General features: G+C 44.4%; 1 long non-coding RNA gene across 1 annotated transcript; it reads right to left on the bottom strand.

Annotated features, from left to right (window-relative positions):
* Positions 1-37975: 37975 nt before the first annotated feature.
* On the bottom strand, positions 37976-110151 carry LOC130358070 (uncharacterized). The gene is made up of 3 exons (XR_008889401.1): positions 109865-110151; positions 82050-82175; positions 37976-38050 (listed from the first exon to the last, which is right to left on the bottom strand). It is a non-coding gene; the product is annotated as an uncharacterized LOC130358070 (long non-coding RNA).
* Positions 110152-144179: the final 34028 nt, after the last annotated feature.

Raw genomic sequence — 144179 nt, 5'->3', positions numbered from 1 at the left:
GCTAAGGAATATATCAGTAGCACAGTGGTCTACCTAAATATCTCAATAATAACAAGTCCAAGCAAACCTGTGAGGTATCCTGTGTCCCGGTTGCCTCTGAAGGAACTGCATAATTGTAAAGACTGTTCCCTAAACAAGTAAACGTTCCAGTTTATTTAGAATCCTTGCTGTGGACATTCCTCTATTACAAACCGTTCTTGGGTTGATTGATGGCGATTACCATACCAGAATAACCACATCCTGGCGTCACGAACACTAAGGGGTTAACAACATCTTGCCCCCAGGGTTTATACAACCAGACCCTGTTACATACTGCTACACCCCAGTCACCACATCTCAATGTAGTAGCAGCAACAGTGAGATAATGTCGAGTATGTATAACCATTGCAGACATCATGCATACCATACAGTGGGGATCAAAAGTTTGGGCACCCAGGTAAAAATTTGTATTAATGTGCATAAAGAAGCCAAGGAAAGATGGAAAAATCTCCAAGAAGCATCAAATTACAGATTAGACATTCTTATAATATGTCAACAAAATTTAGATTTTATTTCCATCAATTACACTTTCAAAATAACAGAAAACAAAAAAATGGTGTCTGCAAAAGTTTGGGCACCCTGCAGAGTTAATATCTTGTACTGCCCCCTTTGTCAAGTATCACAGCTTGTAAACACTTTTTGTAGCCAGCCAAGAGTCTTTCAATTCTTGTTTGAGGTATCTTTGCCCATTCTTTCTTACTAAAGTTTTCAAGTTCTTTGAGATTTCTGGGCTGTCTGTCACGCACTGTTCTTTCAACATCTATCCATACATTTTCAATTATGTTGAGGTTGGGAGATTGTGAAGGCCATGGCAAAACCTTCAGTTTACGCCTCTTGATGTAATCCCCCGTGGATTTCGAGGTGTGTTTAGGATCATTATCCATTTGTAGAAGCCATCCTCTATTTAACTTCAGCTTTTTCACAGATGGCATCAAGTTATCATCCAAAATTTGCTGAAGTTTTATTGAATCCATTTTTCCTTCTACTCGTGAGATGTTCCCTGTGCCACTGGCTGCAATACAACCCCAAAGCATGATTGATCCTCCCACCCATGCTTAACAGTTGGACAGAGGTGCTTTTCATTAAATTCTGTTCCCCTTCTTCTCCAAACGTACCTTTTGCTCATTCCGGACAAAAAGTTCAATTTTAACCTCATCGATCCACAGAACTTGTTTCCAAAACGGTGAAACGCTAATTTTTGTGGTGAGGATGTAAAAGAGGTTTTCTTCTGATGACTCTTCCATGAAGACCATATTTGTACAAGTATGTTTTTATAGTGGAATAGTGTACCACAACTCCAGTGTCTGCCAGATCTTTCTGGGTTTTGAATTGTTTTTCTCACAATCCTGCGAGCTGTTCTGTTTGATATTTTTTTGGTCTTCCAGATCTTGTTTTAACTTCCACTGTTCCTGATGACTGCCATTTCTTAATTACATTCCGAACAGAGGATATTGACATCTGAAAACGTTTTGCTATCTTCTCATAGCCGTCTCCAGCTTTGTGAGCATCAACTATTTTCAGTTTCAGATTTCTAGACAACTGCTTAGAAGAACCCATGGTGCTGATTGTTGGGGCAAGGTCAGATGAGTCTGGGCATTTAAAACCTTTGAGATTCACATCACCTGGTCTTCCCAGATGATGATTGAGAACAATCCATGACACTGGCAGGTCTCAGCTGTGCAAAGGGGGCAGTGCATGCTATAAATTCTGCAGGGTACCCAAACTTTTGCAGACGCCATCTTTTTGTTTTCTGTTATTTTGAAAGTGTAAATGATGGAAATAAAATCTAACTTTTGTTGACATATTATAAGAATGTCAAATCTGTAATTTGATGCCTTTTGGAGATTTTTCCATCTTTCCTTGGCTTCTTTAATACAAATTTTTACATGGGGTGCCCAAACTTTTGATCCCCACTCTATATAGCAGTCAAATGTCAGTAAGATTGTCAGTCAGTCAAATATGATAGTACTAATAATATGTGCATAGTCACTAGAGATGCATAATAATATGTAGGTATATCTCTATAAAAAAATAAATAAATAAATAAATAAAGGTATTGTTGTAAAATGTAAAAGTATTGTTACCATATTCATGGCTGTGTTCTTAAAGGGGTACTCCGCTGCCCTGTGTCCGATGCTCCGCTTCCCAGCGTCCGGAAGTTTATTGTTCCGGACGCTGTGTGCGGGCTTCCGTGTTCAGGGCTGCCCCTCGTGACGTCACGCCCGCCCCCTTCGTGATGTCACGCCCTCCCCCTCAGCGAAAGACTATGCGAAGGGGGGCACGATGGCCATCATGCCCCCTTCCCATAGACTTTCATTGAGGGGGCGGGCATGACATCATGAAGGGGGCGGGCGTGACGTCACGAGGGGCAGCCCTGAACACAGAAGCCCGCACACAGCGTCAGGAACAATAAACTTCCGGACGCTGGGGAGCGGAGCTTCCGACACAGGGCAGCGGAGTACCCCTTTAAGGAACCTTGTCTCAACCATTAAATGGTAAATTATATCCAGCAAGTACTAAAATTAACCAATATCCTCCTGTTCCCAAGTTACAGAGCATGTATGGACATTTTAATGTGTACTGAAATTGGACGTTATAGTTAAATGCTTCAGGACTACATTCGGCCCAATGGCCATTTCGCTCCTCTCCCTAAGGGGACAGACGTTGAGGGCGACTTTCATTAAACAAGGGGGTTTGAGGTGTCCCGGTACAGGACCTGTCCCCTCAGGAAGAGTCTCTTAGGTCCATAGGGCTCTCCTGCAGGGCTCCCCCCTTGTTGTCTCATATAAATGCAGTGTATATTAATTATGTGCATCTATTATTCATATGTATAAAGTTGTACAGTTTGTATAAAATGTATAGTACCTTCCTTGGTCATGTGATCTACTGTCATGTGATATACCCAGTGTTCCATGGGCACAGGAACCCCAGGCATTAGCAACCAATGGGCTTTAGTCCAGCCCCCTAGTATATAAGGGGCTGTAGTCTCTATTCTCTCTCTCTTATCTCTTGGACTTAAAAGGAAGCACAAAGTCCTGTATACTGCAAATTCATCTCATCTAGGCCAAAGCCTAAAGAAACACAGCCACTTCTAAAACGTGAGTTACAATTCTTTCTACAAATCCAGTGACTACTCCTCAGCTAAGGAATATATTAGTAGCACAGTGGCCTGCATAAATATCCTCAAAACTACAAGTCCCAGCAAGCCTGCAAGGTATCCTGTGTCCCGGTTGCTTTTGAAGGAACTGCATAATTGTAAAGACTGTTCCCTAAACATTTCAAGTAAAAGTTCCAGTTTATTCAGAATCCTTGCTGTGGACATTCCTTTATTACAAACCATTTCTGGATTGGTTGACGGCGGTTACCATACCGGAATAACCACATCCTGGCGTCACGAACACTAAGGGGTTAACAACATCTTGCCCCCAGGGTTTATACAACCAGACCCTGTTACATACTGCTACACCCCAGTCACCACATCTCAATGTAGTAGCAGGTAAACTCAGACTTACAAGTGGGTTGAGTTCAGTTCACATTGGGTGAGATATTAAAAAATTACTGTAATTTCTGTTCCAGCGATATTAATCACACCATTTTTTTTCTCCTCACATTTTTAAAGGTCTCTTGTGCTGCTTTTAAAATATTTACCCCTTAAGGACGCAGGGCGTATCCATATGCCCCCATTTCCGAGTCCTTAAGGACTCAGGGCGTATAGGTATGCCCTGCGTTCTTCCAGCTCCTGCCGTTCGCTGGGCATGGACCGGGATGCCTGCTGATATCGTTCAGCAGGCATCCCGGCATATTGCCCAGGGGGGTCCAGAGGTCCATTCAGATGTGCGATTTGTGGTTATTCCGTGTCAATTGGGTCTCTGGTGACCCGGTGACCCGGAAAAAAAGGGTGAATGGGGCTGTCCGAGACAGCCCCATTCCCCCTTACTCAGCAGGAGTGAGGTGGCATGGGTGCCACCTCACGATCACGTGATTGATCGGTCGAAGCAGCAGCAGGATTGGGCCCGGCGGCAGGATACAGTGCGGCGGTCCCGGCGGCAGGATACAGCAGGAGGTGAGGCCTGTTCACCTCCTGATGTTGCTTAGCAACAACTCTCGGCATGCAAAGCCAAAGGGAATGCTGGGAGTTGTAGTTTTGCAACAGCTGGAGTTCCAACTACAATTCCCAGCATGCCCTTTGGTAGTCTGTGCATGCTGGGAGTTGTGGTAATGCAACAGCTGGAGGCACATTTTTTCTATGAAAAAGTGTGCATCTAGTTTTTCATAACTACACCTCCCAACATGCACAGACTACCAAAGGGTATGCTGGGAGTTGTAGCAATGTGCCTCCAGCTGTTGCAAAACTACAACTCTCAGCATGCCCTTCGGCTGTCAATGCATGCTGATTGTTGCAGTTTTGCAACAGCTGGAGACACATTGGTTGTGAAACAGAGTTTGTTACCTACCTCAGTGTTTTGCAACCAGTGTGCCTCCAGCTGTTGCAAAAATACAACTCCCAGCATATATGGTCTGCCAGTGCATGCTGGGAGTTTTTCCAAATTTTCCATCGCAGCTCAAACTTACTGTAAATCTCCGCCCATGTGAATGTACCATAAAAACACTACACAACCAATGCCGTTACTGAGACATGGTTTAATGAATGGAATAACTGGGACATATCCATACCAGGGTACTCTTTATACAGAAGAGACAGAGAAGGCAAGAAAGGAGGAGGAGTGGCCCTGTATGTGAAAGATAGCATAAAATCTAACCTAATACAAGTTAGTGAGGAAACCACAGAGTCAGTTTGGGTTACGTTGCAGTTTGGTAACCATGCAGTAACTCGTGTAGGTGTGATATACAGACCACCTGGCCAAGTTAAAGAAGTAGATGATCTACTAGTTGAAAAAATATCTAAAATGACAATGAAAGGAGAAGTTATCATTATGGGAGACTTCAATCTTCCGGATATAAACTGGAAAACCAAAATAGCTAGTTCTGCCAGGAGTACAAATATTCTAAATTACCTACTGGGATTATCTCTACAACAAGTGGTTGAGGAGCCAACGCGGAAGGAGGCCATTTTGGATTTGGTTTTCACAAATGGGGATTTGGTATATGATGTTATTGTTGGCGAAAGCTCTGGATCTAGTGATCACCAGTCAGTGTGGTTTAATATAAGAACAGTGAAGGAGTCACACCACACAAAAACAAAAGTTTTAGATTTTAGAAAAACAGACTTTTCAAAAATGAGATTAGTCATAAATGAGTCCCTATCAGACTGGAACAAATTACATGGAGTTCAGGAGAAATGGGACTACTTAAAAGACGCTTTATTGAAGGCAACAGAAAATTGCACAAGACTTGTCAGTAAAAGCAGAAAAAGGAAGAGACCACTGTGGTACTCAGCAGAAGTGGCCAAAATCATAAAAAACTAAAAACTAGCATTTAGTAATTATAAAACAACCAGAGCAATGAAGATAGGGAATTCTACAAGACTAGGCAGAAAGAGACCAAGCAAGTTATAAGAACTTCTAAAGCACAGGCAGAAGAAAAACTAGCTCAGTCTGTGAATAAAGGGGATAAGACATTCTTCAGATATATAAATGAAAAAAGGAAATCAAAAAAAGGAATAACTAAATTAAAAACAAAAGAACGAAGGCATGTAGAAGAGAATAAGGGGCTAGCCGACTGCCTTAAGTGAAGACAAATAAATCACAGGGGCCTGATGGGATACACCCAAAATTATTAAAAGAGTTTAGTGGTGAGCTAGCAAAACCGTTAGCAGATTTATTTAACCAATCAATGGTAACAGGAGCCGTGGAAAGATTGGAAATTAGCAAATGTTGTGCCCATTCACAAGAAAGGTAGTAAGGAGGAATCAAGCAACTATAGGCCAGTAAGTCTGACATCAATAGTGGGGAAATTAATGGAAACCCTACTAAAGGATGAGATTGTGGAACATCTAAAATCCCATGGATTGCAAGATGAAAAACAACATGGGTTGACTTCAGGGAGATCATGTCAAACAAATCTTATTGATTTTTTTTGACTGGGTGACTAAACTAATAGATGGCGGAGGGGCAGTAGACATCACATATCTAAATTTTAGTAAGGTTTTTGACACTGTCCCACATAGAAGACTTATCAATAAACTACAGTCATAGAGCTTGGACTCCAATATTGTTGAGTGGATTAGGCAGTGGCTGAGTAACAGACAACAGAGGGTTGTAGTCAATGGAGAATATTCAGAGCAAGGTCTTGTCACCAGTGGGGACCTCAGGGATCTGTACTGGGACCAATATTGTTTAATATCTTCATTAGCGATATTACAGAAGGTCTCGATGGTAAGGTATGTCTTTTTGCTGATGACACAAAGATATGTAACAGGGTTGATGTTCCTGGAGGGATCCGCCAATTGGAAAAGGATTTAGGCAAACTAGAAGAATGGTCAGAACTCTGGCAACTGAAATTAAATGTGGATAAGTGCAAGATAATGCACCTGGGGCGTAAAAACCCTCAGGCAGAATATAGATTATTTTACACTGCCCTGACCTCAGTATCTGAGGAAATTGATTTAGGGGTAATTATTTCAGAAGACTTAAAGGTAGGAAGACAATGTAAAAGAGCAGCAGGAAACGCTAGCAGAATGCTTGGCTGTATAGGGAGAGGTATAAGCAGTAGAAAGAGAGAAGTGCTCATGCCGCTGTACAGAACACTGGTGAGACCTCAATTGGAGTATTGTGCGCAGTACTGGAGGCCGTATCTCCAGAAGGATATAGATACTCTAGAGAGAGTTCAGAGAAGAGCTACTAAACTAGTACATGGATTGCAGAATAAAACTTACAAGGAAAGGTTAACTCCTTAAGGACCAAGGGCGTACAGGTACGCCCTTGGTCCTGCTCTCCTGATATAACGTGGGGTTACACAGTAACCCCGCGTCATATCATGGCGGGCCCGGCGTCATAGTGAAGCCAGGACCCGCCTCTAATAGCGCACAGCGCCGATCGTGGCGCCGCGCGCTATTAACCGTTTAGCCGCGCGCTCAGAGCTGAGCCGCGCGGCTAAAAGTGAAACCGAAAGTGGCCGGCTAGCTCAGTCGGGCTGTTCGGGATAGCCGCGGCTAATCGCGGCATCCTGAACAGCTGACAGGACAGCGGGAGGGCCCCCACCTGCCTCCTCGCTGTCCGATCGCCGAATGACTGCTCAGTGCCTGAGATCCAGGCCTGAGCAGTCATGCAGCAGAATCGTTGATCACTGGTTTCTTATGAGAAACCAGTGATCAATGATGATCAGTTTGTGCAGTGTTATAGGTCCCTATGGGACCTATAACACTGCAAAAAAAAAGTGAATAAAGATCATTTAACTCCTCCCCTATTAAAAGTTTGAATCACCCCCCTTTTCCAATAAAAAAAAAAAACACAGTGTAAATAAAAAAAATAAATAAACATATATGGTATCACTGCGTGCGGAAATGTCCGAATTATAAAAATATATCATTAATTAAACCGCTCGGTCAATGGCGTGCGCGGAAAAAAATAGTGCATTTTTGGTCACTTGTTATATCATTTAAAAATGAATAAAAAGCGATCAATAAGTCCTATCAATGCAAAAAAATTGTATCGTTAAAAACTTCAGATCACGGCGCAAAAAATTAGCCCTCATACTGCCCCACACGGAAAAATAAAAAAGTTATAGGGGTCAGAAGATGACAATTTTAAACGTATTAATTTTCCTGCATGTAGTTATGATTTTTTCCAGAAGTCCGACAAAATCAAACCTATATAAGTAGGGTATCATTTTAATCGTATGGACCTACAAAATAAAGATAAAAAATGTACTACGTAGAAACGGAAGCCCCCAAAAGTTACAAAACTGTGTTTTTTTTTTCAATTTTGTCGCACAATGATTTTTTTTTTCGTTTCACCGTAGATTTTTGGGCAAAATGACTGATGTCATTACAAAGTAGAATTGGTGGTGCAAAAAATAAGCCATCATATGGATTTTTAGGTGCAAAATTGAAAGAGTTATGATTTTTTAAAGGCAAGGAGCAAAAAACGAAAATGCAAAAACGGAAAAACCCCCGGTCCTTAAGGGGTTAAAGGACCTTAACATGTATAGTTTGGAAGAAAGAAGAGACAGAGGGGATATGATAGAAACTTTTAACCCCTTAAGGACCGAGCCCTTTTTCACCTTAAGGACCGGAGCGTTTTTTGCAATTCTGACCACTGTCACTTTAAACATTAATAACTCTGGAATGCTTTTAGTTATCATTCTGATTCCGAGATTGTTTTTTCGTGACATATTCTACTTTAACTTAGTGGTAAAATTTTATGGTAACTTGCATCCTTTCTTGGTGAAAAATCACCAAATTTGATGAAAAAAATTTCTTGTAGACCCAATTTTTTAATTTTTACAAGGGGTAAAAGGACAAAATGTTTACTTGTATTTGTAGCCCAATTTCTCTTGAGTAAGGACATACCTCATATGTCTATGTTAATTGTTCAGCGGGCGCAGTAGAGGGCTCAGAAGGGAAGGAGCGTCAAATGGTTTTTGGGGGGCATGTCACCTTTAGGAAGCCCCTATGGTGCCAGAACAGCAAAAACACACACATGGCATACCATTTTGGAAACTAGACTCCTCAGGGAACGTAACAAGGGGTAAAGTGAACCTTAATACCCCACAGGTGTTTCACGACTTTAGCATATGTAAAAAAATATATATATTTTTTTACCTAAAATGCTTGGTTTCCCAAAAATTTTACATTTTTAAAAAGTGTAATAGCAGAAAATACCCCCCAAAATTTGAAACCCAATTTCTCCCGATTCAGAAAACACCCCATATGGGGGTGAAAATTGCTCTGCTGGCGCACTACAGGTCTCAGAAGAGAAGGAGTCACATTTGGCTTTTTGAAAGCAAATTTTGCTCTGGGGGCATGTCGCATTTAGGAAGCCCCTATGGTGCCAGAACAGCAAAAAAAAAACACATGGCATACCATTTTGGAAACTAGACCCCTCGGGGAACGTAACAAGGGGTAATGTGAACCTTAATACCCTACAGGTGTTTCACGACTTTTGCATATGTAAAAAAAAATTTTTATTTTTTACCTAATATGCTTGGTTTCCCAAAATGTTAACATTTTTAAAAAGGGTAATAGCAGGAAATACCACCCAAAATTTGAAGCCCAATTTCTCCCGATTCAGAAAACACCCCATATGGGGGTGAAAATTGCTCTGCTGGCGCACTAGAGGTCTCAGAAGAGAAGGAGTCACATTTGGCTTTTTGAAAGCAAATTTTGCTCTGGGGGCATGTCGCATTTAGGAAGCCCCTATGGTGCCAGAACAGCAAAAAAAAAAAACACATGGCATACCATTTTGGAAACTAGACCCCTCGGGGAACGTAACAAGGGGTAATGTGAACCTTAATACCCTACAGGTGTTTCATGACTTTTGCATATGTGAACATTTTTTTTTTTTTTTTACCTAAAATGCTTGGTTTCCCAAAATTTTTACATTTTTAAAAAGGGTAATAGCAGAAAACACCCCCCAAAATTTGAAGCCCAATTTCTCCCGATTCAGAAAACACCCCATATGGGGTGAAAAGTGCTCTGCTGGCGCACTACAGGTCTCAGAAGAGAAGGAGTCACGTTTGGCTTTTTGAAAGCAAATTTTGCTCTGGGGGCATGCCGCATTTAGGAAGCCCCTATGGTGCCAGGACAGCAAAAAAAAAACACATGGCATACCATTTTGGAAACTAGACCCCTCGGGGAACGTAACAAGGGGTTAAGTGAACCTTTATACCCCACAGGTGTTTTATGACTTTTGTATATGTAAAAAAAAAATTATTTTTTTTACCTAAAATGCTTGTTTTCCCAAAAATTTTACATTTTTAAAAAGGGTAATAGCAGAAAATACCCCCCATAATTTGTAACACAATTTCTCCCGAGTACGGCGATACCCCATATGTGACCCTAAACTGTTGCCTTGAAATACGACAGGGCTCCAAAGTGAGAGTGCCATGCGCATTTGAGGCCTAAATTAGGGATTGCATAGGGGTGGACATAGGGGTATTCTACGCCAGTGATTCCCAAACAGGGGGCCTCCAGCTGTTGTTAAACTCCCAGCATGCCTTGACAGTCAGTGGCTATCTGGCAATACTGGGAGTAGTTGTTTTGCAACAGCTGGAGGCTCCGTTCTGGAAACAGTGGCGTACCAGACGTTTTTCATTTTTATTGGGGAGGGGAGGGGGGCTGTGTAGGGGTATGTATATATGTAGTGTTTTTTTACTTTTTATTTTATTTTGTGTTAGTGTAGTGTAGTGTTTTTAGGGTACAGTCACACGAGCGGGGGTTCACAGTAGTTTCTCGCTGGCAGTTTGAGCTGCGGCAGAAAATTTGACGCAGCTCAAACTTGCAGCCGGATACTTACTGTAATCCTCCGCCCATGTGAGTGTACCCTGTACGTTCACATTGGGGGGGGGAACATCCAGCTGTTGCAAAACTACAACTCCCAGCATGGACGGTCTATCAGTGCATGCTGGGAGTTGTAGTTTTGCAATCGCTGGAGGCTCCGTTTTGGAAACAGTGACGTACCAGACGTTTTTCATTTTTATTGGGAAGGGGAGGGGGGCTGTGTAGGGGTATGTGTATATGTAGTGTTTTTTACTTTTTATTTTATTGTGTGTTAGTGTAGTGTAGTGTTTTTAGGGTACAGTCGCACGGGCGGGGGGTTCACAGTAGTTTCTCGCTGGCAGTTTGAGCTGCGACAGAAAATTTGCCACAGCTCAAACTTGCAGCCGGATACTTACTGTAATCCTCCGCCCATGTGAGTGTACCTGTACATTCACATTGGGGGGGGGAAACATCCAGCTGTTGCAAAACTACAACTCCCGGTCTATCAGTGCATGCTGGGAGTTGTAGTTTTGCAACAGCTGGAGACACACAGGTTGTAAAACACCGAGTTTGGTAACAAACTCAGTGATTTGCAACCAGTGTGCCTTCAGCTGTTGCAAAAGCTACAACCCCCAGGATGTACGGACAGCGGAAGGGCATGCTGGGTCTTGTAGTTATGCAACAGCCGGAGGCATACTACATTGGCTGGGGATGCTGGGGATTGTAGTTATGCAACAGCTGGAGACACACTGGTTTACTACTTAACTCAGTGTGCCTTCAGCTGTTGCAAAACTACAACTTTCAGCAGTCACCGACAGCCAACGGGCATGCTGGGAGTTGTAGTTATGCAACCACCAGATGCACCACTACAACTCCCAGCATGCACTTTAGCTGATTGTGCAAGCTGGGAGTTGTAGTTACACAACAGCTGAAGGTACACTTTTCCACAGAAAGAATGTGCCTTCAGCTGTTGCAAAACTACAAGTCCCAGCATGCCCATAAGGGCATGCTGGGAGTTGTGGTGGTCTGCCTCCTGCTGTTGCATAACTACAGCTCCCAGCATGCCCTTGTTGCATGCTGGGAGCTGTTGCTAAGCAACAGCAGGAGGCTGTCACTCACCTCCAACGATCCAGCCGCACAGGTCAGTCCCTCGTCGTCTCCGCCACCGCCGCTGCTCCTGGGGCCCCGATCCCAACAGGGACGTCGGGGATCGGGGTCCCCAGCACCGGGGGTCGACTTCCCGCACCCGCTCACGTCCTCCGGAAGAGGGGCGGAGCGGGTTGCGGGAGTGACACCCGCAGCAGGCGCCCTGATTGGTCGGCCGGTAATCCGGCCGACGAATCAGGGCGATCGTGAGGTGGCACCAGTGCCACCTCACCCCTGCTGGCTCTGGCTGTTCGGGGCCGTCTCTGACGGCCCCGATCAGCCAGTACTTCCGGGTCATCGGGTCACTGGAGACCCGATTGACCCGGAATCTGCCGCAGATCGCTGGACTGAATTGTCCAGCGATCTGCGGCAATCGCCGACATGGGGGGACATAATGACCCCCCTGGGCGATATGCCGGGATGCCTGCTGAACGATTTCAGCAGGCATCCGGCTCCGGCTCCCCTCCGGCTAGCGGTGGGGGCCGGAAATGCTCAGGGCGTATCCATACGCCCTCGGTCCTTAAGGACTTGGAAACGGGGGCGTATGGATACGCCCTATGTCCTTAAGGGGTTAAATACATAAAGGGAATCAACAAGGAAAAGTAGGAGAGCATATTTTAAAGAAGAAAAACTACCACAAGAGGACATAGTTTTAAATTAGAGGGGCAAAGGTCTTTGCATTAATATCAGGAAGTATTACTTTACTGAGAGAGTAGTGGATACATGGAATAGCCTTCCTGCAGAAGTGGTCGCTGCAAATACAGTGAAGGAGTTTAAACATGCATGGGATAAGCATAAGGCTATCCTTCATATAAGATAGGGCCAGGGACTATTCATAGTATTCAGATTATTGGGCAGACTAGATGGGCCAAATGGTTCTTATCTGCCGACACATTCTATGTTTCTATGGTTCTACAAGAACATGCGAGTGTAAAAAATGAAGATTTTGAATTTTCTCCTTAACGTTGCTGCTATTCTTGTGAAACACCGAAAGGGTTAACACACTTTCTGAATGTCAGTTTGAATACTTTGGGGGGTGCAGTTTTTATAATGGGATCATATATGGGGTATATCTAATAAGAAGACCCCTCAAACGCACTTCAAAACTGAACTGGTCCCTGAAAAAATTTTGTGGAAAATTGGAAAATTGCTGCTGAACTTTGAAGCCCTCTGATGTCTTCCAAAAGCAAAAACATATCAACTTCATGATGCAAATATAAAGTAGACATATTGTATATGGGAATCAATATATAATTTATTTGCAATATCCATTTTCCTTAAAAGCAGAGAGTTTCAAAGTTAGAAAAATGCAAAATTTTCAACATTTTCATGAAATTTGGGGATTTTTCACCAAGAATGGATGCAAGTAACGATGAAAATTTACCACTGTGTTAAAGTTGAATATGTCGCGAATAAACAATCTCGGAATCAGAATAATCAGTAAAAGCATTCCAGAGTTATTAATGTATAAAGTGACAGTGGTCAGAATTGCAAAAAAGGGCTGAATCCTTAAATGGCTACTCTGCCCCTACACATCTTATCCCCTATCCAAAGGATAGGGCATAAGATGTCCGATCGCCGGGGTCCCTCTGCTGGGGACCCCCGGGATCGCCGCTGCGGCACCGCACTATTATTACTGCACAGAGCGAGTTCACTCTCTGCGTAATGACGGGTGATACAAGGGACGGAGCAGCGTGACGTCACAGCTCCGCCCCTTGTGACATCACGGCCCACCCCCTTAATGCAAGTCTGTGGCAGGGGGTGCCCATAGACTTGTATTGAGGGGGCGGGTCGTGACGTCACAAGGGGGCGGAGCCGTGACATCACGATGCTCCATCCCCTGTATCACCCGTCATTACGCGCAGAGCAAACACGCTCTGTGCAGTAACAATAGAGGTGTGGTGCAGCAGAGATCCTGGGGGTCCCCAGCAGTGGGACCCCGGCAATCTTCCATCTTATCCACTATCCTTTGGATAAGGGATAAGATGTCTAGGGGCAGAGTACCCCTTTTAGGTGAAAAAGGGCTCTGTCCTTAAGGGACTAAAATATGTGAGAGTTCTTTTTCGCAACCCTTTTTTTTTTGCGTCCAAAATTGCTGAGTTTGGCACCAAATTTTGAATCATGGAAAATTCTGGCGGAGCATCTCATATAATATTCCATGATTACCAGTGCCCATACAAGCAATTACTATATGAATACAACATGTCCTGGGGTTAAATGTGAGTGCAAGTGCAGTGACCATAAAACATTTATTTATTTAGTTTTAGCAGTTTGGGGACAGGGGGGGGGGTTAACTTTCGGTTTCCCCATCCTGCCCACCCACAATAGGTGGGTCAGAACGGGGAAACCGTCAGGGACCGTCACCGAAGTCCACTTACCCATCGGTGGCAGCAGCGGGCAGCGATCGGCGGCAGAAAAGGATGGCGGTACGGCTCCCTGGATCCTACGGAAGCTGGTGAGTTGCCTAGCAATATCTGGAGGGCCACAATTTGGAGATCACTGTGCAGTGGTCTCTAAACTGTAGCCCTCCAGATGTTGCAAAACTGCAAATCCCAGCGTGCCCAAACAGCTGTCTTGGCATGCTGGGAGTTGTAGTTGCGTACCTCCAACTGTTGCATAACTGTAGGGTGGGCCATTTATATGGATACACCTTAATAAAATGGGAATGGTTGGTGATATTAACTTCCTGTTTGTGGCACATTAGTATATGTGAGGGGGGAAACTTTTCAAGATGGGTGGTGACCATGGCGGCCGTTTTGAAGTTGGCCATTTTGAATCCAACTTTAGTTTTTTTCAATAAGAAGAGGGTTATATGACACATCAAACTTATTGGGAATTTCACAAGAAAAACAATGATGTGCTTGGTTGTAACGTAACTTTATTCTTTCATGAGTTGTTTACAAATTTCTGACCACTTACATAGTGTTCAATGTGCTGCCCATTGTGTTGGATTGTCAATGCAACCCTCTTCTCCCACTCTTCACACACTGATAGCAACACCGCAGGAGAAATGCTAGCACAGGCTTCCAGTATCCGTATACACTGCTATATACTACTATATACACCGCAGGAGAAATGCTAGCACAGGCTTCCAGTATCCGTAGTTTCAGGTGCTGCACATCTCGTATCTTCACAGAATAGACAATTGCCTTAAGATGACCCCAAAGATAAAAGTCTAAGGGGGTCAGATCGGGAGACCTTGGGGGCCATTCAACTGGCCCACGACGACCAATCCACTTTCCAGGAAACTTTTCATCTAGGAATGCTCGGACCTGACACCCATAATGTGGTGGTCACCATCTTGCTAGAAAAAACTCAGGGAACGTGCCAGCTTCAGTGCATAAAGAGGGAAACACATCATCATGTAGCAATTTCGCATATCCAGTGGCCTTGAGGTTTCCATTGATGAAGAATGGCCCCACTATCTTTGTACCCCATATACTACACCATACCATCAATTTTTGTGTTCCAACAGTCTTGGAGGGATCTATGCAATGTGGGTTAGTGTCAGACCAATAGCGGTGGTTTTGATTGTTAAAGGGGTACTCCACCCCTAGACATCTTATAGCGAGATGTCTGATCGCGGGGGTCCCGCCGCTGGGGACCCCCGCAATATAGCATGCGGCACCCACCTTTTTTCTGCTCGGGAAGCGCTGGAGGGTCTGAGTCCCGACCATGGGAACAGAAGTTTGTGATGTTATGACTCCTCCCTCATGTGACGTCACGCCCCGTCCCCTCAATGCAAGTCTATGGGAAGGGGCGTGACGGCCATCAGGCATCTTATCCCCTATCCTTTGTATAGGGGATAAGATGTCTAGGGGTGGAGTACCCCTTTAACTTCACCATTCACATAAAAGTTTGCCTCATCACTGAACAAATCTTCTGCGTAAACTGAGGGTCCTGTTCCAATATTTGTTTTGCCCATTCTGCAGCACCTGAAACTACGGATACTGGAAGCCTGTGCTAGTATTTCTCCCGCGGTTTTGCTATCAGTGTGTGAAGAGTGGGAGAAGAGGGTTACATTGACAATCCAACACAATGGGCAGCACATTGAACACATTTTAGAAGTGGTCAGAAACTTCTAAATAACTCATGAACATTAAAACCAAGCAAATCATTGTTTTTCTTTTGAAATTCGCAAAAAGTTTGATGTGTCACATGACCCTCTTTCTATTGAAAAAACAAAAGTTGGATTCAAAATGGCCAACTTCAAAATGGCCGCCATGGTCACCACCCATCTTGAAAAGTTTCCCCCCTCACATATACTAATGCGCCACAAACAGGAAGTTAATATCACCAACCATTCCCATTTTATTAAGGTGTATCCATATAAATGGCCCACCCTCCCAGCATGCCCTTTGGCGATCAGTACATGCTGGGAGTTGTAGTTTTGCAACAGCTGGAGGCACAATGGTTGGAAAATACTGAGTTAGGTAACAGAACCTAACTGAAGGTTTTCCAACCAGTGTGCCTCCAGCTGTTGCAAAAGTTCAACTCCCAGCAGGCACGGTCTGTACAGGGTACATTCACACGGGCGAGTTTACAGTGAGTTTTCCGCTTCAATAAAGAAAAATGAAAAATGTATCGTATGGCAGTGTTTCCAAAACGGAGCCTCCACCTGTTGCAAAGCAACGACTCCCAGCATTTCCAGACAGCCAAAGACTGTCCAGGCATGCTGGGAGTTTAGCAACAGCTGGAGGCACCCTGTTTGGGAATCACTGGCGAAGAATACCCCTATGTCCACCCCTATGCAATCAATAATTTAGTCCTCAAATGCACATGGCGCTCTCTGACTTTGGAGCCCTGTCGTATTTCAAGGAAACAGTTTAGGGACACATATGGGGTATTTCCGTTCTCGGGAGAAATTGCACTACAAATTTTGGGGGGCTTTTTCTCCTTTTACCCCTTATGAAAAGGAAAAGTTGGGGGCTACACCAGCCTGTTAGTGTAAAAAAATTAAAATTTTTACACTAACATGCTGATGTTTCCCCATACTTTTTATTTTCACAAGCGGTAAAAGGAAAAGCACGTAAATACAACATATGTGGGTGTAAAATGCTCTCAGACGCACAACAAGGCTCAGGAGTGAGAGCCCATTTGAGGCCTAAATTGGTGATTTGCACAGGGGTGGCTGATTTTACAGTGGTTTAGACATAAACGCAAAAAAATAAATACCCACATGTGACCCCATTTTGGAAACTACAACCCGCACAGAACATAAGGGGTATAGTGAGCCTTAACACTAAAGAATTTTCATTAAAGTTGGATGGGAAAATGAAAAAAACAAAAAAAAATTCACTAAAATGCTGGCATTACCCTAAATTTTTCATTTTCACGAGGGAAAATAGGAAAAAAAGCCCCCCAAAATTTGTTCTTCTGATTAAGAACATACCCCATATGTGGATGTAAAGTGCTCTGCGGGTGAACTACAATGCTCAGTAGAGAAGGAGTGCCATAGGGCTTTTGAAGATAAATTTTGTCCGGAATTGAAGGCCACGTGTGTTTACAAAGCCCCCATAGTACCAGAACAATGGACCCCCTCCCCCACATGTAATCCCATTTTGGACACTACACCCCTCATGTAATGTAATAAGGGGGTACAGTGAGCATTTACACCCCACAGGTGTCTGACAGAATTTTGGAACAGTGGTCCTTGAAAATGAAAAATGCATTTTTTCATTTGCACAGCCCACTGTTCCAAAGACCTGTCAAACGCCAGTGGGGTGTAAATGTTCACTGCACCCCTTATTAAATTCTGTGAGGGGTGTAGTTTCCAAAATCGGTTCACATGTGGGGGGGTCCACTGTTCTGGCACCACGGGGGGCTTTGTAAACGCACATGGTCCCTGACTCCCGTTCCAAACAAATTCTCTCTCCAAAAGCTCAATGGCGCTCCTCCTCTTCTGAGCATTGTAGTGCGCCATCTCCAGAGATCTTGAGACCAGAGAAGTAGATTGTCGATATTACTGATCAGTATTAAAAATCAAAAGATAGCTATTAACAGTTATAATTTAATAATGGGAATAAGTATCTCCTCCAATAAAAAAATTAATTCCCCCTCTTCCCATTTTACAAATAAAAATTTGTAAAAAAAAAATAAAATAAATCAACATATTTGGCATAACAATGTCCAGAAAAGTCAGAATTATTAAAATATAGTGTTAATGATTCCATATGGTGAAGGGCATAAAACGTAAAAATAAAAAAAGTCCAATGCTGAATTGTGATCACATCCCAGAAAAAAATAAAATAAAAAAAAGTCATCAAAAATCACATGTACGCAAATGTGGTACCGATAAAAACAACAAATCACAGATTAAGTGCCAGTACAAGCATAACCATATGAATAAAACATGTCCAGGGGTTAAATGTGAGTGCAGGTGCAGTGAACATGAAAAATTCAGGACAACAGGTTTTCATTTTTGCGCTTAAGTTTTTTCCTCCTCACCTTCTTAAAATCATAACACAGACTCCTATAAGGGCTGTTTTTTTGCGCCACATATTGTACTTTGTAATGACATCAATCATTTCACCACAAAATCTACGGCAAAACTAGAAAAAAAATATTAGTGGGGCAAAATTGGAAAAAAAACAAACACCATTTTGAATTTTTTTTTAGGGGCTTCCGATTCTACACAGTGCACTTTTCGGTAAAAATGACACCTTGTTCTTTAGATCCATACAATTAAATTGATATCCAGCTCATTAAGGTTTGATTTTGTTTAACATTAAAAGTTATAGCTTTTTGCACCAAAATTAGTACGTTTAAAATTGTTCTCTTCTGACCTCTATGACTTTTTCCGTATGCAGGGATGTATACGGAAAAAAATTAGCCCTCGTACAATTTAAAACGTACTTACAATGTTCAAAAAGTTTGATTTTTTTTTTTTTTAAACAGTACAAAAAGAGTAAAGCGTGTACCCAAACATTGACCCACAGTATAAAAAGAACATGTCAGTGTTATCATACACTTCACTGTGTAAAAATAAAAACTATCAAAAGTTGCAAAATTGCCGTTTACTTCTCAATTTCCTGCCGCAAATAATATATATACATTTTTATAGTACCATATATTTTATGTTAAAATTAAAGGTTTCATTACAAAGTACAGTTGGTCGCAAAAGAAACAAACCCTCATATGGGTCTTTAGGTTGAAAATTAAAAGATTTATGGCTCTTAGAAGGGGAGGAGGAAAAATTTTAAACATAAAAATGAAAATGTCCTTTGTCCTCAAGACCAAAAAGGGCTGTGACCCTGAAGGGGTTAAAGCTGTAATCTTCAAATCCTTTGTAAACCCCCAGTATAACTGTACATAGTGTAAGTAAAGTACAGTACAGCCATTACAATGGATACACATACACGTGATGTCATCTGCTGTGACATCACACATCAAAGAGACTTTCTCCAGGGTAGAATCCAATCCCTAACACTTATTTCCTCGGTTCGGCGGGTGAACACGTTCTCCTACTAGACCTGCGCTTATTTTGCAAATTGAAGAGAATTTTGTCTATTTAGGCAAAAGGATCCTGTAGGGACGGCGACCATGAAGCTAAGAGGTAGGAATAATGAAAACTTCCAAAATTTCTGTTTAAAAATGGATTTAACATGAATGTATTAGTGTAAAGTTAATATAGTAGAGTTCTGAATGCTTGGAGCGGGTGGTGGGGGTCATGACATCACGGCCACGCCCCCTCAATGTAAGTCTATGGGAGGGGGTGTGGTGTGATGTCACGAGGGGCGTGGCTGTGACATTACGACCCTGTCACCCAGTGTTCTGAATAAAGGCTAGGTGCTGCACAGAGATCACTGGGGTCCCAGCTGCGGGACCCCGGCGATCAGACATCTTATCCCCTATCCTTTACATAGGGGATAAGATGTCTAGGGGCAGAGTACCCCTTTAAGTTTCTTACAGCAATTGGGTAAAGGTTTTTACTCCTGTGAGAAAAATGATTTTGTGTGAACACACACACACATATATATATATATATATATATATATATATATATTCATAAATAAATAAATGAATATAGGTCTAATATATTGTATACTTTTGCTATTTTGCAGATATCCCAGTTCTCTCGGTGCCTGTCGTGTGTCTCATACATTACGTGACGAGTTTCCTTTGGCGGTATACTAACCTATATCATTATAAGGTCACTCCACCATATTATGAGATCCATAAAATACCTGGGAAGAAGATTAAGCACCGTGGTCAGCGAGCAGATGTGGCTATTGACATGGCTTTAGGTGACAATTCAGACCCACATGAATCCAGGCACAGCGATCATGTGACAGTCACCATGGCGGATAACCAGATGGATTTACCAACAACCTCTGAAGATGCCTCGGAGCCCAAAGTGTCTTGGCTGCAGCGGACTTGGCAATATGCTAAAAGCAAACTGAAGTGGTCCAATTATGTATCCAATGTTTGGGTTGGAGCATGGGCCATGGCCAAATGGACAGTAACTGGCATGATGACCACATTCAAGATGCCATTTTACTTCCTACATACAAAGCTAAGAAGTATTACAGCAAAGGCCATTGACGATCAATGTGAACCAGTTTAACAAGATGCTGATTGGGTCACACAAGGTCTGCATATGGTTGGGGGTGGGGGTGGGGAGGAGCCCGAAATGCAGCCACCTCCACGTGGTGGGCTCTGGGTCACTTGATACATTAACAAGTGAGCGAGGAGCTGCATAATTCAAGGCACATTTCCCATATTGGACATACAGCTTGTAATAGAGACAGAAGATATTGTCCACATGGAAACAAATTTTGCACATAAGTGGGAAAACAAGCCCCCCTATTGGATGATTAAGGAATCAGAGATCTGTAGAAGGGGAGAGGTGGATTCCCAGGAATGGAGGATGACAATATAACTTTAGCATAATATCTCTGGATAAGTGGATATGGTAGAAACAGTATCATTATTTTTATTACTATTATTATTATTAACCCCTTAACTCCTTAAGGACCCAGGGCGTATGGATACACCCTGGTTTTTTTATCGTTAAGTACCCAGGGCGTATACATACGCCCGTGGGAATTCAGGTCCCCGCCGCGCACCGGTTGGGGACTGGACTGGGATGCCTCCTGAAATCATTCAGCAGGCATCCCGTGCAACATGTCGCCAATTCCGGGTCATACGGGTCTATGGTGACCCGGAATATAAGGGGGATATCGGTTGTTCGAGACACCCACAATCCCCCTGAAGGGATAGGAGTGAGGTGGCAGGGCTGCCACCCCTCCTATCCCTACTATTGGTCATCAAGAAGCGACGACCAATAGCAAATTGGGGGCGGGGGGGTTTACTTTCGGTTTCCCTGTTCTACCCACCCACAGTAGGCAGGGCAGAATGGGGAAACTGACAGGGACCGCCGCCGAAGTTTAATTACTCATGGGCGGCGGTAGCAGGCGGTGATCGATGGGGGTGATCGGCGGCAGAAGAGGAGAACGACGATGCGGCTCCTTGGATCCTACGGAAGCTGGTGAGTTGCCTGGCAACATCTGGAGGTCTACAGTCTGAGACCACTATACAGTGGTCTCTAAACTGGAGCCCTCCAGAAGTTGCAAAACTACAACTCCTAGCATGCCTACACAGCAGTTTGCTGTCTGGGCATGCTGGGATATGTAGTTTTGCAACATCTGGAGGGCCACAGTTTGGAGATCACTGTAAAGCGATCTCTTAAACTGTGACCCTCCAGCTGTTGCAAAACTACAAATCCCAGCATGCCCAAACAGCTGTCTCGGCAAGCTGGGAGTTGTAGTTGCGTACCTCCAGCTGTTGCATAACTACGTCTCCCAGCATGCCCTTCGGCGATCAGTACATGCTGGGAATTGTAGTCTTGCAAAAGCTGGAGGCACACTGTTTGGAAAGTACTGAGTCAGGTCACAGAACCTAACTGAAGGTTTTCCAACCAGTGTGCCTCCAGCTATTGCTAAAGTACATCTACCAGCATGCATGGTCTGTCAGTGCATGCTGGGAGTTGTAGTTTTGAAACAGCTGGAGGTTTAACTCCCCATGTGAATGTACAAGGTACATTCACATGGGAGAGTTTACAGTGAGTTTTCTGCTTCAAGTTTGAGCTGCGGCAAATTTTTCGCCACAGCCCAAACTCCTAGTGGGCAACTCAACGTAAACCTCCGCCAGTGCGAATGTACCCTAAAAACACTACACTACATAATAAAGGGTAAAACACTACATATACACCCCCTTACACTGTCTCCCCCCCCCCCCCCAATAAAAATGAGAAACGTATCGTATGGCCGTGTTTCCAAAACAGATCCTCCAGCTGCTGCAAAACAACAACTCCCAGCATTTCCGGACAGCCGCTGGCTGTCCAGGCATGCTGGGAATTTAGCAACAGCTGGAGGCACCCTGTTTGGAATCAGTGGCGTAGAATACCACTATGTCCACTCCTATGCAATCCCTAATGTAGTCCTCAAATGCGCAATGCGCTGTCTCATTTCGGGGCCCAGTCGTATTTCAAGGAAATCCTGAGCACGGAAATACCCCATATGTGGGCGTAAAATTCTCTGCGGATGCACAGCAGGGCTCAGGAGTGAGAGCGCACTATGTACATTTGAGGTCTAATTTGGTGATTTGCACAGGGGTGGCTGATTTTACAGCGGCTCATTTTGGAAACTACACCCCTCACGGAACGTAACAAGGGGTACAGTGAGCCTTAACACCCCACAGGTGTTTGAAAATTTTTCATTAAATTTGGATGGGAAAATTAGAAAAAAAAAAACTAAACATAATATGCTGGTGTTAACCTAAATTTTTCATTTTCACAAGGGAAAATATGAAAAAGCCCCCCAAAATTTGTAACCCCATTTCTTCTGAGTAAGAACATACCCCATATGTGGATGTAAAGTGCTCTGCGGGTGAACTACAATGCTCAGAAGAGAAGGAGCACCATTGGGCTTTTGAAGATAAATTTTGTCCGGAATTGAAGGCCACGTGTGTTTACAAAGCCCCCATAGAGCCAGAACAATGGACCCCTCCCACATGTGACCCCATTTTGGAAACTACACCCCTCAAGTAATGTAATAAGGGGTACAGTGAGCATTTACGCCCCACAGGTGTCTGACAGATTTTTGGAACAGTGGTCCTTGAAAATGAAAAATGTAATTTTTCATTTGCACAGCTTACAGTTCCAAAGATCTGTCAAACGCCAGTGGGGTGTAAATACTGGGTCTTCAATTTTCTCCTTAAACTTACTGCTATTCCTGTTAAACACCTAAAGGGTTAACAAACATTCTGAATATAATTTTATATACTTTGATGGGTGCAGTTTTTATAATGGGGTAATTTATGGGGTATTTCTAATATGAAGACCCCTCAAATCCACTTCAAATCTGAACTGGTCCCTGAAAAATTCAGATTTTGAAAATTTTGAGAAAAATTTGAAAATTGCTGCTGAACTTTGAAGCCCACTGATGTCTTCCAAAAGTAAAAAAAAAAAACATGTCAACTTTATGATGCAAACATGAAGAGATTGTATATGTGAATCAACATATAATTTATTTGGTATGTCTATTTTCCTCACAAGCAGAGAGCTTCAAGGTTAAAAAAAAAGCAAAATTTTCAAATTTTGGAATTTTTTACCAAGAAATGATGCAAGTATTGACGAAAACTTACCACTATGATAAAGTAGAATATGTCACGAAAAAACTATCTCGGAATCAACTTCATAAGTAAAAGCATCCCAGAGTTAGTAATGCTTAAAGTGACAGTGGTCAGATGTGCAAAAAATGCTCTGGTCCTTAAGGCCAAAATGACCTCGATCCTTAAGGGGTTAAAGCAGAAAAGTTTTCCCTTATGTAAATAGCTCAAGTTCTTTATCTACCCTTTATTACCAGTAGCATTGCTAGAGAGTGACAGGGGGGGGGGGGGGGGTACCGCATCTGGTGACACCCTAACTAGCCTGCCTGGCACTAAATAGCTGCACTTCAACTATCCCGCAAAAACCCATCCACCGTCCTCAGAAATAAAAAAAGTATTAAAAACATACTATGCCGCACCATGAATATCCGTACTCTGGGGGCTTTTTTGCTCAGTTTTGAGCCCACATTTTGTAACGTTGGCAGACCAGAGAAGTAGATTGTCGATATTACCGATCAGTATTAATTGATCGTCCTAATCAGCGAGTACTTGCCGCGTTAGATGAGCCGGCTCGTCCTGAAGCTAAACTGTCACAGCATGTAAACATGGAAACATGCTGTGACATTGAAGTGACTTCAGCTTTCATAGACAGCTGATCATCACAGACATCGTCCGCGGGTCTCCCCATGGATGGCCTGGCCCCCTGATTGTTGTGATTGGTCAATCAATCCAGATTGACCAATCACAGCAGAGGCAGTTGAAAAAAACTGCCTTTCACAGCTCCTATCTCCTCAGTGTAGGGAGATCTGTGAGGAGATTGGAGCTGTGTGAGCTCTGTGTGAAATAAAACATCAAACAGACCCCTATAACCCCCCCATACCCATCCTAGTGCTCCTGTCTAGGGGACATCAGCTGTCTTGGACATCTGATTGTCACCATGCAGTGATTTCTGTAAACTGTAAGCCTCCTTATGTTGCTAAACTACAACTCCCAGCATGCCCAGACAGCTGTTGGCTGTCAGGGCATGCTGGGATTTGTAGTTTTGAAACATCTGGAGGGCCACAGTTTGGAGATCACTGTGCAGTGATCTCTAAACTGTGGCCCTCCAGATGTTGCAAAACTACAACTCCCAGCATGCACGAACAGCAAACTGCTGACTTGCCATGCTGGAAGTTAGAGTTGCGTGTGTGGTAAGTCTCAGGGGTAGGGGTAGTACAGTCAGGGATTTGCTTTGGTATATCAGGGGTTAATGTTAACCCTATAGTTCGTGACGCCAGGCTGAGGGCTAGTATGTTGAGATGACTCTCCGGCCTATCGCCGCCCTTCCCAGTAACGATAGGTGCATAAGAATAAAGACTGAAGGTCCACAAGATAGTTGAATTTGAACTTGCATAAACTTTACTTAAAGGCTTGCGGTACATCCACAGAGTAGTAACAGTCTCAATTAAACAGTCTCTCTATACTTAAATGACTGACAGATGTTGCGGACCTTGACTTTACATAATAGTCTCTGAATTCAGGGTATATTGCGAAGATCCGTCCGGATTTAGGGGATAGATAAGGTCCGGTGGTCTTGCAGAGTGTTTAGTGATTGATACACTCGCAATTTGGAATAGAACAGCCGTCGCCGCAAGGCTAAGGCCTAGACACACTGATGACAGCAGCGCAGATCCTTTCTCGTCAACAGCCAGAAACCAAGAGAGATTAATGGCCGCCGCGCCCTTATATGGGCAGGGGCGGGGCCGTTTTGATTGGTCCAGCCATCTGTCCCTCACCGTCACAAAGGAAATGAGTGCATTATGTCACAGGGACCTCCAAAGGTCCTCAAGCAAAAATACCATTGAGTTTACCTGATCACGTGACCCGCAGGTCCTGCTACGCTTCTCACAGGTAATTAACTATTTATGTACATTTTATACAGTTAAACTTCCACAAATAAGGAGCATATGACTAGAGTAATAACTATAGGGGTGAGAGGTGACTAGGGGTGGACTAGGGGTGGGCGCTTCGGGCCCAGAATAGTCACGTTGCCTTGACGACAACGCAGGGGGATGTTCATTACCAACGTCCGTCTGCGTCGTCGTCAAGGCAACGCCTCTATTTCGGGCTCGAAGCGCGGAGAAGAGGCCCCCCGGTGAAGATGGCAGCCCGGAACCACTATCCCACCGGACGACCTCCCCACCGGACAGTCCTGCAGCACCGGACCAGTGGAGCACCGTCCCGCCGAACGGAGGTGAGTACAGAACTAAAGGGGGTGAGAGGGGGGGCTGGATGATGTCGAAGGCCGCAGTGGTCTTCAACCTGCGGACCTCCAGAGGTTTCAAAACTACAACTCCCAGCAAGCCCGGACAGCCGATGGCTGCCCTGGGTTGCTGGGAGTTGTAGTTTTGAAACCTCTGGAGGTCCGCAGAAGACCACTGTATCAGACATTGACAAGCGGTGATGATGAAGGTGGGGGGGGGGGGCTGATGACAAGGGGATGATGACAAGGGGATGATGAAGGGGGGGGTGGGATGATGACAATGGGATGATGAAGGGGGGGGATTATGACGAGGGGATGATGAAGGGGGTGGGGATGATGAAAAGGGGATGATGACAAGGGGATGATGAAGGGGGGTGGGGGTGATGACAAGGGGATGATGACAAGGGGATGATGAAGGGGGGGTGTGGGATGATTACAAGGGGATGATGAAGGGGGGTGGGGATGATGAAAAGGGGGTGATGACAAGGGGGTGATGAAGGGGGGGTGTGGGATGAGGACAAGGGGATGATGAAGGGGGGGGTGATGACAGGTGGTGATGATGAAGGGGGGAATGATGACAGGCGGTGATGATGAAGGGGGAATGATGACAGGCGGTGATGATGAAGGGGGGATGATGACAGGCGGTGATGATGAAGGGGGGATGATGACAGGCGGTGATGATGAAGGGGGGATGATGACAGGGTGATGATGTATTTCCTGGGATTTTGGGGTGAAATTAGGGGCCTCTGCCTATATTCGGGTCGGCTTATACTCGAGTATATACGGTGTGTGTGTATATATATCACATCAAAGCTGCAAAATTGTGTTCTTTAGTCATTTATTAGTTTTTGCTTATGTGTGCAAAAAAAAAATGGTATTCAAAAGTGATTTATTGGTTTTTGCTTATGTAAGCCAAATTTATCAACCCCCTGTGGTAGTTTAATAAATGTGTCACACAAAAGCAAAACCAAAAGCAAGAAAAGATGAGCCCGGAACCACTATCCCACCGGACGACCTCCACACCGGACAGTCCTGCAGCACCGGACCAGCGGAGTACTGTCCCGCCGAGCGGAGGTGAGTACAGAACTAAAGGGGGTGAGAGGGGGGGCTGGATGATGTTGAAGGCCGCAGTGGTCTTCAACCCTTCGGACCTCCAGACGTTTCAAAATTACAACTCCCAGCAAGCCCGGACTATACAAAAGGACCCCGACGTCCTAGGGACTCTGGCTATGGGGACCTATAAACAGGTACCGTATAGGATGCGGTACCGGGACACCACACGTGCCTCAAGCTGTTGCATAACTACAACTCCCAGCATGCCCTTTGGCCATCAGTGCATGCTGGGAGTTGTAGTTTTGCCACAGCAAGAAGCACACTGGTGACGAAACACAGTAAGGTAACAGAACCTAACTCAGTGTTTCCCCACCAGTGTGCCTCCAGCTGTTGCAAAACTGAAAGACCGTTTAGGCTGGGAGTGTTCGTTTTGTAACAGCTGGAGGCACCCTGGTGGGGAAGCACTGAGTTTGTCTGTTCCCTAACACGGTTTTCCTCACCAGTGGGCCTCCAGATGTGGCAAAACTACAACTCCCAGCATGCACGGTCTGTGAGTCCATGCTGAGAGTTGAAGTTTTGCAACAGCTGGAGGTTTGACCCCCCCCCCCCCAATGATGTGAACGTACAGGGTATATTCACACAAGCTGGGGTTTACAGTAAGTTTCCCACTACAAATTTGAGCTGCAGAAAATTTTCCACCGCAGCTCAAACTCCCAGCGGGAAACTCACTATGAACCCCCGCCCGTGGGAATATACCCTAAAAACCCTACACTACGCTACCACAAAATAAAGAGTAATACACTACATATACATATACCCTTACACAATGTACACCCTCCCCCATAAAAATTTAAAACGTCTGGTACGGCACTGTTTGCAAAAAGGAGCCTCCGGCTGTTGCAAAACAACAACTTCCAGCATTGCCGGACAGCCATTGACTGTCCAGGCATGCTGGGAGTTTTGCCACAGCTGGAGGTACCCTGTTTGGGAAACACTGCTGTAGGGTATTTATGGTAGCAGAGTCAATTGTAATGCTTGCATCTGGGTCCTCCCCTATGCAAATCTCTAATTTAGTCCTCAAATGCGCATGGTGCTCTCTCACTTTGGAGCCCTGTCATATTTCAAGGAAACGGTTTAGGGACACATATGGGGTATTTCCGTACTCAGGAGAAATTGTGTTACAAATTTTGGGGGCTTTTTCTAATTTTACCCCTTATGAAATGGAAAAGTTGGGGTCTACACCAGTATGTTTTTTTACACTAACATGCTGGTGTTGTCCCATACTTTTTATTTTCAAAAAAGACCCCCAAAATTTGTACGGAAATACCCCATATGTGGGCGTACAATGCTCTGCGGATGCACAACAAGGCTCAGGAGTGAGAGCGCACTATGTACATTTGAGGCCTAAATTGGTGATTTGCACAGAGGTGGCTGAAAGTTGCAACGGTTCTGACATAAACACACAAAAAAAATACCCACATGTGACCCCATTTTGGAAACTGCATCCCTCATGGAACATAACAAGGGGTATAAAAATCTAATTTTTCACTTTCACGTCCAACTTAAATGCAAACCTGTCAAACACCTGTGAGGTGTTAAGGTTCGCTGTACCCCTTGTTACGTTCCTGGAGGGGTGTCGTTTCCCAAATAGTGTGCCATGTGTTTTTTTTTTTTGCTGTTCTGACACCATGGGGGCTTGCTAAATGCAACATGCCCCCCAAAATCCATTTCAGCAATATTCACCCTCTAAAATCCCACAGTTGCTCTTTCCCTTTTGAGCCATGTTGTGAGCCCACAGAGCACTTTGCGTCAATATATGAGGTATTTCCATACTTCAGAGAAGTTGGGCTACAAATTTTGTGGGACTTTTTCTCCTAAGAACCCTTACAAAAATGTAAAAAAAAATTGGGCCACATGAACATGTTAGTATAAAAAATGGAAATCTTAATTTTTCTCCTCCACTTTGCTGCTGTTCCTGTAAAACACCTAAAGGGTTAACAAACTTTCTTAATGGCATTTGAATACTTTGAGGGGTGCAGTTTCTACAATGGGGTCATTTGTGGTATATTTCTCACAGAAAGGCCCCTCAAATCCACTTCAGACTTAACTGGTCCCTGAAAAATTCAGATTTTTTATTTTTCGTGAAAAGTTTGAAAAAATGCTGCTATACTTTGAAGCCCTCTAATGTCTTAAAAAAATAAAAACATGAAAACTTTACGATGCAAACATAAAGTAGACATATTCGGGGACATTTATCATTGTTGCTTTGGTAATCGAGTTCTGTTGGCATTTTTTTCTTGCTTTTGGTTTTGCTTTTGTGTGACACATTATTAAACTACCACAGGGGGTTGATAAATTTGGCTTACATAAGCAAAAACCAATAAATCACTTTTGAATACCATTTTTTTTTTTTGCACACATAAGCAAAAACTAATAAATGACTACAGAACACAATTTTGCAGCTTTGAATTTTTATATATATATATATATATATATATATATATGTATACATACATACACCGTATATACTCGAGTATAAGCCGACCCGAATATAAGCCGAGGCCCCTAATTTCACCCCAAAATCCCAGGAAAAGTTATTGACTCAAGTATAAGCCTAGGGTGGGAAATACATCATCCCCCCTGTCATCATCCAGACCCCCGTCATTAACACCCCCTTCATCATCACCCTGTCATCATCCCCCCTTCATCATCACCGCCTGTCATCATCCCCCCTTCATCATCACCCTGTCATCATCCCCCCTTCATCATCACCGCCTGTCATCATCCCCCCTTCATCATCACCGCCTGTCATCATTCCCCCTTCATCATCACCGCCTGTCATCATCCCCCCTTCATCATCACCCTGTCATCATCCCCCCTTCATCATCACCGCCTGTCATCATCCCCCCTTCATCATCACCCTGTCATCATCCCCCCTTCATCATCACCGCCTGTCATCATCCCCCCTTCATCATCACCGCCTGTCATCATTCCCCCTTCATCATCACCGCCTGTCATCATCCCCCCCTTCATCATCACCGCCTGTCATCACCCCCCCTTCATCATCCCCTTGTCATCATCCCACACACCCCCTTCATCATCCCCTTGTCATCATCCCACACACCCCCCTTCATCATCCCCTTGTCATCATCCCCACCCCCTTCATCATCCCCTTGTCATCATCCCCTTTTCATAATCCCCACCCCCCTTCATCATCCCCTTGTCATAATCCCACACCCCCCCTTCATCATCCCCTTGTCCTCATCCCCTTGTCGTCATCCCCACTCCCTTCATCATCCCCTTGTCATCATCCCCACCCCCTTCATCATCCCCTTGTCATAATCCCACACCCCCAATTGATCATCCCCTTGTCATCATCCCCACTCCCTTCATCATCCCCTTGTCATAGTCCCCCACCTTCATCATCCCCTTGTCATCATCCCACACCCCCCCTTCATCATCCCCTTGTCATCATCCCCTTGTCATCAGCCCCCCCCCACCTTCATCATCACCGCTTGTCAATGTCTGATACAGTGGTCTTCTGCGGACCTCCAGAGGTTTCAAAACTACAACTCCCAGCAAGCCCGGGCAGCCATCGGCTGTCCGGGCTTGCTGGGAGTTGTAGTTTTGAAACCTCTGGAGGTCCGCAGGTTGAAGACCACTGCGGCCTTTAATATCATCTAGCCCCCCCTCTCACCCCCTTTAGTTCTGTACTCACATCCGCTCGGCGGGACGGTGCTCCGCTGGTCCGGTGCTGCAGAACTGTCCGGTGGGGAAGTCCTGCAGCACCGGACCAGCGGAGCACCGTCCCGCCGAGCGGAGGTGAGTACAGAACTAAAGGGGGTGAGAGGGGGGGCTGGATGATGTCGAAGGCCGCAGTGGTCTTCAACCTGCGGACCTCCAGAGGTTTCAAAACTACAACTCCCAGCAAGCCCGGACAGCCGATCCCCTTGTCTTCATCCCCTTGTCATCATCTCCACCCCCTTCATCATCCCCTTGTCATCATCCCCTTTTCATAATCCCACACACCCCCTTCATCATCCCCTTGTCGTCATCCCCACTCCCTTCATCATCCCCTTGTCATAATCCCACCCCCCCTTCATCATCCCCTTGTCATCATCCCCTTGTCATCATCCCCACCCCCTTCATCATCCCCGTGTCATAATCCCACACCCCCCCTTCATCATCCCCTTGTCATCATCCCCTTGTCATCATCCCCACTCCCTTCATCATCCCCTTGTCATAATCCCACACCCCCCCTTCATCATCCCCTTGTCATCATCCCACACACCCCCCCTTTATCATCCCCTTGTCATCATCCCCTTTTCATCAGCCCCCCCCCCACCTTCATCATCACCGCTTGTCAATGTCTGATACAGTGGTCTTCTGCGGACCTCCAGAGGTTTCAAAACTACAACTCCCAGCAAGCCCGGGCAGCCATCGGGCTTGCTGGGAGTTGTAGTTTTGAAACCTCTGGAGGTCCGCAGGTTGAAGACCACTGCGGCCTTCAATATCATCTAGCCCCCCCTCTCACCCCCTTTAGTTCTGTACTCACATCCGCTCGGCGGGACGGTGCTCCGCTGGTCCGGTGCTGCAGTACTGTCCGGTGGGGAGGTCGTCCGGTGGGATAGTGGTTCCGGGCTGCCATCTTCACCGGGGGGGCCTCTTCTCCGCGCTTCGGGCCCGAAATAGAGGCGTTGCCTTGACGACAACGCAGAAGGACGTTGGTAATGAACGTCCCCCTGCGTTGTCCTCAAGGCAATGTGACTATTCCGGGCCCGAAGAGCGGAGAAGAGGCCCCCACGGTGAAGATGGCAGCCCGGAACCACTATCCCACCGGACGACCTCCCACCGCACAGTCCTGCAGCACCGGACCAGTAGAGCACCGTCCCGCCGAGCGGAGGTGAGTACAGAACTAAAGGGGGTGAGAGGGGGGGCTGGATGATGTCAAAGGCCGCAGTGGTCTTCAACCTGCGGACCTCCAGAGGTTTCAAAACTACAACTCCCAGCACGCCCGGACAGCCGATGGCTGCCCTGGCTTACTGGGAGTTGTAGTTTTGAAACATCTGGAGGTCCGCAGGTTGAAGACCACTGAGGGCGGATAGGTCACTCGAGTATAAGCCGAGGGGGGTGTTTTCAGCACGAAAAATCGTGCTGAAAAACTCGGCTTATACTCGAGTATATACGGTATGTATGTTTTTTTTTCCCTTTTTACCACTTTGTTTTTTTCCTCTAAATGTACTAACTCATTTTTTGTCTTCTCATTTCAGATCCGTGTATCTTGTGGATTACTTTAGATTCAGGGGAGTGCAGTGATTAGCATTTTTTTGGTTTAATGTTAATAAAATGGTTAATGAGGACTTTTGGGGGAGTGTTTTTTTGGAATACATTTTTTTTAAATGTGATGTTTTTTTTTTATTTACTTGGCATGCTTAGTAGTGGAAGCAGTATTATAGACAGAGTCCATTATTAAGCTGAGGCTTAGCATTAGCCCCCAAAACAGCTAGTGCTAAACCCCAATTATTTCCCCGGTACCCACCACCACAGGGGTGCTGGGAGGAGCCGGTACCACCAGGCCCAAAGCCTCAAATATGGCGCTCCTGAGCCTAGGCGGTAACAGGCTGGTGTTATTTAGGCTTGGGAGGGCCAGTAACAATGGTCTTTGCCCACCCTGGTAACATCAGGCTGTTGCTGCTTGGTTGGTATTTGGATAAAAATAGGGGGAACCTTATCTTTGTTTTGCATGAATAATTATAAAAAAAAAAAAAAAAACGCATATGTAATAAAAACAGCAAAAATTCAAAATGAGAGACAGGTGGCCAAAGAAAGCAAAACTAATCCTAAATATTTTTTTAGATATATAAATGCAAAAAAACCAAGGACAGAGCATGTAGGACCCCTTAATAATGATAATGGGGAGGTTGTCACAGGCGATCAAGAGAAGGCGGAGCTACTGAATGGGTTCTTTAGTTCTGTATACACTATGGAAGAAGGAGCTGACATTGGCCAGGTCAGTGCTGGTAACACAACATGTAATGTACTGAACTGGCTTAATGTAGAGATGGTACAAGGTAAGTTAAGTGATATAAATGTAAGCAAATCCCCAGGACCGGATGTACTACACCCAAGAGTTCTTAGAGAGGTAAGTTCAGTAATATCTGTACCCCTGTTCATGATATTTAGAGATTCTCTGGTGTCTGGTATTGTGCCAAGGGACTGGCGCAAGGCGAATGTGGTGCCAATCTTCAAAAAGGGCTCTAGGTCTTCCCCAGGAAACTATAGACCGGTAAGTTTAACGTGCATTGTGGGTAAATTGTTTGAAGGACTTATAAGGGATTACATACAGGAATACATAGGGGATAATTGTATTATAAGTGATAGCCAGCATGGGTTTACTAAGGATAGAAGTTGTCAAACCAATCTAATTTGCTTTTATGAAGATGTGAGTAGAAGCCTTGACAGAGGAATGGCTGTGGATATAGTGTTTCTGGATTTTGCTAAAGCATTTGATACTGTCCCTCATAGACGTCTGACAGGTAAGTTAAGGTCTTTGGGTTTGGAAATTTTAGTTTGTAACTGGATTGAACACTGGCTCATGGATCGTACCCAGAGAGTGGTGGTCAATGATTCGTACTCTGATTGGTCCCCGGTTATTAGTGGTGTACCCCAAGGTTCAGTACTGGGCCCGCTGTTGTTTAATTTATTTATCAATGATATAGAGGATGGTATTAACAGCTCTGTTTCTATCTTTGCAGATGACACCAAGCTTTGTAGCACAGTACAGTCTATAGAGGATGTGCATAAGTTACAAGATGACTTGGATAGACTAAGTGTCTGGGCATCCACTTGGCAAATGAGGTTCAATGTGGATAAATGTAAAGTTATGCATCTGGGTACTAATAACCTGCATGCGTCGTATGTCTTAGGGGGGATTAAACTGTCAGAGTCACTGGTAGAGAAGGATCTGGGTGTACTTGTAGATCACAGACTACAGAATAGCATGCAATGTCAGGCTGCTGCTTCCAAAGCCGGCAGGATATTGTCATGTATAAAAAGAGGCATGGACTCAAGGGACAGGGACATAATACTCCCCCTTTATAAAGCATTGGTACGGCCTCACCTGGAATATGCTGTTCAGTTTTGGGCACCTGTCCATAAAAGGGACACTGCGGAGTTGGAAAGGGTGCAGAGACGCGCGACTAAACTAATATGGGGAATGGAACATCTTAGCTATGAGGAGCGATTAAAGGAGTTACAATTGTTTAGTCTTGAGAAGAGACGTTTAAGGGGGGATATGATAAACATATATAAGTATATTAATGGCCCATACAAAAAATATGGAGAAAAACTGTTCCAGGTTAAACCCCCCCAAAGGACGAGGGGGCACTCCCTCCGTCTGGAGAAGAAAAGGTTTAGTCTAAAGGGGCGACACGCCTTCTTTACCGTGAGGACTGTGAATTTATGGAACGGTCTACCTCAGGAACTGGTCACAGCTGGAACAATTAACAGCTTTAAAACAGGATTAGATACATTCCTGGAACAAAATAACATTAATGCTTATGAAGAAATATAAAATCTCATCCCTTCCCCAATATCGCGCCACACCCCTACCCCTTAATTCCCTGGTTGAACTTGATGGACATATGTCTTTTTTCGACCGTACTAACTATGTAACTATAGGGTTCCCCCTATTTTTATTTTCAGCCAAATATCAACCAAGCAGCAACAGCCTGATGTTACCAGGGTGGGCGAGGACCATTGTTACTGGCCCTCCCCAGCCTAATTAACGCCAGCCCGTTACCACCTAGGCCCAGGAGCGCCATATTTGATCCTCCGGGCCTATTGGTACCGGCTCTTCCCGGCACCCCTGTGGCGGTGGGTACCGGGGTAATAATTGGAGGTTAGCGCTAGCTGTGTTGGGGGCTAACACTAAGCATAGGCTTAGTAATGGATTCCGTCTATTAGACAGCTTCCACTACTAAGCCTTTCAAGTAATTAAAAAAAAACACGTTTCAAAAAAAATGTATTCCAAAAAACACTCTCATTAACATTAAACAGTTTGGCCTTAAGGACCAGACCGTTTTTTGCACATCTGACCACTGTCACTTTAAACATTAATAACTCTGGAATGCTTTTAGTTATCATTCTGATTCCGAGATTGTTTTTTCGTGACATATTCTACTTTAACATGGTGGTAAATTTTTGTGGTAACTTGCATCCTTTCCTTGTGAAAAATCCTAAAATTTGATGAAAAATTTGAAAATTTTGCATTTTTCTATCTTTGAAGCTCTCTGTTTAAAGCTCTCTGCTTTTTTTTTACAAATAATTTTTTTTTTATTCACATATACAATATGTCTACTTTATGTCTGCATCATAAAAGTGACAAGTTTTTACTTTTGGAAGACACCAGAGGGCTTCAAAGTTCAGCAGCAATTTTCCAATTTTTCACAAAATTTTCAAACTCACTATTTTTCAGGGACCAGTTCAGGTTTGAAGTGGATTTGAAGGGTCTTCATATTAGAAATACCCCACAAAAGACCCCATTATAAAAACTGCACCCCCCAAAGTATTCAAAATGACATTCAGTCATCATTTTAACCCTTTAGGTGTTTCACAGGAATAGAAGCAAAGTGAAGGAGAAAATTCACAATCTTCATATTTTACACTCGCATGTTCTTGTAGACCCAATTTTTGAATTTTTACAAGGGGTAAAAGGAGAAAATGTATACTTATATTTGTAGCCCGATTTCTCTTGAGTAAGCACATACCTCAAATGTCTATGTAAAGTGTTCGGCGGGCGCAGTAGAGGGCTCAGAAGGGAAAGAGCGATAAGGGAATTTTGGAGAGTACGTTTTTCTGAAATGGTTTTTGGGGGGCATGTTGCATTTAGGAAGCCCCTATGGTGCCAGAACAGCAAAAAACCCTCACATGGCATACCATTTTGGAAACTAGACCCCTTGAGGAACATAACAAGGAATAAAGTGAGCCTTAATACCCCACAGGTGTTTCACGACTTTTGCATATGTAAAAAAAAAATTATTTTTTTTCACTAAAATGTGTGTTTCCCCCCAAATTTCACATTTTTCCAAGGGTTAATAGCAGGAAATACCCCCCAATATTTGTAACCCCTTCTCTTCTGAGTATGGAGGTATCCCATAAGTTGACCTGAAGTGCACTATGGGCGAACTACAATGCTCAGAAGAGAAGGAGTCATATTTGGCTTTTTGAGAGCAAATTTTGCTCGGGGGGCATATCGCATTTAGGAAGCCCCTATGGTGCCAGAACAGCAAAAAAAAAAACACATGGCATACCATTTTGGAAACTAGACCCCTTGAGGAATGTAATAAGGAATAAAGTGAGCCTTATTACCCCACAGGTGTTTCACGACTTTTGCATATGTAAAAAAAAATTAAAACATTTTCCACTAAAATGTGTGTTTCCCCCCAAATTTCACATTTTTGCAAGGGTTAATAGCAGGAAATACCCCCCAATATTTGTAACCCCTTCTCTTCTGAGTATGGAGGTACCCCATAAGTTGACCTGAAGTGCACTATGGGCGAACTACAATGCTCAGAAGAGAAGGAGTCATATTTGGCTTTTTGAGAGCAAATTTTGCTTGGGGGGCATATCGCATTTAGGAAGCCCCTCTGGTGCCAGAACAGCAAAAAAAAAACACATGGCATACCATTTTGGAAACAAAACCCCTTGAGGAACGTAACAAGGGGTACAGTGAGCATTTGCCCCCCACTGGTGTCTGACAGATCTTTGGAACAGTGAGCTGTACAAGTTTTCATTTTCACGGACCACTGTTCCAAAGATCCGTCAGACACCTGTGGGGGGTAAATTCTCACTGCACCCCTCATTACATTCCGTGAGGGGTGTCGTTTCCGAAATGGGGTCACATGTGGGGTTTTGTTTTTTTTGCGTTTGTCAAAACCGCTGTAACAATCAGCCACCCCTGTGCAAATCACCTCAAATGTACATGGTGCGCTCTCCCTTCTGGGCCTTGTTGTGCGCCCCCAGAGCACTTTGCGCTCACATATGGGGTATCTCTGTAGTCGGGAGAAATTGAATTACAAATTTTGGGGGGCTTTTTTCCCTTTTACCTCTTCTGAAAATGTAAAGTATAGGGCAACATCAGCATGTTAGTGTAAAAAATGAAATTTTTTTACACTAACATTGTGGTGTAGACCCCAACATTTCCTTTTCATGAAGGGTTAAAGAAGAAAAAGCCCCCCAAACCTTGTAACCCAATTTCTCCCGAGTACGGCGATACCCCATATGTCGCCCTAAACTGTTGCCTTGAAATACGACAGGGCTCCAAAGTGAGAGCGCCGTGCGCATTTGAGGCCTAAATTAGGGATTTGCATAGGGGTGGACATAGGGGTATTCTACGCCAGTGATTCCCAAACAGGGTGCCTCCAGCTGTTGCAAAACTCCCAGCATGCGTGGACAGTCAACGGCTGTCCGGCAATACTGGGAGTTGTTGTTTTTCAACAGCTGGAGGCTCTGCCTTGGAAACAGTGGCGTACCGGACGTTCTTATTGGGGGAGGGGGGCTGTGTAGGGGTATGTGTATAAGTAGTGTTTTTAACTTTTTATTTTATTTTGTGTTAGTGTAGTGTAGTGTTTTTAGGGTACAGTCACATGGGCGGGGGATTACAGCGAGTTTCCCGGCGCAAAATTTCCCGGCGCAAAACCCACTGTAAAAGCCTCGCCCATGTGAATGTACCCTGTATGCATGCTGGGAGTTATAGTTTTGCAACAGCTGGAGGCACACAGGTTAGGAAACACTGAGTTAGAAACAGACAATGTTTCCCAACCAGTGTGTCTCCAGTTGTTGCAAAACTACAACTCCCAGCATGCCCAGACAGCTGAAGGGCATGCTGGGAGTTGTAGTTCGGCAACATCTGAAGGGCCAGATGTTGCTGAACTAAAACTCCCAGCATGCCTGGACAGTCAGTGCACACTGGGAGTTGTAGTTTTGCAACAGCTGGAAGAGCACAGATTGGAGACCATTATACAATGGTCTCCAAACTGGGGCCCTCCAGATGTTGCAAAACTACAACTCCCAGCATGCCCAGACAGCCAAAGGCTGTCTAGGCATGCTGGGAGTTGTAGTTTTCAGACTCCTAGAAGCAGCAGTGAAGATCTTCACTGCTGCTTCTGAGGACCATATACTTACCTGCCGGTCCCGTCGCTGCTCGTCCACGTGGCCGGTCCTGCTGCTGCTCCTCGGTCCCGCCAGGTAAGGCCGCCGGTCCCCTGATGTTCCCCCCCTATGCCGCAGGTCCCCGGACCACAGGGACCAATCACAGTGATCGCTGACCAGGACCATCAATGGATGGTCCTGGGGGTGAAGCAGAAGTTGTCCCCTGCTGGAAACAGCGGGACTTCTGCCAGTTAACTCGTGCTATGCTGCGCATCGCCGGGTTAACTGAATGTCATTTATAAACGCCGGGATGCCAGAACGCACTGCACAACCCGGCGTTTATATATGACATTCTGCGGGAAGGGGTTAAAAAAGACGCTGGTCATTGAAGCAGTCCACCAAATCCGAAGTAGTCCACAGGATACATGGATCTGAAATGAGGAGAAAAAAAGAAAAATAGGTTAATACATTTATTGTCACCCGTCCGCGCCTGACTACAACTCCCAGCATGCCCTTACAGTAAGAGCATGCTGGGAGTTGTAGGGGGGGGGGGTGACAATCTCCCGCCCCACATGACTACAACTCACAGCATGCCCTTACAGTAAGGATATGCTGGGAGTTGTAGTCATGTGGTGCGGGAGATTGTTACCCCCCACGCACACACTACAACTCCCAGCATATCGTTATTGCAAGGACATGCTGGGAGTTGTATTTGTGCGGCAGAGGGCAGGTGACAGGCCTGTCACCCGCCCCCCTACAACTCCCAGCATGCCCTTACAGTAAGGATATGCTGGGAGTTGTAGTGTGTGTGTGTGTGGGGGGGGGGGGGGGGGTAACCATCTCCCGCACCACATGAATAAAACTCCCAGCATATCCTTACTGTAAGGGCATGCTGGGAGTTTTAGGGGGGCAGGTGAAAAGCCTGTCACCTGCCACACAACTACAACTCCCAGCATGTCCTTACAGTAAGAGCATGCTGGGAGTTGTAGTCATGTGGTGTGGGAGATTGTCACCCCCCCCCCCCCTACAACTCCCAGCATTCTCTTACTGTAAGGACATGCTGGGAGTTGTAGTCGTGCCAGCCAGGGAAGCGGGTGGTAATGCGCTCCGCTCCTTGGCTGCAGTGATCAGAGAATCACTGTAATTTCATATTTCCTGTCGTCACGTGACACGGGACCCAGCGGGAAATTTGAAATTACACCAAACTCTGCGGCGCTGTAGTAAGGAGCCCGGGCTGACATAACACTGCAGCCGCCCGGGACTCCCTCAGCCAGGCAGGGAGATGTGCAGAAGCCGTCCCTGCCATCTCTCGGTGTGTACTGCAGTGCTGAGGGATGACAGGGACGGCACCTACACATCTCCCTGACGGCTGTGGGAGTCCCGTGGGGGGCTGCTGAGTTATGTCAGCCCGGGCTCCTTACCAGGCGCTGCGGAAATAAAAGTTGACGGAGCCCGGGTGGCTGAAGTGAGGTTAGCCCGGGCACCTTACCACGGTGCCGCAGGATATCTTAGGAGCCCGGGAGGGTGCAGACTGATGCCAGCCCGGGCTCCTTTTAACATCTAGCGGAGCCGCGCAGCTTTTAGTCCCTAATGTAATATCAAATTTCCCGTGATTGGCTGCTCGGTCCTGGCCAATTACGGGACCCAGTGGGAAATATGAAATTACATTAAGGGAAATAGAAACTCTGCTGCGCCGAGGTTTGTTAAAAGGAGCCCAGGCTGGAATCAGTCTTCAGCCGCCCGGGTTCCTCCGATTCTATCCCCGCTACCCTAATACAATGATGGGGATGGGGACACTGCTTTATATAACCCCCACCCCCCTTGTCTTCCACCCGCCCGCGCCGCACATTGTCCGCCCGCTACAATACTACAACTCCCAGCATGCCCTCACTGTATGGACATGCTGGGAGTTGTAGTCTTGCAACAGGTAGCAGACAGATGGGAGATGTGCAGCGCAGGCGGGTGGGAAACAAGGGGGGGATGTCATTATGTTAGGGTAGCGGGGTTAGAATCAGACAGAGCTGGGCGGCTGCAGAGTGATGCCAGCCCGGGCTCCTTTGTACAGTTGCAATATATTTCCCGCTGGAGCTGTGATCACGGCTGCCAGCGGGAAATATAAAATTTGCTCTCAAAAGCCGTTTTGTGTGCCAGCTCCGAGCTGGCTTATATTTATGCAGTTTTTGAGGGCTTGCGACTTTTTATGCGACTTTCGCACTTGATAAATCCCTGACCACTGAAAAGTAAAAAATAAAATTTACTTTCGTACGCTTTTTTGTAGCTTTTTGCTTACAGCCAAAAGTCGCACAAAAAATTGCTTAAGTGCTAATGCGACTTTTTCTGCGACTTTTGTAAGCAAAAAAAGAGCTCTAAATCCCTTGATAAATGTCCCCCATTGTATTTGTGAATCAATATATAATTTGGAATGTCCATTTTTCTTACAGGCAGAAAAATGCTAAATTTTCAAAATTTTGGGATTTTTCACCAAGAAAAGATGCAAGTAACGACAAAAATTACCACTATGTTAAAGTAGAATATGTCACGAAAAAACAATCTCAGAATCAGAATGAAAAGTAAAATCATTCCAGAGTTATTCATATATAAAGTGACAGTGGTCAGATTTGCAAAAAAGGGCCGTGTTGTTAAGGTGAAAATGAGCTGCTTCCTTAAGGGGTTAAAAATCTAAATATAGCTATTAACTGTTACAGTTTAATAATGGGAATAAGTGCCTCCTCCAATAAAAAATGAATTCCCCCTCTTTTCCCATTTTACAAAAAAAAAATTTTTTTTTAAATAAAATAAATCAACATATTTGGTAGAATAGTCTGAATGACTAAAATATAACGTTAATGACTCCATACGGTGAACGACATAAAACATAAAAATAACAAAGTCCAATGCTGAATTGTGATCACATCCCGGGGAAAAAAAAAAAAAAGGAATAAAAAGTCATCAAAAATCAGATATACACAAATGTGGTACCGATGAAAACAACAAATCACAGATTAAGTGCCCATACAAGCATAACCATATGAATAAAACATGTCCAGGGATTAACCCCTTGGGTACGGAGGGTTTTCCCGTTCTTGCACTTTCATTTTTTCCTCCTTACCTTTTAAAGATCACAACCCCACAAAATCCATATGATGGCTTATTTTTTTGCACGTATACCATTGACTGTGCGGTTTAATTAACTATATATTTTTATAATTCCGACATTTCTGTATGCGGCGATACCATATATGTTTATTTACACAGTTTTTGGATTTTTTTTTTAAGGAAAAAGGGGGGTGATTCAAGCATTTTTCACTTTTTTTTTTTCAATGTTATAGCTCCCATAGGGACCTATAACACTGCACACACTGATCTTTTACATTGATCAATGGTTTCTCATAGGAAACCATTGATCAATGATTCTGCCGCTTGACTGCTCATACCTGGATCTCAGGCACTGAGCAATCATTCGGCGTTCGGACAGTGATCAAGTTAAACGCTGCATCTAAAGGGTTAATAGCGCGCGAAACCACGATCAGTGCTGCTCGCTATTAGCCTCGGCTCCCGGCTGTTGTTAGGGGCCTGGCCCGACCCGCTATGACGCTGGGCCACGGCGTGGCCCCGCATCATAGAAAGGTGGTGGGCGGAGGGCGTATAGGTATGCCCTCCGTCCCCAACAGGTTAAAGGAGATCTTTAGTGCTTATAACTTATACCCCAACCTAAGGGGATGAGTTATAAATCGCGGGGGGGTCCGAGCACTGGGGCCCCCCGCGATCTCCTGTATGGGGCCGTAGCAATGAACAGGAAAGGGGGCATTCTGTTCCCGCATTACGCGGCAGCCGGCACGCCCTTCCATGACTTCCATAGAAATACATGGAGGGGCGTGCCCGCTGCCGCGTTAAGCGGGGACGGAACGCCCCCTTTCCTGTACATAACTGTGGCCCCGTACAGAAGATGGCGGGGGGCCCGATCGCTCGTACCCCCCCGTGATCTATAACTTATACCCTATCCTTAGGATGGGGGATAAGTTATAAGCACTACAGATCTTCTTTAAATGTGAGTGCAGGTGCAGTGACCATGCCGGCGTATAAGATGACTTGGCGTATAAGACGACCCCCAACTTTGCCGTGCTGGGAGTTGTAGTTTCACAACTGCTGGAGGCACCCTGGTTTTTAGTATACAGTATTAGTTTTTACTTGCTCTGGCCGGCCCCCGCCTGCAGCTACACACAGGAGCCGGCCCGGGCAGATAATCAGAAGTTTTCCTATTCCGGACCTCAATACCCGGCGTATAAGACGACCCCCGGCTTTTCAGAAGAAAATTTGGGGTTATAAAGTCGTCTTATACGCCGGGATATACGGTATTTATATATTTTTAACCCCTTCAGGACAGGTTTTTTCAATTTTGCACTTAGTTTTTTCCTCCTCACCTTCTTAAAATCATAACACTTTCAATTTTCTACATACACAGTCCTATGAGGGCTGTTTTTTTGTGCCACCTATTGTACTTTGTAATGACAACAATCATTTCACCACAAAAACTAGGGGAAAAAAAAAAAACTCCATTCTGATTTTTTTTTTTTCGGGGCTTCAGATTCTACACAGTGCACTTTTCGGTAAAAATGACACCTTATATTTATTCTGTAGATCCATACGATTAAATTGATACACAGCTTATTAAGGTTTGATTTTGTTTTACTTCTGTTAAAAAAAAATTATTACTTTTACACCAAAATTAGTACGTTTAAAATTGTCCTCTTCTGACCTCTATAACTTTTTTTTATTTTTCCGTATACAGCAAACAATTAGCCCTCATACAGTTTAAAACATACTTATATTGTTCAAAAAGTTAGATTTTTTTTTGAAGCAGTACAAAAAGAGTAAAGCGTTTACCCAAGCATTGACCCTCAGTATAAAAAGAACATGTCAGTGAATAAAAACGAAAACCCTCAAAAGTTGCCAAATTGTGGTTTTCTTTTCAATTTCCAGCCGTAAATAATATATATATATTTTTTTATAGTACCGTACATTTTATGTTACCGTACATTACAAAGTACAGTTGGTCGCAAAATAAACAACAACTCATATTGGTCTTTGGGTGGAAAATTAAAATATTTATGGCTCTTAGAAGGGGAGGAGGAAAAAATGAAAATGTAAAAATGAAAATGTCCTTTGTCCTCAAGACCAAAAAGGGCTGTGACCCTGAAGGGGTTAAAGCTGTAATCGTCAAATCCTTTGTAAACCCCCAGTATATAACTGTACATAGTGTAAGTAAAGTACAGTACAGCCATTACAATGGATACACATACACGTGATGTCATCTGCTGTGACATCACACATCAAAGAGACTTTCTCCAGGGTAGAATCCAATCCCTAACACTTATTTCCTCGGTTCGGCGGGTGAACACGTTCTCCTACTAGACCTGCGCTTATTTTGCAAATTGAAGAGAATTTTGTCTATTTAGGCAAAAGGATCCTGTAGGGACGGCGACCATGAAGCTAAGAGGTAGGAATAATGAAAGCTTCCAAAATTTCTGTTTAAAAATGGATTTAACATGAATGTATTAGTGTAAAGTTAATATAGTAGAGTTCTGAATGCTTGGAGCGGGCGGTGGGGGTCATGACATCACAACCACGCCCCCTCAATGTAAGTCTATGGGAGGGGGTGTGGCGTGATGTCACGAGGGGCGTGGCTGTGACATTACGACCCTGTCACCCAGTGTTCTGAACAAAGGCTAGGTGCTGCACAGAGATCACTGGGGTCCCAGCTGCGGGACCCCGGCGATCAGACATCTTATCCCCTATCCTTTACATAGGGGATAAGATGTCTAGGGGCAGAGTACCCTTTTAAGTCTCTTACAGCAATTGGGTAAAGGTTTACTCCTGTGAGATAAATGATTTTGTGTGAACACACACATATATATATATATATATATATATATATATGTATATATTCATAAATAAATGAATATAGGTCTAATATATTGTATCCTGTCGCTATTTTGCAGATATCCCAGTTCTCTCGGTGCCTGTCGTGTGTCTCATACATTACGTGACGAGTTTCCTTTGGCGGTATACTAACCTATATCATTATAAGGTCACTCCACCATATTATGAGATCCATAAAATACCTGGGAAGAAGATTAAGCACCGTGGTCAGCGAGCAGATGTGGCTATTGACATGGCTTTAGGTGACAATTCAGACCCACATGAATCCAGGCACAGCGATCATGTGACAGTCACCATGGCGGATAACCAGATGGATTTACCAACAACCTCTGAAGATGCCTCGGAGCCCAAAGTGTCTTGGCTGCAGCGGACTTGGCAATATGCTAAAAGCAAACTGAAGTGGTCCAATTATGTATCCAATGTTTGGGTTGGAGCATGGGCCATGGCCAACCGCACACTAACCGGCATGATGACCACATTCAAGATGCCATTTTACTTCCTACATACACAGCTAAGAAGTATTACAGCAAAGGCCATTGACGATCAATGTGAACCAATTTAACAAGACGGCTGATTGGGTCACACAAGATCTACATATGGTTGGGGGTGGGGGTGGGGAGGAGCCCGAAATGCAGCCACCTCCACGTGGTGGGCTCTGGGTCACTTGATACATTAACAAGTGAGCGAGGAGCTGCATAATTCAAGGCACATTTCCCATATAGGACATACAGATTGTAATGGAGACAGAAGATATTGTCCACCTAGAGATACATTTTGCACATAAGTGGGAAAACAAGCCCCCCCTATTGGATGATTAAGGAATCAGAGATCTGTAGAAGGGGAGAGGTGGATTCCCAGGAATAGAGGATGACAATATATCTCTAGCAGAATATCTCTGGATAAGTGGATATGGTGGAAACAGTATCATTATTACAATTATTTTTAACCCCTTAAGGACCTGCAATGTAAATGTATATTTGCATTGCCATCTTCTGGGATCACCACGTCTCTGGATGCGGTGATTGGACTGGGATGGCTGTTGTTATCTAAAAGCAGCCACCTCGGCATATCGCCCAGGGGGGGGTCCCGGGAATCCCCCCTTGGCGGCAATCGCTGTGATTCGTCAGTCAATACTGACCGGTGAATCACGGCTTTTCCAGGCCAAATGGGTCACTGGTCAAATGGTGAACAAGGAAATATGGGTGATTGGTGCTGTCCGAGACAGCACCAATCACCATTGCCCAACAGGAGTGAGGTGGCACTGGTGCCACCTCACGATCATGGTGATTGGTCGGCTGAGACCAGCTGAAGAATCACGGCATCTTCTGGGCTGTCCTGATGGCACCCGTTCCACCCCTAGTCTGGAGGGCGAGAGCGGGTACCGACCATGTAGTGTGCAGTGGCGGGGATCGCTTGCTGGTGGTGGCAGGAAATGACTGGCAGCAGCAGCAGGAGGTGAGGCCTGTGTGCCTTCTACTGTTTCATAACTACAACTCCCAGCATGCACAGCCAAAGGGCATGCTGGGAGTTGTAGTTATGTAACAGCTGGAGACACCCTGGTTAGGAAACACTGTGCTGTACAGATGCAGTGGGGCCGGTATGAGAATAGCTCTTAGTGTAAGATTATATGGGAATGGTCCTAACCTTTGAAGTGGGAACTTGCACTTAATGCAGATTCCATTTCTTTGGAGCCAAAACAACACGAGTTGTGTGTCTCATCTTGCTCCTCCGCTGCTGCTGAAGCCTTCCTCATCTATGCCGTCTCCAGAATTTTTGTGATCTGGAGTATTGTTATTGGAAGTCTCCTTGGAAGCTCTGGAAGACGGATATCATGGTAGAGACGTCTGTGCTGAGAAACGAAGTTCCCGAAACAACGAGTAGATAAAGTAGATAAAGTTCCTTATCTACCCTTTATTACCAGTAGTGTTTCTAGAGAGTGACGGGGAAGGGGGGGGGGGGGGGGGGTTGGGGCGTACTGCATCGGATGAAGCTGTATTACTTTTTTTTTTTTATTAAAGGAAAATTTTAGTGCCACATATGGGTTATTTACGTAGTTTGTAAAAATCTTACACAACTATTTTGTGCCTTATTCTATTTTAACACAACATTTTCAAATTTAGTGGGTACGCCAGCATGTACGTGTCCTACAATTAACAAGGTGTGCAGTGTGTATTTTTAACCTTAAAATTAATAGAGTTGTTATATAATTAATGTTTTCTTAACATTAACCTTTGTGGTCTCCCGGTACAGGACCGGTCCTGTACCATCCTTAAGTCCCCTCAGGAAGAGTCCCTTAGGTCCATAGGGCTCTCCTGCAGGGCTCCCCCCTTGTTGTCTCATAAATGCAGTGTATATTCATTATGTGTTTTTATAGTTCATATGTATAAAGTTGTACAGTTTGTATAAAACGTATAGGACCTTCCTTGGTCATGTGATCTACTGTCATGTGATATACCCAGAGTTCCATGGGCACAGGAGCTCCAAGCATTAGCAACCAATGGGCTTTTGTCCAGCCCCCTAGTGTATAAGTGGCTGTAGTCTCTATACTCTCTCTTATCTCTTGGACTCAAAAGGAAGCACAAAGTCCTGTATACTACAAATTCATCTCATCTAGGCCAAAGCCTAAAGAAACACAGCCACTTCTAAAACGTAAGTTACAATTCTCTCTACAGATCCAGTGACTACTCCTCAGCTAAGGAATATATCAGTAGCACAGTGGTCTGCCTAAATATCTCAATAATAACAAGTCCAAGCAAACCTGTGAGGTGTCCTGTGTCACGGTTGCCTCTGAAGGAACTGCATAATTGTAAAGACTGTTCCCTAAACATTTCAAGTAAAAGTTCCAGTTTATTCAGAATCCTTGCTGTGGACATTCCTTTATTACAAACCATTTTTGGGTTGGTTGACGGCGGTTACTATACCGGAATAACCACATACTCGCGTCACGAACACTAAGGGGTTAACAACATCTTGCCCCCAGGATTTATACCACCTGCTACATACTGCAACACCCCAGTCACCACATTTCTTTTGGCGTCCTACGAACAGGATACGGGTGTGTGCCTTTAATAATTCAGCCACCCAGGCCACCCACAATGAAAAACGGGTGTATGCCGTTATTGCAAGTGCCACTAGTCATCCCCCTGTGCAGGAATGTGTATAGAGAACTGTCCAGGATTGTCGCAATCCGCGACCGAAATTACGCCCAAAAGTGTACAGGACATTGTTGCTGAAATTGTGCTTTGCCGGGGTGCTAGAAAAAGTAAGGGGGAGGTGAAGAATATTGTATTGTGGCCATGGGTAAAATTAGGAACGAAGCCATGTTACGTGCTTCAGTACAAAAGTACCTGAAGTCTCCTCAGCGGCCAATTTGAGTATGTTCCTGTTTTCATAATATGTGCCCTACTTTTTGGTCCCATTACCCTGATGGGTTTGTTCTTACCTTCTTTGTTTCTTGCTCCTTTGAATAGTTTTATTGTATTGTAAAACTTAATGAAATGATCTAATTAAAAAAAAAAATACCTGAAGGGGTTAAGGAAGAACCCAAGAAGCGCGCCAAGATGTCCCATGCTGGATATCATGTAGCAGCGTCTATGCCGAAGTGGAACTGTTGTCTGACTTCCTGTGGGACAGGAAGTCAGAGCTGCACCAATGACGTCCTTCCGGCCGGCCGGCATTTTGTTGAAGCCTCTTATAAAAGGCACCATGCGGCCATCCCTCTTCAGTCCGGAAATGGCAGAGAGGTGTACAGACATGGCGCAGCCCACCAGAGCACGTGAAGAGAGCAACAAGATGGCTGCGGAGCAGCGGAAAGTTACAGTGGCTGCAGCGCAGCTGTTCCATGACCTAGCTGACCGTTTGCAGCAATTGCCCCTTGGGGCCGAGGAGGCCTGCAAGTTGCCCCCGCTTCCAGAGGACGATGAATGGCAAGCTACCCCAAAAAGGGGATCACCACAGTCTTCAGCAGCAGCATCGCCGGTGAGATTGTTCCATCGCCACAGATCCTGGGGATCCTGGGCGGAGATTGCAATCGAGGAGTCAGATGTAAGTACGCCGGCCGAGGCCGCATTTTCTACGCCTTCAGCCCCGACAGGGAACCCCCAGGGCAGAAGTCTGTTCCAGTTAGAGCACGCTCACAGTCACCCCTTCTCCTTCAATGGGTGTTCGGCGACGAGCCAGAGTTTGTCCCGTACTTGTGGGACCATGTCCTTCCCCTGCCAGGGAAGTCCCATCCACCACTTCCCACAGTACAGGCTGAGAGAGCCCGCAGAGAGGCCGAAATAGCCGGCATCATTGAGAAATTAAAAGCCCAGCACAGAGAGAGGTATGGGCCTAAGCAGTTGCCCTATGAAGTATAAGTAGAGCAGCAGGATACTAAAAGGCTGGAAGCCCTCTATATACGCAAGTTGGACTATCCACAAGTGGGTGAGCCACCCTTGGAGCGCCGACTCGCCACAGTTATAAAATTTGATAAAGTACGTGGCTTTGGCACCCTCCAAGACTGCCAGCACGGAGGAACCATGCTAGTAAATAGGAAAGTCGTTCAGCGGGACTGCCTGCCTCCAGCACTCCACTCCTTAGAAGCAGGGGAGATAGTGGAATATACCCCGGTAAAAAGTCTGCGGGGAGAATGGGCGGCAGCCATAACCAGGCCCAAGAATCCCACTCAAATACCCTTTACATATTTTCCGTCGGACGACTGGGACATAGATCCCCATTGAATTCGGCCGATAAGGTGGAAGAAGAAATGTATTTGTCCGAGGCGCCCATCATGGCTCCTAAATTTATGAGGAGAGAGAGAAAAGGAAAAAAGGGGGGAGGCTCAAGCTAAATGTAAAGCATAACACAAAAGGGTGCTATCCGGCTCATAAAACAATAAGCACAATAATAACCAGACTAAATAGCCATAAAGGATGCATACCCAATATCATATAATGCAAGAAAATGTAAACTTTATTATAACACATATGACACAAAGCAAGGAAAAACACTCTAAAAACACTTAAAAAGGCTCAGAAGAGCCGCACTACAACAGTGGGACCAATTGTGGTCACCACAGGACATGGGAAGAAAAATGAAAGGGACCCCTCCTGTCACTCACCAAATAAGTAACAATAAAACACAAATGACAAAAAAGGGCAATGACAAATGGGCTTCTTTATTGGACATGGGCTTACTGGGACACTTTCCCTCCTTCCTCCGTCTGTGGATCGTCCACTGTGTTTGTATATTAGTGTACTGAGTATTACATTCTTGCACCTGCTTCCCTGAGTAACATTCATCGCATTGTACCATTTACCATTTGGGGACTGGCATGCACAGTTTGTTGACTGTCCACTACTTTTTTGTCATTTGTGTTTTATTGTTACTTATTTGGTGAGTGACAGGAGGGATCCCTTTCATGTTTCTTCCCATGTCCTGTGGTGACCATAATTGGTCCCACTGTTGTAGTGTGGCTCTTCTGAGCCTTTTTAAGTGTTTTTAGAGTGTTTTCCTTGCTTTGTGTCATATGTGTTATAATAAAGTTTACATTTTCTTGCATTATATGATATTGGGTATGCATCCTTTATGGCTATTTAGTCTGGTTTTTATTATGTAAATTTATGAGGAGGTCCAGTCCTGCATCTTCACTTACAGAAAATGTGCCCAGGCGTACTCCCCCAGAGGAGGTGAGGCCTAACCAACGGGCACCAACTTATGTGCCTAGGCCTACTACACGCCGGAGGTGAGGCCTAATCAGCAGGCACCGACCGATGTGCCGTGGCCTACTCCACCTAAGGAAGTGTGGCCGAACCAGCTGGCACCTACAGCTGTACCAGCGGCATCAGCCTCTGAAGTCAATGTGGTGGTCAATGTTAATCCGACCATAACACAGTCCTGGCTGACCAATGTAGCCTGGAGGGAAACCCAACCTCGTGCTCCCAGATATATATCACAAAGCAGGAAGCACACCGACAGGCGAGGTTGGGAAGCAAGAAGAACCAATAAGAACCAATTTCTAATTTTTTGCATTCTACTAAATGTGTGGTACACTAGTACCTTCTTTATTGTTTCAGGTTATCATTATCCGCAACAGTTCAAGCCAAGTGCCTGGCAGGACTTCGCAAAGAAGTTTCACCATATGTAAAGTAACCATTTTCGTAAGTTTGTGCCCGGCTCTGGCCGAGAGACTCCTTGCCCTAGGTGATCCTATTAAGTCTTGTGCCCAGCTATAGCCATGATCCTAACCAAAGACTCCATAATGTAGGTGGATTGCTGAGCCTTACATGCACGTTATTGTATATGTGATAAAAGTAATATATATTTGGTGCACTATTTGGCACTCAAAAATATCAGGTAAATTTAACCTGACCATCTTAATTATTTGCTGCTGGTATTTACCCTTTGTGCCTACAAGCAATAAAAGTTATGTTCACCTAAAATGTAATAAAATGTAAATGGTTTACTGTACATGACTACAAAATTATAGAGCGGTGTTATAGTGATTCTACTCAGGTGCTGTCCCAGCTCCACTGGGAGAAACAAGTAAACCACCTTTCAACTAACGCCTAATAAATCAGATACCAAGACTGACTTCATTAAAAGTACATATAAATTCAGTACACATAAAATTCAGTACACACAGAACTCCATTAGTGTACATCTACAAGTTTAGTACACAAAAATCACAAAAATCCACGTATCTCACACATCCAATTAAAGGTTTATTAGGGACTGTGACCTGTCTTATGCCAGTCCATACCACTGTTATGCACTAAATGTCATGCAACTAATGCTATTTCTTCTTGTCTCTGCGTATCCAGGGTACTTTACTGGCCAGAATGTATTCCTGTGGAGAATGCACGTGCACGCAAAAAAGTAAGGTAACAGAATGTGTAAATGTTATCTAGAATAAAGTATTCTTGGGGTAAGTGTGTAGTACCGATAGACCCTAGATGCCAAAGCATTGGGCAGAAAGCCTCAGGCAACCCAATCCTCAACCAGTGTATAACAGCAGAAATAACCAGTGTTATAATATTAACCCCTTCCCGCAAATTGACGTGTATACACGTCCATTTTTTCTGTGACTTAACGCAAATGGACGTGTATACACGTCCAATACATTTTCTATCACCATGTCCGTTGGCATGGTGATAGAAACGTCATCTCAGCTGTCCTGGACAGCTGACCGATGACACTATGCAGCAGGGTACCAATCAGACTGGTCCCCGGCTGCAGATCATTGTCATTAGTCAGTCTGTGCTCTGTGCTCTTACAGATGTTAAAAAACTACAATTCCCAGCATGCCCAGACAGTCCAGGCATGCTGGGAGTTGTAATTCTGTAACATGTGGCCCTTCAGATTTTGCAGCACTACAACTCCCAGCATGCCTGGACAATCTGGGCATGCTTGGAGTTGAAGTTTTGCAACATTTGGAGGGCTACAGCTTGGACACCACTGCACAGTGGTCACCAAACTGTGACCCTCCAGATGTTGCAAAACTAACTCCCAACATGTCTTTCGGCGGTCTGGGCATGCTGGTAGTTGTAGTTTTGCAACAGCTGGAGGCACCCTTTTTGGGAAACACTGAGTTAAGTAACAAACTCAGTGTTTTGCAACCAGTGTGCCTTCAGCTGTTGCATAACTACAACCCCCGGCATGCATGGACAGCCAGAGGGCATGCTGGGAGTGTTAGTAGTATGCCTCCAGCTGCTGCATAACTACAAGTTGCATCAGCTGGAGGTTTGACACCCCCCCCCCCCATGTGAATGTACAGGGTGCATTCACACGGGCGGGGGTCTACAGCGAACTTCATGATACAAGTTTGAGATGCAGCAAGTTTTCCGCCGCAGCTCAAACTCTCAGCAGAAAGCTCGCTGTAGACCCCGGCCGTGTGAGTGTACCCTAAAAACACTACACTATACTACATTACACAAAATAAAAAGTAAAACACTACATATACACATACCCTGCCATAGGGTATTTTTGGTATCAGAGGCAAGTGTAATTCTTGCATCCGGTTCCGTCCTCATGCAAATCCCTTATTTAGTCAAAATGCGCATGGCGCTCTCTCACTTCAGAGCCCTGTCGTATTTCAAGGAACAATTTAGGGCCACATATGAGGTATTTTCGTACTCAGGAGAAATTGCCTAACAAATTTTGGGGGGCTTTTTCTCCTTTTACCCCTTATGAAAAGGTGAAGTTGGGGTCTATACCAGCTGTCATTGCAAAAATGTTTTTACATTTTTTACACTAACATGCTAGGGTTGCCCCATACTTTTCATTTTCACAAGAGGTAAAAGGAAAAAAAGACCCCCAAAATTTGTAACGTAATTTCTCCTGAGTATGGAAATAACCCATATGTGGATATAAAATGCTCTGTGGGCGCACAACAAGGCTCAGGAGTGAGAGTGCCATGTACATTTGAGGTGATGTAATGTAATAAGGGGTGCAGTGAGCATTTACACCCCACAGGTGTCTGACAGATTTTTTGAACAGTTGGCCGCAAAAATGAAAAATCTAATTTTTCATTTGCACAGCCCACTGTTCCAAAGATATGTCAAAGGCCAGTGGGGTGTAAATGCTCACTGCACCCCTTATTACATTCCTTGAAGGGTGTAGTTTCCAAAATAGGGTCTCATGTGGGGGGGTCCACTGTTCTGGCACCAAGGGGGGCTTTGTAAAGCACATGACCCCCGACCTTCATTCCAAACAAATTCACTCTCCAAAATACCATAGACGCTCCTTCCCTTCTGAGCCCTCTACTGCGCCCGCCGAACACTTGACATACACACATGAGGCATTTCCTTACTTGAGAGAAATTAGGTTACACATTTTGGGGGGATTTCTCTACTTTTACCCCTTATAAAGATAAAAAAAACTGGGTCTACAAGAACATACGAGTGTAAAAAATGCAGATTTTGAATTTTCTCCTTCACTTTGCTGCTATTCCTGTGAAATACCTAAAGGGTTAACTTCTTTACTGATTGTCATTTTGAATACGTTGAGGGGTGCAGTTTTTATAATGGGGTAATTTATGGGGTATTTCTAATAGGCCCTTCAAATCCACTTCAAAACTGAACTGGTCCCTGAAAAATTCAGATTTAGAAAATTTTGTGAAAAATTTGAAAATTGCTGCCCTCTGATGTCTTCCAAAAGTAAAAACATGTCAACTTTATGATGCAAGCATAAAGTAGACATATTGTATATGTGAATCAATATATAATTTATTTGGAATGCCTATTTTCCTTACAAGCAGAGAGCTTCAAAGTTTGAAAATTGCAACATTTTCAAATTTTTCATGAAATTTTGGAATTTTTCACCAAGAAAGGATGCAAGTATCGACAAAATTTTACCGCTATGTTAAAGTAGAATATATCACGAAAAAACAATCTCGGAATCAAATTCATGAGTAAAAGCATCCCAGAGTTATTAATGCTTAAAGTGACAGTGGTCAGATGTGCAAAAAACGCACTGGTCCTTAAGGTGAAAATGGGCTTGGTCCTTAAGGGGTTAAATGTCTATAGAAAATAAAAATAAAAACACAACAACAACATTGAGATAATGTCAAGTATGAATAAGCATTGCAGACATCATGCATACCATACAGTGTATAGCAGTGAAATGTCCGTAAGATTGTCAGTCAGTGAAATGTAATAGTACTAATAATATGTGCATAGTCATTAGAGATGCATAATAATATGTAGGTATATCTCTACAAAAATAAAAAGAAAAAAAAGGAAATAAAGGTATTGTTGGAAAATGTAAAAGTAATGTTCAAATATTCACGGTTGTGTTCTTAACCTCTTCAGGACATAGGGCATATGGATACGAGCTGCATTCCGAGTCCATAAGGACCGAGGGCGTATCCATAGGCCCGTGGGAATTCCGGTCCCCACCGCTAGCCGGTTGGGGACCGGAGCCGGATGCCTGCTGAAATCGTTCAGCAGGCATCCCGGCATATCGCCCAGGGGGGTCATTATGCCCCCCCATGTCGGCGACAATTCAGTCCAGCGATCTGCGGCGATTCCGGGTCAATCGGGTCTCCAGTGACCCGATGACCCGGAATTACTGGCTGATCGGGGCCAGAGCCTGCAGGGGTGAGGTGGCACTGGTGCCACCTCACCATCGCCCTGATTCGTCGGCCGGATTACCGGCCGACCAATCAGGGCGCCTGCTGCGGGTGTCACTCCCGCAACCCGCTCCGCCCCTCTTCCGGAGGACGTGAGCGAGTGCGGGACGTGCACCCCGGGTGCTGGGGACCCCGATCCCCGGCGTCAATGTTGGGATCGGGGCCCCAGGAGCAGCGGCGGCGACGACGAGTGACAGCCTCCTGCTGTTGCTTAGCAACAGCTCCCAGCATGCAAAAAGGGCATGCTGGGAGCTGTAGTTATGCAACAGCAGGAGGCAGACCACCACAATTCCCAGCATTCCCTTATGGGCATGCTGGGACTTATGGTTTTGCAACAGCTGGAGGCACATTTTTTCTATGGAAAAGTGTACCTTCAGCTGTTGTATAACTACAACTCCCAGCTTGCACAAACAGCTAAAGTGCATGCTGGGAGTTGTAGTGATGCATCTGCTGGTTGCATAGAAACTACTGTGAACCCCTGCCCGTGCGAATGTACCCTAAAAACACTACACTACACTACACTAACACAAAATAAAATAAAAAGTAAAAAACACTACATATACACATACCCCTACACAGCCCCCCTCCCCTCCCCAATAAAAATGAAAGCGTCTGGTATGCCACTGTTTACAAAACGGAGCCTCCAGCTGTTGCAAAACAACAACTCCCAGTATTGTCGGACAGCCGTTGACTGTCCAGGCATGCTGGGAGTTTTACAACAGCTGGAGGCACCCTGTTTGGGAATCACTGGCGTAGAATTCCCCTATGTCCACCCCTATGCAAGTCCCTAATTTAGGCCTCAAATGCGCATGGCGCTCTCACTTTGGAGCCCTGTCGTATTTCGAGGCAACAGTTTAGGGTCACATATGGGGTATCGCCGTACTCGGGAGAAATTGTGTTACAAATTTTGGGGGGTAAATTTTTTTTTTCTTTTTTTTACATACGCAAAAGTCGTGAAACACCTGTAGGGTATAAAGGTTCACTTAACCCCTTGTTACGTTCCCTGAGGGGTCTAGTTTCCAAAATAGTATGCCATGTGGGGGGGTTTTTGCTGTCCTGGCACCATAGGGGCTTCCTAAATGCGGCATGCCCCCAGAGCAAAATTTGCTTTCAAAAAGCCAAATGTGACTCCTTCTCTTCCGAGACCTGTAGTGCGCCAGCAGAGCACTTTTCACCCCCATATGACATGTTTTCTGAATCGGGAGAAATTGGGCTTCAAATTTTTAGGGGTATTTTCTACTATTACCCTTTTTAAAAATGTTAATTTTTTACATTTGCAAAAGTCGTGAAACACCTGTGGGGTATAAAGGCTCACTTTATCCCATGTTACATTCCCCGAGGGGTCTAGTTTCCAAAATGGTAGGGCTTCCTAAATGCAACATGCCCCCCAAAAACTATTTCAGAAAAACGTACTCCCCAAAATCCCCTTGTCGCTCCTTCCATTCTGGGCCCTCTACTGCGCCCGCCGAACACTTTACATAGACATATGAGGTATGTGCTTACTCGAGAGAAATTGGGCTACAAATATAAGTAAAAAATTTCTAATTCACCCCTTGTAAAAATTCAAAAATTAGGTCTACAAGAACATGTGAGTGTAAAAAATTAAGATTGTGAATTTTCTCCTTCACTTTGCTGCTATTCGTGTGAAACACCTAAAGGGTTAAAACGCTGACTGAATGTCATTTTGAATACTTTGGGGGTGTAGTTTTTATAATGGGGTCATTTATGGGGTATTTCTAATATGAAGACCCTTCAAATCCACTTCAAACCTGAACTGGTCCCTGAAAAATATCGAGTCTGAAAATTTTGTGAAAAATGGGAAAATTGCTGCTGAAATTTGAAGCCCACTGGTGTCTTCCAAAAGTAAAAACTCATCAATTTTATGATGCAAACATAAAGTAGACATATTGTATATGTGAACCAAAAAATTTTTGTTCGTAATATCCATTTTCCTTACAAGCAGAAAGCTTCAAAGTTAGAAAAATGAGAAAATTTTCTAATTTTTCATCAAATTTACGGATTTTTCACCAAGAGAGGATGCAAGTATCGACAAAAATTTACCACTATGTTAAAGTAGAATATGTCACGAAAAAACTATCTCGGAATCAGAATGATAACTAAAAGCATTCCAGAGTTATTAATGTTTAAATTGACAGTGGTCAGATGTGCAAAAAACGCTCCGGTCCTTAACTTAAGGACGCAGGACGTAAATGTACGTCCTGGTGAGGTGGTACTTAACGCACCAGGAAGTACATTTACGCCCTGTGCATAACCGCGGGCATCGGAGCGATGCCCGTGTCATGCGCGGCTGATCCCGGCTGCTGATCGCAGCCAGGGACCCGCCGGCAATGGCCGACGCCCGCGATCTCGCGGGCGTCCGCCATTAACCCCTCAGGTGCCGGCATCAATACAGATCCCGGCATCTGCGGCAGTGCGCGATTTGAATGAATGATCGGATCGCCCGCAGCGCTGCTGCGGGGATCCGATCATTCATAACGCCGCACGGAGGTCCCCTCTCCTTCCTCCGTCCGGCTCCCGGGGTCTCCTGCTCTGGTCTGTGATCGAGCAGACCAGAGCAGAAGATGACCGAAAACACTGATCTGTTCTATGTCCTATACATAGAACAGATCAGTATTAGCAATCATGGTATTGCTATGAATAGTCCCCTATGGGGACTATTCAAGTGTAAAAAAATTTTTTAAAAAATGTAAAAGTAATAGTAAAAAAAAGTGAAAAATCCCCACCCCCAATAAAAAAGTAAAACGTCCGTTTTTTCCTATTTTACCCCCAAAAAGCGTAAATTTTTTTATTATAGACATATTTGGTATCGCCGCGTGCGTAAATGTCCGATCTATTAAAATAAAATGTTAATGATCCCGTACGGTGAACGGCGTGAACGAAAAAAAAAAAGTCCCAGATTCCTACTTTTTTAATACATTTTATTTAAAAAAAAATTATAAAAAATTAATTAAAAGTTTTTTATACGCAAATGTGGTATCAAAAAAAAGTACAGATCATGGCGCAAAAATGAGCCCCCATACCGCCGCTTATACGGAAAAATAAAAAAGTTAGAGGTCATCAAAATAAAGGGATTATAAACGTATTAATTTGGTTAAAAAGTTTGTGATTTTTTTTAAGCGCAACAATAATATAAAAGTATGTAATAATGGGTATCATTTTAATCGTATTGACCCTCATAATAAAGAACACACGTCATTTTTACCATAAATTGTACGGCGTGAAAACGAAACCTTCCAAAATTAGCAAAATTGCGTTTTTCGTTTTAATTTCCCCACAAAAATAGTGTTTTTTGGTTGCACCATACATTTTATGATATAATGAGTGATGTCATTACAAAGGAAAACTGGTCGCGCAAAAAACAAGCCCACATACTAGTCTGTGGATGAAAATATAAAAGAGTTATTTTTAGAAGGCGAGGAGGAAAAAATGAAAACTTAAAAATTAAATTGTCTGAGTCCTTAAGGCCAAAGTGGGCTTGGTCCTGAAGGGGTTAAGGAACCTTGTCTCGACCATTAAATGGTTCTGTATATCCAGCAAGTACTAAAGTTAACCAATGTCATCCTGTTCCCAAGTAACAGCGCATGTATGGACATTTTAATGTGTACAGAGACTCTACACTTTATTATTTTCTCGTTCATCAGCCTGAAATTGAACGTTCTAATTAAATGCTTCAGGACTGCATACGGCCCAATGGCCCAATTCGCTCCTCTCCCTAAAGGGACAGACATTGAGGGCCACTAAGCAAGGGGGTTTGCGCATTAACCAAGGGGGTTTGAGGTGTCCCGGTACAGGACCTGTCCCCTCAGGAAGTCTCTTAGGTCCATAGGGCTCTCCTGCAGGGCTCCCCCCTTGTTGTCTCATATAAATGCAGTGTATATTCATTATGTGTATCTGTTATTCATATGTATAAAGTTGTACAGTTTGAATAAAATGTATAGTACCTTCCTTGGTCATGTGATCTACTGTCATTTGATATGCTCAGAGTACCATGGGCACAGGAACCCCAGGCATTAGCAACCAATGGGCTTTAGTCCTGCCCCCTAGTATATAAGGGGCTGAAGTCTCTATTCTCTCTCTCTCTCTTATCTCTTGGACTCATTAGGAAGCACAAAGTCCTGTATACTGCAAATTCATCTCATCTAGGCCAAAGCCTAAAGAAACACAGCCACTTCTAAAACATGAGTTACAATTCTCTCTACAAATCCAGTGACTACTCCTCAGCTAAGGAATATATCAGTAGCACAGTGGTCTGCCTCAATATCTCAATAATAGCAAGTCCAAGCAAGCCTGCGAGGTATCCTGTGTCCCGGTTGCCTCTGAAGGAACTGCATAATTGTAAAGACTGTTCCCTAAACATTTTAAGTAAAAGTTCCAGTTTATTCAGAATCCTTGCTGTGGACATTTCTTTATTACAAACCATTTTTGGGTTGGTTGACAGCGGTTACCATACCGGAATAACCACATCCTGGCGTCACGAACACTAAGGGGTTAACAACATCTTGCCCCCAGGGTTTATACCACCAGACCCTGCTACATACTGCAACACCCCAGTCACCACATCTCAATGTAGTAGCAGGTAAACTCAGACTTACAAGTGGTATGAGTTCAGTTCACATTGGGTGAGATATCAAAAAATTACTGTAATTTCTTATCCAGCGATATTAATCACGCCATTTTTTTTCTCCTCACATTTTTAAAGGTCTCTTGTGCTGCTTTGAAAATATTAACCCCTTAAGGACGCAGGGCATATCCATATGCCCCCGTTTCCGAGTCCTTAAGGACTCAGGGCGTATGGGTACACCCTGTGTTCTTCCCGCCCCTGCCGCTGGCTGGGCAGGGACCGGACGGGGATGCCTGCTGATATCGTTCGGCAGGCATCCCGGCATATCACACAGGGGGGTCCAGAGGTCCCCCCCCCCCCCATATCGGCGATCGACGCAAATCGCTCGTCAATTCAGACGAGTGATTTGCAGTTATTCCGTGTCAATCGGGTCTCTGGTGACCCGGAAAAAATGGGTGACTGGGGCTGTCTGAGACAGCCCCATTCACCCTTACTCAGCAGGAGTGAGGTGGCACTGGTGCCACCTCACGATCACGTGATTGATGGGTCGGAACGACCGATCAATCACGGACCTGCTGGGGACAGCGATCGGAGCGGAGATGGGCGCAGGCGGGGGTCTCCTACCTTTCCCTGGTCCGGCGGGTGTCCCCTCAGGATCGGTGGCAGTGACAGGAGCATGCACTTTGGTAGTCTGTGCATGCTGGGAGTTGTAGTTATGCAACAGCTGGAGGCACATTTTTTCTATGAAAAAGTGAGCATCCAGTTGTTCATAACTACAACTCCCAACATGCACAGGCTACCAAAGGGTATGCTGGGATTTGTAGCAGTGTGCCACCAGCTGTTGCAAAACTACAACTCTCAGTATGCCCTTCGGCTGTCAATGCATGCTGATTGTTGCAGTTTTGCAACAGTTGGAGACACATTGGTTGTGAAACAGAGTTTGTTACCTAACTCAGGGTTCTGCAACCAGTGTGCCTCCAACTGTTGCAAAAATACAACTCCCAGCATGCACTGAGAGACTGTACATGCTGGGAGTTCTAGTTTTGCAACAGCTGGAGGCACAATGGTTGTGAAACACTAAAGTAAAGTAACAAACTCTCAGTGTTTCGCAACCAATGTGCCTCCAGCTGTTGCATAACTACAACTCCCAGCATGTATGGTCTGTCAGTGCATGCTGGGAGTTGTAGTTTTGCAACAGCTGGAGGTCCCCCCCCCATGTGAATGTACATGGTACATTCACACTGGCAGGTTTACTACGCGTTCTGCTGCAAGTTTAAGATGTGGCAAATTTTCCGCAGCAGCTCAAACTCTCAGCGAGAAACTTACTGTAAAGCTCTGCCTGTGTGAATGTACCCTAAAAACACTACACTACACAAAATAAAAAGTAAAACATTACATACGCCTACACAGTGCCCCCCCCCCACCCCCCAATAAAAAAAAAGTCTTGTACGGCACTGTTTGCAAAACGGAGCCTCCAGCTGTTGAAAAACAACAACTCACAGTATTGCCGGACAGCCACTGGCTGTCAAGGCATGCTGGGAGTTTTGCAACAGCTGGAAACACCCTGTTTGGGAAATACTGCCATAGGGTATTTTTGTGGCGGATTCAATTCCCCAATTTAGGCCTCAAATGTGCATGGTGCTTTCTTGCTTCAGAGCCCTGTGGTATTTCAAGGAAACAGTTTAAGGCCACATATGGGGTATTTCCGTACTCGGGAGAAATTGCGTTACAAATTTTGGGGGGCTTTTTTTCCTTTTACATCTTATGAAAAGGTAAAGTTGGGGCGTACTAACATGCTGGTGTTGCCCCATACTTTAAATTTTCACAAGCGGTAAAAGGAAAAAAAGAGCCCCAAAATTTGTAACGCAATTTCTCTTGAGTACAGAACTACCCCATATGTGGACGTAAAATGCTCTGTGGGCGCACAACAAGGCTCAGGAGTGAGAGCGCACTATGTACATTTGAGGTCTAAATTGGTGATTTGCAAAGGGGTGGCTGATTTTACAGCGGTTCTGACTTAAACGCGAAACAATAAATTCCCACATGTGACCCCATTTTGGAAACTAAACCCCTCACGGAATGTAATAAGCGGCATAGTGAGCCTTAACATCCCACAGGTGTTTGACAAATTTCCGTTAAAGTTGGATGTGAAAATAAAAAAATGTTAAAAAATTTACTAAAATGCTGGTGTTACCCTACATTTTTCATTTTCACAAGGGAGAATAGGAAAAAGGCCCCCCAAAATTTGTAACCCTATTTCTTCTGAGTAAGAACATACCCCATATATGGATGTAAAGTGCTCTGCGGGAGAACTACAATGTTCAGAAGAGAAGGAGTAACATTGGGCTTTTGGCAAGAGAAGGTGTCTGAAATTGAAGGCCATGTGTGTTTACAAATCCCCCATAGTGCCGGAACAGTGGACCCCCCCCCCACATGTGACCCCCATTTTGGAAACTACACCCCTCATGTAATGTAATAATGGGTACAGTGAGCATGTACGCCCCACAGGTGTCTGACAGATTTTTGGAACAGTGTTCCGTGAAAATTAAAAATGTTATATTTTTATTTGCACTGCCCACTGTTCCAAAGATCTATCAAATGCTAGTGGGGTGTAAATGTTCACTGCACCCTTTATTCAATTCTAACAGGGGTGTAGTTTCCAAAATGGGGTCACATGTGGGGGGGGGGGGTCCACTGTTCTGGCACCAGGGGGGCTTTGTAAACACACATGGCCTCCCACTTCTATTCCAACCAAATCCTCTCACCAAAAGCTCAATGGCGCTCCTTCTCTTCTGAGCATTGTAGTTCGCCCGCAGAGCACTTTACATCCACATATGGGGTATTTCCATACTCAGAAGAAATGGGGTTACAAATTTTGGGAGGCTTTTTCTCCAATTACCCCTTGTGAAAATGAAAAATTTGGGCTTACACCATCATTTTTGTGAAAAAAATCTATTTTTTTATTTTCTCGTCCAACTTTAGCAGAAATTTGTAAAGCACCTGTGGGGTGTTAAAGCTCACTGTATGCTTTGTTAAGTTCCTTGAGGGGTGTAGTTTCCAAAATAGTATGCCATGTGTTTTTTTTTTGTTTTTTTTTGCTGTTCTGGCACCATAGGGGCTTATTAAATGCAACATGCCCCCCATAAACAATTTTAGCACAGTTTGCTTTCCAAAAGCCAAATGTGACTTCTTCTCTTCCGAGCATTGTAGTGTGCCAGCAGAACACTTGACGTCTACACAGTGGGTCTTTCCATATTCAGAAGAGATGGGATTACACATTTTGGGGGGCATTTTCTCTTTTAACCCCTTGTAAAAATGTAAAAATTTGGGGGAAAACCAGCATTTTAGTGAAAAAAAAATCATTTACACATCCTACTTTAATGAAAAGTCGTCAAACACCTGTGAGGTGTTTAGGCTCAGTGGACCCCTTGTTACATTCCTTGGGGTGTGTAGTTTCCAAAATAGTATGCCATGTGGGGGGTTTTCTGATGTTTTGGCACCATAGGGGCTTCCTAAATGTGACATACCCCTTAAAAACCATTTCACAAACACTCTCCAAAATCCCATTGTCGCTCCTTCCCTTCTGAGCCTTGTAGTGCACCCACAGAGCGTTTGACATCCACATATGATGTATTTTCTTACTCGAGAGAAATTGGGTTATAAATTTTGGGGGGGGCTTTTTCTCCTTTTACCCCTAGTAAAATTTCAAAAACTGGGTCTACAAGAACATGCGAGTGTAAAAATTAATATTTACTCCTTTACCTTGCTGCTATTCCTGTGAAACTGAAACTTTTTGGGGGGGGGGGGGGGGTGCAGTTTTTATAAGGGGGTCATTTATGGGGTATATCTAATAAGAAGACTCCTCAAACACACTTCAATACTGAACTGGTCCCTGAATAATTCAGATTTTGAAAATTTTGTGGAAAATGTGAAAATTGCTGCTGAACTTTGAAGCCCTTTGATGTCTTCCAAAAGTAAAAACATGTCAACTTTATGATGCAAATATAAAGTAGACATACTGTATATGTGAATCAATATATCCTTTATTTGCAATATCCATTTTCCTTAAAAGCAGAGAGTTTCAAAGTTACAAAAATGCTAAATTTTCAAAATTTGCATGAAATTTGGGGATTTTTCACCAAGAAAGGATGCAAGTAACAATGAAAATTTACCACTGTGTTAAAGTTGAATATGTCACCAATAAACAATCTCGGAATCAGAATAATTGGTAAAAGCATCCAAGAGTTATTAATGTATAAAGTGACAGTGGTCAGAATTGCAAAAAAGGGCTGAGTCCTTAAAGGGGTACTCCGCCCATAGACATCTTATCCCCTATCCAAAGGATAGGGGATAAGATGTCAGATCGCCGGGATCCCACTGCTGGGGACCCCCGGGATCGCCACTGCGGCACCACGCTATCATTACTGCACAGAGCGAATTCGCTCTCTGCGTAATGACGGGCAATACAGGGGATGGAGCAGCGTGACGTCATGGCTCCGCCCCTTGTGACATCTCGACCTGCCCCCTTAATGCAAGTCTATGGCAGGGGGCATGACAACCGCCACGCCCCCTCCCATCGATTTGTATTGAGGGGGCGGGCCGTGACATCACAAAGGGGGTGGGGCCGTGATGTCACAAGGGGGCGGGGCCGTGACATCACGATGTTCTAGCTCCTGTATTGACCGTCATTACTCGCAGAGCGAACTGGCTCTGTGCAGTAATGATAGCGTGGTGCCGCAGCGAAGATCCCGGGGGTCCCCAGCAGTGGGACCCCAGCGATCTGACATCTTTTCCACCATCCTTTGGATAGGGGATAAGATGTCTAGGGGCAGAGTACCCCTTTAAGGTGAAAAAGGGCTCAGTCCTTAAGGGGTTAAAATACGAGAGTTCATTTTCGCTACACTTTTTTTTTTGCGTCAAATATGCTGAGTTTGGAACCAAATTTTGAATCATGGAAAATTCTGGCGGAGCATCTCACACAATATTCCATGATTACCAGTGCCCATACAAGCAATTACTATATGAATACAACATGTCCAGGGGTTAAAAGTTCAGTGACCATAAAAAATTAATTATTTATTTTTAACCCCTTTGACCCCTTAAGGACCCAGGGCGTATGGATATGCCCTCGGTTTCTGATCATTAACCCCTTAAGGACTCAGGGTTTTTCCGTTTTTGCACTTTCGTTTTTTCCTCCTTACCTTTTAAAAATCATAACCCTTTCAATTTTCCACCTAAAAATCCATATTATGGCTTATTTTTTGCGTCGCCAATTCTACTTTGCAGTGACATTAGTCATTTTACCCAAAAATGCACGGCGAAACGGAAAAAAAAAATCATTGTGCGACAAAATCGAAAAAAAAACGCCATTTTGTAACTTTTGGGGGCTTTCGTTTCTACGCAGTGCATATTTCGGTAAAAATTACACCTTATCTTTATTCTGTAGGTCCATACGGTTAAAATGATACCCTACTTATATAGGTTTGATTTTGTCGCACTTCTGGAAAAAATCATAACTACATGCAGGAAAATTTATACGTTTAAAAATGTCATCTTCCGACCCCTATAACTTTTTTATTTTTCCACGTATGGGGTGGTATGAGGACTCATTTTTTGCGCCATGATCTGAAGTTTTTATCGGTATGATTTTTGTTTTGATCGGACTTTTTGATCACTTTTTATTCATTTTTTAATGATATAAAAAGTGACCAAAATACGCTTTTTTGGACTTTGGAATTTTTTTGCGCGTACGCCATTGACCGTACGGCTTAATTAATGATATATTTTTATAGTTCGGACATTTACGCACGCGGCGATACCACATATGTTTATTTTTTATTTTTTTTACACTGTTTTATTTTTTTTATGGGAAAAGGGGGGTGATTCAAACTTTTATTAGGGAAGGGGTTAAATGACCTTTATTAACACTTTTTTTTTTACATTTTTTTTGCAGTGTTATAGGTCCCATAGGGACCTATAACACTGCACACACTGATCTCCTATGCTGATCACTGGCGTGCATTAACACGCCTGTGATCAGCATTATCGGCGCTTGACTGCTCCTGCCTGGATCTCAGGCACGGAGCAGTCATTCGTCGATCGGACACCGAGGAGGCAGGTAAGAGCCCTCCCGGTGTCCGATCAGCTGTTCGGGACGCCGCGATTTCACCGCGGCGGTCCCGAACAGCCCGACTGAGCAGCCGGGTCACTTTCACTTTCACTTTAGAAGCGGCGGTCAGCTTTGACCGCCGCTTCTAAAGGGTTAATACCGCACATCGCCGCGATCGGCGATGTGTGGTATTAGCCGCGGGTCCCGGCCGTTGATTAGCGCCGGGACCGACGCGATATGATGCGGGATCGCGGCGCGATCCCGCTTCATATCGCGGGAGCCGGCGCAGGACGTAAATATACGTCCTGCGTCGTTAAGGGGTTAAGGACCCAGGGCATATCCATACGCCCCTTGGGAATTCCAGGCCCCACCGCGCGGGGATCGGGATGCCTGCTGAAATCATTCAGCAGGCATCCCGTGCAAATGCCCAATGTCGACGATCGCAGCAAATCGCCTGTGAATTCACACCAGCGATTTGCGCCGATTCCGGGTCATAAGGGTCTATGGTGACCTGGAATATAAGGGGGATCGCGGTTGTCCAAGACACCCACGATCCCCCTGAAGGGAAGAGGTGCCACCCCTCCTATCCCTGCTATTGGTCATCAAGAAGCAACGACCAATAGCAGATTGGGAGCGGGGGGGGGGGGGGTTAACTTTCGGTTTCCCCGTTCTGCCCACCCACAATAGGCAGGGCAGAACGGGGAAACCGACAGGGACCGGCACCGAAGTACACTCACCTGTCAGCGGCAGCTGCGGGTGGCGATCGGCGGCAGAAGAGGATGGCGATGTGGCTCCCTGGATCCTACGGAAGCTAGTGAGTTGCCTAGCAACATCTGGAGGGCCACAGTTTGGAGATCACTGTGCAGTGGTCTCCAAACTGTGGCCCTATAGATGTTGCAAAACTGCAAATCCCAGCATGCCCAAACAGCAAACAGCTGTCTCGGCATGCTGGGAGTTGTAGTTGCGTACCTCCAGCTGTTGCATAACTACATCTCCCAGCATGCCCTTTGGCGATCAGTACATGCTGGGAGTTGTAGTTTTTCAACAGCTGGAGGCATACTGGTTGGAAAATACTGAGTTAGGGAACAGAACCTAACTGAAGGTTTTCCAACCAGTGTGCCTCCAGCTGTTGCAAAAGGACAACGCCCAGAATGCAGGGTACATTCACACGGGTGAGTTTACAGTGAGTTTTCCGCTTCAAGTTTGAGCTGCGGCAAATTTTTCGCCGCAGCGCAAACTCCTAGCGGGGAAACTCACCATAAACGCCCACCAGTGTGAATGTACCCTACAAACACTACACTACACTAACACATAATAAAGGGTAAAACACTACATATACACCCCCTTACACTGCCCCCCCCCAATAAACAAAAAAAATTAAAAATATATCGTACAGCAGTGTTTCCAAAACGGAGCCTCCAGCTGTTGCAAAACAACAACTCCCAGCATTGACTGTCCAGGCATGCTGGGAGTTTATTAACAGCTGGAGGTACCCTGTTTGGGAATCACTGGTGTAGAATACCCCTATGTCCACCCCTATGCAATCCCTAATTAATTCCTCAAATGCACATGGTGCTCTCTCACTTTGGAGCCCTATTGTATTTCAAGGAAACAGTTTAGGTCCACGTATGGGGTATTTCCGTACTTGGGAGAAATTGCACTACAAATTTTGGGGGGCTTTTTCTCCTTTTACCCCTTATGAAAAGGAAAAGTTGGGGGCTACACCAGCCTGTTAGTATAAAAAAATAAAAATGTTTTACACTAACATGCTGGTGTTGCCCCATACTTTTTATTTTCACAAGTGGTAAAAGGAAAAGCACGGAAATACCCCATATGTGGGGTGTAAAATGCTCTGTGGACGCACAACAATGCTCAGGAGTGGGAGCGCAGCATGACCATTTGAGGCCTAAATTGGTGATTTGCACAGGGGTGGCTGATTTTACAGCGGTTCTGACATAAACACAAAAAAATAAATACCTACATGTGACCCCATTTTGGAAACTACAACCCGCACGGAACATAAGGGGTATAGTGAGCCTTAACAACCAAGAATTTTCATTAAAGTTGGATGGGAAAATGAAAAAACAAACATTTTTTGACTAAAATGCTGGCGTTACCCTAAATTTTTCATTTTCACAAGGGAAAATAGGAAAAAAAATGCCCCCAAAAATTTGTAAACCCATTACTTCTGAGTAAGAACATACCCCATATGTGGATGTAAAGTGTAACCCCACATGTAACCCCAATTTGGAATCTACACCCCTCAAATATTGTAATAGGGGGTGCAGTGAGCATTTACGCTCCACAGGTGTCTGACAGATTTTTGGAACAGTGGTCCGTGAAAATGAAAAATGCAATTTTTCATTTGCACAGCTCACTGTTCCAAAGACCTGTCAAACATCAGTGGGGTGTAAATACTCACTGCACCCCTTATTAGATTCTGTGAGGGGTGTAGTTTCCAAAATGGGGTTACATGTGGGGGGGTCTACTGTTCTGGCACCACGGGGGGCTTTGTAAACGCACATGGCCCCTGACTTCCATTCCAAACAAATTCTCTCTCCAAAAGCTCAATGGCGCTCCTTCTCTTCTGAGCATTGTAGTGCGCTGGGTCCAGAGATCTTGAGACCAGAGAAGTAGATTGTCGATATTACTGATCAGTATTAACCCCTTGGGGAGGGAGCCCATTATAACCCTAAAAAAAGAGAGCATTTTTTGCAAATCTGACCACTCACTTTAAGCATTAATTACTCTGGGATGCTTTTACTTATAAATTTGATTCCGAGATTGTTTTTTCATGACATATTCTACTTTATGGTAGTGGTAAATTTTTGTCGATATTTGCATCATTTCTTGGTGAAAAATTCAAAAATTTGATGAAAAATTTGAAAATGTTGCAATTTTAAAACTTTGAAGCTCTCTGCTTGTAAGGAAAATAGACATTCCAAATAAATTATACATTGATTCACAAATACAATATGTTACTTTATATATGCATCATAAGTTTGACATGTTTTTACTTTTGGAAGACATCAGAGGGCTTCAAAGTTCAGCAGCAATTTTCACATTTTTCACAAAATTTTCAAAATCGGAATTTTTCAGGGACCAGTTCAGGTTTGAAGTGGATTTGAACGGCCTTCCTATTAGAAATACCCCACAAATGACCCAATTATAAAAACTGCACCCCTCAAAGTATCCAAAATGACATTCAGTAAGTTTGTTAACCCTTTAGGTGTTTCACAGGAATAGCAGCAAAGTGAAGGAGAAAATTCAAAATCTTTATTTTTTACACTCGCATGTTCTTGTAGACCCAGTTTTTTTACAATTGGTAATAGGAGAAAAAGCCTCCAAAAATTTGTAACTCAATTTCTCTCGAGTAAGGAAATACCTCATATGTGTGTGTCAAGTGTTCGGCGGGTGCAGTAGAGGGCTCAGAAGGGAAGGAGCAACAATGGCATTTTGGAGAGTGAATTTTGCTGAAATGGTTTTTGAGGGCCATGTCACATTTAGGAAGGCCCTATGGTGCCAGAACACCAGCAGAAAACCCCACATGGCATACCATTTTGGAAACTACACCCCTCAAGGCACGTAACAAGGGGTCCAGTGAGCCTTAACACCACGCAGGTGTTTGACGACTTTTCGTTAAAATCAGATGTGTAAATTTTTCCACTAAAGTGCTGTTTCTTCCCCAAATTTACAATTTTTACAAAGGGTTATGGGAGAGAATGCCCCCCAAAATTTGTAACCCCATCTCTTCTGAGTATGGAAATACCCCATGTTAGGACGTAAAATGCTCTGCATGCGAAATACAATGCTCAGAAGAGGAGGAGCGCCATTGAGCTTTTGGAAAGAGAATTCGTTTGGAATGGTAGTCAAGGGCCATGTGCGTTTACAAAGTCCCCTGTGGTGCCAGAACAATGGACCCCCCACATGTGACCCCATTTTGGAAACTACACCCCTCACAGAATGTAATAAGGGGTGCAGTGAGCATTTACACCCAACTGGCATTTGACAGATCTTTGGAACAGTGGACTGTGCAAATGAAAAATAAAATTTTTCATTTTCACGGACCACTGTTCCAAAAATCTGTCAGACAAATGTGGGGCGTAAATGCTCACTGTACCCCTTATTACATTACACGAGGGGTGTAGTTTCCAAAATGGGGTCACATGTGGGGGGGGGGTCCATTGTTCTGGCACTATGGGGGCTTTGTAAAAACTCATGTGGCCTTCAATTCCGGACACATTTTCTCTTCAAAATCCCAATGGCGCTCCTTTTCTTCTGAGCATTGTAGTGCGCCTGCCGAGCACTTTACATCCACATATGGGGTATGTTCTTACTCAGAGGAAATGGGGTTAGGAATTTTGGGGGGCTTTTTTCCTATTTTCCCTTGTGAAAATGAAAAATTTAGGGTAACACCAGCATTTTTTTTTTTCATTTTCCCATCCAAATTTAATGAAAATTCGTCAAACACCTGTGGGGTGTTCAGGCTCACTATACCCCTTGTTACGTTCCGTGGAGGGTGTAGTTTCCAAAATGGGGTCATATGTGGGTATTTAGGTTTTTGCGTTTATGTCAGAACCACTGTAAAATCAGCCACCCCTGTGCAAATCACCAATTTAGGCCTCAAATGTACATGGTGCGCTCTCACTCCTGAGCCTTGTTGTGCATCCGCAGAGCGTTTTACGCCCACATCTGGGATACTTCCGCACTCAGGAGAAGTTGCTTTACTAATTTTGGGGGGCTTTTTTTCCTTTTACTGCTTGTGAAAATAAAAAGTATGGGGCAACACCAGCATGTTAGTGTAAACATTTTTTTTATTTTACACTAACAGGCTGGTCTAACCCCCAACTTTTCCTTTTCATAAGGGGTAAAAGGAGAAAAAGCCCCCCAAAATTTGTATTGCAATTTCTCCCAATTACGGAAATACCCCATATGTGGCCCTAAACTGTTTCCTTGAAATACGACAGGGATCTGAAGTGAGAGAGCGCCATGCGCATTTGAGGAATAAATTAGGAATTGCATAGGGGTGGACATAGGGGTATTCTATGCCAGTGATTCCCAAAAAGGGTGCCTCCAGCTGTTGCTTAACTCTTACCATGCGTGGACAGTCAGTGGCCGGAAATGCTGGGAGTTGTTGTTTTGCAACAGCTGGAGGCTCCGTTTTGGAAACACTGCCGTACAATACGATTTTCATTTTTATTGGGGGGGGGGGGGCAGTGTAAGGGGGTGTATATGTATTGTTTTTCTTTATTATGTGGTAGTGTAGTGTAGTGTTTTTAGGGTACATTCACACTGGCGTGTTACGGTGAGTTTCCCGCTAGGAGTTTCAGCTGCGGCGAAAAATTTGCCGCAGACCAAACCTGAAGCAGGAAACTTACTGCAAACCTGCCCGTGTGAAGGTACCCTGTACGTTCACATGGGTGGACAAACCTCCAGCTGTTTCAAAACCACAACTCCCAGCATGCACTGACAGTGCATGCTGGGAGTTGTACTTTTGCAACAGCTGGAGGCACACTGGTTGGAAAACCTTCAGTTAGGCTATGTTACCTAACAGTATTTTCCAACCAGTGTGCCTCCAGCTGTTGCAAAACTACAACTCCCAGCATGTACTGACATACCGTGCATGCTGGGAGTTGTACTTTTGCAACAGCTAGAGGCACACTGGTTAAAAACCTTCAGTTAGGCTATGTTACCTAACAGTATTTTCCAACCAGTGTGCCTCCAGCTGTTGCAAAACTACAACTCCCAGCATGTACTGACATACCATGCATGCTGGGATTTGTAGTTTTGCAACAGCTGGAGGCACACTGGTTGGAAAACCTTCAGTTAGGTTCTGTTTCCTAACTTAGAATTTTCCAACCAGTGTTCCTCCAGCTGTTGCAAAACTACAACTCCCAGCATGTACTAATGCCGAAGGGCATGCTGGGAGATGTAGTTATGCACCAGCTGGAGGTTACGCAACTAGAATTCCCAACATGGTGAGACAGCTGTTTGCTGTTTGAGCATGCTGGGATTTGCAGTTTTGCAACATCTGGAGGGCTACAGTTTATAGACCACTGCACAGTGATTTCCAAACTGTGACCCTCCAGATGTTGCGAAACTACAAATCCCAGCATGCCCAGACAGCAAAGAGCTGTTTGAGCATGCTAGGAGTTGTAGTTTTGCAAGATCTGGAGGGATACAGTTTAGAGACCACTATATAGTGGTCTCAAACTGCAGCCCTCCAGCTGTTGCAAAACTACATATTCCAGCATGCCCAAACAGCAAACAGCTGTCTGGGCATGCTGGGAGTTGTAGTTTTGCAACATCTGGAGGGCTAGAGTCTCAGACTGTAGCCATCCAGATGTTGCTAGGCAACTTATCGGCTTCTGTAGGATCCAGGGAGCCGTCTTATTCTGCCGCCCACCGCCCGCGCCGATCTCCGTCGCCGCCCGCCGATCACCATCGCCCGCAGCCTCCAGAGGGGTAAGTGAACCTTCGGCGTTTGGTCCCGTTGTTTCCCCGTCCTGCCCCGCCTATTGTGGGTGGGCAGGACGAAGAAAACGAAAGTAAATCCCTCCGCCCCCGATCTGCTATTGGTGGTCACGTCTAGACCACCAATAGCAGGGATAGGAGGGGTGGCACCCCTGCCAACTCACTCCTATCCCTTCTTAGACAACCGCGATCCCCCTTCTATTTCGGGTCACCGGGTCACCATAGACCTGTGATGACCCGGAATCGGCGCAAATCGCAAGTGTGAATTCACTTGAGATTTGCGCTGATCGCCGACATGGGGGGGGTCTAATGACCCCCCCAGGGCATTTGCACGGGGTGCCTGCTGATAGATATCAGCAGTCACCCCGGTCCGGTCCCCACCCGGCCCGCGGCGGGGACCGAAATTCCCACGGGCGTATGGATACGCCCTTCGTCCTTAAGTACCAGGATGCAAGGGCGTATGCATACGCCCTTTGTCCCCAACAGGTTAAAAATCAAAAGATAGCTATTAACTGTTACAGTTTAATAATGGGAATAATTACCTCCTCCAATAAAAAAAATTAATTCCCCCTCTTTTCCCATTTTACAAATACAAATTTGTAAAAAAAATAAAATAAATCAACATATTTGGTATAGCAATGTCGAGAATAGTCCGAATGATAAAATATAACATTAATGATTCCATACAGTGAACGGCATAAAACGTAAAAATAACAAAGTCCAATGCTGATTTGTGATCACATCCCGGAAAAAAAAAAAAAAGTTAATTAAAAAAAAGTCATCAAAAATCACATATACGCAAATGTGGTACCGATAAAAACAGCAAATCACAGATTAAGTGCCAGTACAAGCATAACCATATGAATAAAACATGTCCATGGGTTAAATGTGAGTGCAGGTGCAGTGACAATGAAAAATATATATTTTTTTTAACCCTTTCAGGACCACAGGTTTTCATTTTTGCGCTAGTTTTTTCCTCCTCACCTTCCTAAAATCATAACACAGACTCCTATAAGGGCTGTTTTTTTTGCACCACACATTGTACTTTGTAATTACATCAATAATTTCACCACAAAATCTACGGCAAAGCTAGAAAAAAAATATTTGTTGGGCAAAATTGAAAAAAACAAACGCCATTTTGAATTTTTTTTTAGGGGCTTACGGTTGTACACAGTGCAGTTTTTGGTAAAAATTACACCTTATATTTTTTCTGTAGATCCATACAATTAAATTGATACCCAGCTTATTAAGGTTTGATTTTGTCTTACTTATTATAACTTTTTTTTTCTTCTCCTTTTTTATTTGCTCAAAAAAATGCATACAAAATTGTGTTACAAAAAAACAAAACGCACTGATAAATGTTATGCCTATACGAGCCCATCTCCTCCTCACTCTTCCCTTCATTCAACAATAGGATTATAATGGATTCCCTCATAGAAAGTGGCAACCCTAATCCCTTCCCACTAGAGGACAAAACTCAGGCTAATGCTGGTAACAGGCAGCTACTGTATCTTCTGTATACCTCAAAAGGGAGGCCATCACTCCCAGGGGTGGTATTACCCCGTGTTTTTTTAAGAGCATGTTCTAATTCCCCCACACTTACTGAATTCTCCATTTCCTCCCTAACTTCACTCGGGATTTGAGGGAGCCCTATTACTTGTAGGTACTTTTTTATTTCTTTACTTTCTTTCTCTATTTCTGATGTATATAATTCCTTGTAATATTCTCCAAATTTTCTAAGAACCTCTTTCCTTCCCACACATTCCTTACCTTCCCTCCCTATAATTCTCTGAGGCCCTGGAGAGGCTCTCTGCTACCTCACCAGTGACATCAGAAACTTATTTGAGGTACCCGCCTCTACCAGTCTCTGGTGTCCCTGGAAAAGGGACTTGCTCTTACTTTTACTTAACAGATAGCCGTCCAGGGCATCCTGGCACTCCTGCCACTTACTTTTACCTTCCTCCGTGGGGTTCCGTACTTGTTGTTCTTCTGTCTTCAAACAATTCTTCCTCAGCTCTTCCTCCCTACTCCTAAACTCCCGCTTCTTTCTTTTAATTGCTCTTATTAACTCTCCCCTGAGGAACGCCTTCCCCGCTTCCCATACCATCTGGTCACTCGCTGTCCCCCAGTTGTTCCTAAAGTACTCTACAAGACTCTTTAATATCCCTCCATTATCTATAAGTGTAAACCAGTGTGCGTTAATTTTTAACAAACCCTCCAAGGGCAACCCTCCCGTAATAATATTTATCTCTATCACTGCGTGGTCAGACAGGCAGCGAGTGAGATAAGGAATCTGGCTTATTTTATCCCAGCTTTGGGGATTACCAATACATGTATCTATTCTGGACAGAGTTCGGCTGGTTTTATTCCAGCAAGAATACTTTCTAGCTTCCGGATTTTGCATCCTCCAAATATCCTTCCATCCGAACTCTGTGCAGATTTTAGCCAATGGGGACACCCCCGTACTTCTAACTGCTCCCTGCATACGAAGTCTATCCATTTCCTCTGAGCTTACACAGTTTATATCTCCCTGCAGGAACATAGGACAGTCCTTCCCTACACAAAAATCAAAAAGCTTAATCAAAATATCTGAGGAGAAAGGAGGAGGGACATAAACAAATGCTAGAACCCAAATCAAACCATCCATATTGCCATGTAAAAAGATGAATCGCCCATACTCATCCACCCTCTTCCCAAACAGCTCCCATTTTATACGCCTATGAAAGAGAACCGAAACTCCCCTTGAGTGAGAAGAGTAAAAGGAGTGGTAGCTATTACCCCACCAATTTCTTCCCAGGAGGTGCACCGTGTCCCCCGTAAGGTGTGTCTCGAGCAAGCCCACCACACACGGGAGGTGGTTTCTTACTACCCTCATTACTGCCATCCTCTTAACATTGTCCCCTAATCTCCCAACGTTCCATGCGAGAATCTTAATTTTGTTTACCTTATTCTGCAACACAACAGAGGGGATGGGAAAGAGCAACGCCTAGGCATCCTAACCATTGGGAAAGAATAAAGAAAGCAGAGGAGAAATAAAAAAATAAATAAAAAAGAAAAGGAAACCATCACAACCCCCTCTGGGCATGCCCACCCCCTTTTTTTCATGTCTTCTCTTATTAGATTTATATCTACCCCAATTACACCAATCTGAACAGAGAGATCATCTATGGAGTTGTTACACTTGTAACTTTTTGCACCAAAATTAGTAGGTTTAAAATTGTCCTCTTCTGGCCTCTATAACTTTTTTATTTTTCCATATACAGGGATGAATACAGCAAAAAACTTAGCCCTCATACAGTTTAAAACATACTTATATTGTTTAAAAAGTTTGATATATATTTATATTTTTTGAAGCGGTACAAAAATAGTAAAGTGTTTACCCAAGCATTGACCCGCAGTATAAAAAGAACATGTCGGTGTTATCATACAGTTCATTGTGTAAAAACAAAAAAAATCAAAAGTTGCAAAATTGCGGTTTTCTTCTCAATTTCCTGTCGCAAATAATATATATATATTTTTATAGTACCATATATTCTATGTTAAAATGAAAGGCTTCATTACAAAGTACAGTTGGTCGCAAAAGAAATAAACCCTCATATTGGTCTTTAGGTTGAACATTTTAAGATTTATGGCTCTTAGAAGGGGAGGAGGAAAAAATTTTAACGTAAAAATGAAAATTTCCTGTGTCCTCAAGACCAAAAAGGGCTGTGACCCTGAAGGGGTTAAAGCTGTAATCTTCAAATCCTTTGTAAACCCCCAGTATAACTGTACATAGTGTAAGTAAAGTACAGTACAGCCATTACAATGGATACACATACACGTGATGTCATCTGCTGTGACATCACACATCAAAGAGACTTTCTCCAGGGTAGAATCCAATCCCTAACACTTATTTCCTCGGTTCGGCGGGTGAACACGTTCTCCTACTAGACCTGCGCTTATTTTGCAAATTGAAGAGAATTTTGTCTATTTAGGCAAAAGGATCCTGTAAGGACGGCGACCATGAAGCTAAGAGGTAGGAATAATGAAACCTTCCAAAATTTCTGTTTATAAATGGATTTAACATGAATGTATTAGTGTAAAGTTAATATAGTAGAGTGCAGTAAAGTTACTGATGTTCTCTTGTACAGTCTATCCTGGGTGGCTTTGATGGGGTACTCTGCTGCCCCCGGGGTCGTGATGTCAGGGCCACGCCCCCTCAATGTAAGTCTATGGGAGGGGGTGTGGTGGCTGCATTGAGGGGGTGTGGCGTGATGTCACGAGGGGCGTGGCCGTGACATTATGACCCTGTCACCCAGTGTTGTGAACGAATGCTGGGTGCTGCACAGAGATTGCTGAGGTACCAGCTGCGAGACCCCTGCGATCAGACATCTTATCCCCTATCCTTTGTATAGGGGATAAGATGTCTAGGGGCGGAGTACTCCTTTAAGTCTCTTACAGCAATTAGGAAAAGGTTTACTCCTGTGAGATAAATGATTTTAGTTTGTGAATCAATGTTTTAAGTATTTTGCCTTCTAAAAGAAAACATGGGAAACTACTCTGAAATAATAATATTTGATTAATAATATATAAATAATACATTTTTATACATATATATTATATGTGTGAATATATCAATTTACATATATATACATAAATAAATGAATGAATATAGGTCTAATATATTGTATCCTGTCGCTATTTTGCAGATATCCCAGTTCTCTCGGTGCCTGTCGTGTGTCTCATACATTACGTGACGAGTTTCCTTTGGCGGTATACTAACCTATATCATTATAAGGTCACTCCACCATATTATGAGATCCATAAAATACCTGGGAAGAAGATTAAGCACCGTGGTCAGCGAGCAGATGTGGCTATTGACATGGCTTTAGGTGACAATTCAGACCCACATGAATCCAGGCACAGCGATCATGTGACAGTCACCATGGCGGATAACCAGATGGATTTACCAACAACCTCTGAAGATGCCTCGGAGCCCAAAGTGTCTTGGCTGCAGCGGACTTGGCAATATGCTAAAAGCAAAATGAAGTGGCCCAATTATGTATCCAATGTGTGGGTTGGAGCATGGGCCATGGCCAAATGGACAGTAACCGGCATGATGACCACATTCAAGATGCCATTTTACTTCCTACATACAAAGCTAAGAAGTATTACAGCAAAGGCCATTGACGATCAATGTGAACCAATTTAACAAGACGCTGATTGGGTCACACAAGGTCTACATATGGTTGGGGGTGGGGAGGAGCCCGAAATGCAGCCACCTCCACGTGGTGGGCTCTGGGTCACTTGATACATTAACAAGTGAGCGAGGAGCTGCATAATTCAAGGCACATTTCCCATATTGGACATACAGCTTGTAATGGAGACAGAAGATATTGTCCACCTAGAAACAAATTTTGTACATAAGTGGGAAACAAGCCCCCCTATTGGATGATTAAGGAATCAGAGATCTGTAGAAGGGGAGAGGTGGATTCCCAGGAATGGAGGATGACAATATATCTCTAGCATAAAATCTCTGGATAAGTGGATATGGTAGAAACAGTATAATTATTATTATTACTATTACTATTATTAACCCCTTAACCCCTTAAGGACCCAGGGCATATGGATACGCCCTGGGTTTTTGATCGTTAAGGACCCAGGGCGTATCCATACGCCCCTGGGAATTCCGGTCCCCACCACACGCCGAGCGGGGACCGGACCGGGATCCCAGCCGAAATCATTCAGCAGGCATCCCGTGCAACATGTCAGCGATCGCTGCAAATCGCCGGTGTATTTACACCGGCGATTTGCGCCGATTCCGGGTCATACACATAGGCGTGCGCACGGGGTGTGCGGGGTGTGCCTGGGCACACCCTAATCAAGCCCAGGCTCAGGCCTGGGCCCCGGATGTCAGCTGCTCCGGCTTTTTTTAAAATCTTCCTCCATTTTTTAAAAATATTTGTAAAACAGTGGGGCCACTCTGGCGCGCATAAAGGGACCCCACTCAGGGCAGGTCCTCCGGTCCCAAGTTCCTTAGGCCGGGCCGGGGACACTGCTACTTTAGGAGTAGCACACTTCCGTGCGCAGGCACGCCCCCCTGCCCCGGCTGCTCCGAGCAGGACGGAAGCTCGGAGCTTAAACCACTGCAGAAGGCAGCAGCCAGGCGTGACCAGGAGCCGCCCAACGTGATCTACAGCCCGCCCGATGTCATCTGCAGCCCGGAAAGGTAAAAAGGGCGGTGGGGGGTTGTTGGGGTCAGGAATCAAAAGATTGTGAAGGAGGGGGTCTGTGGAGGGACAGTCACAGAACAGTGCGAAAAAGTGGTGGCAGAGGGGGCTGGGAAAGAGCAAATGTACAGGAGGAGGGGACAGAGGGGCAGGGGGCAGAGGAGTCTAAAGTAGGGTGCCACCTGGCCGGTATTTATATAACCAATCCACCAACTACCAGAATGTTGCACCATATACTATACCAGTGTTTCCCAACCAGAGTGCCTCCAGCTGTTGCAAAACTACAACTCCCAGCATGCCTGGACAGCTGTTGGCTGTCCGGGCATGCTGGGAGTTACAGTTTTGCAACAGCTGGAGGCACCTCTGGTTGGGAAACACTGATCCATACTATATTCTACTATATAGTTCAACATGCTGCTGAGCCACAGGCTGTATCAAGGCATGCTGGGAGTTGTAGTTAGTAACTAACTGCAACTCCAGAATTTAATCAAAAAGACAAAAGAAAGCAATCAAAAGGTCCCATCGAAACAAAAATGGAACCGTTAAAAATCACAGATCGGGGCGCAAAAAAATGCCCCTCATACAGGACATATAAGGAGAAATAAAAAATAGGGGTCAGAATAGGAGAAAATATCCCCCGCATATGTGTATCCTGTGATGTCACGCATATATAATTAATTGTGTGTATATTTTGTGTGTTTTTATACACTGTTTTTGCCCTTTATATGGAGTTTATCCTGAGAGACTACTTATACTCAAGTGCAATAAGATAAATGTGTCCTAATCCATAGGGGATCGGTGGCAGCCTGTATATTTTGTAGTGTAAGTCGATATTTTATTGGAACGTAATAAAAGGTATATTTAATTGTATGGAAGGTCCCTATTCAAATCAGTGTCTATATTATTAATGTACTGGGAAACCCATCATTTTAACCTGAAAAGTGTTAATTCCTACCTGCCAATCTAGCTAACAACCTACCTACCTGGTTTCCTACTTCCCTGGCTATCTAACTACCTGGCTACCTACATAGCAAGCTGGCTACCTGACTATCTACCTGGCTATCTAGCAACCTGAATATCTACCTACCTAACTATCCATCTACCTAACTACTTGGCTACCTACCTAGCTATCTATCTACCTAGCAACCTAACTACATGGCTACCTAGCTAGCTAACAACCTACCTAGCTAATTGCCTACCTGGCTACCTAGCTAGCTACCCACCTATGTTGCTAATAACCAACCTTGCTACCTACCTAGCTATTTACCTAGCAACCTAACTACCTACCTGTATGGCTATCTACTTAGCTAGCTGGTTTTTACCTGGAAGAAGTTGACATGTCAATCTGATCCAGATACACAAGAAAAGGAAAGAGGACATCGCTGATCAGAAATTATGTTACCTGTGAGTCCCTAGATGTAACTATAATCCCCTATATGGTATACAGATCCTGTGTACAGCTGGTATCTACCTTTATATGATCCTGAATACAATTACTTATATGGTATACAGGTTTGCAACAAAGTCCAAGACCACAGCACCAAAAATTATAAACTGATACGTGCAAAAGAACTGTAGTTTATTGGTTCCCCAAAAGTTTTTTTGAGGAACCAATAAATAATAGCTCTTTTTTTCCAATTTTGGTGCTGTGGTCTTGGACTTTCTTGCATGTTTGGTATCCGTATTGGCTATCTGGATGACTACGGGGACAATGGATTTATCTAGTGGTGTCTTATCTGTTTATGTATGTGTGCATGCAAGCAAGAGTGTATTTGTGTGTTTGTATATGTGTGTGTGTGTATGTATATGTATGTATGTATATATATATATATATATATATATACGCATGCGTGCGGCGTGAGTTTGTACTTTAGGATGCACACCCTAATGCAATAGGCTGCGCACGCCTATGGTCATACAGGTCTATGGTGACCGGTATATAAAGGGGATCGCGGTTGTCAAAGAAACCCACGATCCCCCTGAAGGGATTGGAGTGAGGTGGCAGGGGTGCTACCCCTCCTATCCCTGCTAATGGTCATCAAGAAGCGACAACCAATTGCAGATCGGGGGCAGGGGGGTTAACTTTCAGTTTCCCCTTTCTACCCACCCACAGTAGGCTGGGCAGAACAGGGAAACCGACAGGGTCCGGCACTGAAGCCCAATCACTAACCGGCGGCGGCAGCAGGCGGCGATCGGCAGGGGTGATCGGCGGCAGAAGAGGAGGACGGCGATGCGGCTCCCTGGATCCTACGAAAGCTGGTGAGTTGCCTAGCAACATCTGGAGGTCTACAGTCTGAGACCAATATACAGTGGTCTCTAAACTGTAGCCCTCCAGATGTTGCAAAACTACAACTCCTAGAATGCCCACAAAGCAGTTTGCAGTCTGGGCATGCTGGGATTTGTAGTTTTGCAACATCTGGAGGCCCACAGTTTGGAGATCAATGCACAGTGATCTCCAACCTGTGACCCTCCAGCTTTTGCAAAACTACAAATCCCAGAATGCCCAAATAGCAAACAGCTGTCTTGGCATGCTGGGAGTTGTAGTTGCGTACCTCCAGCTGTTGCATACCTACATCTCTCAGCATGACCTTCGGCGATCAGTACATGCTGGGAATTGTAGTTTTGCAACAGCTGGAGGCACACTGGTTAGAAAGTGCTGAGTTAGGTAACAGAACTTAACTGAAGGTTTTCCAACCAGTGTGCCTCCAGCTATTGCAAAAGTACAACTCCCAGCATGCACTCCCAGACGGACGTCAGTACATGCTGGGAGTTGTAGTTTTGAAACAGATGGAGGTTTGCCCTCCCATGTCAACATACAGGGAAAATTCACACGGGCGAGTTTACAGTGGGGTTTATGTTTCAAGTTTGAGCTGCGGCAAATTTTTCAAATTGGCAGGACGTCTTTGTTACGCGCGAGGCTACGTGATGTAGGAGGGAGCCATACGTCTGTCAATAGATCACCAGAGTAGTCGACTGATGCCACCTCTAGAGTGATAGGCGAGTTCGGTAGGGGACTAATTAAATCTATCCATCTGCGGAGCTGTATCAGGTTGTAGAGTTTCTCCACATCTGGCGCATCCATTCCCCCCTGGGCGCTTGTGCGAGAGAGTAGCGAATATGCTGACCTAGGCCTCTTTTGCTTCCAAATAAAGTTAGAAAAGAGAGACTTGACGCTGGAGAAGAAGGAGGTAGGTAATGAGATCGGTAGCATCTGTAATGTGTATCTAACCTTAGGGAGCACATAGCAGTTAATCAGGTTTTTCCTACCCATCCATAGGATCAGGGGAAGATCATATCCAGCCAATGTCTCTTTAATCTCTGCTAGTAGGGGTTTGAAGTTAAGTTGAAAAATGCTTGTGAGCGAGCTAGGTATTTTAACCCCTAGATACGTGAGTGACGATTTGGCCCAGGGGAAAGGGGACAGGGAGCCGATCTCCCTAATCTTAGCTGCAGATAGAGTAATGTTTAATAATTCCGACATAGAAACATTTACTTTAAAGTACGACAGCGAGCCAAATTCTCCGAACAGGTCTAATAAACTAGGCAGTCCGTGTGCAGGGTCACTTAAGAGAAATAGTAAATCATCTGCAAAGTCTAGTGCTTTAAGCTCTCCCCTCGGGGTTTTGTATCCTGAGATACTGGTCAACTGTCGAACTCTCTGTAAAAGCGTTTCCATTGTTAGTATAAAGAGGGTTGGGGACAGGGGGCATCCCTGCCTGGTCCCGTTTGTGATCCGGAACGGGGGGATATGTCATCGTTGACCATCAACGAAGCATACGGTTGTGTGTAAAGGGACATAAGAGCTGTTATAAACTGCGGGGGAAATCCGAAGCGGTGTAGCGTCTCCTTCATATACTCCCAATTGACCCTATCAAATGCCGTCAACGCCAAGAAGGACAAGGGGCAGTCTTTTCATGTGAGCATGTTGGATCGCAGTTAGCAGTCTCAATGTGTTCGTGCGACCCTCTCTACCTGGTACAAATCCCGACTGGTCCACGTCTACTAAGTGGGGAAGATGACTCTTGATTCTCAAGGAGAGCAGTTTAGCCCAGATTTTGAGGTCTAAGTTCAGAAGTGATATTGGTCTGTAGCTCCCACAGTCTTATGGGTTCTTGCCTTCCTTGTGAATGAGAGTGACATGTGCTTCAAGGGACTGTTTAGGGAGAGGAGACCCACGGAATAAAGCCTCGCAAACAGAGGTGAGGTGGGGGATCAGAACGTCCGCAAATTTACGGTAGTATTCCAGTGGAAGACCGTCCGGGCCCGGACTCTTACCCGGTGGGAAAAAAGAGACCACTCTCTGCACTTCTTCTGGGGTAATAGGTAGCATGAGTTCTCTCTGCATGTGTTCGTCTAAAGTAGGGAGGTTTAGTGATGTCAGAAATCTTTTCGTCGCCTCTCTACGTCCGGAAGCAGAGTCCGGGGACTCTCCCTCTGATAAATTATACAGAGAGGTGTAAAACGTCTGGAAAGCTTTAGAAATGGAGGGCGTGTCTGTATACCGGTGGCCTCTCTCATCTCTCACTGCATGAATGTGTTGTTTTGTTCTCGCCTTCTTTATAAGTGTGGACATGAGCTTACCTCCCTTGTCCCTGTGTGCATAAATACGGTGCCTGTGGTGGAGGTAGGCCTTCGCTGATTTTTCGGTGAGGAGAGTATTAAGGGTGGTGCGTAGGGATTTAAGTGTCTCCTGAATCGCTATCGCCCCGGTACACTTGTGTATCCTCACCAGGGTGGAGATTTCAGACAGAATGTCAGTGATCTTGCGCTGCCTCTCTTTCTTCAGTTTGGAACCCCAGGAAATGAATATCCCTCGCGTGAAGGCCGTTCCCGACTTAGAGTTTAAATCAAAGTATAAGGATAACTGTTGCGTAATGTCAGCTAGAGCACTGATTAGAAAGGATGCCTTCATTCAATCTCCAGCGCCAAGAATTGGAGGGGAAAGGGGACAGAGACAAAGAAAGATGTACAGGAGCGTGATCGGAGATAGTAATAGAGTCAATACCTGTGGTCATGAGCGCCGGGAGGAGAGACTTGTGGAGCAGCAAATAGTCAAGTCTGTGGTAGGATCCGTGTACTGACGAGTAATGGGAGTAGTCCCGGACGGAAGGATTCCTCTGTCTCCTTGCATCTATAAGAGATAAATCAGTTAATTTGGAGTGTAGTTTGGCAAGTGTTCTCTGGGGAACAGCAGTACGTGCTTGAGAAGTGACTAAAAGCGGATTAAGTGAAACATTCAAATCACCACCTAATATCACCGGACCATCTGCAAACGCCCGGAGGTCTTCCAGTGCCCCCAAAAGCCATGACACCTGGGCATTGTTAGGGGCATATAGATTCACCAGAGTTAACTTGCGATTGTACAATAGGACATTTAGGAAAAGATATCTTCCCTCAGAGTCAGAGAGAGTCTGTAGAACCTTAATCGGGCAACTTTTGTGTATGGCTATAGATACACCTTTAGATGCCGAGGTGTCATGGCAGGAGTGGAACCACTGGTCATAGTAGCGGCGAGGTAAATTCGGTATCTTGTGCAACTTAAAATTAGTTTCCTGAAAATAAACTACTGACGGTTTCAATCTATGGAGAATCCTCAGTGCATGGCTTCTCTTGTGAGGAGTGTTCAGTCCCCGTACATTGAAGGAGACAAAGGTTGTGAGAGCTCTGTCAGACATAGTGAACACTCGGGGATGTATAGAAAATATTTAACTATTTCTGTCTGAGGAAGTGTCCAGATCTAAGCTGCAGCAAAGGGAAGTCTTTCGTAAGGCTGGGGGGGTTGGAGTATGTATGTTTGAAGGAAAGCAGATGATAGAGGTGAAGTGTAGGCGAGTCCGGAGTATGGGGCTGAGGGAAGAGGAAAATGGAAATAGTAGACTGTGATGAGGAGGAAAAGGGTGGGGGGGGGGGGGTGAGGGAACGGAAGGTGTAGTGAGGGTATATGGAAGAAAGAGGATAAGCAAGTGGAGCAGGAAGAAGCAGTGGAGAAGAAATGGGAGATGTGGGGGGGGAGGTAAGGGGTAAGAGGTGAAGTAGTAGGCAGGTGAGAACAGTGGATCAGAGGGAAATGTTGGAAGCGGAGTGGAGAGGGAGGGGGGGAGAAGAGAAAGGAAGATAAAAGAAAATAATGAGAAAAGAGAAGGTGGGTAAGGAAATACAGGTGAGAAAAGGAAGATTTAGAAAAGGTCAGTGATTCAATATGTAAGAGTGGGCAGTAGTTCAAATGACCTGAGGGTGAAAGTCGTTACAGGTAACAGGTGCACTCAGGTACCTAGCACCTAATGTGGTAGGGAGAGTGCCAGTGGGGGGGAGAAGTAGGAAATGATAGGAAATCCTAGCCTGAGGCGCACACTAATACACTCTTAACATTAAGATAACATGAAACATCCTAACCGGGTGGGACAATCTTGTGGAAATACAACCAGAAAAACATTGCGAACATTGAGGATCAGCTACTATGCACGATAGTAAGAGTAATAACCCAATCAACACCCCCAAATAGCACACAGTAACCGAATACAGGAGAGACGGAGGCAAACATCAAAAGTCTCGTCGTTGAGATAAAGGTAAGGGCAGATGTGAGTACCGTAGATCCGGGTGTAGTCTCTGGTTCACCTGGCTACAGGAGGGGGGGGGAGTGGGAGAGATGGGACCAGAGGACCGGGGTTATCAGGGTCCTTGCTTGGAGCAGTAGTTGAGGTGGGGGAGGGAGTCTCAGATTACGCTGGCTCGCTGTGAAAACCTCAACCCGTTGTGAAGGCGATCGGAGTCCAGTATGCAGTCCAAACAAGTCCCAGTAGCTATGGAACCTAAGAATAGGAGAGTGAAGGGGCGGATTCGCGTGGCAGGGTGATTGAGGGGCGCATGGGTAACATCCTGTTTCTAAATGGCAAGCGGGACTAGTCATCCTCCTTCCATAGCACATGGGGTTAGAGAGATGGGCTAAGAGAGTTTACCTAGTCCATCGAGGTGCTGTCTCCGCTGGAGAGTCTAAGGGGTGGACCGTAATCCCATCTCAACAACGAGTAAGCTCCGTCCACGAACTCTAGCGATGTCCTGTGGCTCCAGGGGCATCATACAGGTAAATTCCAGGACTGCACATCTTATGCGCTTGAGGCAAGGGCCTGTTTCTTTGCCTTGGGAGTACAGGGTCTGGCTACCCTCTTCCATTCGCCGATGACCGGGAGCGGCGGCAGTGGTTCCGCCACCGCAGCCAGGAGCCATGAAGGTATCTCTACTGGCTCGATACCGATCTGCAACCCAGGCACCAGCTAGATCAGACGGTGTCCATATCGCAATCCTCTTGCCGTCTTTGATCACCGACAGTCCAAACGGGAACAGCCATGCGTATTGTATACCAGCGTCCCGTAGCTTATCCAACAGGGGTCTCATCAGGCGTCTTTTCAGTAAGGTCGTGGGCGCAATGTCCTGGTACAGTGTAACTTCTAGACATGTGCAATTCGGTTCGGCACGAATGTCTAATTTACCGAATTTAACCGTTTTTGGGCATTCGGACCGATCTGAATGCACGAAAACATATTTTGAACATTCCCGAATAGCCACGATAATACGAATAGCTGTAAATAAGAATGCATTCGTTATCCCTAAATGACGTAAAGAATTCATTCTGATAAGAAAGATAATAAAAAGGATACAGATACAGTTTGATTTTTCGGATACATTCGGTATTCGGGTACATTCGGTAAATCTTTTTATTCTTTTTTTGGACTTTAGCGATCCTAAAAAATTATGGAGATACCTTTTTTATTAAAATTTCGTAGGGTACCATAAAAAAATCATAATAAAATAGATACAGTAGTGATGGAAAAAATTGTATCTAACGAAATGTATCTTTTTTATTATGAAATGTTTATTCATTTTTAAACAGGGATCAATTTATGTGAGCGGGTAAAGCACTAAAAATTTAGCCGACAATAATAAAAATGTAGTGTGTGCGTGTTTTTCACTTTAAAAAAAAAACACTTTTTAGGTAGTACTACTACTCCCAGCATGGAACACACTCTTCCATGATGGGAGTAGTAGTTACCTGTACTAATTGACAGATCGCAGGGGTCCCTTGCAATCCTCTTGTATAACGTATAGATGCGGTGGCCGCTCTTCTATGGTCCCTTGCACTCACGTATATATACACATATTCATATTTCCCGCAGAGCTGTGATTGGCCAGATAGTTCCAGCCAATCACAGCTCTCTGTGAGAAATAGGAATATGTGTATATATACGGCCGTGCAGGGGACCATAGGAGCGCGGCCGCCGCATCCATACATTATACAGGAGCATCACAGCGGGTGTCAGGAGTGATACCTGCAGTGATCTTTCCTTTACTACAAGTACTACTACTCCCAACGTGGAGTGCACTCTGCCTCATGCTGGGAGCTGTAGTACCTGCATTAATAGACAGATCGCAGTGAGTGTCAGAAGTTACACTCGCTGCGATATGTCTATTAATGCAGGTACTACAGCTCCCAGCATGGAGAAAAGTGTGCTCCATGTTGGGAGTATTAGTACCTGCAGTAAGGAACAGATCCCAGGGATGTCACTTCTCCTGACACCCGCTGCGATCCTCCTGATGTGAATGTCGGGATCAGCTGTTCTCAGGGCTACAGAGCCGGGAGAACAGCTGACGCTGAGCCGTAGGTATACATCGTATATCTACTGCCCAGCAAGAACTTACAGTGAGCCTGCAATGTGTATACAGTATACACATTGCTGGCTCACTTAACCCCTTGCTGAGCTGTGCGCTATGTGCAAGCCCAGCAAGGGAAGATTTAACTTACACTGCTGGACAGTGTAGGTTAACCCTTTGGGCGTTATACACTATATACAGCTATCTATAGATAGAAGACCTATATCGCAGTGAGTTAGGCCTGAGCCTTGCGGCAACGGCTGAATGATCTAAATTATAGAGTGTGTCATTCCCTAAGCACTCTGCAGTATCACCGGACCCAATATTTCCCCTAAATCCGGACGGATCTGCACATCACTCCCTAAATTCAGAGACTACAAGTTTAATGCAAGGTCCGCAACTTCTGCCAGTCGCTAAGCAACCTAAGAACTGTTATATGAGACTGTTACTACGCATTGGATATTGCAAGCACTGCAGTAAAGTTATTCAAGTTCAAGGTAAATCTGCTTGTGGACCTTCAGTCATTTCATTGCACCTATCGTTTCTGGGAAGGGCGGTGATAGGCCGGAACATGGATTCAGCATACCAGCCCTCACCCTGGCATCACGAGTGGCTGGGTTAATATTAACCCCTCATATACCAACATTATACAATCCCTACCATACACCCCCCAAGGGCTACCACATGTATGTAGTGTATACAGAAGACGAAGTCCGCTTAATTCCCTCGAGTACCGGGCAGGTCCGTGTAGCTCCACCCCCTAGTGATGACGTCATTAGAGGGCGGAGCTACAGAAGGGAACAAGGCTAGTTAATCTGAAGCTTTGTTCAAATTGTCCGTTTTGCATAATGTTAACAGACCCTTCTGGCAGTGTCTACCCAGACAGGGAGACTCCAGCTGTTGCTAAACTACAACTCCCAGCATGCCTAGATAGCCAAAGGCTGTCTGGGAATGCTGGGAGTTGTAGTTTTGCACCAATTGGTGGCTCCCTGTTTGGGTAGACATTGCATCATGGGTGCTCTCCCCAGCGGACAGCGCCAAAAATGTCATAACCAATTTTTTGTGTTTTTTTTCTTTCTTCTCGTTTCAGATGCGTGTATACAGAGGATTACTGCGGATTTGATGGATTACGGCGGATTATTATTTTTTTATTTTAATAAAATGGTTAACGAGGGCTGTGGGGGAGTGTTTTTTAAATAAAATAATTTTTCCAATGTCTTGTGTTTTTGTTATTGAATTTTCAGGCTTAGTAGTGGAAGCTGGTCTTATTGACTGACTCCATTACTAAGACAGGGCTTAGTGCTAGCCCCAAAAACAGCTAGAGCTAACCCCCAATTATTACCCCGGTACCCACCGCCACAGGGATGTCGGGAAGAGCCAGTACCAAAAGGCCCGGAGTGTCAAAAATGGTGCTCCTGTTCCTAGGCGGTAACAGGCTGGCGTTATTTAGGCTGGGGAGGGCCAGTAACAATGGTCCTCGCCCACCCTGGTAACATCAGGCTGTTGCTGTTTGGTTGGTATTGTGCTGAGAATGAAAATACGGGGAACCCTATATGTTTTTTATTTTATTTAAATTAAAAAAATTAAAAAAAACGTAGAGGGTTCCCCGTATTTGCATTCTCAGCACAATACCAACCAAACAGCAACAGCCTGACGTTACCAGGGTGGGCGAGGACCATTGTTACTCTCCCTCACCAGCCTAAATAACGCCAGCCTGTTGCTGCCTAGGCGCGCCATTTTTTGACGCTCCGGGCCTGTTGGTACCAGCTCTTCCCGGCACCCCTGTGGCGGTGGGTACCGGGGTAATAATTGGGGGTTAGCACTAGCTGTTTTTGGGGCTAGCACTAAGCCCTGGCTTAGTAATGGATTCAGTCAATAAGACCGGCTTCCACTACTAAGCCTGAAAATTCATTTAAATAAAAAACACAACACATTGGAAAAATTATTTTATTTAAAAAAACACTCCCCCACAGCCCTCGTTAACCATTTTATTAAAATAAAAAAAATGAATCCGCCATAATCCATTGAATCTGCAGTAATCCTCTGCATACATGGATCTGAAACGAGAAGAAAAAAACACAAAAAATTGGTTATGACATTTTTGGCGCTGTCCGCTGGGGAGAGCACCCATGATGCAATGTCTACCAAAACAGGGAGCCACCAATTGGTGCAAAACTACAACTCCCAGCATGCCCAGACAGATTTTGGCTGTCTGGGCATGCTGGGAGTTGTAGTTTAGCAACAGCTGGAGTCTCTCTGTCTGGGTAGACACTGGCAGAAGGGTCTGTTCACATTATACAAAACGGACAATGTGAACAGAGCTTCAGATTAACTAGCCTTGTTCCCTTATGTAGCTCCGCCCCCTAATGACATCATCACTGGGGGCGGAGCTACACGGACCTGCCTGATACTCGAGGGAAGAAAGCGGACTTCATCTTCTGTATACTCTATATACAGCTATCTATAGATAGCTGTATATAGTGTATACTGCCCAAAGGGTTAACCTACACTGTCCAGCAGTGTAAGTTAAATCTTCCCTTGCTGGGCTTGCACATAGCGCACAGCTCAGCAAGGGGTTAAGTGAGCCAGCAATGTGTATACTGTATACACATTGCAGGCTCACTGTAAGTTCTTGCTGGGCAGTAGATATACGATGTATACCTACGGCTCAGCGTCAGCTGTTCTCCCGGCTCTGTAGCCCTGAGAACAGCTGATCCCGACATTCACATAAGGGCGATAGCAGCGGGTGTCAGGAGGAGTGACATCCGCTGGGATCTGTCCCTTACTGCTGGTACTAATACTCCCAACATGGAGCACACTCTGCTCCATGCTGGGAGCTGTAGTACCTGCATTAATAGACATATCGCAGCGAGTGTAACTTCTGACACCTGCTGCGATCTGTCTATTAATGCAGGTACTACAGCTCCCAGCATGGAGCAGAGTTTACTCCATGTTGGGAGTAGTAGTACTTGTAGTAAAGGAAAGATCACTCCTGACACCCGCTGTGATGCTCCTGTATAATGTATGGATGCGGCGGCCGCGCTCCTATGGTCCCCTGCACGGCCGTATATATACACATATTCCTATTTCTCACAGAGAGCTGTGATTGGCTGGAATCATCTGCCCAATCACAGCTCTGCGGGAAATATGAATATGTGTATATATACGTGAGTGCAGGGGACCATAGAAGAGCTGCCGCCGCATCTATACAAGAGGATCGCAAGGGACCCCGGCGATCTGTCAATTAGCACAGGTAACTACTACTACCATCATGGAACAGTGTGTTCCATGCTGGGAGTAGTAGTACTACCTAAAAAATGTAAAAAAAAAAAGTGAAAAACACGCACACAATACATTTTTATTATTGTCGGCTACATTTTTAGTGCTTTACCCGCTCACATAAATTGATCCCTGTTTAAAAATTTATAAACATTTCACAATAAAAAAAGATACATTTCGTTAGATACAATTTTTTCCATTTTTCCTTTTTTATTATTATTTTTTTATGGTACCCTACGAAATTTTAATAAAATCTCCATAATTTTTTAGGATCGCTAAAAAAGTCCAAAAAAGAATAAAAAGATTTACCCGAATGTACCGAATACCGAATGTCCGAGACAGCACCAATCACAATTGCCCAGCAGGAGTGAGGTGGCACTGGTGCCACCTCACGTTCATGGTGATTGGTCGGCTGAGACCGGCTGATGAATCATGGCGTCTTCTGGGCAGTCCTGACGGCACCCGTTCTGCCCCTAGTCTGGAGGGCGAGAGCGGGTACCGACCATGTAGTGTGCAGCGGCGGGGAAAGCTTACTGTCGGCGGCAGGAAATGACTGGCAGCAGGAGGTGAGGCCTGTGTGCCTCCTACTGTTTCATAACTACAACTCCCAGCATGCACAGCCAAAGGGCATGCTGGGAGTTGTAGTTATGTAACAGGTGGAGACACCCTGGTTGGGAAACACTGTGCTGTACAGATGCAGTGGGGCCGGTATGAGAATAGCTCTTAGTGTAAGATTATATGGGAATGGTCCTAACATTTGGGAACTTGCACTTAATTTAGCCAAACAACAAAAACGGCAAAACAATATGTGCCGTATGTAGGTCCCGGGGGTACCAATAAATAGCCAAAAACAAAGAGACCCACAATACTAATATTATTTCAAAAAGTATAACAATCTTTATTAGACAATAAAAAACAGTTTTTAAAAAATTAGAAAAAGGCAGAGGATGACCTTACACAGGAGACAACAGGTGCCAGTGGGCCTGGTATGGGTAATATGGGTATTCAATCAAGAGTATACATAATATAAGACTAGCGTAGCTGCATGTTTACAATATCGTAACAATAGGTATAATATCTAATATACATTGAGGTAACATAGGAAGCAGCAATGCAATACAACAGACATAGATAGGAAATACCTAAAAAAAACTACCTGTCATATACCCAAAGACCAGGAGCACCAAGCACCAGGAGTGGGGTGTTGGTGCTTGGTGCTCCTGGTCTTTGGGTATATGACAGGTAGTTTTTTTTAGGTATTTCCTATCTATGTCTGTTGTATTGCATTGCTGCTTCCTATGTTACCTCAATGTATATTAGATATTATACCTATTGTTACGATATTGTAAACATGCAGCTACGCTAGTCTTATATTATGTATACTCTTGATTGAATACCCATATTACCCATACCAGGCCCACTGGCACCTGTTGTCTCCTGTGTAAGGTCATCCTCTGCCTTTTTCTAATTTTTTAAAAACTGTTTTTTATTGTCTAATAAAGATTGTTATACTTTTTGAAATAATATTAGTATTGTGGGTCTCTTTGTTTTTGGCTATTTAACTTGCACTTAATGCAGATTCCATTTCTTTGGAGCCAAAAGCAACACGAGTTGTGTGTCTCATCTTGCTCCTCCGCTGCTGCTGAAGCCGTCTCCAGAGTTTTTGTGATCTGGAGTATTGTTATTGGAAGTCTCCTTGGCAGCTCTGGAAGACGGATATCATGGTAGAGACGTCTGTTCCGAGAAACGAAGTTCCAGAAAAAAACTTTTTGAAGGAGATTTATCATTCTTTTCAAACGTACGGCTTTTATATGACAATTGTTTTTTAACTTACTTTTGCTTATGTGTGACCTATTTATCAAAAAGTCGCACGACTTTGAAAAATAAATCGCACGGAAGCAAAACCTGGGAAACCCACTTGCAAAAGCCTTTTTTTAAAATAGAAAAGTTTTCCCTTATGTTAATAGCCGAAGTTCTTTATCTACCCTTTATTACCATTAGTGTTACTAGAGAGTGACTGGGAGGGGGTGTACTGCATCAGGTGACACCCTGACTGGCCTCCCTGGCACTAAATAGCTGCACTCCAACTATCCCGCAACAACCCATCCACCCTCCTCTGAAATTAAAAAAGTATTAAAAACATACTATGCCGCACCATGAATATCCGTACTCTGGGGGCTTTTTTGTTTAATTTTGAGCCCACATTTTGTGACGTTGGTGGGTGGAGACTTGCGCCACCGCGCTGAGGACGGAGTTTACATCAGGAAGGAAGGCAGCGCAGCACCAACAGGCACATAAACAATAGTGAAGCCACACAAAAAAAAAGCGGCTCGGTACATTACCCACCCCAAAATGTGCATGAAGCTGCATTACTATGGATTTTTTATTTTTTTTTTAAAGGAAAATTTTAGTGCCACATATGGGTTATTTAAGTAGTTTGTAAAAATCTTACACAATTATTTTGTGCCTTATTCTATTTTTTACACAACATTTTCAAATGTAGTGGGTACGCCAGCATGTACGTGTCCTACAATTAACAAGGTGTGCAGTGTGTATTTTTAACCATAAAATAATAGAGTTGTTATATAATTGTTTCTATAATTAACATTAAGCTTTGTGGTGTCCCGGTACAGGACCTATCCTGTACCATCCTTAAGTCCCCTCAGGAAGAGTCCCTTAGGTTCATAGGGCTCTCCTGCAGGGCTCCCCCCTTGTCTTATAAATGCAGTGTATATTCATTATGTGTATTAATTGTTCATATGTATAAAGTTGTACAGTTTGTATAAAATGTATAGGACCTTCATTGGTCATGTGATCTACTGTCATGTGATATACCCAGAGTTCCATCGGCACAGGAACTCCAAGCATTAGCAACCAATGGGCTTTAGTCCAGCCCCCTAGTATATAAGTGGCTGTAGTCTCTATACTCTCTTATTTCTTGGACTCAAAAGGAAGCACAAAGTCCTGTATACTGCAAATTCATCTCATCTAGACCAAAGCCAAAAGAAACACAACCACTTCTAAAACATGAGTTACAATTCTCTCTACAAATCCAGTGACTACTCCTCAGCTAAGGAATATATCAGTAGCACAGTGGTCTACCTAAATATCTCAATAATAACAAGTCCAAGCAAACCTGTGAGGTATCCTGTGTCCCGGTTGCCTCTGAAGGAACTGCATAATTGTAAAGACTGTTCCCTAAACAAGTAAACGTTCCAGTTTATTTAGAATCCTTGCTGTGGACATTCCTTTATTACAAACCGTTCTTGGGTTGATTGATGGCGGTTACCATACCAGAATAACCACATCCTGGCGTCACGAACACTAAGGGGTTAACAACATCTTGCCCCCAGGGTTTATACAACCAGACCCTGTTACATACTGCTACACCCCAGTCACCACATCTCAATGTAGTAGCAGCAACAGTGAGATAATGTCGAGTATGTATAACCATTGCAGACATCATGCATACCATACAGTGGGGATCAAAAGTTTGGGCACCCCAGGTAAAAATTTGTATTAATGTGCATAAAGAAGCCAAGGAAAGATTGAAAAATCTCCAAGAAGCATCACATTACAGATTAGACATTCTTATAATATGTCAACAAAATTTAGATTTTATTTCCATCAATTACACTTTCAAAATAACCGAAAACAAAAAAATGGTGTCTGCAAAAGTTTGGGCACCCTGCAGAGTTAATATCTTGTACTGCCCCCTTTGGCAAGTATCACAGCTTGTAAACACTTTTTGTAGCCAGCCAAGAGTCTTTCAATTCTTGTTTGAGGTATCTTTGCCCATTCTTTCTTACTAAAGTCTTCCAGTTCTTTGAGATTTCTGGGCTGTCTGTCACGCACTGTTCTTTCAACATCTATCCATACATTTTCAATTATGTTGAGGTTGGGAGATTGTGAAGGCCATGGCAAAACCTTCAGTTTACGCCTCTTGATGTAATCCCCCGTGGATTTCGAGGTGTGTTTAGGATCATTATCCATTTGTAGAAGCCATCCTCTATTTAACTTCAGCTTTTTCACAGATGGCATCAAGTTATCATCCAAAATTTGCTGAAGTTTTATTGAATCCATTTTTCCTTCTACTCGTGAGATGTTCCCTGTGCCACTGGCTGCAATACAACCCCAAAGCATGATTGATCCTCCCACCCATGCTTAACAGTTGGACAGAGGTGCTTTTCATTAAATTCTGTTCCCCTTCTTCTCCAAACGTACCTTTGCTCATTCAGGCCAAAAAGTTCAATTTTAACCTCATCGGTCCACAGAACTTGTTTCCAAAACGGTCAAACGCTAATTTTTGTGGTGAGGATGTAAAAGAGGTTTTCTTCTGATGACTCTTCCATGAAGACCATATTTGTACAAGTATGTTTTTATAGTGGAATAGGGTACCACAACTCCAGTGTCTGTCAGATCTTTCTGGGTTTTGAATTGTTTTTCTCACAATCCTGCGAGCTGTTCTGTTTGATATTTTTTTGGTCTTCCAGATCTTGTTTTAACTTCCACTGTTCCTGATGACTGCCATTTCTTAATTACATTCCGAACAGAGGATATTGACATCTGAAAACGTTTTGATATCTTCTTATAGCCGTCTCCAGCTTTGTGAGCATCAACTATTTTCAGTTTCAGATTTCTAGACAACTGCTTGGAAGAACCCATGGTGCTGATTGTTGGGGCAAGGTCAGATCAGTCTGGGCATTTAAAACCTTTGAGATTCACATCACCTGGTCTTCCCAGATGATGATTGAGAACAATCCATGACACTGGCAGGTCTCAGCTGTGCAAAGGGGGCAGTGCATGCTATAAATTCTGCAGGGTACCCAAACTTTTGCAGACACCATCTTTTTGTTTTCTGTTATTTTGAAAGTGTAAATGATGGAAATAAAATCTAACTTTTGTTGACGTATTAAAAGAATGTCAAATCTGTAATTTGATGCCTTTTGGAGATTTTTCCATCTTTCCTTGGCTTCTTTAATACAAATTTTTACATGGGGTGCCCAAACTTTTGATCCCCACTGTATATAGCAGTCAAATGTCAGTAAGATTGTCAGTCAGTCAAATGTGATAGTACTAATAATATGTGCATAGTCATTAGAGATGCATAATAATATGTAGGTATATCTCTATAAAAAAAAAAAAAATAAATAAATAAAGGTATTGTTGTAAAATGTAAAAGTATTGTTACCATATTCATGGCTGTGTTCTTAAAGGGGTACTCCGCTGCCCTGTGTCGGATGCTCTGCTTCCCAGCGTCCGGTAGTTCATTGTTCCGGACGCTGTGTGCGGGCTTCCATGTTCAGGGCTGCCCCTTGTGACGTCACGCCGGCCCCCTTCGTAATGTCACGCCCTCCTCCTCAGCGAAAGACTATGCGAAGGGGGGCACGATGGCCATCACGCCCGCTTCCCATAGACTTTCATTGAGGGGGCGGGCATGACATCATGAAGGGGGCGGGCGTGACGTCACGAGGGGCAGCCCTGAACACGGAAGCCCGCACACAGCGTCAGGAACAATAAACTTCCGGACGCTGGGGAGCGGAGCTTCCGACACAGGGCAGCGGAGTACCCCTTTAAGGAACCTTGTCTCAACCATTAAATGGTTAATTATATCCAGCAAGTACTAAAGTTAACCAATGTCATCCTGTTCCCAAGTTACAGAGCATGTATGGACATTTTAATGTGTACTGAAATTGGACGTTATAGTTAAATGCTTCAGGACTACATCCGGCCCAATGGCCATTTCGCTCCTCTCCCTAAGGGGACAGACATTGAGGGCGACTTTCATTAAACAAGGGGGTTTGAGGTGTCCCGGTACAGGACCTGTCCCCTCAGGAAGAGTCTCTTAGGTCCATAGGGATCTCCTGCAGGGCTCCCCCCTTGTTGTCTCATATAAATGCAGTGTATATTAATTATGTATATCTATTATTCATATGTATAAAGTTGTACAGTTTGTATAAAATGTATAGGACCTTCCTTGGTCATGTGATCTACTGTCATGTGATATACCCAGAGTTCCATGGGCACAGGAACCCCAGGCATTAGCAACCAATGGGCTTTAGTCCTGCCCCCTAGTATATAAGGTGCTGAAGTCTCTATTCTCTCTCTCTTATCTCTTGGACTTAAAAGGAAGCACAAAGTCCTGTATACTGCAAATTCATCTCATCTAGGCCAAAGCCTAAAGAAACACAGCCACTTCTAAAACGTGAGTTACAATTCTCTCTACAAATCCAGTGACTACTCCTCAGCTAAGGAATATATTAGTAGCACAGTGGCCTGCATAAATATCCTCAAAACTACAAGTCCCAGCAAGCCTGCAAGGTATCCTGTGTCCCGGTGGCCTCTGAAGGAACTGCATAATTGTAAAGACTGTTCCCTAAACATTTCAAGTAAAAGTTCCAGTTTATTCAGAATCCTTGCTGTGGACATTCCTTTATTACAAACCGTTTCTGGGTTGGTTGACGGCGGTTACCATACCGGAATAACCACATCCTGGCGTCACGAACACTAAGGGGTTTACAACATCTTGCCCCCAGGGTTTATACAACTAGATCCTGTTACATATTGCAACACCCCAGTCACCACATCTCAATGTAGTAGCAGGTAAACTCAGACTTACAAGTGGGTTGAGTTCAGTTCACATTGGGTGAGATATCAAAAAATTACTGTAATTTCTGTTCCAGCGATATTAATCACACCATTTTTTTTCTCCTCACATTTTTAAAGGTCTCTTGTGCTGCTTTTAAAATATTTACCCCTTAAGGACGCAGGGCGTATCCATATGCCCCCATTTCCGAGTCCTTAAGGACTTGGCATATAGGTATGCCCTGCGTTCTTCCAGCCCCTGCCACTCGCTGGGCATGGACCGGGATGCCTGCTGATATCGTTCAGCAGGCATCCCGGCATATTGCCCAGGGGGGGTCCAGAGGTCCATTCAGATGTGCGATTTGTGGTTATTCCGTGTCAATTGGGTCTCTGGTGACCCGGTGACCCGGAAAAAAAGGGTGAATGGGGCTGTCCGAGACAGCCCCATTCCCCCTTACTCAGCAGGAGTGAGGTGGCATGGGTGACACCTCACGATCACGTGATTGATCGGTCGAAGCAGCAGCAGGATCGGGCCCGGCGGCAGGATACAGTGCGGCGGTCCCGGCGGCAGGATACAGCAGGAGGTGAGGCCTGTTCACCTCCTGATGTTGCTTAGCAACTACAACTCCCAGCATGCCCTTTGGTAGTCTGTGCATGCTGGGAGTTGTGGTAATGCAACAGCTGGAGGCACATTTTTTCTTTGAAAAAGTGTGCATCTAGTTTTTCATAACTACAACTCCCAACATGCACAGACTACCAAAGGGTATGCTGGGAGTTGTAGCAGTGTGCCTCCAGCTGTTGCAAAACTACAACTCTCAGCATGCCCTTCGGCTGTCAATGCATGCTGATTGTTGCAGTTTTGCAACAGCTGGAGACACATTGGTTGTGAAACAGAGTTTGTTACCTACTTCAGTGTTTTGCAACCAGTGTGCCTCCAGCTGTTGCAAAAATACAACTCCCAGCATGCACTGAGAGACTGTACATGCTGGGTGTTCTAGTTTTGCAACAGCTGAAGGCACAATGGTTGCGAAACACTGAGTAAAGTAACAAACTCTCAGTGTTTCGCAACCAATGTACCTCCAGCTGTTGCATAACTACAACTCCCAGCATGTATGGTCTGTCAGTGCATGCTGGGAGTTTTTCCAAATTTTCCATTGCAGCTCAAACTTACTGTAAATCTCCGCCCATGTGAATGTACCATAAAAACACTACACAACCAATGCCGTTACTGAGACATGGTTTAATGAAAGGAATAACTGGGACATATCCATACCAGGGTACTCTTTATACAGAAGAGACAGAGAAGGCAAGAAAGGAGGAGGAGTGGCCCTGTATGTGAAAGATAGCATAAAATCTAACCTAATACAAGTTAGTGAGGAAACCACAGAGTCAGTTTGGGTTACGTTGCAGTTTGGTAACCGTGCAGTAACTCGTGTAGGTGTGATATACAGACCACCTGGCCAAGTTAAAGAAGTAGATGATCTACTAGTTGAAGAAATATCTAAAATGACAATGAAAGGAGAAGTTATCATTATGGGAGACTTCAATCTTCCGGATATAAACTGGAAAACCAAAATAGCTAGTTCTGTCAGGAGTACAAATATTCTAAATTCCCTACTGGGATTATCTCTACAAGTGGTTGAGGGGCCAACTCGGAAGGAGGCCATTTTGGATTTGGTTTTCACAAATGGGGATTTGGTATATGATGTTACTGTAGGCGAAAGCTCTGGATCTAGTGATCACCAATCAGTGTGGTTTAATATAAGAACAGTGAAGGAGTCACACCACACAAAAACAAAAGTTTTAGATTTTAGAAAAACAGACTTTTCAAAAATGAGATTAGTCATAAATGAGTCCCTATCAGACTGGAACAAATTACATGGAGTTCAGGAGAAATGGGACTACTTAAAAGACGCTTTATTGAAGGCAACAGAAAATTGCACAAGACTTGTCAGTAAAAGCAGAAAAAGGAAGAGACCACTGTGGTACTCAGCAGAAGTGGCCAAAATCATAAAAAACTAAAAACTAGCATTTAGTAATTATAAAACAACCCAGAGCAATGAAGATAGGGAATTCTACAAGACTAGGCAGAAAGAGACCAAGCAAGTTATAAGGACTTCTAAAGCACAGGCAGAAGAAAAACTAGCTCAGTCTATGAATAAAGGGGATAAGACATTCTCCAGATATATAAATGAAAAAAGGAAATCAAAACAAGGAATAACTAAATTAAAAACAAAGGAAGGAAGGCATGTAGAATAGAATAAGGGGCTAGCCGACTGCCTTAACCCCTTAAGGACCAGGCCATTTTACACCTTAAGGACCAGAGCGTTTTTTGCAATTCTGACCACTGTCACTTTAAACATTAATAACTCTGGAATGCTTTTAGTTATCATTCTGATTCCGAGACTGTTTTTTCGTGACATATTCTACTTTAACGTAGTGGTAAAATTTTATGGTAACTTGCATCCTTTCTTGGTGAAAAATCCCAGAATTTGATGAAAAAAATGAAAATTTTGCATTTTTCTAACTTTGAAGCTCTCTGCTTGTAAGGAAAATGGATATTCAAAATAAAACATTTTTGGGTTCACATATACAATATGTCTACTTTATGTTTGCATCATAAAATTTATGAGTTTTTACTTTTGGAAGACACCAGAGGGCTTCAAAGTTCAGCAGCAATTTGGAAATGTTTCACAAAATTTTCAAACTCGCTATTTTTCATGGACCAGTTCAGGTTTGAAGTGGATTTGAAGGGTCTTCATATTAGAAATACCCCATAAATGACCCCATTATAAAAACTACACCCCCCAAAGTATTCAAAATGACATTCAATAAGTGTATTAACCCTTTAGGTGTTTCACAGGAATAGCAGAAAAGTGAAGGAGAAAATTCACAATCTTCATTTTTTACACTCGCATGTTCTTGTAGACCCAATTTTTGAATTTTTACAAGGGGTAAAAAGGAGAAAAATTTTACTTGTATTTGAAACCCAATTTCTCTCGAGTAAGCACATACCTCATATGTCTATGTTAATTGTTCGGCGGGCGCAGTAGAGGGCTCAGAAGGGAAGGAGCGTCAAATTGTTTTTGGGGGGCATGTCACCTTTAGGAAGCCCCTATGGTGCCAGGACAGCAAAAAAAAACCACATGGCATACCATTTTGGAAACTAGACCCCTCAGGGAACTTAACAAGGGGTAAAGTGAACCTTAATACCCCACAGGTGATTCACAACTTTTGCATATGTAAAAAAAATTAATAAATGTTTTACCTAAAATGCTTGGTTTCCCAAAAATGTTACATTTTTAAAAAGGATAATAGCAGAAAATACCCCCCCAAAATTTGAAGCCCAATTTCTCCCGATTCAGAAAACACCCCATATGGGGGTGAAAAGTGCTCTGCTGGCGCACTACAGGTCTCAGAAGAGAAGGAGTCACATTTGGCTTTTTGAAAGCAAATTTTGCTCTGGGGGCATGCCGCATTTAGGAAGCCCCTATGGTGCCAGAACCGCAAAAAAAAAACACATGGCATACCATTTTGGAAACCAGACCCCTCGGGGAACGTAAAAAGGGGTAAAGTGAACCTTAATACCCTACAGGTGTTTCACGACTTTTGCATATGTTAAAAAAAAAATAATTTTTTACCTAAAATGCTTGGTTTCCCAAAATTTTTACATTTTTAAAAAGGGTAATAGCAGAAAATACCCCCCAAAATTTGAAGCCCAATTTCTCCCGATTCAGAAAACACCCCATATGGGGGTGAGAAGTGCTCTGCTGGCGCACTACAAGTCTCAGAAGAGAAGGAGTCACATTTGGCTTTTTGAAAGCAAATTTTGCTCTGGGGGCATGCCGCATTTAGGAAGCCCCTATGGTGCCAGAACAGCAAAAAAAAACACATGGCATACCATTTTGGAAACTAGACCCCTCGTGGAACGTAACAAGGGGTAATGTGAACCTTAATACCCCACAGGTGTTTCACGACTTTTGCATATGTAAAAAAAAAAACATTTTTTTTTACCTAAAATGCTTGGTTTCCCAAAATTTTTACATTTTTTAAAAGGGTAATAGCAGAAAATACCCCCCAAAATTTGAAGCTCAATTTCTCCCGATTCAGAAAACACCCCATATGGGGGTGAGAAGTGCTCTGCTGGCGCACTACAGGTCTCAGAAGAGGAGGAGTCACATTTGGCTTGCCGCATTTAGGAAGCCCCTATGGTGCCAGGACAGCAAAAAAAAAAACACATGGCATACTATTTTGGAAACTAGACCCCTCGGGGAACGTAACAAGGGGTAATGTGAACCTTAATACCCCACAGGTGATTCACAACTTTTGCATATGTAAAAAAAAAAAAAAAAATTTTACCTAAAATGTTGGTTTCCCAAAAATTTTAGATTTTTAAAAAGGGTAATAGCAGAAAATACCCCCCCATAATTTCTCAACACAATTTCTCCCGAGTACGGTGATACCCCATATGTGGCCCTAAACTGTTGCCTTGAAATACGACAGGGCTCCAAAGTGAGAGCGCCATGCGCATTTGAGGCCTGAATTAGGGACTTGCATAGGGGTGGACATAGGGGTATTCTACGCCAGTGATTCCCAAATAGGGTGCCTCCAGCTGTTGTAAAAGTCCCAGCATGCCTGGACAGTCAGTGGCTGTCTGGTAATACTGGGAGTAGTTGTTTTGCAACAGCTGGAGGCTCCGTTTTGGAAACAGTGGCATACCAGACGTTTTTCATTTTTATTGGGGAGGGGAGGGGGGCTGTGTAGGGGTATGTGTATACGTAGTGTTTTTTACTTTTTATTTTATTTTGTGTTAGTGTAGTGTAGTGTTTTTAGGGTACAGTCGCACGGGCGGGGGGTTCACAGTAGTTTCTCGCTTGCAGTTTGAGCAGCGGCAGAAAATTTGCCTCAGCTCAAACTTGCAGCCGGATACTTACTGTAATCCTCCGCCCATGTGAGTGTACCCTGTACATTCACATTGGGGGGGGGGGGGACATCCAGCTGTTGCAAAACTACAACTCCCAGCATGTAGGGTCTATAAGTGAATGCTGGGAGTTGTAGTTTTGCAACAGCTGGAGGCTCCGTTTTGGAAACGGTGGCGTACCAGACGTTTTTCATTTTTATTGTAGGGGTATGTGTATATGTAGTGTTTTTTTTACTTTTTATTTTATTTTGTGTTAGTGTAGTGTTTTTAGGGTACAGTCACATGGGCGGGGGGTTCACAGTAGTTTCTCGCTGGCAGCTTGAGCTGCAGCAGAAAATTTGCTGCAGCTCAAACTTGCAGCCAGATACTTACTGTAATCCTCCGCCCATGTGAGTGTACCCTGTACATTCACATTAAGGGGGGGGAACATCCAGCTGTTGCAAAACTACAACTCCCAGCATGTACGGTCCATCAGTGCATGCTGGGAGTTGTAGTTTTGCAACAGCTGGAGACACACAGGTTGTGAAACACCGAGTTTGGCAACAAACTCAGTGTTTTGCAACCAGTGTGCCTTCAGCTGTTATAAAAGCTACAACCCCCAGCATGTACGGACAGCGGAAGGGCATGCTGGGTGTTGTAGTTATGCAACAGCGGGAGGCATACTACTTTGGCTGGGGATGCTGGTGATTGTAGTTATGCAACAGCTGGAGACACACTCATTTGCTACTTAACTCAGTGTGCCTTCAGCTGTTGCAAAACTACAACTCTCAGCAGTCACCGACAGCCAACGGGCATGCTGGGAGTTGTAGTTATGCAACCAGCAGATGCACCACTACAACTCCCAGCATGCACTTAAGCTGTTTGTGCAAGCTGAGAGTTGTAGTTACACAACAGCTGAAGGTACACTTTTCCATAGAAAGAATGTGCCTCCAGCTGTTGCAAAACCATAAGTCCCAGCATGCCCATAAGTGCATGCTGGGAGTTGTGGTGGTCTGCCTCCTGCTGTTGCATAACTACAGCTCCCAGCATGCCCTTTTTGCATGCTGGGAGCTGTTGCTAAGCAACAGCAGGAGGCTGTCACTCACCTCCTGCTGCTGCTTGATCGCCGCACAGGTCAGTCCCGCCGTCGCCGCCGTCGTCGCTCCTGGGGCCCCGATCCCAACATGGTCCCCAGCACCAGGGGTGCACGTCCCGCACCCGCTCACGTCCTCCGGAAGAGGGGCGGAGCGGGTGCGGGAGTGACACCCGCAGTAGGCGCCCTGATTGGTCGGCCGGTAATCCGGCCGACGAATCAGGGCGATCGTGAGGTGGCACCAGTGCCACCTCACCCCTGCAGGCTCAGCCAGTAATTCCGGGTCACCGGGTCACTGGAGACCCGATTGACCCGGAATCGCCGCAGATCGCTGGACTGAATTACAAGGGGATGATGAAGGGGGGTGGGGGTGATGACAAGGGGATGATGATAAGGGGATGATGAAGGGGGGGGGGTGTGGGATGATTACAAGGGGATGATGAAGGGGGGTGGGGATGATGAAAAGGGGATGATGGCAAGGGGGTGATGAAGGGGGGTTGTGGGATGATGACAAGGGGATGATGAAGGGGGGGTGATGACAGGCGGTGATGATGAAGGGGGGGGATGATGACAGGCGGTGATGATGAAGGGGGAATGATGACAGGCGGTGATGATGAAGGGGGGATGATGACAGGCGGTGATGATGAAGGGGGGATGATGACAGGCGGTGATGATGAAGGGGGGATGATGACAGGCGGTGATGATGTATTTCCTGGGATTTTGGGGTGAAATTAGGGGCCTCTGCCTATATTCGGGTCGGCTTATACTCGAGTATATACGGTGTGTGTATATATATCACATTTTTTTCAAAGCTGCAAAATTGTGTTCTTTAGTCATTTATTGGTTTTTGCTTATGTGTGCTTTAAAAAAAATGGTATTCAAAAGTGATTTATTGGTTTTTGCTTATGTAAGCCAAATTTATCAACCCCCTGTAGTAGTTTAATAAATGTGTCACACAAAACCAAAACCAAAAGCAAGAAAAGATGGCAGCCCGGAACCACTATCCCACCGGACGACCTCCACACCGGACAGTCCTGCAGCACCGGACCAGCGGAGTACTGTCCCGCCGAGCGGAGGTGAGTACAGAACTAAAGGGGGTGAGAGGGGGGACTGGATGATGTTGAAGGCCGCAGTGGTCTTCAACCCTTCGGACCTCCAGAGGTTTCAAAATTACAACTCCCAGCAAGCCCGGACTATACAAAAGGACCCCGACGTCCTAGGGACTCTGGCTATGGGTACCTATAAACAGGTACCGTATAGGATGCGGTACCGGGACACCACACGTGCCTCAAGCTGTTGCATAACTACAACTCCCAGCATGCCCTTTGGCCATCAGTGCATGCTGGGAGTTGTAGTTTTGCCACAGCAAGAAGCACACTGGTGACGAAACACAGTAAGGTAACAGAACCTAACTCAGTGTTTCCCCACCAGTGTGCCTCCAGCTGTTGCAAAACTACAACTCCCAGCATGCACTGACAGACCGTGCATGCTGGGAGTGTTCGTTTTGTAACAGCTGGAGGCACCCTGGTGGGGAAGCACTGAGTTTGTCTGTTCCCTAACACGGTTTTCCTCACCAGTGGGCCTCCAGCTGTGGCAAAACTACAACTCCCAGCATGCACGGTCTGTGAGTCCATGCTGAGAGTTGAAGTTTTGCAACAGCTGGAGGTTTGACCCCCCCCCCCCCCCCCCCAATGATGTGAACGTACAGGGTATATTCACACAAGCTGGGGTTTACAGTAAGTTTCCCACTACAAATTTGAGCTGCAGAAAATTTTCCACCGCAGCTCAAACTCCCAGTGGGAAACTCACTATGAACCCCCACCCGTGGGAATATACCCTAAAAACCCTACACTACGCTACCACAAAATAAAGAGTAATACACTACATATACATATACCCTTACACAGTGTACACCCTCCCCCATAAAAATTTAAAACGTCTGGTACGGCACTGTTTGCAAAAAGGAGCCTCCGGCTGTTGCAAAACAACAACTTCCAGCATTGCCGGACAGCCATTGACTGTCCAGGCATGCTGGGAGTTTTGCCACAGCTGGAGGTACCCTGTTTGGGAAACACTGCTGTAGGGTATTTATGGTAGCAGAGTCAATTGTAATGCTTGCATCTGGGTCCTCCCCTATGCAAATCTCTAATTTAGTCCTCAAATGCGCATGGTGCTCTCTCACTTTGGAGCCCTGTCATATTTCAAGGAAACGGTTTAGGGACACATATGGGGTATTTCCGTACTCGGGAGAAATTGTGTTACAAATTTTAGGGGCTTTTTCTAATTTTACCCCTTATGAAATGGAAAAGTTGGGGTCTACACCAGTATGTTTTTTTACACTAACATGCTGGTGTTGTCCCATACTTTTTATTTTCAAAAAAAAAAACCAAAATTTGTACGGAAATACCCCATATGTGGGCGTACAATGCTCTGCGGATGCACAACAAGGCTCAGGAGTGAGAGCGCACTATGTACATTTGAGGCCTAAATTGGTGATTTGCTGAAAGTTGCAACGGTTCTGACATAAACACACAAAAAAAATACCCACATGTGACCCCATTTTGGAAACTGCATCCCTCATGGAACATAACAAGGGGTATAACAATCTAATTTTTCACTTTCACGTCCAACTTAAATGCAAACCTGTCAAACACCTGTGAGGTGTTAAGGTTCGCTGTACCCCTTGTTACGTTCCTGGAGGGGTGTCGTTTCCCAAATAGTGTGCCATGTGTTTTTTTTTTTTTGCTGTTCTGACACCATGGGGGCTTGCTAAATGCAACATGCCCCCCAAAATCCATTTCAGCAATATTCACCCTCTAAAATCCCACAGTTGCTCTTTCCCTTTTGAGCCATGTTGTGAGCCCACAGAGCACTTTGCGTCAATATATGAGGTATTTCCATACTTCAGAGAAGTTGGGCTACAAATTTTGTGGGACTTTTTCTCCTAAGAACCCTTATCCCTGTACTGTGACATCACTGTGTGTATTATCCCTGTACTGTGACATCACTGTGTGTATTATCCCTGTACTGTGACATCACTGTGTGTATTATCCCTGTACTGTGACATCACTGTGTGCATTATCCCTGTACTGTGATATCACTGTGTATTATCCCTGTACTGTGACATCACTGTGTGTATTATCCCTGTACTGTGACATCACTGTGTATATTATCTCTGTACTGTGACATCACTGTGTGTATTATCCCTGTACTGTGACATCACTGTGTGTATTATCCCTGTACTGTGACATCACTGTGTGTATTATCTCTGAACTATAACATCACTGTGTGTTATCTCTATACTGCAACATCACTGTTGATACTTACACTGCACTGTGACATCACAGTTCAGAGTTAATATATACAGTGACATCACAGTTTAGAGTTAATATAAACAGTAATGTCTCTGTACAGGGACAATAAACAGTTTTGCCACTACAGGGTTAATAAACGCAGTGTTGTCACAGTAGAGGGTAACTATACAGTGATGTCATTGTACCGGGAAAATATACACAGTGAAGTCAGCGTTCAAGAATAATAAACTGTGATGTCACTACAGGGTTGTTATACACAGTGACATCAAATTATATTATGAAGCACAGTGATGTCACAGTTTATTATGAAGCACGGTGATGTCACAGTTTATTATGAAGCACGGTGATGTCACAGTTTATTATGAAGCACGGTGATGCCACAGTTTATTATGAAGCGCAGTGATGTCACAGTTTATTATGAAGCGCAGTGATGTCACAGTTTATTATGAAGCACGGTGATGTCACAGTTTATTATGAAGCACGGTGATGTCACAGATTATTATGAAGCACGGTGATGTCACAGTTTATTATGAAGCACGGTGATGTCACAGTTTATTATGAAGCACGGTGATGCCACAGTTTATTATGAAGCGCAGTGATGTCACAGTTTATTATGAAGCACGGTGATGTCACAGTTTATTATGAAGCACGGTGATGTCACAGATTATTATGAAGCACGGTGATGTCACAGTTTATTATGAAGCACGGTGATGTCACAGTTTATTATGAAGCACGGTGATGTCACAGTTTATTATGAAGCACGGTAATGTCACAGTTTATTATGAAGCACGGTGATGTCACAGATTATTATGAAGCACGGTGATGTCACAGTTTATTATGAAGCACGGTGATGTCACAGTTTATTATGAAGCACGGTGATGTCACAGTTTATTATGAAGCACGGTGATGTCACAGTTTATTATGAAGCACGGTGATGTCACAGTTTATTATGAAGCACGGTGATGTCACAGTTTATTATGAAGCACGGTGATGTCACAGTTTATTATGAAGCACGGTGATGTCACAGATTATTATGAAGCACGGTGATGTCACAGTTTATTATGAAGCACGGTGATGTCACAGTTTATTATGAAGCACGGTGATGTCACAGTTTATTATGAAGCACGGTGATGTCACAGTTTATTATGAAGCACGGTGATGTCACAGTTTATTATGAAGCACGGTGATATCACAGTTTATTATGAAGCACGGTGATGTCACAGTTTATTATGAAGCACGGTGATGTCACAGTTTATTATGAAGCACGGTGATGTCACAGTTTATTATGAAGCACGGTGATGTCACAGTTTATTATGAAGCACAGTGATGTCACAGTTTATTATGAAGCACGGTGATGTCACAGTTTATTATGAAGCACAGTGATGTCACAGTTTATTATGAAGCACGGTGATGTCACAGTTTATTATGAAGCACAGTGATGTCACAGTTTATTATGAAGCACGGTGATGTCACAGTTTATTATGAAGCACGGTGATGTCACAGTTTATTATGAAGCACGGTGATGTCACAGTTTATTATGAAGCACGGTGATGTCACAGTTTATTATGAAGCACGGTGATGTCACAGATTATTATGAAGCACGGTGATGTCACAGTTTATTATGAAGCACGGTGATGTCACAGTTTATTATGAAGCACGGTGATGTCACAGATTATTATGAAGCACGGTGATGTCACAGATTATTATGAAGCACAGTGATGTCACAGTTTATTATGAAGCACAGTAATGTCACAGATTATTATGAAGCACGGTGATGTCACAGTTTATTATGAAGCACAGTAATGTCACAGTTTATTATGAAGCACAGTGATGTCACAGTTTATTATGAAGCACAGTGATGTCACAGAGACCAAAGAATGTACGTATGATAAAGATGGCGGGATGCTATTGAAACGTCACACATACATGGGGGAAGAAAACACTTGGATAATGTAGATTAATAGATAGATTTGAGATAGATAGATATGAGATAGATAGATAGGTGTATCCCAATCAGGGGGCCTCTAGCTATTCCAAAACGACAACTCCCAGCATGTCTTTGGCTGTATGGGCATACTGGGAGTTGTAGTTTTGCAACAGCTGGAGGCCCCCTGGTTGGGAAACACTGATCTATCTATCTATCAATCATCTATCTATCTATCTATCCAGACAAAGAATAAGTCAGCCAGCACTTTAGTTGATACCAAACTATTATATGGACCTGGCCTACAGGTGCACGTTACTAGGCTAGATATACAGCAACAGAAGAATGCAGCAGCACACTGCCAGCACAAGGATATAGGTGAAACATGAACATGCAGATAAAACCTGTAGAGCTATACAGCTATGGTGTAATAGATGCAAATGTGAAACTATGAGATAGTGAGGCACTTAGCTCGCAAATAGCTGTATAGCTCTCCATGTTTTAACTGCATGTTCATGTTTCACCTATATCCTTGTGCTGGCAGTGTGCTGCTGCATTCTTCTGTTGCTGTATATTTAGCCTAGTAGCGTGCACCTGTAGGCCAGGTCCATATAATAGTTTGGTATCAACTAAAGTGCTGGCTGACTTATTCTTTGTCTGTATTGCACATACGGGGGAGTGGCTACCTCCATGTTGGCCTTGCACCCTACCCACCTCTATCAGGTGTGTATATAAGGTGTCTTGGATGTTCCAGACCCTGCCATGCTTACTGAACTGTTCACACAGAGGCATATTCACAGTGTAGGGTCCGTCCCAAGGAGGCCACCTTATCGCGGTGGGACGGTCCAAGCTATTTGACCGCCGGCGGAGACAAATTTGCGAGCTAAGTGCCTCACTATTTCATCGTTTCACATTTGCATCTATTACACCATAGCTGTATAGCTCTCCATGTTTTATCTGCATGTTCATGTTTCCCCTATATCCTTGTGCTGGCAGTGTGCTGCTGCATTCTTCTTTTGCTGTATATCTATCTATCCATCTATCTCCTATCTATCTATCTATCTATCCCTCCATCTCTCTATATCTATCTTTCTATTTATCTATCTATCTATCTTTCTATTTTTCTATCTATCTTTCTCATATCTATCTCATATAGATGAGAGATAGATGAGATATAGATAGATAGATGAAAGATAGATAGATATGAGAGATAGATAGATAGATGAAATATAGATAGATAGATACATAAATAGATGGATATATAGATAGATATGAGATAGATAGAAAGATACATAAATAGATGATAGATAGATAGATACTATCTCTTTCTATCTATCTATCTATCTATCTATCTAAAACAAATAAAAACGGCACAAACAAAATCCAGAGATTAGAGAGAAGTCGGGGTGCCCGCATACTTGGAACCTGGGTCCACTGGTTCTTCAATCCAGACAAAGAACAATGGGGGAGATTTATCAAAACCTGTCCAGAGGAAAAGTTGCCTAGTTGCCCATAGCAACCAATCAGCTCACTTCTTTCATTTTTGAAAAGGCCTCTGAAAAATGAAAGAAGTGATCTGATTGGTTGCTATGGGCAACTGGGCAACTTTTCCTTTGCACAGCTTTTGATAAATCTCCCCCAATATGATGCAGCATAGTCTATGCACATGATGGAATAAACCACCATTTTCTGCAAACCTGTGGCGTGCTGCATCATATTGTTCTTTATCTATCTATCTATCTATCTATCTCCTATCTATCTATATCATACCCATCTATCTATATCATATCCATCTATCTCCTATCTATCTATATCATATCTATCTATCATCTATCTATCATCTATTTATCTATCTTTCTATCTATCTCATATCTATCTATATATCCATCTATTTATGTATCTATCTATCTATATATCATCTATCTATCTCTCATATCTATCTATCTTTCATCTATCTCTCATCTATCTGAGATAGATATGAGATAGATAGATAGATAAATAGAAAGATAGATACATAAATAGATGGATAGATAGATAGATATGAAATAGATAGATATTATATAGATAGATAGACATGAGATAGATAGATAGATGGATAGATGGATAGATAGATAATAGATGATTGATTGATAGATAGATCAGTGTTTCCCAACTCGGGGGGCCTCCAGCTGTTGCAAAACTACAACTCCGAGTATGCTCATAAAGCCAGAGGAATGCTGGGAGTTGTAGTTTTGCAACAGCTGGAGGCCCCCTGGTTGGGAAACTGATCTATCTATCTATCTTTCTCCTATCTATCTATATCATATAAATTTATCTATATCATATCCATCTATCTATATCATATCCATCTATCTATATCATATCCATCTATCTCCTATCTATCTATCTATCTAATCTTTCTATCATCTATCTATCTGTCTATATCATATCTATGTATCTATCATCTATCTATCTATCTGTCTATCTATCTATCTATATCATATCTATGTATCTATCATCTATCTATCTATCTGTCTATCTATCTATATCATATCTATGTATCTATCATCTATCTATCGATCTGTCTATCTATCATCTATCTATCCATCTATTTATGTATCTTTCTATATATCATCTCTCTATCTATATATCATCTATTTATCTATCTATCTATCTCATATCTATCTATCTATCTATATATATTTATGTATCTATCTATATATCATCTATCTACCTATCTATCTCTCATATCTATCTCATCTATCTGAGTTAGATAGATAGATATGAGATAGATAGATAGATATGAGAAAGATAGATAGATAGACAGATAGATAGAAAGTTAGATGCATGGATGGATGGATAGATATGAGATAGATGATAGATAGATAGATAGATTGATTGATAGATAGATCAGTGTTTCCCAACCTGGGGGCCTCCAGCTGTTGCAAAACTACAACTCCCAGTATGCTCATAAAGCCAAAGGAATGCTGGGAGTTGTAGTTTTGCAACAGCTGGAGGCCCCCTGGTTGGGAAACACTGAACTACCTCCCACTGTCTCCCGAACTACAACTTTCCCCTCTCCCCCAAGCAAGTTACTTACTTTAAAAGGGCAGCATGAGCAGTGGGCACTGGGCAGGTAAGTCTTCCATACTGGTGGTGTCCGGGCCTGTATACACACAGCGGGCCTGCTCCACAAGGTCCAGTATACAGGGGAGTGAGAGAGGGGGAGGAGCTTCCTGTCTGCTCTTCCCAGTCTGCATAGCGCGGCCCCTGCGTGGTGACAGGGCTGCAGGCTGAAGGTTTATTTAAAAAAAGGATGCCCCTTACTGGTGAACTAGCGGTACCCCCCTGATGGCCATGAGAGCTGCTAGTGACCTACTGCTGCTAGGGGGGCACAAGGGGGGGCCAATCATGATGTAGGGGGGGCCGTGGCCCCCTCTGCCCCCCCCCCCCCCCTAGCGACGCCACCGAACACGTGCCTCAAGCTGTTGCATAACTAGAACTCCCAGCATGCGCTTTAGCCATCAGTGCATGCTGGGAGTTGTAGTTTTGCCACAGCTGGAGGCACACTGGTGAGGAAACACAGTTAGGTAACAGAACCTAACTCAGTGGTTCCCCACCAGTGTGCCTCCAGCTGTTGCAAAACTACAACTCCCAGCATGCACTGACAGACCGTTTATGCTGGGAGTGTTCGTTTTGTAACAGCTGGAGGCACCCTGGTGAGGAAACACAGTTAGGTAACAGAACCTAACTCAGTGGTTCCCCACCAGTGTGCCACCAGCTGTTGCAAAACTACAACTCCCAGCATGCACTGACAGACCGTGCATGCTGGGAGTGTTCGTTTTGTAACAGCTGGAGGCACCCTGGTGGGGAAGCACTGAGTTTGTCTGTTCCCTAACACGGTTTTCCTCACCAGTGGGCCTCCAGCTGTGGCAAAACTACAACTCCCAGCATGCACGGTCTGTGAGTCCATGCTGAGAGTTGAAGTTTTGCAACAGCTGGAGGTTTGACCCCCCCCCTAATGTGAACGTACAGGGTACATTCACACGAGCTGGGGTTTACAGTAAGTTTCCCGCTACAAATTTGAGCAGCAGAAAATTTTCCACCGCAGCTCAAACTCCCAGCGGAAAACTCACTATGAACCCCTGCCCGTGTGAATATACCCTAAAAACCCTACACTACGCTACCACAAAATAAAGAGTAATACACTACATATACCCTTACACAGTGTAAACCCCCCCCCCCCCCCCCTATAAAAATTCAAAACGTCTGGTACGGCACTGTTTGCAAAAAGGAGCCTCCGGCTGTTGCAAAACAACAACTTCCAGCATTGCCGGACAGCCATTGACTGACCAGGCATGCTGGGAGTTTTGCCACAGCTGGAGGCACCCTGTTTGGGAAACACTGCTGTAGGGTATTTATGGTAGCAGAGTCAATTGTAATGCTTGCATCCGGGTCCTCCCTTATGCAAATCCCTAATTTAGTCCTCAAATGCGCATGGCGCTCTCTCAGTTTGGAGCCCTGTCATATTTCAAGGAAACGGTTTAGGGACACATATGGGGTATTTCCGTACTCGGGAGAAATTGTGTTACAAGTTTTGGGGGCTTTTTCTAATTTTACCACTTATAAAATGGAAAAGTTGGGGTCTACACCAGTATGTTTTTTTACACTAACATGCTGGTGTCGTCCCATACTTTTTATTTTCAAAAAAGACCCCCAAAATTTGTACAGAAATACCCCATATGTGGGCGTACAATGCTCTGCGGATGCACAACAAGGCTCAGGAGTGAGAGCGCAATATGTACATTTGAGGCCTAAATTGGTGATTTGCACAGGTGGCTGATAGTTGCAACGGTTCTGACATAAACACACACAAAAAAAAAACACCCACATGTGACCCCATTTTGGAAACTGCATCCCTCATGGAACATAACAAGGGGTATAACAATCTAATTTTTCACTTTCAAGTCCAACTTCAATGCAAACCTGTCAAACACCTGTGAGGTGTTAAGGTTCGCTGTACCCCTTGTTACGTTCCTGGAGGGGTGTCGTTTCCCAAATAGTGTGCCATGTGTTTTTTTTTTTTTTTTTTTTGCTGTTCTGACACCATGGGGGCTTGCTAAATGCAACATGCCCCCCAAAAACCATTTCAGCAATATTCACCCTCTAAAATCCCACAGTTGCTCTTTCCCTTTTGAGCCATGTTGTGGGCCCACAGAGCACTTTGCGTCAATATATGAGGTATTTCCATACTCAAGAGAAGTTGGGCTACAAATTTTGTGGGACTTTTTCGCCTAAGAACCCTTACAAAAATGTAAAAAAAATTTGGGCTACATGAACATGTTAGTATAAAAAATGGAAATCTTAATTTTTCTCCTCCACTTTGCTGCTGTTCCTGTGAAACACCTAAAGGGTTAACAAACTTTCTTAATGGCATTTGAATACTTTGAGGGGTGCAGTTTCTACAATGGGGTCATTTGTGGTATATTTCTCACAGAAAGGCCCCTCAAAATCCACTTCAGACTTGACTGGTCCCTGAAAAATTCTGATTTTTAATTTTTCGTGAAAATTTTGTAAAAATGCTGCTATACTTTGAAGCCCTCTAATGTCTTAAAAAAGTAAAAACATGAAAACTTTACGATGCAAACATAAAGTAGACATATTCGGGGACATTTATCATTGTTGCTTTGGTAATCGAGTTCTGTTGGCATTTTTTTCTTGCTTTTGGTTTTGCTTTTGTGTGACACATTTATTAAACTACCACAGGGGGTTGATAAATTTGGCTTACATAAGCAAAAACCAATAAATCACTTTTGAATACCATTTTTTTTTTTTGCACACATAAGCAAAAACCAATAAATGACCACAGAACATAATTTTTCAGCTTTGAATTTTTATATATATATATATATATATATATATATATATATATATATATACACACACACACACACACACACACACACACACACACACACACACACACACACACCGTATATACTCGAGTATAAGCCGACCCGAATATAAGCCGAGGCCCCTAATTTCACCCCAAAATCCCAGGAAAAGTTATTGACTCAAGTATAAACCTAGGGTGGGAAATACATCATCCCCCCTGTCATCATCCAGACCCCCGTCATTAACACCCCCTTCATCATCACCCTGTCATCACCCCCCTTCATCATCACCGCCTGTCATCATCCCCCCTTCATCATCACCGCCTGTCATCATTCCCCCTTCATCATCACCGCCTGTCATCATCCCCTCCTTCATCATCACCGCCTGTCATCACCCCCCCTTCATCATCCCCTTGTCATCATCCCACACCCCCCCTTCATCATCCCCTTGTCATCATCCCACACACCCCCCCTTCATCATCCCCTTGTCATCATCCCCTTGTCATCATCCCCACCCCCTTCATCATCCCCTTGTCATCATCCCCATCCCCCTTCATCATCCCCTTGTCATAATCCCACACCCCCTTCATCATCCCCTTGTCATCATCCCCTTGTCGTCATCCCCACTCCCTTCATCATCCCCTTGTCATAATCCCACACCCCCCTTCATCATCCCCTTGTCATCATCCCCTTGTCATCATCCCCACCCCCTTCATCATCCCCTTGTCATATTCCCACCCCCCCCCCCCTTCATCATCCCCTTGTCATCATCCCCTTGTCATCATCCCCACTCCCTTCATCATCCCCTTGTCATAATCCCACACACCCCCTTCATCATCCCCTTGTCATCATCCCACACCCCCCCTTCATCATCCCCTTGTCATCATCCACACCCCCCTTCATCATCCCCTTGTCATCATCCCACACCCCCCCTTCATCATCCCCTTGTCATCATCCCCTTGTCATCAGCCCCCCCCCCCCACCTTCACCATCACCGCTTGTCAATGTCTGATACAGTGGTCTTCTGCGGACCTCCAGAGGTTTCAAAACTACAACTCCCAGCAAGCCCGGGCAGCCATCGGCTGTCCGGGCTTGCTGGGAGTTGTAGTTTTGAAAGCTCTGGAGGTCCGCAGGTTGAAGACCACTGCGGCCTTCAATATCATCTAGCCCCCCCCTCTCACCCCCTTTAGTTCTGTACTCCGGGCTGCTATCTTCACCGGGGGGGGCCTCTTCTCCGCGCTTCGGGCCCGAAATAGAGGCGTTGCCTTGATGACGACGCAGACGGACGTTGGTAATGAACGTCCCCCTGCATTGTCGTCAAGGCAATGTGACTATTCCGGGCCCGAAGCGCGGAGAAGAGGCCCCCCCTGGTGAAGATGGCAGCTCGGAACCACTATCCCACCGGACGACCTCCCACCGCACAGTCCTGCAGCACCGGACCAGCGGAGCACCGTCCCGCCGAGCGGAGGTAAGTACAGAACTAAAGGGGGTGAGAGGGGGTGCTGGATGATGTCGAAGGCCGCAGTGGTCTTCAACCTGCGGACCTCCAGAGGTTTCAAAACTACAACTCCCAGCCGATAGCTGCCCGGGCTTGCTGGGAGTTGTAGTTTTGAAACATCTGGAGGTCCGCAGGTTGAAGACCACTGAGGGCGGAGAGGTCACTCGAGTATAAGCCGAGGGGGGTGTTTTCAGCACGAAAAATCGTGCTGAAAAACTCGGCTTATACTCGAGTATATACGGTATGTATGTTTTTTTTTTTTACCCTTTTTACCACTTTTTTTTTACCCTAAATGTACTAACTCATTTTTTTTCTTCTCATTTCAGATCCGTGTATCTTGTGGATTACTTTAGATTCAGGGGAGTGCAGTGATTAGCATTTTTTTGGTTTAATGTTAATAAAATGGTTAATGAGGACTTTTGGGGGAGTGTTTTTTTGGAATACATTTTTTTTAAATGTGTTGTTTTTTTTAATTTACTTGGCAGGCTTAGTAGTGGAAGCAGTATTATAGACAGAGTCCATTATTAAGCTGAGGCTTAGCATTAGCCCCCAAAACAGCTAGCGCTAACCCCCAATTATTTCCCCGTTACCCACCACCACAGGGGTGCTGGGAGGAGCCGGTACCACCAGGCCCAGAGGCTCAAATATGGCGCTCCTGGGCCTAGGCGGTAACAGGCTGGTGTTATTTAGGCTTGGGAGGGCCAGTAACAATGGTCCTTGCCCACCCTGGTAACATCAGGCTGTTGCTGCTTGGTTGGTATTTGGATAAAAATAGGGGGAACCTTATCTTTGTTTTGCATGAATAATTATAAAAAAAAAAAAAAAAACGCATAGGGTTCCCCCTATTTTTATTTTCAGCCAAATACCAACCAAGCAGCAACAGCCTGATGTTACCAGGGTGGGCGAGGACCATTGTTACTGGCCCTCCCCAGCCTAATTAATGCCAGCCCGTTACCGCCTAGGTCCAGGAGCGCCATATTTGATGCTCCGGGCCTATGGGTACCGGCTCTTCCCGGCACCCCTGTGGCGGTGGGTACCGGGGTAATAATTGAAGGTTAGCGCTAGCTGTGTTGGGGGCTAACACTAAGCATAGGCTTAGTAATGGATTCCGTCTATTAGACAGCTTCCACTACTAAGCCTTTCAAGTACTAAAAAAAAAAAAAACACAACACGTTTCAAAAAAATTTATTCCAAAAAACACTCTCATTAACATTAAACAGGTTTAAAAAAGACGCTGGTCATTGAAGCAGTCCACCAAATCCGAAATAGTCCACAGGATACATGGATCTGAAATGAGGAGAAAAAAAGAAAAATAGGTTAATACATTTATTGTCACCCGTCCGCCCCTGACTACAACTCCCAGCATGCCCTTACAGTAAGAGCATGCTGGGAGTTGTAGGGGGGGTGACAATCTCCCGCACCACATGACTACAACTCACAGCATGCCCTTACAGTAAGGATATGCTGGGAGTTGTAGTCATGTGGTGCGGGAGATGGTTACCCCCGCCCCCCCCACACACACACACACACTACAACTCCCAGCATATCGTTATTGTAAGGACATGCTGGGAGTTGTATTTGTGCGGCAGAGGGCAGGTGACAGGCTTGTCACCCGCCCCCCTACAACTCCCAGCATGCCCTTACAGTAAGGATATGCTGGGAGTTGTAGTGTGTGTGGGGGGGGGAGGGGCGGGGGTAACAATCTCCCGCACCACATGACTACAACTCCCAGCATGTCCTTACAGTAAGGGCATGCTGGGAGTTGTAGTCATGTGGTGTGGGAGATTGTCATCCCCCCCCTACAACTCCCAGCATGCTCTTACTGTAAGGGCATGCTGGGAGTTGTAGTTGTGCGGCAGGGGGGCAGGTGACAAGCTTGTCACCCCCCCCCCCCCCCCCCCACAACTCTCCCAGCATGCCCTTCCTGTAAGGACATGCTGGGAGTTGTAGTCGTGCCAGCCAGAGAAGCGGGTGGTAATGCGCTCCGCTCCTTGGCTGCAGTGATCAGAGAATCACTGTAATTTCATATTTCCTGTCGTCACGTGACACGGGACCCAGCGGGAAATTAGAAATTACACCAAACTCTGCGGCGCTGTAGTAAGGAGCCCGGGCTGACATAACACTGCAGCCGCCCGGGACTCCCTCAGCCAGGCAGGGAGATGTGCAGAAGCCGTCCCTGCCATCTCTCGGTGTGTACCGCAGTGCTGAGGGATGACAGGGACGGCACCTACACATCTCCCTGACGGCTGTGGGAGTCCCGTGGGGGGCTGCTGAGTGAGGTTAGCCCGGGCTCCTTACCACGGCGCCGCAGGATATCTTAGGAGCCCGGGAGGGTGCAGACTGATGCCAGCCCGGGCTTCTTTTAACATCTAGCGGAACCGCGGAGCTTTTAGTCCCTAATGTAATATCAAATTTCCCGTGATTGGCTGCTCGGTCCTGGCCAATTACGGGACCCAGCGGGAAATATGAAATTACATTAAGGGAAATAGAAACTCTGCTGCGCCGAGGTTTGTTAAAAGGAGCCCAGGCTGGAATCAGTCTTCAGCCGCCCGGGTTCCTCCGATTCTATCCCCGCTACCCTAATACAATGATGGGGATGGGGACACTGCTTTATATAACCCCCACCCCCCTTGTCTTCCACCCGCCCGCGCCGCACATTGTCCGCCCGCTACAATACTACAACTCCCAGCATGCCCTCACTGTATGGACATGCTGGGAGTTGTAGTCTTGCAACAGGTAGCAGACAGATGGGAGATGTGCAGCGCAGGCGGGTGGGAAACAAGGGGGGGATGTCATTATGTTAGGGTAGCGGGGTTAGAATCAGACAGAGCTGGGCGGCTGCAGAGTGATGCCAGCCCGGGCTCCTTTGTACAGTTGCAATATATTTCCCGCTGGAGCTGTGATCACGGCTGCCAGCGGGAAATATAAAATTTGCTCTCAAAAGCCGTTTTGTGTGCCAGCTCCGAGCTGGCTTATATTTATGCAGTTTTTGAGGGCTTGCGACTTTTTATGCGACTTTCGCACTTGATAAATCCCTGACCACTGAAAGTAAAAAATAAAATTTACTTTCGTACGCTTTTTTGTAGCTTTTTGCTTACAGCCAAAAGTCGCACAAAAAATTGCTTAAGTGCTAATGCGACTTTTTGTGCGACTTTTGTAAGCAAAAAAAGAGCTCTAAATCCCTTGATAAATGTCCCCCATTGTATTTGTGAATCAATATATAATTTGGAATGTCTATTTTTCTTACAGGCAGAAAAATGCAAAATTTTCAAAATTTTAGGATTTTTCACCAAGAAAAGATGCAAGTAACGACCAAAATTTACCACTATGTTAAAGTAGAATATGTCAGGAAAAAACTATCTCAGAATCAGAATGAAAAGTAAAATCATTCCAGAGTTATTCATATATAAAGTGACAGTGGTCAGATTTGCAAAAAAGGGCCGTGTTGTTAAGGTGAAAATGAGCTGCATCCTTAAGGGGTTAAAAATCTAAATATAGCTATTAACTGTTACAGTTTAATAAAGGGAATAAGTGCCTCCTCCAATAAAAAATGAATTCCCCCTCTTTTCCCATTTTACAAAAAAAATTTTTTTTTTTAAATAAAATAAATCAACATATTTGGTAGAATAGTCTGAATGACTAAAATATAACGTTAATGACTCCATACGGTGAACGACATAAAACATAAAAATAACAAAGTCCAATGCTGAATTGTGATCACATCCCGGAAAAAAAAAAAAAAGGAATAAAAAGTCATCAAAAATCACATATACACAAATGTGGTACTGATGAAAACAACAAATCACAGATTAAGTGCCCATACAAGCATAACCATATGAATAAAACATGTCCAGGGATTAACCCCTTGGGTACGGAGGGTTTTCCCGTTCTTGCACTTTCGTTTTTTCCTCCTTACCTTTTAAAGATCACAACCCCACAAAATCCATATGATGGCTTATTTTTTGCACGTATACCATTGACTGTGCGCTTTAATTAACTATATATTTTTATAATTCCGACATTTCTGCATGCGGCGATACCATATATGTTTATTTACACCGTTTTTGGATTTTTTTTTACGGGAAAAGGGGGTTGATTCAAGCTTTTTTCACTTTTTTTTTTTCAATGTTATAGCTCCCATAGGGACCTATAACACTGCACACACTGATCTTTTACATTGATCAATGGTTTCTCATAGGAAACCATTGATCAATGATTCTGCCGCTTGACTGCTCATACCTGGATCTCAGGCACTGAGCAGTCATTCGGCGTTCGGACAGTGATCAAGTTGAACGCTGCATCTAAAGGGTTAATAGCGCGCGAAACCACGATCAGTGCTGCTCGCTATTAGCCTCGGCTCCCGGCTGTTGTTAGGGGCCTGGCCCGACCCGCTATGACGCTGGGCCACGTCGTGGCCCCGCATTATAGAAAGGTGGTGGGCGGAGGGTGTATAGGTATGCCCTCCGTCCCCAACAGGTTAAAGGAGATCTTTAGTGCTTATAACTTATACCCCAACCTAAGGATAGGGGATGAGTTATAGATCGCGGGGGGGTCCGAGCACTGGGGCCCCCCGCGATCTCCTGTATGGGGCCGTGGCAATGAACAGGAAAGGGGGCATTCTGTTCCCGCATGACGCGGCAGCCAGCACGCCCTTCCATGACTCCTATAGAAATACATGGAGGGGCGTGTCTGCTGCCGCGTCAAGCGGGGACGGAACGCCCCCTTTCCTGTACATAACTGTGGCCACGTACAGAAGATGGCGGGGGGCCCGATCGCTCGTACCCCCCCTTGATCTATAACTTATACCCTATCCTTAGGATGGGGGATAAGTTATAAGCACTACAGATCTTCTTTAAATGTGAGTGCAGGTGCAGTGACCATGCCGGCGTATAAGATGACTTGGCGTATAAGACGACCCCCAACTTTGCCGTGCTGGGAGTTGTAGTTTCACAACAGCTGGAGGCACCCTGGTTTTTAGTATACAGTATTAGTTTTTACTTGCTCTGGCCGGCCCCCGCCTGCAGCTACACACAGGAGCCGGCCCGGGCAGATAATCAGAAGTTTTCCTATCCCGGACCTCAATACCCGGCGTATAAGACGACCCCCGGCTTTTCAGAAGAAAATTTGGGGTTAAAAAGTCGTCTTATACGCCGGGATATACGGTATTTATATATTTTTAACCCCTTCAGGACAGTTTTTTTCATTTTTGCACTTAGTTTTTTCCTCCTCACCTTCTTAAAATCATAACACTTTCAATTTTCTACATACAGAGTCCTATAAGGGCTGTTTTTTTGTGCCACCTATTGTACTTTGTAATGACATCAATCATTTCACCACAAAATCTACGGCAAAACTAGGGAAAAAAAAAATAATCCATTCTGATTTTTTTTTTTTTAGGGGGTTCAGATTCTACACAGTGCACTTTTCGGTAAAAATGACACCTTATATATATTCTGTAGATCAATACGATTAAATTGATACACAGCTTATTAAGGTTTGATTTTGTTTTACTTCTGTTAAAAAAAATTATTACTTTTACACCAAAATTAGTACGTTTAAAATTGTCCTCTTCTGACCTCTATAACTTTTTTTTTATTTTTCCGTATACAGCAAACAATTAGCCCTCATACAGTTTAAAACATACTTATATTGTTCAAAAAGTTAGATTTTTTTTGAAGCAGTACAAAAAGAGTAAAGCGTTTACCCAAGCATTGACCCGCAGTATAAAAAGAACATGTCAGTGAATAAAAACGAAAACCCTCAAAAGTTGCCAAAATGTGGTTTTCTTTTCAATTTCCAGCCGTAAATAATATATATATATTTTTTTATAGTACCGTACATTTTATGTTACCGTACATTACAAAGTACAGTTGGTCGCAAAATAAACAACAACTCATATTGGTCTTTGGGTGGAAAATTAAAAGATTTATGGCTCTTAGAAGGGGAGGAGGAAAAAATGAAAATGTAAAAATGAAAATTTCCTTTGTCCTGTGACCCTGAAGGGGTTAAAACTGTAATCTTCAAATCCTTTGTAAACCCCCAGTATAACTGTACATAGTGTAAGTAAAGTACAGTACAGCCATTACAATGGATACACATACACGTGATGTCATCTGCTGTGACATCACACATCAAAGAGACTTTCTCCAGGGTAGAATCCAATCCCTAACACTTATTTCCTCGGTTCGGCGGGTGAACACGTTCTCCTACTAGACCTGCGCTTATTTTGCAAATTGAAGAGAATTTTGTCTATTTAGGCAAAAGGATCCTGTAGGGACGGCGACCATGAAGCTAAGAGGTAGGAATAATGAAAACTTCCTAAATTTCAGTTTATAAATGGATTTAACATGAATGTATTAGTGTAAAGTTAATATAGTAGAGTTCTGAACGCTTGGAGCGGGCGGTGGGGGTCGTGACATCACGGCCACGCCCCCTCAATGTAAGTCTATGGGAGGGGGTGTGGTGTGATGTCACGAGGGGCGTGGCTGTGACGTTACGACCCTGTCACCCAGTGTTCTGAACAAAGGCTAGGTGCTGCACAGAGATCACTGGGGTCCCAGCTGCGGGACCCCGGCAATCAGACATCTTATCCCCTATCCTTTACATAGGGGATAAGATGTCTAGGGGCAGAGTACCCTTTTAAGTCTCTTACAGCAATTGGGTAAAGGTTTACTCCTGTGAGATAAATGATTTTGTGTGAACACACATATATATATATATATATATATATTCATAAATAAATGAATATAGGTCTAATATATTGTATACTTTTGCTATTTTGCAGATATCCCAGTTCTCTCGGTGCCTGTCGTGTGTCTCATACATTATGTGACGAGTTTCCTTTGGCGGTATACTAACCTATATCATTATAAGGTCACTCCACCATATTATGAGATCCATAAAATACCTGGGAAGAAGATTAAGCACCGTGGTCAGCGAGCAGATGTGGCTATTGACATGGCTTTAGGTGACAATTCAGACCCACATGAATCCAGGCACAGCGATCATGTGACAGTCACCATGGCGGATAACCAGATGGATTTACCAACAACCTCTGAAGATGCCTCGGAGCCCAAAGTGTCTTGGCTGCAGCGGACTTGGCAATATGCTAAAAGCAAAATGAAGTGGCCCAATTATGTATCCAATGTTTGGGTTGGAGTATGGGCCATGGCCAACCGGACAGTAACCGGCATGATGACCACATTCAAGATGCCATTTTACTTCCTACATACAAAGCTAAGAAGTATTACAGCAAAGGCCATTGACGATCAATGTGAACCAATTTAACAAGACGGCTGATTGGGTCACACAAGATCTACATATGGTTGGGGGTGGGGGTGGGGAGGAGCCCGAAATGCAGCCACCTCCACGTGGTGGGCTCTGGGTCACTTGATACATTAACAAGTGAGCGAGGAGCTGCATAATTCAAGGCACATTTCCCATATAGGACATACAGCTTGTAATGGAGACAGAAGATATTGTCCACCTAGAGATACATTTTGCACATAAGTAGGAAAACAAGCCCCCCTATTGGATGTTTAAGGAATCAGAGATCTGTAGAAGGGGAGAGGTGGATTCCCAGGAATAGAGGATGACAATATATCTCTAGCAGAATATCTCTGGATAAGTGGATATGGTGGAAACAGTATCATTATTACAATTATTTTTAACCCCTTAAGGACCTGCAATGTAAATGTACATTTGCATTGCCATCTTCTGGGATCACCACGTCTCTGGATGCGGTGATTGGACTGGGATGGCTGTTGTTATCTAAAAGCAGCCACCTCGGCATATCGGCCAGGGGGGGGTCCCGGGAATCCTCCCTTGGCGGCAATCGCTGTGATTCGTCAGTCAATACTGACCGGTGAATCACGGCTTTTCCAGGCCAAATGGGTCACTGGTGAACAAGGAAATATGGGTGATTGGTGCTGTCCGAGACAGCACCAATCACCATTGCCCAACAGGAGTGAGGTGGCACTGGTGCCACCTCACGATCATGGTGATTGGTCGGCTGAGACCAGCTGAAGAATCACGGCATCTTCTGGGCTGTCCTGACGGCACCCGTTCCACCCCTAGTCTGGAGGGCGAGAGCGGGTACCGACCATGTAGTGTGCAGCGGCGGGGATCGCTTGCTGGCGGTGGCAGGAAATGACTGGCAGCAGCAGCAGGAGGTGAGGCCTGTGTGCCTTCTCCTGTTTCATAACTACAACTCCCAGCATGCACAGCCAAAGGGCATGCTGGGAGTTGTAGTTATGTAACAGCTGGAGACACCCTGGTTGGGAAACACTGTGCTGTACAGATGCAGTGGGGCCGGTATGAGAATAGCTCTTAGTGTAAGATTATATGGGAATGGTCCTAACCTTTGAAGTGGGAACTTGCACTTAATGCAGATTCCATTTCCTTGGAGCCAAAAGCAACACGAGTTGTGTGTCTCATCTTGCTCCTCCGCTGCTGCTGAAGCCTTCCTCATCTATGCCGTCTCCAGAATTTTTGTGATCTGGAGTATTGTTATTGGAAGTCTCCTTGGAAGCTCTGGAAGGCGGATATCATGGTAGAGACGTCTGTGCTGAGAAACGAAGTTCCCGAAAAAACGAAAAGTAGATAAAGTTCCTTATCTACCCTTTATTACCAGTAGTGTTTCTAGAGAGTGACGGGGAAGAGGGGGGGGGGGGGGGGTTGGGACGTACTGCATCGGATGAAGCTGTTTTAGTTTTTTTTTTTATTTTAAAGGAAAATTTTAGTGCCACATATGGGTTATTTACGTAGTTTGTAAAAATCTTACACAACTATTTTGTGCCTTATTCTATTTTAACACAACATTTTCAAATTTAGTGGGTACGCCAGCATGTACGTGTCCTACAATTAACAAGGTGTGCAGTGTGTATTTTTAACCTTAAAATTAATAGAGTTGTTATATAATTAATGTTTTCTATAATTAACATTAACCTTTGTGGTCTCCCGGTACAGGACCGGTCCTGTACCATCCTTAAGTCCCCTCAGGAAGAGTCCCTTAGGTCCATAGGGCTCTCCTGCAGGGCTCCCCCCTTGTTGTCTCATAAATGCAGTGTATATTCATTATGTGTTTTTATAGTTCATATGTATAAAGTTGTACAGTTTGTATAAAGTGTATAGGACCTTCCTTGGTCATGTGATCTACTGTCATGTGATATACCCAGAGTTCCATGGGCACAGAAGCTCCAAGCATTAGCAACCAATGGGCTTTTGTCCAGCCCCCTAGTGTATAAGTAGTCTCTATACTCTCTCTTATCTCTTGGACTCAAAAGGAAGCACAAAGTCCTGTATACTGCAAATTCATCTCATCAAGGCCAAAGCCTAAAGAAATGCAGCCACTTCTAAAACGTAAGTTACAATTCTCTCTACAAATCCAGTGACTACTCCTCAGCTAAGGAATATATCAGTAGCACAATGGTCTGCCTAAATATCTCAATAATAACAAGTCCAAGCAAACATGTGAGGTGTCCTGTGTCACGGTTGCCTCTGAAGGAACTGCATAATTGTAAAGACTGTTCCCTAAACATTTCAAGTAAAAGTTCCAGTTTATTCAGAATCCTTGCTGTGGACATTCCTTTATTACAAACCATTTTTGGGTTGGTTGACGGCGGTTACTATACCGGAATAACCACATACTCGCGTCACGAACACTAAGGGGTTAACATCATCTTGCCCCCAGGATTTATACCACCTGCTACATACTGCAACACCCCAGTCACCACATTTCTTTTGGCATCCTACGAACAGGATACGGGTGTGTGCCTTTAATGATTCAGCCACCAAGGCCACCCACAATGAAAAACGGGTGTATGCCGTTATTGCAAGTGCCACTAGTCATCCCCCTGTGCAGGAATGTGTATAGAGAACTGTCCAGGATTGTCGCAAGCCGCGACCGAAATTACGCCCAAAAGTGTACAGGACATTGTTGCTGAAATTGTGCTTTGCTGGGGTGCTAGAAAAAGTAAGGGGGAGGTGGAGAATATTGTATTGTGGCCATGGGTAAAATTAGGAACGAAGCCATGTTACGTGCTTCAGTACAAAAGTACCTGAAGTCTCCTCAGAGGCCAATTTGAGTATGTTCCTGTTTTCATAATATGTGCCCTACTATTTGGTCCCATTACCCTGATGGGTTTGTTCTTACCTTCTTTGTTTCTTGCTCCTTTGAATTGTTTTATTGTATTGTAAAACTTAATGAAATGATCTAATAAAAAAAAAAAATACCTGAAGGGGTTAAGGAAGAACCCAAGAAGCGCGCCAAGATGTCCCATGCTGGACATCATGTAGCAGCGTCTATGCCGAAGTGGAACTGTTGTCTGACTTCCTGTGGGACAGGAAGTCAGAGCTGCACCAATGACGTCCTTCCGGCCGGCCGGCATTTTGTTGAAGCCTCTTATAAAAGGCACCATGCGGCCATCCCTCTTCAGTCCGGAAATGGCAGAGAGGTGTACAGACATGGCGCAGCCCACCAGAGCACGTGAAGAGAGCAACAAGATGGCTGCGGAGCAGCGGAAAGTTACAGTGGCTGCAGCGCAGCTGTTCCATGACCTAGCTGACCGTTTGCAGCAATTGCCCCTTGGGGCCGAGGAGGCCTGCAAGCTGCCCCCGCTTCCAGAGGACGATGAATGGCAAGCTACCCCAAAAAGGGGATCACCACAGTCTTCAGCAGCAGCATCAATGGTGAGATTGTTCCCTCGCCACAGATCCTGGGGATCCTGGGCGGAGATTGCAACCGAGGAGTCAGATGTAAGTACGCCGGCTGAGGCCGCATTTTCTACGCCTTCAGCCCCGACAGGGAACCCCCAGGGCAGAAGTCTGTTCCAGTTAGAGCACGCTCACAGTCACCCCTTCTCCTTCAATGGGTGTTCGGCGACGAGCCAGAGTTTGTCCCGTACTTGTGGGACCATGTCCTTCCCCTGCCAGGGAAGTCCCATCCACCAGTTCCCACAGTACAGGCTGAGAGAGCCCGCAGAGAGGCCGAAATAGCCGGCATCATTGAGAAATTAAAAGCCCAGCACAGAGAGAGGTATGGGCCTAAGCAGTTGCCCTATGAAGTATAAGTAGAGCAGCAGGATACTAAAAGGCTGGAAGCCCTCTATATACGCAAGTTGGACTATCCACAAGTGGGTGAGCCACCCTTGGAGCGCCGACTCGCCACAGTTATAAAATTTGATAAAGTACGTGGCTTTGGCACCCTCCAAGACTGCCAGCACGGAGGAACCATGCTAGTAAATAGGAAAGTCGTTCAGCGGGACTGCCTGCCTCCAGCACTCCACTCCTTAGAAGCAGGGGAGATAGTGGAATATACCCCGGTAAAAAGTCTGCGGGGAGAATGGGCGGCAGCCATAACCAGGCCCAAGAATCCCACTCAAATACCCTTTACATATTTTCCGTCGGACGACTGGGACATAGATCCCCATTGAATTCGGCCGATAAGGTGGAAGAAGAAATGTATTTGTCCGAGGCGCCCATCATGGCTCCTAAATTTATGAGGAGAGAGAGAAAAGGAAAAAAGGGGGGAGGCTCAAGCTAAATGTAAAGCATAACACAAAAGGGTGCTATCCGGCTCATAAAACAATAAGCACAATAATAACCAGACTAAATAGCCATAAAGGATGCATACCCAATATCATATAATGCAAGAAAATGTAAACTTTATTATAACACATATGACACAAAGCAAGGAAAAACACTCTAAAAACACTTAAAAAGGCTCAGAAGAGCCGCACTACAACAGTGGGACCAATTGTGGTCACCACAGGACATGGGAAGAAAAATGAAAGAGACCCCTCCTGTCACTCACCAAATAAGTAACAATAAAACACAAATGACAAAAAAGGGCAATGACAAATGGGCTTCTTTATTGGACATGGGCTTACTGGGACACTTTCCCTCCTTCCTCCGTCTGTGGATCGTCCACTGTGTTTGTATATTAGTGTACTGAGTATTACATTCTTGCACCTGCTTCCCTGAGTAACATTCATCGCATTGTACCATTTACCATTTGGGGACTGGCATGCACAGTTTGTTGACTGTCCACTACTTTTTTGTCATTTGTGTTTTATTGTTACTTATTTGGTGAGTGACAGGAGGGATCCCTTTCATGTTTCTTCCCATGTCCTGTGGTGACCATAATTGGTCCCACTGTTGTAGTGTGGCTCTTCTGAGCCTTTTTAAGTGTTTTTAGAGTGTTTTCCTTGCTTTGTGTCATATGTGTTATAATAAAGTTTACATTTTCTTGCATTATATGATATTGGGTATGCATCCTTTATGGCTATTTAGTCTGGTTTTTATTGTGTAAATTTATGAGGAGGTCCAGTCCTGCATCTTCACTTACAGAAAATGTGCCCAGGCGTACTCCCCCAGAGGAGGTGAGGCCTAACCAACGGGCACCAACTTATGTGCCTAGGCCTACTCCACGCCGGAGGTGAGGCCTAATCAGCACGCACCGACCGATGTGCCGTGGCCTACTCCACCTAAGGAAGTGTGGCCGAACCAGCTGGCACCTACAGCTGTACCAGCGGCATCAGCCTCTGAAGTCAATGTGGTGGTCAATGTTAATCCGACCATAACACAGTCCTGGCTGACCAATGTAGCCTGGAGGGAAACCCAACCTCGTGCTCCCAGATATATATCACAAAGCAGGAAGCACACCGACAGGCGAGGTTGGGAAGCAAGAAGAACCAATTTCTAATTTTTTGCATTCTACTAAATGTGTGGTACACTAGTACCTTCTTTATTGTTTCAGGTTATCATTATCCGCAACAGTTCAAGCCAAGTGCCTGGCAGGACTGTGCAAAGAAGTTTCACCATATGTAAAGTAACCATTTTCGTAAGTTTGTGCCCGGCTCTGGCCGAGAGACTCCTTGCCCTAGGAGATCCTATTAAGTCTTGTGCCCAGCTATAGCCATGATCCTAACCAAAGACTCCATAATGTAGGTGGATTGCTGAGCCTTACATGCACGTTATTGTATATGTGATAAAAGTAATATATATTTTGTGCACTATTTGGCACTCAAAAATATCAGGTAAATTTAACCTTACCATCTTAATTATTTGCTGCTGGTATTTAACCTTTGTGCCTACAAGCAATAAAAGTTATGTTCACCTAAAATGTAATAAAATGTAAATGGTTTACTGTACATGACTACAAAATTATAGAGCGGTGTTATAGTGATTCTACTCAGGTGCTGTCCCAGCTCCACTGGGAGAAACAAGAAAACCACCTTTCAACTAACGCATAATAAATCAGATACCAAGACTGACTTCATTAAAAGTACATATAAATTCAGTACACATAAAATTCAGTACACACAGAACTCCATTAGTGTACATCTACAAGTTTAGTACACAGAAATCACACAAAACCACGTATCTCACACATCCAATTAAAGGTTTATTAGGGACTGTGACCTGTCTTATGCCAGTCCATACCACTGTTATGCACTAAATGTCATGCAACTAATGCTATTTCTTCTTGTCTCTGCGTATCCAGGGTACTTTACTGGCCAGAATGTATTCCTGTGGAGAATGCACGTGCACGCAAAAAAGTAAGGTAACAGAATGTGTAAATGTTATCTAGAATAAAGTATTCTTGGGGTAAGTGTGTACTACCGATAGACCCTAGACGCCAAAGCATTGGGCAGAAAGCCTCAGGCAACCCAATCCTCAACCAGTGTATAACAGCAGAAATAACCAGTGTTATAATATTAACCCCTTCCCGCAAATTGACGTGTATACACGTCCATTTTTTCTGTGACTTAACGCAAATGGACGTGTATACACGTCCAATACATTTTCTATCACCATGTCCGTTGGCATGGTGATAGAAACGTCATCTCAGCTGTCCTGGACAGCTGACCGATGACACTATGCAGCAGGGTACCAATCAGACTGGTCCCCGGCTGCAGATCATTGTCATTAGTCAGTCAGTTAGTGACTGACTAATGACAAGGACTTGTGGGGTTCCGGGCTGATCGGGTCTATGGTGACCCGATCGCCCAGAAAATAACGATGATCGGAGCAGTCAGAGACCGCTCTGATCATCCTGAAGGGATAGGACCGAGGTCGCAGCTGCCACCTCGCTCCTAAACCCCTGCCATTGGTCGTTAGGACTAGCGACCAATGGCAGGAGGGGGGCGGGAGGTTAAAGGTGAAATCCCCGCTCTGCCCCGCCCCTAAATGTCGGGGCAGAGCGGGGGGAAGATGGCGGAGGGTCCCGGGACCAGCGATCATGTCCCGGGACCAGTGATCATGTCACGGGGCCAGCGATCACAGCGGGACCCGCGGCGGTACCGGACAGACAGTGCGGGACCGGGGGACGGAGCTGTGAAGGTCAGCGGTAAGTGATCTTCGCTGCTGCATTCCAGGAGTTGCCAAACTACAACTCCCAGCAAGCCCAGACAGCCAAAGGCTGTCTGGGCATGCTGGGAGTTGTAGTTTTGCAACATCTGGAGGCCCACAGTTTGGAGACCACTGTGCAGTGGTGTCCAAACTGTGCTCTTACAGATTTTAAAAAACTACAACTCCCAGCATGCCCAGACAGTCCAGGCATGCTGGGAGTTGTAATTCTGTAACATGTGGCCCTTCAGATTTTGCAGCACTACAACTCCCAGCATGCCTGGACAGTCTGGGCATGCTTGGAGTTGAAGTTTTGCAACATTTGGAGGGCTACAGCTTGGACACCACTGCACAGTGGTCACCAAACTGTGACCCTCCAGATGTTGCAAAACTAACTCCCAACATGTCTTTCGGCGGTCTGGGCATGCTGGTAGTTGTAGTTTTGCAACAGCTGGAGGCACCCTTTTTGGGAAACACTGAGTTAAGTAACAAACTCAGTGTTTTGCAACCAGCGTGCCTTCAGCTGTTGCATAACTACAACCCCCAGCATGCATGGACAGCCAGAGGGCATGCTGGGACTGTTAGTAGTATGACTACAAGTTGCATCAGCTGGAGGTTTGACCCCCCCCCCCCCATGTGAATGTACAGGGTGCATTCACACGGGCGGGGGTCTACAGCGAACTTCATGATACAAGTTTGAGATGCAGCAAGTTTTCCACCGCAGCTCAAACTCTCAGCGGAAAGCTCGCTGTAGACCCCGGCCGTGTGAGTGTACCCTAAAAACACTACACTATACTACATTACACAAAATAAAAAGTAAAACACTACATATACACATACCCTGCCATAGGGTATTTTTGGTATCAGAGCCAAGTGTAATTCTTGCATCCGGTTCCGTCCTCATGCAAATCCCTTATTTAGTCAAAATGCGCATGGCGCTCTCTCACTTCAGAGCCCTGTCGTATTTCAAGGAACAATTTAGGGCCACATATGAGGTATTTTCGTACTCAGGAGAAATTGCCTAACAAATTTTGGGGGGCTTTTTCTCCTTTTACCCCTTATGAAAAGGTGAAGTTGGGGTCTATACCAGCTGTCATTGCAAAAATGTTTTTACATTTTTTACACTAACATGCTAGGGTTGCCCCATACTTTTCATTTTCACAAGAGGTAAAAGGAAAAAAAGACCCCCAAAATTTGTAACGTAATTTCTCCTGAGTATGGAAATAACCCATATGTGGATATAAAATGCTCTGTGGGCGCACAACAAGGCTCAGGAGTGAGAGCGCCATGTACATTTGAGGTGATGTAATGTAATAAGGGGTGCAGTGAGCATTTACACCCCACAGGTGTCTGACAGATTTTTTGAACAGTTGTCCGCAAAAATGAAAAATCTAATTTTTCATTTGCACAGCCCACTGTTCCAAAGATCTGTCAAAGGCCAGTGGGATGTAAATGCTCACTGCACCCCTTATTACATTCCTTGAAGGGTGTAGTTTCCAAAATAGGGTCTCATGTGGGGGGGTCCACTGTTCTGGCACCAAGGTGGGCTTTGTAAAGCACATGACCCCCGACCTTCATTCCAAACAAATTCACTCTCCAAAATACCATAGACGCTCCTTCCCTTCTGAGCCCTCTACTGCGCCTGCCGAACACTTGACATACACACGAGGCATTTCCTTACTTGAGAGAAATTAGGTTACACATTTTGGGGGGATTTCTCTACTTTTACCCCTTATAAAGATAAAAAAAAACTGGGTCTACAAGAACATACGAGTGTAAAAAATGCTGATTTTGAATTTTCTCCTTCACTTTGCTGCTATTCCTGTGAAATACCTAAAGGGTTAACTTCCTTACTGATTGTCATTTTGAATACGTTGAGGGGTGCAGTTTTTATAATGGGGTAATTTATGGGGTATTTCTAATAGGCCCTTCAAATCCACTTCAAAACTGAACTGGTTCCTGAAAAATTCAGATTTAGAAAATTTTGTGAAAAATTTTAAAATTGCTGCCCTCTGATGTCTTCCAAAAGTAAAAACATGTCAACTTTATGATGCAAGCATAAAGTAGACATATTGTATATGTGAATCTATATATAATTTATTTGGAATGCCTATTTTCCTTACAAGCAGAGAGCTTCAAAGTTTGAAAATTGCAACATTTTCAAATTTTTCATGAAATTTTGGAATTTTTCACCAAGAAAGGATGCAAGTATCGACAAAATTTTACCGCTATGTTAAAGTAGAATATATCACGAAAAAACAATCTCGGAATCAAATTCATGAGTAAAAGCATCCCAGAGTTATTAATGCTTAAAGTGACAGTGGTCAGATGTGCAAAAAACGCACTGGTCCTTAAGGTGAAAATGGGCTTGGTCCTTAAGGGGTTAAATGTCTATAAAAAATAAAAATAAAAAACACAACAACAACATTGAGATAATGTCAAGTATGAATAAGCATTGCAGACATCATGCATACCATACAGTGTATAGCAGTGAAATGTCAGTAAGATTGTCAGTCAGTGAAATGTAATAGTACTAATAATATGTGCATAGTCATTAGAGATGCATAATAATATGTAGGTATATCTCTACAAAAAGAAAAAGAAAAAAAAGGAAATAAAGGTATTGTTGGAAAATGTAAAAGTAATGTTCAAATATTCACGGTTGTGTTCTTAACCTCTTCAGGACATAGGGCATATGGATACGAGCTGCATTCCGAGTCCATAAGGACCGAGGGCGTATCCATACGCCCGTGGGAATTCCGGTCCCCACCGCTAGCCGGTTGGGGACCGGAGCCGGATGCCTGCTGAAATCGTTCAGCAGGCATCCCGGCATATCGCCCAGGGGGGTCATTATGCCCCCCCATGTCGGCGACAATTCAGTCCAGCGATCTGCGGCGATTCCGGGTCAATCGGGTCTCCAGTGACCGGATGACCCGGAATTACTGGCTGATCGGGGCCAGAGCCTGCAGGGGTGAGGTGGCACTGGTGCCACCCCACCATCGCCCTGATTCGTCGGCCGGATTACCGGCCGACCAATCAGGGCGCCTGCTGCGGGTGTCACTCCCGCAACCCGCTCCGTCCCTCTTCCGGAGGACGTGAGCGAGTGCGGGACGTGCACCCCGGGTGCTGGGGACCCCGATCCCCGGCGGCAATGTTGGGATCGGGGCCCCAGGAGCAGCGGCGGCGGCGACGACGAGGGACTGACCTGTGCGGCGTGGATCGTTGGAGGTGAGTGACAGCCTCCTGCTGTTGCTTAGCAACAGCTCCCAGCATGCAAAAAGGGCATGCTGGGAGCTGTAGTTATGCAACAGCAGGAGGCAGACCACCACAATTCCCAGCATTCCCTTATGGGCATGCTGGGACTTATGGTTTTGCAACAGCTGGAGGCACATTTTTTCTATGCAAAAGTGTACCTTCAGCTGTTGTATAACTACAACTCCCAGCTTGCACAAACAGCTAAAGTGCATGCTGGGAGTTGTAGTGATGCATCTGCTGGTTGCATAGAAACTACTTTGAACCCCCGCCCGTGCGACTGTACCCTAAAAACACTACACTACACTACACTTACACAAAATAAAATAAAAAGTAAAAAACACTACATATACACATACCCCTACACAGCCCCCCTCCCCGCCCCAATAAAAATGAAAGCGTATGGTACGCTACTGTTTACAAAACGGAGCCTCCAGCTGTTGCAAAACAACAACTCCCAGTATTGTCGGACAGCCGTTGAATGTCCAGGCATGCTGGGAGTTTTACAACAGCTGGAGGCACCCTGTTTTGGAATCACTGGCGTAGAATTCCCCTATGTCCACCCCTATGCAAGTCCCTAATTTAGGCCTCAAATGCGCATGGCGCTCTCACTTTGGAGCCCTGTCGTATTTCGAGGCAACAGTTAAGGGTCACATATGGGGTATCGCCGTACTCGGGAGAAATTGTGTTACAAATTTTGGGAGGTATTTTCTGCTTTTACCCTTTTTAAAAATGTTAAATTTTTGGGAAAACAAGCATTTTAGGTAAAAATTTTTTTTAATTTTTTTTACATACGCAAAAGTCGTGAAACACCTGTGGGGTATAAAGGTTCACTTAACCCCTTGTTACGTTCCCTGAGGGGTCTAGTTTCCAAAATAGTATGTCATGTGTTTTTTTTTTGCTGTCCTGGCACCATAGGGGCTTCCTAAATGCGGCATGCCCCCAGAGCAAAATTTGCTTTCAAAAAGCCAAATGTGACTCCTTCTCTTCCGAGACCTGTAGTGCGCCAGCAGAGCACTTTTCGCCCCCATATGGCATGTTTTCTGAATCGGGAGAAATTGGGCTTCAAATTTTTAGGGGTATTTTCTACTATTACCCTTTTTAAAAATGTTAAATTTTTACATTTGCAAAAGTCGTGAAACACCTGTGGGGTATAAAGGCTCACTTTATCCCATGTTACATTCCCCGAGGGGTCTAGTTTCCAAAATGGTAGGGCTTCCTAAATGCAACATGCCCCCCAAAAACCATTTCAGAAAAACGTACTCCCCAAAATCCCCTTGTCGCTCCTTCCATTCTGAGCCCTCTACTGCGCCCGCCGAACACTTTACATAGACATATGAGGTATGTGCTTACTCGAGAGAAATTGGGCTACAAATATAAGTAAAAATTTTCTAATTCACCCCTTGTAAAAATTCAAAAATTAGGTCTACAAGAACATGTGAGTGTAAAAAATGAAGATTGTGAATTTTCTCCTTCACTTTGCTGCTATTCGTGTGAAACACCTAAAGGGTTAAAACGCTGACTGAATGTCATTTTGAATACTTTGGGGGTGTAGTTTTTATAATGGGGTCATTTATGGGGTATTTCTAATATGAAGACCCTTCAAATCCACTTCAAACCTGAACTGGTCCCTGAAAAATATCGAGTCTGAAAATTTTGTGAAAAATGGAAAAATTGCTGCTGAAATTTGAAGCCCACTGGTGTCTTCCAAAAGTAAAAACTCATCAATTTTATGATGCAAACATAAAGTAGACATATTGTATATGTGAACCAAAAAAAATTTATTCGTAATATCCATTTTCCTTACAAGCAGAAAGCTTCAAAGTTAGAAAATGCAAAATTTTCTAATTTTTCATCAAATTTACGGATTTTTCACCAAGAGAGGATGCAAGTATCGACAACAATTTACCACTATGTTAAAGTAGAATATGTCACGAAAAAACTATCTCGGAATCAGAATGATAACTAAAAGCATTCCAGAGTTATTAAAGGGGTAGTCCAGTGGTGAAAAACTTATCCCCTATCCTAAGGATAGGGGATAACTTTGAGATCGCGGGGGGTCCGACCGCTGGGGCCCCCTGCGATCTCTCTGTACGGGGCCCCGGCTCTCCGCCGAGATAGCGGGTGTCGACCCCCGCACGAGGCGGCGGCCGACACGCCCCCTCAATACATCTCTATGGCAGAGCCGGATATTGCCGAAGGCAGCGCTTCGGCTCTGCCATAGAGTTGTATTGAGGGGGCGTGTCGGCCGCCGCCTCGTGCGGAGGTCGACACGACCCCTTCCCGCGGGCTGTCGGGACTCCGTACAGGAGATCGCGGGGGGCCCCAGCGGTCGGACCCCCCGCGATCTCAAACTTATCCCCTATCCTTAAGATAGGGGATAAGTTGTAAACCACTGAGTCACCACTGGACTACTCCTTTAATGTTTAAATTGACAGTGGTCAGATGTGCAAAAAACGCTCCGGTCCTTAACCCCTTAAGGACGCAGGACGTAAATGTACGTCCTGGTGAGGTGGTACTTAACGCACCAGGAAGTACATTTACGCCCTGTGCATAACCGCGGGCATCGGAGCGATGCCCGTGTCATGCGCGGCTGATCCGCCATTAACCCCTCAGGTGCCGGCATCAATACAGATCCTGGCATCTGCGGCAGTGCGCGATTTGAATGAATGATCGGATCGCCCGCAGCGCTGCTGCGGGGATCCGATCATTCATAACGCCGCACGGAGGTCCCCTCTCCTTCCTCCATCCGGCTCCCGGGGTCTCCTGTTCTGGTCTGTGATCGAGCAGACCAGAGCAGAAGATGACCGAAAACACTGATCTGTTCTATGTCCTATACATAGAACAGATCAGTATTAGCAATCATGGTATTGCTATGAATAGTCCCCTATGGGGACTATTCAAGTGTAAAAAAAAATTAAAAAAAATGTAAAAGTAAAAGTAAAAAAAAGTGAAAAATCCCCACCCCCAATAAAAAAGTAAAACGTCCGTTTTTTCCTATTTTACCCCCAAAAAGCGTAAAAAATTTTTTATAGACATATTTGGTATCGCCGCGTGCGTAAATGTCCGATCTATTGAAATTAAATTTTAATGATCCCGTACGGTGAACGGCGTGAACGAAAAAAAAAAAGTCCCAAATTCCTACTTTTTTAATACATTTTATTTTAAAAAAAATTATAAAAAATGTATTAAAATTTTTTTATACGCAAATGTGGTATCAAAAAAAAGTACAGATCATGGCGCAAAAAATGAGCCCCCATACCGCCGCTTATACGGAAAAATAAAAAAGTTAGAGGTCATCAAAATAAAGGGATTGTAAACGTACTAATTTGGTTAAAAAGTTTGTGATTTTTTTTAAGCGCAACAATAATATAAAAGTATGTAATAATGGGTATCATTTTAATCATATTGACCCTCAGAATAAAGAACACACGTCATTTTTACCATAAATTGTACGGCGTGAAAACGAAACCTTCCAAAATTAGCAAAATTGCGTTTTTCGTTTTAATTTCCCCACAAAAATAGTGTTTTTTGGTTGCGCCATACATTTTATGATATAATGAGTGATGTCATTACAAAGGAAAACTGGTCGCGCAAAAAACAAGCCCACATACTAGTCTGTGGATGAAAATATAAAAGAGTTATGATTTTTAGAATGCGAGGAGGAAAAAATGAAAACTTAAAAATTAAATTGTCTGAGTCCTTAAGGCCAAAGTGGGCTGAGTCCTTAAGGGGTTAAGGCCAAAATGGGCTTGGTCCTGAAGGGGTTAAGGAGCCTTGTCTCGACCATTAAATGGTTCTGTATATCCAGCAAGTACTAAAGTTAACCAATGTCATCCTGTTCCCAAGTAACAGAGCATGTATGGACATTTTAATGTGTACAGAGACTCTACACTTTATTATTTTCTCGGTCATCAGCCTGAAATTGGACGTTCTAATTAAATGCTTCAGGACTGCATACGGCCCAATTCGCTCCTCTCCCTAAGGGGACAGACATTGAGTGCCACTTTCATTAAGCAAGGGGGTTTGTGGTGTCCCGGTACAGGACCTGTCCCCTCAGGAAGAGTCCCTTAGGTCCATAGGGCTCTCCTGCAGGGCTCCCCTCTTGTTGTCTCATATAAATGCAGTGTATATTCATCATGTGTATCTATTATTCATATGTATAAAGTTGTACAGTTTGTATAAAATGTATAGTACCTTCCTTGGTCATGTGATCTACTGTCATTTGATATGCTCAGAGTTCCATGGGCACAGGAACCCCAGGCATTAGCAACCAATGGGCTTTAGTCCTGCCCCCTAGTATATAAGGTGCTGAAGTCTCTATTCTCTCTCTCTCTCTTATCTCTTGGACTCAATAGGAAGCACAAAGTCCTGTATACTGCAAATTTATCTCATCTAGGCCAAAGCCTAAAGAAACACAGCCACTTCTAAAACGTGAGTTACAATTATCTCTACAGATCCAGTGACTACTCCTCAGCTAAAGGAATATATCAGTAGCACAGTGGTCTGCCTCAATATCTCAATAATAGCAAGTCCAAGCAAGCCTGCAAGGTATCCTGTGTCCCGGTTGCCTCTGAAGGAACTGCATAATTGTAAAGACTGTTCCCTAAACATTTTAAGTAAAAGTTCCAGTTTATTCAGAATCCTTGCTGTGGACATTCCTTTATTACAAACCATTTTTGGGTTGGTTGACTGCGGTTACCATACCAGAAAACCACATACCACCAGACCCTGCTACATACTGCAACACCCCAGTCACCACATCTCAATGTAGTAGCAGGTAAACTCAGACTTACAAGTGGGTTGAGTTCAGTTCACATTGGGTGAGATATCAAAACATTACTGTAAATTCTTATCCAGCGATATTAATCACACCATTTTTTTTCTCCTCACATTTTTAAAGGTCTCTTGTGCTGCTTTGAAAATATTAACCCCTTAAGGATGCAGGGCATATCCATATGCCCCCATTTCCGAGTCCTTAAGTACTCAGGGCGTATGGGTCAGCCCTGTGTTCTTCCCGCCCCTGCCGCTGGCTGGGCAGGGACCGGACGGGGATGCCTGCTGATATCGTTCGGCAGGCATCCCGGCATATCGCCCAGGGGGGTCCAGAGGTCCCCCCCCATATCGGCGATCGACGCAAATCGCTCGTCAATTCAGACAATTCAGTCCGAGACAGCCCCATTCACCCTTACTCAGCAGGAGTGAGGTGGCACTGGTGCCACCTCACGATCACATGATTGATGGGTCGGAACGACCGATCAATCACGGACCTGCTGGGGACAGCGATCGGAGCGGAGATCGGCTCAGGCGGGGGTCTCCTACCTTTCCCTGGTCCGGCGGGGGTCCCCTCAGGATCGGTGGCGGCGACAGGAGCATGCACTTTGGTAGTCTGTGCATGCTGGGAGTTGTAGTTATGCAACAGCTGGAGGCACATTTTTTCTATGAAAAAGTGTGCATCCAGTTGTTCATAACTACAACTCCCAACATGCACAGACTACCAAAGGGTATGCTGGAATTTGTAGCAGTGTGCCTCCAGCTGTTGCAAAACTACAACTCTCAGTATGCCCTTCGGCTGTCAATGCATGCTGATTGTTGCAGTTTTGCAACAGTTGGAGACACATTGGTTGTGAAACAGAGTTTGTTACCTAACTCAGGGTTCTGCAACCAGGGTGCCTCCAACTGTTGCAAAAATACAACTCCCAGCATGCACTGAGAGACTGTACATGCTGGGAGTTCTAGTTTTGCAACAGCTGGAGGCACAATGGTTGTGCACAATGGTTGTGAAACACTAAAGTAAAGTAACAAACTCTCAGTGTTTCGCAACCAATGTGCCTCCAGCTGTTGCATAACTACAACTCCCAGCATGTATGGTCTGTCAGTGCATGGTGGGAGTTGTAGTTTTGCAACAGCTGGAGGCCCCCCCCATGTGAATGTACATGGTACATTCACACTGGCAGGTTTACTACGAGTTCTGCTGCAAGTTTGAGATGTGGCAAATTTTCCGCAGCAGCTCAAACTCTCAGCGAGAAACTTACTGTAAACCTCTGCCTATGTGAATGTACCCTAAAAACGCTACACTACACAAAATAAAAAGTAAAACATTACATACGCCTACACAGTCCCCCCCCCCCCCCACCCCTACCCCCCCCCAATAAAAAAAAAAATCTTGTACGGCACTGTTTGCAAAACGGAGCCTCCAGCTGTTGAAAAACAACAACTCACAGTATTGCCGGACAGCCACTGACTGTCAAGGCATGCTGGGAGTTTTGCAACAGCTGGAGACACCCTGTTTGGGAAATACTGCCGTAGGGTATTTTTGTGGCAGATTCAATTCCCCAATTTAGGCCTCAAATGTGCATGGTGCTCTCTCGCTTAAGAGCCCTGTCGTATTTCAAGGAAACAGTTTAAGGCCACATATGGGATATTTCCGTACTCGGGAGAAATTGCGTTACAAATTTTGGGGGGCTTTTTTTCCTTTTACATCTTATGAAAAGGTAAAGTTGGGGCCTACTAACATGCTGGTGTTGCCCCATACTTTAAATTTTCACAAGCGGTAAAAGGAAAAAGAGATCCCCAAAATTTGGAATGCAATTTCTCTTGAGTACAGAACTACCCCATATGTGGACGTAAAATGCTCTGTGGGCGCACAACAAGGCTCAGGAGTGAGAGCGCACTATGTACATTTGAGGTCTAAATTGGTGATTTGCAAAGGGGTGGCTGATTTTACAGCGGTTCTGACATAAACGCGAAACAATAAATTCACACATGTGACCCCATTTTGGAAACTAAACCCCTCACGGAATGTAATAAGCGGCATAGTGAGCCTTAACATCCCACAGGTGTTTGACAAATTTCCGTTAAAGTTGGATGTGAAAATAAAAAAATTTAAAAAAAATCACTAAAATGCTGGTGTTACCCTACATTTTTCATTTTCACAAGGGAGAATAGGAAAAAAGCCCCCCAAAATTTGTAACCCTATTTCTTCTGAGTAAGAACATACCCCATATATGTATGTTAAGTGCTCTGCGGGAGAACTACAATGTTCAGAAGAGAAGGAGTAACATTGGGCTTTTGGTAAGAGAAGGTGTCTGAAATTGAAGGCCATGTGTGTTTACAAATCCCCCATAAAGCCGGAACAGTGGACCCCCCCCACATGTGACCCCCATTTTGGAAACTACACCCCTCATGTAATGTAATAAGGGGTACAGTGAGCATGTACGCCCCACAGGTGTCTGACAGATTTTTGGAACAGTGTTCCGTGAAAATTAAAAATGTTATATTTTATTTGCACTGCCCACTGTTCCAAAGATCTATCAAATGCTAGTGGGGTGTAAATGTTCACTGCACCCTTTATTAAATTCTAAGAGGGGTGTAGTTTCCAAAATGGGGTCACATGGGGGGGGAGTCCACTGTTCTGGCACCAGGTGGGCTTTGTAAACACACATGGCCTCCCACTTCTATTCCAACCAAATCCTCTCACCAAAAGCTCAATGGCGCTCCTTCTCTTCTGAGCATTGTAGTTCGCCCGCAGAGCACTTTACATCCACATATGGGGTATTTCCATACTCAGAAGAAATGGGGTTACAAATTTTGGGAGGCTTGTCTCCAATTACCCCTTGTGAAAATGAAAAATTTGGGCTTACACCATCATTTTAGTGAAAAAAATCAATTTTTTAATTTTCTCGTCCAACTTTAGCAGAAATTTGTAAAGCTCACTGTATGCTTTGTTAAGTTCCTTGAGGGGTGTAGTTTCCAAAATAGTATGCCATGTGTTTTTTTTTTTTTTTTTGCTGTTCTGGCACCATAGGGGTTTACTAAATGCAACATGCCCCCCAAAAACAATTTTAGCACAGTTTGCTTTCCAAAAGCCAAATGTGACTTCTTCTCTTCTGAGCATTGTAGTGTGCCAGCAGAACACTTGACGTCTACACAGTGGGTCTTTCCATATTCAGAAGAGATGGGATTACCAATTTTGTGGGGGGCATTTTCTCTTATAACCCCTTGTAAAAATGTAAAAATTTGGGGGAAAACCAGCATTTTAGTGGAAAAAAAAATCATTTACACATCCTACTTTAATGAAAAGTCGTCAAACACCTGTGAGGTGTTTAGGCTCAGTGGACCCCTTGTTACATTCCTTGGGGTGTGTAGTTTCCAAAATAGTATGCCATGTGGGGGTTTTTCTGATGTTTTGGCACCAAAGGGGCTTCCTAAATGTGACATACCCCTTAAAAACCATTTCACAAACACTCTCCAAAATCCCATTGTCGCTCCTTCCCTTCTGAGCCTTGTAGTGCACCCACAGAGCACTTGACATCCACATATGATGTATTTCCTTACTCGAGAGAAATTGGGTTACAAATTTTGGGGGGGCTTTTTCTCCTTTTACCCCTAGTAAAATTTCAAAAACTGGGTCTACAAGAACATGCGAGTGTAAAAATTAAGATTTAATCCTTTACCTTGCTGCTATTCCTGTGAAACTGAAACTTTGGGGGGGGGGGGGTGCAGTTTTTATAAGGGGGTCATTTATGGGGTATATCTAATAAGAAGACTCCTCAAACACACTTCAATACTGAACTGGTCCCTGAAAAATTCAGATTTTGAAAATTTTGTGGAAAATGTGAAAATTGCTGCTGAACTTTGAAGCCCTTTGATGTCTTCCAAAAGTAACATGTCAACTTTATGATGCAAATATAAAGTAGACATACTGTATATGTGAATCAATATATCCTTTATTTGCAATATCCATTTTCCTTAAAAGCAGAGAGTTTCAAAGTTACAAAAATGCTAAATTTTCAAAATTTGCATGAAATTTGGGGATTTTTCACCAAGAAAGGATGCAAGTAACGATGAAAATTTACCACTGTGTTAAAGTTGAATATGTCACGAATAAACAATCTCAGAATCAGAATAATTGGTAAAAGCATCCAAGAGTTATTAATGTATAAAGTGACAGTGGTCAGAATTGCAAAAAAGGGCTGAGTCCTTAAAGGGGTACTCCGCCCATAGACATCTTATCCCCTATCCAAAGGATAGGGGATAAGATGTCAGATCGCCGGGGTCCCACTGCTGGGGACCCCCGGGATCGCCACTGCGGCACCACGCTATCATTACTGCACAGAGCGAATTCGCTCTCTGCGTAATGACGGGCATTACAGGGGATGGAGCAGCGTGACGTCATGGCTCCGCCCCTTGTGACATCTCGACCTGCCCCCTTAATGCAAGTCTATGGCAGGGGGCATGACAACCGCCACGCCCCCTCCCATCGATTTGTATTGAGGGGGCGGGCCGTGACATCACAAAGGGGGTGGGGCCGTGACATCACAAGGGGGCGGGGCCGTGACATCACGATGTTCTAGCTCCTGTATTGACCGTCATTACTCGCAGAGCGAACTGGCTCTGTGCAGTAATGATAGCGTGGTGCCGCAGCGAAGATCCCGGGGGTCCCCAGCAGTGGGACCCCAGCGATCTGACATCTTTTCCACCATCCTTTGGATAGGGGATAAGATGTCTAGGGGCAGAGTACCCCTTTAAGGTGAAAAAGGGCTCAGTCCTTAAGGGGTTAAAATACGAGAGTTCATTTTCGCTACACTTTTTTTTTTTGCGTCAAATATGCTTAGTTTGGCACCAAATTTTGAATCATGGAAAATTCTGGCGGAGCATCTCACACAATATTCCATGATTACCAGTGCCCATACAAGCAATTACTATATGAATACAACATGTCCAGGGGTTAAAAGTTCAGTGACCATAAAAAATTAATTATTTATTTTTAACCCCTTTGACCCCTTAAGGACCCAGGGCGTATGGATATGCCCTCGGTTTCTGATCATTAACCCCTTAAGGACTCAGCCCATTTTGGCCTTAAGGACTCAGACAATTTAATTTTTACGTTTTTATTTTTTCCTCCTCGCCTTCTAAAAATCATAACTCTTTTATATTTTCATCCACAGACTAGTATGTGGGCTTGTTTTTTGCGTGACCAGTTGTCCTTTGTAATGACATCACTCATTATATCATAAAATGTATGGCGCAACCAAAAAAAACTATTTTTGTGGGGAAATTAAAACGAAAAACGCAATTTTGCTAATTTTGGAAGGTTTTGTTTTCACGCCGTACAATTTCTGGTAAAAATGACGTGTGTTCTTTATTTTGAGGGTCAATACGATTAAAATGATACCCATTATTATATACTTTTATATTATTGTTGCGCTTAAAAAAAATCACAAACTTTTTAACCAAATTAGTACGTTTATAATCCCTTTATTTTGATGACCTCTAACTTTTTTATTTTTCCGTATAAGCGGCGGTATGGGGGCTCATTTTTTGCGCCATGATCTGTACTTTTTTTTGATACCACAATTGCATATGAAAAACTTTTAATACATTTTTTATAATTTTTTTTTTAATAAAATGTATTAAAAAAGTAGGAATTTTGGACTTTTTAACATTTTTTTCGTTCACGCCGTTCACCGTACGGGATCATTAACATTTTATTTTAATAGTTCGGACATTTACGCACGCGGCGATACCAAATATGTCTATAAAAAATGTTTTTTACGCTTTTTGGGGGTAAAATAGGAAAAAACGGACGTTTTACTTTTTTATTGGGGGAGGGGATTTTTCACTTTTTTTTTACTTTTACTTTTACATTTTTTTACATTTTTTTTTACACTTGAATAGTCCCCATAGGGGACTATTCATAGCAATACCATGATTGCTAATACTGATCTGTTCTATGTATAGGACATAGAACAGATCAGTATTATCGGTCATCTCCTGCTCTGGTCTGCTCGATCACAGACCAGAGCAGGAGACGCCGGGAGCCGCACGGAGGAAGGAGAGGGGACCTCCGTGCGGCGTTATGAATGATCGGATCCCCGCAGCAGCGCTGCGGGCGATCCGATCGTTCATTTTAATCGCGAACTGCCGCAGATGCCGGGATCTGTATTGATCCTTGCACCTGAGGGGTTAATGGCGTACGCCCGTGAGATCGCGGGCGTCGGCCATTGCCGGCGGGTCCCTGGCTGCGATCAGCAGCCGGGATCAGCCGCGCATGACACGGGCATCGCTCCGATGCCCGCGGTTATGCTTAGGACGTAAATGTACGTCCTGGTGCGTTAAGTACCACCTCACCAGGACGTACATTTACGTCCTGCGTCCTTAAGGGGTTAAGGACCCAGGGCATATCCATACGCCCCTTGGGAATTCCAGGCCCCACCGCGCGGGGATCGGGATGCCTGCTGAAATCATTCAGCAGGCATCCCGTGCAAATGCCCAGGGGGGTCCTGCGACCCCCAATGTCGACGATCGCAGCAAATCGCCTGTGAATTCACACCAGCGATTTACGCCGATTCTGGGTCATAAGGGTCTATGGTGACCTGGAATATAAGGGGGATCGCGGTTGTCCAAGACACCCACGACCCCCCTGAAGGGAAGAGGTGCCACCCCTCCTATCCCTCCTATCCCTGCTATTGGTCATCAAGAAGCAACGACCAATAGCAGATTGGGGGCGGGGGGGGGGGTTAACTTTCGGTTTCCCCGTTCTGCCCACACACAATAGGCAGGGCAGAACGGGGAAACCGACAGGGACCGGCACCGAAGTACACTCACCTGTCAGCTGCAGCTGCGGGTGGCGATCGGCGGCAGAAGAGGATGGCGATGTGGCTCCCTGGATCCTACGGAAGCTAGTGAGTTGCCTAGCAACATCTGGAGGGCCACAGTTTGGAGATCACTGTGCAGTGGTCTCCAAACTGTGGCCCTATAGATGTTGCAAAACTGCAAATCCCAGCATGCCCAAACAGCAAACAGCTGTCTCGGCATGCTGGGAGTTGTAGTTGCGTACCTCCAGCTGTTGCATAACTACATCTCCCAGCATGCCCTTTGGCGATCAGTACATGCTGGGAGTTGTAGTTTTTCAACAGCTGGAGGCATACTGGTTGGAAAATACTGAGTTAGGGAACAGAACCTAACTGAAGGTTTTCCAACCAGTGTGCCTCCAGCTGTTGCAAAAGGACAACGCCCAGAATGCAGGGTACATTCACACGGGTGAGTTTACAGTGAGTTTTCCGCTTCAAGTTTGAGCTGCGGCAAATTTTTCGCCGCAGCGCAAACTCCTAGCGGGGAGACTCACCATAAACGCCCACCAGTGTGAATGTACCCTAAAAACACTACACTAACACATAATAAAGGGTAAAACACTACATATACACCCCCTTACACTGCCCCCCCCCCAATAAACAAAATTTTTTTAAAATATATCGTACAGCAGTGTTTCCAAAACGGAGCCTCCAGCTGTTGCAAAACAACAACTCCCAGCATTGACTGTCCAGGCATGCTGGGAGTTTATTAACAGCTGGAGGTACCCTGTTTGGGAATCACTGGTGTAGAATACCCCTATGTCCACCCCTATGCAATCCCTAATT

The sequence above is a fragment of the Hyla sarda genome, chromosome 2 (genome assembly GCF_029499605.1).
Source record: "Hyla sarda isolate aHylSar1 chromosome 2, aHylSar1.hap1, whole genome shotgun sequence".
Taxonomy (NCBI): Eukaryota; Metazoa; Chordata; class Amphibia; order Anura; family Hylidae; genus Hyla; species Hyla sarda.
This window is presented reverse-complemented; position numbering and strand designations above follow the sequence as displayed.